The 101732-nt window shown below is 43.6% G+C and overlaps 2 protein-coding genes across 2 annotated transcripts; both read left to right on the top strand.

Annotated features, from left to right (window-relative positions):
- Positions 1–723: 723 nt before the first annotated feature.
- On the top strand, positions 724–38660 carry HTATSF1 (HIV-1 Tat specific factor 1). The gene is made up of 9 exons (XM_077285284.1): positions 724–1013; positions 16894–17080; positions 23032–23079; positions 23180–23334; positions 23708–23871; positions 24570–24669; positions 33210–33299; positions 33381–33518; positions 36856–38660. The coding sequence occupies exons 1-9, from the start codon at positions 858–860 to the stop codon at positions 37144–37146; spliced, it is 1329 nt and encodes a 442-aa protein (XP_077141399.1). The 5' UTR covers positions 724–857; the 3' UTR covers positions 37147–38660.
- A 22720-nt stretch (positions 38661–61380) lies between these two features.
- VGLL1 (vestigial like family member 1) lies at positions 61381–80153 on the top strand. The gene is made up of 4 exons (XM_077285283.1): positions 61381–61539; positions 70395–70628; positions 74177–74587; positions 77815–80153. The coding sequence occupies exons 2-4, from the start codon at positions 70415–70417 to the stop codon at positions 77886–77888; spliced, it is 699 nt and encodes a 232-aa protein (XP_077141398.1). The 5' UTR covers positions 61381–61539; positions 70395–70414; the 3' UTR covers positions 77889–80153.
- Positions 80154–101732: the final 21579 nt, after the last annotated feature.

The raw sequence follows: 101732 nt of genomic DNA, 5'->3' as shown, positions 1-101732 counted from the left end.
TAATAGTGCAGGTATATTGATGTGACTAAGGGTTAAACACATTTACAAAGCAAACAGAAACAATATCAGACATATTATATACAGTAAATGGGTTTGGGCTCTCCGTCATTGTTCGGACCTGGATAACCACACTGTTAGATCATTTTTACTACATAAGTGATGCGGTAAAAATAAAATCCAAAAAAACATTGGTGGGATCGCATTGGTTCTGTCACCAGTTCAATTGTTTTTGACATTTTTCAGTACATTATGCAGTAATATGCATCGTGTCATCATAGACCAACTGATGCAGCAAGCACCGAGCCCGCAACCGGATATAAAACAATGATTAAATAATAATAATAATAAGCTGCTACCCATCATGGAAGGAGATAAAGTGTAAACATGGCTGCCCTAAATCTGCCTGCACATGCGCAGATGCTAGTATGGGAAGGGCTGTGAAGAAGCCTCAGCAGAAGGTGGGAAATGATAACAGACCAGTCAGAGACATATCACCAGTCATGGGTTACTAGACCCCCTTCATTCCCCAGAATGAGGCGGCACACGCTGAGCTAACAGCTGCTATCTCACAGCACATTCTTCACATCCCACATCTCCGCTCATCTGCGCGGCACGGCGCGAAGAGCAGAAAGTCCTCGCGTTTTTATAGTGCTCGATCACGTGACAGCACCTTGTCGCGCATGGTCAGTTTCAGAGCTGAAGTCTGCGCTTGCCTGGCGCACGCGCCTGAGCCGAGATGTCATTGCGCACGCGTACCGCGCACCTGGAAAGTCCAGGGGCCTCCCTGTTGCATTTGCCGGGGCTACGGCGCATTATTTGTGTTCTGCTCCGTTAACCCCTTGTGGACGGCAAAGAACATGGACAACAACGAAGCGTTTCACGAGCAGCTACGGCTCCAGCAACTGTACGGAAATCGGGAAAATGAGGACGGACAGGACCCCTATACCTTCAAAGACCCCTCTGATGGCACAGAATATGAGTGGGACCTGGACAAGAAAGCCTGGTTCCCCAAGGTGAGGGCCAGGTGCTGGCATGCTGCAAAAACGGGTCTGTTGTTCTTCATAGTGCGGTAATGAAGGGGTGTAAATGTGTAATATAATGTGTACAGTGTATTATTATCCTGTAGGGGGCGCTGTCATTATCTTTATGGTGCTGGCGATGTGCTCCATGTTTATCATCGGTGAACATGCCATGGCCACGGTCAATCTTCAGAAGATGAAACTGCACTCTGATGGCAACCGAGTGGCGTCTGATTATTATTTTTTTTTTGTCACGTTCAGATAAGAGGCTGAGATGGAGATTGGACGTGTTTGTGCAGTTTTTCTTGGTCCATGAAAAGTCCCAGACCCCATTCAGTATCCTAGGTACCAGTGCTATCCATGAAAAGTGCTCGTACGGGTAAAATGGCTGTGTGAATGAGCGCCGAGGGTCCAGAACGTGCACACGACGTCTCAGGCACCTCGATAAACGTTAAAAATGATGATCGTGTACACTGCACGGTGAAAACCAATTGGGTGCACACGTTGTGTGTTTTGTGACGTCTTTTAACCGCTTCATGCTTGAAAGCCATGAAGCTGCAAAAAGATCTGACCTGACCGTTCTTCAGGCGCCGCCATTGGAAGTTTCCACTGTTATATGTCAAGGGTTAGAAAAAAGACATTGCAGCCGAGCCGCCGCGCGGACGACAAAAAAAGATGATGCTTCATAAAAAAATATCAATATTCCTGAAGCGTCTTTCTATAGCAAAAATATGTGAGTACACCGGCACCTAAGAGACGTCGTGAGCGCATACCCTCAAGGCAACATAGGAACACTTGTCTTCATAACACTGCTTCAGGCGCCAGTGACGGCGGCGCTCGTCCATTATCATATGCACATGCCCAGTATACAGCCCCCTGTACAAGCCATGCCCAGTATACAGCCCCCTATACGAGCCATGCCCAGTATACAGCTCCCTATACAAGCCATGCCCATCATACAGCCCCCTGTACAAGCCATGCCCAGCATACAGCCCCCTATACAAGCCATGCCCAGCATACAGCCCCTTATACGAGCCGTGCCCAGCATACAGCCCCCTATACAAGCCATGGCAGGCATACAGCCCCCTATACAAGCCATGCCCAGCATACAGCCCCCTATACAAGCCATGTCCAGCATACAGTACCCTATACAAGCCATGCCCAGCACACAGCCCCCTATACAAGCCATGCCCAGCATACAGCCCCCTATACAAGCCATGCCCAGCATACAGCCCCCTATACAAGCCATGCCCAGCATACAGCCCCCTATACAAGCCATGCCCAGCATACAGCCCCCTATACAAGCCATGCCCAGCATACAGCCCCCTATACAAGCCATGCCCAGCATACAGCCCCTATACAAACCATGCCCAGCATACAGCCCCTTATACAAGCCATGCCCAGCATACAGCCCCTTATACAAGCCATGCCCAGCATACAGCCCCTTATACAAGCCATGCCCAGCATACAGCCCCTTATACAAGCCATGCCCAGCATACAGCCCCCTATACAAGCCATGCCCAGCATACAGCCCCCTATACAAGCCATGCCCAGCATACAGCCCCTATACAAACCATGCCCAGCATACAGCCCCTTATACAAGCCATGCCCAGCATACAGCCCCTTATACATGCCATGCCCAGCATACAGCCCCCTATACAAGCCATGCCCAGCATACAGCCCCCTATACGAGCCGTGCCCAGCATACAGCCCCCCTATACGAGCCGTGCCCAGCATACAGCCCCCTATACGAGCCGTGCCCAGCATACAGCCCCCTATATGAGCCGTGCCCAGCATACAGCCCCCTGTATGAGCCGTGCCCAGTATCCAGCCCCCTGTATGAGCCATGCCCAGCATCCAGCCCCCTATACGAGCCATGCCCAGTAGGGTTGAGGGACTTTTACTTTTTTGGGGTCGAGTCGGGTTTTGCGAAACCCGACTTTGTCAAAAGTCGAGTCGAGTGAAGTCGGCCGATTATCGCGAAAAGTCGGGGATTGACCGAAACATGAAACCCAATGCAAGTCAATGGGGAAGCATAGTCGGCAGTGAGTGGAGGCCAGGAAAACACCTACAGTGCCCATTTTAATGGCAAAAACATTCATTCTTGTTACTGAAGCTTGTCAATATTAATTTACTTTATAATAATAGTTAGGCATTGGAAATTGGGGGTCATTTGGCTAAAGTTGTGGGGGGTAGGGCTGGTTAAAGTTTTTAGTGGGCCCAGGAAACGTGGACTACGTCACGGCGGTGGAGCAGGGAGAGGTAAGTATTTCAACGTTGCAAGTGCTGTGATCCTGAGCAAGCAGGGGGGGCCCACTCGTTCGCATTGGCACTGGCACAGGGCCCCTCACAGTACGGCGGTGTGTTTGCACGGCGGGGGTGCCTCCCACCAGCAGCGACACTTTTGCGTGCTATGAGGGGCCCTGTGCCAGTGACGTCGCCAACGAGTATGCCCCCCCACCTGATGAAGGAACCTGCACTTTCACCTGCACCTTCCTCTTTGTCCCCGTGTAAGGTGGTATAGTAAGCGGGAAGGGGAACCTTACTTTCAGCAGGGTCAGATTCTGGCTGTGTAGAGTGCAAGGGGAATGTAGTGGTCTGGGTCAATGTACCAGCGGACTCATCTAGCAGTGGCTGGGCAATGGGCAGGATGAGGAGGAAACAGAGATCTAGGCCCAAATGAAAAAGTGGTCTAAATGCACTTCAAAATTGGTAACAGGACTAACCAGGCGGCATTGCTTTGTTCAGTGGAGGAGAACTGTAATGAGAGGCTGACACAGTGAGTAGGGCCAAATAAGTAACTAGGCTAAATGCAGTTCTAAATTGGTAACAGTAGGAAACAGGCAGCACTGCTTTGTTCAGTGGAGGAGAACACCAAGCAGCGGCAGACACCGTTACTAGGCCCCAACCAAACTAGTAGGCCAACTGCAGTGTTACATTAACAACTACCTAATGAGAGCCTGAAGGTTGAAGCTCAAGAAAAACAAACAGGAGGAAACCCAGGAGCGGCAGACACCGTTAGAAGGCCCCAACCAAACTAGTAGGCCTGATGCAGTGTTATCTAAACAACTACCGTATTTTTCGGAAGTAAGACACACCGGACCATAAGGGGCACCCCAAATTTGGGGTGAAAATTGCAGAAAAAAAGATTTTTTATAAGATGGGGGTCCGTCTTATTGTCCGAATTTACAGTATCTTACCTGAGGGCTGGCGGTGGCAGAGCAGGGTCACAGGAGGCATGGTGTCGGCAGAGGTGGGGTGATGCGGTACGGCGTGCACCTGAGCAGGGTCCCTTCCTGCTTAGGTGGGTGAAGCCACGGCCTGGTGTCCATGGGAGGGTTGCAGCAGTGGTTACCGGCAGAGGTGCTGGGATGAGGAGGTGCTGGGATGAGGAGGTGCTGGGATGAGGAGGTGCTGGGATGAGGAGGCGCAGTGAGAGGTATGGTGTCAGAGGGGTCCCTTTCCCGGTGAGGTGATGCAGCAGCCCGGTAAGCAGCAGAGCTGGGTGAATCCTGTTGTTAGCGGTGGTAGCGGCCATCTTCCCGAGGCCGCGCGTGCGCAGATGAAGCGCTCTGCTTCCCGGGGCTTCAGGAAAATGGCCGCGCGTGCGCAGATGGAGATCGCGGCGGCCATTTTCCTGAAGCCAAGAACTTCAGGAAAATGGCCGCCGCGATCCCCATCTGCGCACCCGCGGCCGTTTTTCTGAAGCCCCGGGAAGCAGAGCGCTCCATCTGCGCACGCGCGGCCTCTGGAAGATGGCCGCCACCACCGATAACAACAGGATTCACCCGGCTCTGCTGCTTACCGGGCTGCTGCATCACCTCACAGGGGAAAGGGACCCCGCTCACTGCGCCTCCTCATCCTCGCACGTCTGCCGCCACACCTCTGCCACCGCACCTCTGCCGCCACGGTAAGCCTGCATTGCGACTATTAGACGCACCCCCCATTTTCCCCCCTTTTTTGGGGGGGAAAAAGTGCGTCTTGTAGTCCGAAAAATACGGTACATAATGAGAGCCTGAAGGTTGAAGCTCAGACAAGGAAACCTGGAGAAAACCAAGGAGCGGCAGACACCGTTACTAGGCCCCAACCAAAGTAGTAGGGCAAATGCAGTGTTACATTAAAAACTAATGAGAGCCTGAAGGTTGAAGCTCAGACAAGGAAACCTGGAGAACACCAAGGAGCGGCAGACACCGTTACTAGGCCCCAACCAAAGTAGTAGGGCAACTGCTGTCTTATATAAACAACTACTTAATGAGAGCCTGAAGGTTGAAGCTCAGACAAGGAAACCTGGAGGAGGAGAACACCAAGGAGGAGGAGAACACCAAGGAGCGGCAGACACCGTTACTAGGCCCCAACCAAAGTAGTAGGGCAACAGCAGTGTTACATTAAAAACTGCTTAATGAGAGCCTGAAGGTTGAAGCTCAGACAAGGAAACCTGGAGGAGAACACCAAGGAGCGGCAGACACCGTTACTAGGCCCCAACCAAAGTAGTAGGGCAACTGCTGTCTTATATAAACAACTACTTAATGAGAGCCTGAAGGTTGAAGCTCAGACAAGGAAACCTGGAGGAGAACACCAAGGAGCGGCAGACACCGTTACTAGGCCCCAACCAAAGTAGTAGGGCAACTGCAGTGTTACATTAAAAACTACTTAATGAGAGCCTGAAGGTTGAAGCTCAGCTTTTTCAGTGGAGGACCGCGTGATTGAGTGGCGCAGACAGACAAAGGTAGTATGTGTTAACTCAAAAAGTTGGCTCTATGCAGTTTTAAATTGGTTACAGGGGTACACAGGCAACATTGGTGTGGTCAACGGAGGACAATTGGAAGGAGGGACCGCAGACAGACTTCCTAGGCCTAAAATAATAAAATAGGCTCTATGCAGCTTCCATTATGTGGCAGGGGTACACAGGCAGCATTGGTGTGGTCAGCGGAGGACAATTGGAAGGAGGGACCGCAGACAGACTTCCTAGGCCTAAAATAATAAAATAGGCTCTATGCAGCTTAAATTTGGCTACAGGGGTACACAGGCAGCATTGGTGTGGTCAGCGGAGGACAATTGGAAGGAGGGACCGCAGACAGACTTCCTAGGCCTAAAATAATAAAATAGGCTATATGCAGCTTCCATTATGTGGCAGGGGTACACAGGCAGCATTGGTGTGGTCAGCGGAGGACAATTGGAAGGAGTGTCTGACACAGTAAGTACTCCCAAAAACTAAATTGATGTTAATGTATCCCAAAAAATAATAAAACCAAAAAAAAAAAAAAGGTGGCATACTTAGGTACAGGGGTGTGCTCCTATGCTGACTTTCAGACATTGTAATGTTGCGCAAAGTATTTACTGGTGTAAATGTAGGACAGGGCCCCTGACTATTTTAACTAGCATCATACATGTCAACAAATTGTTATTGTCTGTGCCAGCCATTGAAGGATTTCAGCGCATAGACTAAACAGTGGTGGAGCAGCGACAGATAATTTTGCAAGTGGTAGAGCACTGTTTGACCTGGGGGGGGACACTCTCTCCTGGCCGGCGGTACAAGCCCAGGGCCCCTCATGTTACAACGGTGTGTCTGACGTTGGGTTCGCGCCACCACCGCCAGAGACACTTCATTGTACTATGAGGGACCCAGTGCCAGTGCCGTCGACCAAAAGTGGGCACACCCACCTCTTCAGAAAAACGGCACTCTGACCGGTGCTTGCGCCAAGTGGCGAGACCACGGCCCCGTGAGGGGAGTTAGGCCATTTTGGGAGGTGTAAACATGTCGGATGCAGGACAAACAGCAGCTGCAAATTAAGAGATTGGAACAGTCAGTAACACCAGTCCCAAAGCAAGACCTTTTTACAGGAAAGCTAGGTGTCAGCCGGGAAAGGTGGGGCAAAATAATTTGAAATCCATGAGTGGTTCATTTTAATGAAGGTTAGATCATCAACAGTTTGGGTAGCCAGACGAGTCCTTTTTTCGGTCAGTATTGAACCAGCAGCACTGAATACTCTTTCTGATAGCACACTAGCTGCTGGGCAAGCAAGCTCCTGCAATGCATATTCGGCCAATTCAGGCCAGGTGTCTATTTTGCATGCCCAGTAATCAAAGGGGAATGACGGTTGAGGGAGAGCATCGGTAATGGAGGAAAAATAGTTAGTAACCATACTGGACAAATGTTGTCTCCTGTCACTTTGAATTGATGCTGCTGTACCTGTCGTGTCTGCGGTCATAGCGAAATCACTCCACAACCTGGTCAGAAAACCCCTCTGTCCTACGCCACTTCTGATTTGTGCACCTCTAACACCTCTGCCCTGTTGCCCCCTGCAGCTCGTGTGAGAACCATCACCGGCGCTGTGTGCTGGGAATGCCTGAATCAAACGGTCTACAAGAGTAGCTTGTTTGGTTGCCAATATTTGTTCGAGGTTCTCATGTGGCATAATATTTAGCAATTTGCCTTTATAGCGAGGATCAAGGAGGCAGGCCAACCAGTAATCGTCATCGGTCATCATTTTTATAATGCGTGGATCCCTTTTGAGGATACGCAAGGCATAATCCGCCATGTGGGCCAATGTTCCAGTTGTCAAGTCAGTGCATATGCTGGGTTGAGGAGCACTTTTGGGCAAATCAACGTCACTTGTCTCCCTCAAAAAACCTGAACCCGGCCTTGCACCGCCAGCAGTTTCTATTGCCCCCTGAGAAGCTTCCTCATCCAAAAAATACTCATCTCCATCATCCTCCTCGTCCTCCTCCTCTTCGCCCGCCACCTCGTCCTGTAGACTTCCCTGAGCAGACAATGGCTGACTGTCATCAAGGCTTCCCTCGTCCTTGGCTGCAGACGCCTGCTCCTTTATGTGCGTCAAACTTTGCATCAGCAGACGCATTAGGGGGATGCTCATGCTTATTACGGCGTTGTCTGCACTAACCAGCCGTGTGCATTCCTCAAAACACTGAAGGACTTGACACAGGTCTTGGAGCTTCGACCACTGCACAGCTGACAACTCCATGTCTGCCATCCAACTGCCTGCCCGTGTATGTGTATCCTCCCACAAATACATAACAGCATTCCTCTGTTCGCACAGTCTATGAAGCATGTGCAGTGTGGAGTTCCACCTTGTTGGAATGTCGATGATTAGGCGATGCTGGGGAAGGTTCAAAGACCGCTGATGGTTCTGCATACGGCTGGAGTGTACGGGCGAACGGCGGATGTGAGAGCAAAGTCTGCGCACTTTCAGCAGCAGGTCGGGTAACCCCGGATAACTTTTCAGGAAGCACTGCACCACCAGGTTTAAGGTGTGAGCCAGGCAAGGAATGTGTTTCAGTTGTGAAAGGGCTATGGCAGCCATAAAATTCCTTCCGTTATCACTCACTACCTTGCCTGCCTCAAGATGTACAGTGCCCAGCCATGACTGAGTTTCTTGCTGCAAGAACTCGGACAGAACTTCCGCGGTATGTCTGTTGTCGCCCAAACACTTCATTGCCTATACAGCCTGCTGACGCTTGCCACTAGCTGTTCCATAATTGGACACCTCGTGTGCAACAGTGGCAGCTGCGGATGGAGTGGTCGTGCGACTGCGCTCTGTGGACGAGCTCTCGCTTCTGCTGGAGGACGAGGAGGAGGAGGGGTGATTAACGCCTACAGCCAACTGTTTCCTAGACCGTGGGCTAGGCAGAACTGTCCCAAGATTACTGTCCCCTGTGGACCCTGCATCCACCACATTAACCCAGTGTGCCGTGATGGAGACGTAACGCCCCTGGCCATGCCTACTAGTCCATGCATCTGTTGTCAGGTGCACCTTTCTACTCACCGATTGCCTGAGCGCATGGACAATGCGGTCTTTTACATGCTGGTGGAGGGCTGGGATGGCTTTTCTCGAAAAGAAGTGTCGACTGGGTAGCTCGTAGCGTGGTGCAGCGTAGTCCATCAGGGCTTTGAAAGCTTCGCTTTCAACTAAGCGGTAGGGCATCATCTCTAACGAGATTAGTCTAGCAATGTGGGCGTTCAAACCCTGTGTACGCGGATGCGAGGATGAGTACTTCCTTTTCCTAACGAGAGACTCATGTAGGGTGAGCTGCACTGGAGAGCTGCATAGGGTGGAACTAGCGGGGGTGCCGGTGGACATGGGTGACTGAGAGAGGGTTGGTGATGGTATTCTTGCTGTTGCCCTACATACAGTTTTTCCTACCACGAACCTGGTGATTCCCTGACTGCTTTGGCCTTGCGACGAAACCGCCACATTACCTGCAGGTGGTGTGGTAAACGGTGGGCTTCAAGTGAGGGAAGGGATGTCGCCTTGCTGACTAGCTTCATTGTGAGAGGGTGCTACAACATTAAGGGACGTTTGGTAGTTTGTCCAGGCTTGCAAGTGCATGGTGGTTAAATGTCTACGCATGCAACTTGTATTTAGATTTTTAACATTCTGACCTCTGCTGAAGGTCCTTGAGCATTTCTTACAGATGACTTTGCACTGATCATTGGGATCTTGGTTAAAAAAATTCCAGACTGCACTCTCCTACTATCAGATACCTTTTCAGGCATTGCACACTGAGCTACTTTAACCGGATGGCCACACTGTCCTACAACTGGTTTTGGTTTTGCCACACGTTTTTGCCCAGATACGGGCCTGCCAGATGGAACCTGTTGCGATGTTGATGCCTGCTGCGGCTCCTCCTCCGCTTCAGAGCTACTGCCGCCTGCACCCTGTACCCCCAATGGCTGCCAATCGGGGTCAACAGCTGGGTCATCTATGACCTCCTCTTCTATGTACTGTGCACCTTCCTCTGGGTCACCGTGTAAGCCGGTGCTATAGCGTTCGTGACGGGGCTCCATAGTCTCATCGGGGTCAGATTCTGGATCAGTACACTGCGAGAGCAATGTTCTGATCTGAGTCAAAGGAACAGCATAATAATCTGGCTGTGGCTGTGCATCTGTGCACTCCATGTCCGATTCATCTTGCAATGGGCATGGCCTGTTAACAATTTCCCTTTCTAACCCAGGCACGGTATGTGTAAAGAGCTCCATGGAGTAACCTGTTGTGTCGCCTGACGCATCCTTCACTGTTGTTCTGGGTGAAGGACACAAGGAAGCGACTTGTTCCTGACCAGGAGCATCCACTGACAACGCACTGCTCTGACATTTGGCACTTTCCGAGGAGGAGGCGAAAGAGCTAGAGGCAGAGTCAGCAATGAAAGCCAATACTTATTCCTCCTGCTCCGGCTTCAAAAGCGGTTTTCCTACTCCCAGAAAAGGGAGCCTTCGAGGCCTTGTGTAGCCAGACGATGACGCTGGCTCAACAACTCGAGACTTAGGGGCTATATTGCTTTTCCCACGACCACCTGATGCTCAACGACCACCACCACTAACATGATTACCAGCTGGCAATGAACGCCCACGGCCACGACCTCTTCCACCAGACTTCCTCATTATTGGAAAAACGTAATCAAACTAACAACCGTTATGTGGTCCTGTAAAACCAGGTAGAAGGTGTACGTGAACTTGTTGTGAATTTAAGTCTCCTTTTTTATGTGTGGGAGAATGCAGGAAAAAATCAGGCCCACTGTATTACACAACAACACAGTTTGATTGACAGAAAGAGGCTGGCAGATATGGCACTAACAGGACTGACGCAGATGCACACACTGGCAATAGAAATGTCCCTCTTTTTTTTTGATATGGGAGACAAGGGATTTAATCAGGCCCACTATATCACGGTATAGTTCCTGTGGCAAAAAATGACTGACAGATACCACAGACAGCACTCGCACAGATGCACAGATTTGGCAAGATTATTCTCCCTTTTATTTTAATTTTTTTTTTGGATATGGGAGACAAGTGATTTATTCAGGCCCACTGATATACTGTAGGTTTTCTGTGGCAGAAAAACAAAGGCAGATGCCACACACAGGACTGGCACTGATGCAGATTTGCCAATCTTAATCTCCCACTTTTTTTTTTTGTTCTGTGAGAATTGTGAAGAAATCAGGCCCACTGTTATACAGTAGGTTTTCTGTGGCAGAAAATGAAAGACAGATGCCACAGACAGGACTGGCACTGATGCAGATTTGCCAATTTTAATCTGCCCCTTTTTTTTTTTTTCCAGGGAGACTAGTGAATAAATCTGGGCCACTGTATTAGAGTATATTTTCTGTGGCAGAAAGTGGCTTGAAGAGATATAACAAAAAAAAAAAAATCAGTAATCTCAGAAAAGTATGGCAGGCAGCAATAAAAAGGACTGCTGCACACAAAAGTCAAAAGTGTGGTCAAACAAACAAGATAGCTGTGCAGAAACGAAGGAGCAACAGGATTTGTGCTTTGAAAAAAGCAGTTGGTTTGTACAGCGGCGTACACACAGCAACACAGCTATCAGGGAGCCTTATAACCTACAGAGCTGTTGCACAGAAATCTAGCCTCCACTGTCCCTGCAAAGAAAAGGTGGTGTTGGACAGTGGAAATCGCTACAGCACAAGCGGTTTTGGGGTTAATTTACCCTGCCTATCACTATCCCTGCTTCTGACGAAGCGGCAGCATCCTCTCCCTACGCTCAGATCAGCAGCAGTAAGTGGGCGGTCGGCGGGAACGCCCCTTTATAGCCCCTGTGACGCCGCAGAAAGCAAGCCAATCACTGCCATGCCCTTCTCTAAGATGGTGGGGACCAGGACCTATGTCATCACGCTGCCCACACTCTGCGTCCACCTTCATTGGCTGAGAAATGGCGCTTTAAGCGTCATAGAAAACGCGACTTTGGCGCGAAGATCGTGTACCGCATGGCCGATCCCACAGTGGGATCGGATCGGGTTTCATGAAACCCACCTTTGCCAAAAGTCGGCGACTTTTGAAAATGACCGATCCGTTTCGCTCGACCCTAATGCCCAGTATCCAGCCCCCTATACGAGCCATGCCCAGTATCCAGCCCCCTATACGAGCCATGCCCAGTATCCAGCCCCCTATACGAGCCATGCCCAGTATCCAGCCCCCTATACGAGCCATGCCCAGTATCCAGTCCACTATACGAGCCATGCCCAGTATCCAGCCCACTATACGAGCCATGCCCAGTATCCAGCCCACTATACGAGCCATGCCCAGTATCCAGCCCCCTATACGAGCCAGGCCCAGTATACAGCCCCCTATAGAAGCCAGGCCTATTAAAGGGAACCTGTCACCCCCAAAATCGAAGATGAGCTAAGCCCACCAGCATCCTCCAGCTGTGGATTTTTACATGTACAGCACATTCTTTATTCTTCCTGGATATTAGGCGCCAGTACAAGTTTCTGTGTGGCGGACGAGTACATCCCATTTCTTGGCAGGCGGCTGAACTGGTAGTGGTGTTCCTCGCCTCTGCCCTTGTGATCGCCATTTCCAGCAATGAAGTATTTGGCTCCGGTTCTCTGCTGGTCTTATCCCCAGTGTTACATTTCTGGCTCTACAGATCCTCCATGCACAACAGCCCGGAATTGGATGAGCGCTACGGTGTATTGCAGTCTTTGTGACAGCTGTGCGCCTCCATCATTTCCCCTGGTCATGATTACACATCTTGTCGGACCCCTTATATGCCCTGCTACAGCAGACAGCTGCTTATATTGCTGCTGTGCCCGTGTGTGGGGACCCTGGGCAGGACCCGGCGTGCTGCATGGCCGCTCCCTGACCTGCAGAAGCTGTTCTATTAGGTGTGACCCAGGCTGGATGGATTCGTCAGAATTGGCCAGTAGTCTGTGTCTATGGGTGGCATCAATCACCCAGATGTGACTGGTCTTGCTGGTTAGTCTGTGTTCTCGTAGGTTTGGCTTGAGTACCAGAAATGCTCCTTAGGGCTCATTTCCACTGGCGAGGAAAACGGACGAGTGCAATCCGATAAAAAATCGGATTGCACTCGGACCAATGTTATTCAATAGGTGTCTTTTCATTTGCGTTTTTTTTTCTCAGCCGAAATCGGACTGAGAAGAAAATCGCAGCATGCTGCGATTTGCTGCGAGTCTCGGACGAGACTCGCCAATGCAAGTCAATGGGTGCGAGAAAAAAATCGCACAGCACTCGCACCATGCGAGTTCTGTCCGATTTTTACGCACCGGTGTCCTTTGAAAAGCCTGCAATTCAGCGCGGTGTACAGTAAAATCACACTGACAGGTTAGAATAGAGTAGATATATACACATAGAATAGGTATATATACATATATATATGTCAGTGAGACACCTATATATGTATATTTAATGCAGCGCTAGATAGCATTAAAGCCGCTAATTCAATTGCCGGCTTTTCATTTCTCCTTCCCAAACCCGACATGATATGAGACATGGTTTACATACAGTAAACCATCTCATATCCCCCTCTTTTTTGCATATTCCACACTACTAATGTTAGTAGTGTGTATGTGCAAAATTTCGGCGCTGTAGCTATTAAATTTAAGGGTTAAATTGCGGAAAAAATTGGCGTGGGCTCCCGCGCAATTTTCTCCGCCAGAGTAGTAAAGCCAGTGACTGAGGGCAGATATTAATAGCCAGGAGAGGGTCCATGGTTATTGGCCCCCCCTGGCTACAAACATCTGCCCCCAGCCACCCCAGAAAAGGCACATCTGGAAGATGCGCCTATTCTGGCACTTGGCCACTCTCTTCCCACTCCCGTGTAGCGGTGGGATATGGGGTAATGAAGGGTTAATGCCACCTTGCTATTGTAAGGTGACATTAAGCCAGATTAATACTGGAGAGGCGTCAATTATGACACCTATCCATTATTAATCCAATTGTATGAAAGGGTTAAAAAAAAACACACACATTATTAATAAGTATTTTAATGAAATAAACACACAGGTTGTTTTAATATTTTATTGCTCTCTCAATCTATGTGATGACCCTCGCTTGGAAAAATAATAAACCCACAATATACATACCCTCTCTGATGAACTGTCACGTCTCACGAGGTAATCCATCTGAAGGGGTTAAAATATTTTACAAGCAGGAGCCCTGCTAATGCAGCTGTGCTCGTGCTTGTAAGCCCCGGGGAATGAATGTAATGTAGGTCAATGACCTATAGTTACCTTCAGTCGCGGAGATGCGCACCCTGGTGGATGTCCTCATGAACAGCAGCCTGGGAACTTTTTCCCACGCTCGAGGTCATATGAGGACATCCACCAGGGGGCGCATCACCGCAACTGAAGGTAACTGTAGGTCATTGACCTACATTTCCTACATTCCCCGGGGCTTACAGGCACGAGCACAGCTGCATTAGCAGGGCTCCTGCTTGTAAAATATTTTAACCCCTTCAGATGGATTACCTCGTGGGGCGTGACAGGTCATCTGAAGGTATGTATATTGTTGTTTTTTTATTTTTCCAAGCGAGGGTCATCACATGGATTGAGAGAGCAATAAAATATTAAAACAACCTGTGTGTTTATTTCATTAAAATACTTTTTAATCGTGTGTGTGTGTTTTTTTAACCCTTTCATACAATTGGATTAATAATGGATAGGTGTCATAATTGACGCCTGTCCATTATTAATCTGGCTTAATGTCACCTTACAATAGCAAGGTGGCATTAACCCTTCATTACCCCATATCCCACCGCTACACGGGAGTGGGAAGAGAGTGGCCAAGTGCCAGAATAGGCGCATCTTCCAGATGTGCCTTTTCTGGGGTGGCTGGGGGCAGATGTTTGTAGCCACGGGGGGGCCAATAACCGTGGACCCTCTCCTGGCTATTAATATCTGCCCTCAGTCACTGGCTTTACTACTCTGGCGGAGAAAATTGCGCGGGAGCCCACGCCAATTTTTTCCGCGATTTAACCCTTAAATTTAATAGCTACAGCGCCGAAACTTTGCACATACACACTACTAACATTAGTAGTGTGGAATATGCAAAAAAAGGGGTATGAGATGGTTTACTGTATGTAAACCATGTCTCATATCATGTCGGGTTTGGGAAGGAGAAATGAAAAGCCGGCAATTGAATTACCGGCTTTAATGCTCTCTTGCGCTGCATTAAATATAAATATACATATATAGGTGTCTTACTGACATATATACACTCACCGGCCACTTTATTAGGTACACCATGCTAGTAACGGGTTGGACCCCTTTTGCCTTCAGAACTGCCTCAATTCTTCGTGGCATAGATTCAACAAGGTGCTGGAAGCATTCCTCAGAGATTTTGGTCCATATTGACATGATGGCATCACACAGTTGCCGCAGATTTGTCGGCTGCACATCCCAAAGATGCTCCATACAAGGCAGGATGGATCAATGCTTTCATGTTGTTTACGCCAAATTCTGACCCTACCATCCGAATGTCGCAGCAGAAATCGAGACTCATCAGACCAAGCAACGTTTTTCCAATCTTCTACTGTCCAATTTCGATGAGCTTGTACAAATTGTAGCCTCAGTTTCCTGTTCTTAGCTGAAAGGAGTGGTACCCGGTGTGGTCTTCTGCTGCTGTAGCCCATCTGCCTCAAAGTTCGACTCACTGTGCGTTCAGAGATGCTCTTAGGCCTACCTTGGTTGTAACGGGTGGCGATTTGAGTCACTGTTGCCTTTCTATCAGCTCGAACCAGTCTGCCCATTCTCCTCTGACCTCTGACCTCAACAAGGCATTTCCGCCCACAGAACTGCCGCTCACTGGATTTTTTTTCTTTTTCGGACCATTCTCTGTAAACCCTAGAGATGGTTGTGCGTGAAAATCCCAGTAGATCAGCAGTTTCTGAAATACTCAGACCAGCCCTTCTGGCACCAACAACCATGCCACGTTCAAAGGCACTCAAATCACCTTTCTTCCCCATACTGATGCTCGGTTTGAACTGCAGGAGATTGTCTTGACCATGTCTACATGCCTAAATGCACTGAGTTGCCGCCATGTGATTGGCTGATTAGAAATTAAGTGTTAACAAGAAGTTGGACAGGTGTACCTAATAAAGTGGCCGGTGAGTGTATATATGTATATATACCTATTCTATGTGTATATATCTACTCTATTCTAACCTGTCAGTGTGATTTTACTGTACACAGCACTGATTTGCCGGCTTTTCAAAGGACACCGGTGCGTACAAATCGGACAGCAATACGGATGTCATACGGATGATGCGATTAAAAATCGCATTGCACTCGCATGACACTCGCATGACAATCGCATACGTTACATCCGTTTTTTCAGTCCAGATTACGGACCGATTTGTCTCTCGCCAGTGGAAATGAGCCCTTAGGCAGAGATCACACATACGCGAGATACGGCCGAGTCTCGCAGGTTAAAACCAAGCTTTGGCGCCGGCACTCCGGAGCGGAGCGTGAGGCCGCATAGTAATACATGGAGCTGCACGCTCCGATCCGGAGTGCCGGCGCCAAAGCTTGTTTTTAACCTGCGAGACTCGGCCATATCTCGCTGTAGTGTGACTCCGGCCTTATGCAGAGATCAGACATGTCTACAGGTCACAATCGCCTATAAATTGGACAGATGCATATTAGACAAACCTGGTCTGAACCCGCCAATTTCTGCAGGCCTCTCCGCCTGTCTCAGCTGTGTGGGTGGGAAGACGGACTGGACATCTTCAATTTGAGCATGCCTGATCCTTCCCTCTTGGGAAGATAACCTGCTGGTGAAGCAGCTACCTTTTCCTCCCCAATGAGAATATGCATATCTACCAGGGCTGTGGAGTCGGAGCCAAATTTGGTGGAGTCGGTGTCATGGAAATTGAGGAGTCAGAGGTTTGGCTTACCGACTCACAGCCCTGGTATTTACATAGATGGGTATATGTTAATTGGGGGTGGGGACCATTTCGCCGACATTTATGGAGTTCATATGAAACATCTATAGCAAGACCATGTGTCTGAAACTTCATTTGTATCCAAATGTTTTGGGCTGTGTTTGATGAGATTGATAAATGTTGTTTTTATTGCAGCTTTTGTGATTTCTTTTAATTAGATAACGGAAGATTTCCTGGCGATGTATCAAGCAAATTATGGGTACACTGCTTCTGAGAATGAGAACACTGAGCCGTCTCCAGCCCCGAAGGAAGTGAAAGAAGAGCAAAAGCCGAAGAAAGACCCCAAACCTGAACCAGAACAGAGTGACCCAAAAGCAAAGGGAGAGAAGAGGAAAGCGGACCCAGGTGATGTGTAGACCCCTATTAATCCGGGTAATGGGGGACGCCAGGAAGCATTTCTTAAAGGAACATACATCCTGCCTTCCTGAGTCGGCTCAGATCCCGTCCTGACATAAGATGTACGGCTATCGCAAGGCTTGTTCTTGTGGCAAAGTGGATGACGCCAGTCGGCTGGTACTGGTGCCAGCTGGAAGTTATCGATGTTGCTGGAACAGCGCCGTCAAAACTATAGTGGCTGCGGATGGGTACTGCAGAAATAAATGGGTGGATCGGCATCTCCCTGGCTGCGGCCACTATAGTTTTGATGGAGTTGCCATGGTCCAGCAGCGTCCGAAAAGTTACGTCCAACATCACCAACAGCTGATGGGCGGGGTGACACACCCTCACCGATCAGATATGGATGACCTATCTTAAACATAAGCCATCCAAAAAAAAAAAAAAAGTAGTAGCCAACCTTTTTAAAGGGGTTATTCCTCCGTTTCAAATGTCTGATACATATGGGTCCATCACATGCACAGCTTTTTCTATTCTTTTTCACATGTTTTTGGCACTGTTCTCATGATCAGTGTAGGTCTTGTGTCTGAGAATCAGTTCTGTCAAACAATTCTGCCATATTTATACTATAAATGTACAAAATGGGGCAACACTCTTTAACCCTGTAACGGCCTATGACGTGTATATCCATCATGAGTCGCCTCTTTGGTGCGGTCTCCAACGCTGAGCCCGCACCTTTTCCTGCACATGTCAGCTGATCTGATCAGCTATAATGTGCACATAACAGCTGCGGGTGGAGTCACGATTCACCGATGGCTGTTAACTAGTTAAATGCCTCTATCTCTGACAGCGGCATTTAACTTGCGCAAACCGGATGCTCGTTTTAGCTCTGCCCATCGGCACCCATGTCACATGATTGTGGGGCGCTATGAGTTGGCAGGAGATCCCTGTAGTTGTCATTGCTGAACTGCCGGTGGTCGGCGCTCATAGGAGATGAGCATTTTTGTTATACATGGCAGAGTTGCAGCCCTGCTATGCATACCACAAGCGATCAGTAGATCGCAGATTCTAGTCTCCTATGGAGACTATTGAAGCCAGTAAAAAATAAATAAATAAATGTTAGAAATATAAAAAAATAAAAGTTCAAATCACCCCCTGTTCGCCCATTCAAAATAAAACAATTAAAAAAAATACGCATAATTGGTATCGCCGCATTCAGAAACACCCGATCTATCAATAGATTAAAAGAATTAATCCGATCGGTAACAAGAAAAAAAATCAGAATTACGATGCAATAAAATGCAATAACGGGTGATCAAAACATCATAGCTATCCCAAAATGGTATCAATAGAAACGTCAACTTTGCACGCAAAAAATGAGCCCTCACCCAGCCCCAGATCACAAAAAAAGCAGACGCTACGGGTCTTGGAAAATGATGCCATTTTTTTTTTTTTTTTTTTAAGAAACTTTGGAATTTTTTTTTCACCACCCAAATAAAAAAGAACCCACACATGTTTGGTGTCTAAGAACTCGTAATGACCTGGAGAATCATAATGGCAGGCCAGTTTTAGCATACAGTGAACATGGTTAAAAAAGTAAATAAATAAACAATTGTGGAATTGCACTTTTTTTTTCCAATTTCACCACACTTAGAATTTTTTTCCCGTTTTCCAACACATGATATGGTAAGATAAATGGTGTCGTTCAAAAGAGAAAAAAAACTCGTCCCGCGAAAAGCAAGCCCTCACGTGGCCATATTGAAAAAAAATAGCAAAGTTATGGCTCTGGGAAGAAGGGGAGCAAAAAATGGAAATCCAAAAATGGAAATGCTTTTGGTCATTAAGGGGTTAAAAGGAAGCTATCATCTGAAAATAACAAATTGTTTAAATCAGGTTTTTGTCTTAGAAGTATTTTTTTATATATATTTACAATTATGTTTTTTTGTTTGTTTTTTGCATATCACTCTCTTTATTAAAAATAAAAAATAGGAATCTTGCAGATTAAATATATGTAAAACCTGATATAAACAATAGGTCGTTTTTATGATTCTGTCAGCATAGAATGACTGTTCAAACCAAATACAGGCGCACGATGCGAGGCCCAATTATTTATATACTCCATCTGACTTGCTTGTTTTCGATCTAGCTGTGCCTCCCTTTTCTTTGATTGACAGCTCTGGTTTGATAGAGAAGGGTGAAGATTAGTGATGAGCGAATATACTCGTTACTCGAGATTCCTCGAGCACGCTCGGGGGTCCTCTGAGTATTTTTTAGTGCTCGGAGATTTACCGTATATACTCGAGTATAAGCCGAGATTTTCAGCCCAAATTTTTGGGCTGAAAGTGCCCCCTCGGCTTACACTCGAGTCACGGTCGGCGGTGGGGTCGGCGGTGGGGTCGGCGGGTGAGGGGGAGAGGGCGCTGAGGCATACTCACCTAGTCCCGGCGATCCTGTCGCTCCCCCTGCCCGTCCCACGGTCTCCGGGTGCAGCAGCCTCTTCCCCTGAGCGGTCACGTGGGACCGCTCATTAGAGAAATGAATAGGCGGCTCCACCTCCCATAGGGGCGGAGCCGCATAATTCATTTCTCTAATCAGCGGTGCCGGTGACCGCTGATAGAGGAAAAGGCTGCGGCACCGAAGACCAGCTGTCCGGGGGAAGGAGCCAGGGACGCCGGGAGCAGGTAAGTATCGCATATTCACCTGTCCTCGTTCCACACGCCGGGCGCTGTCTCCATCTTCCCGGCGTCTCTCCTCACTGACTGTGCAGGTCAGAGGGCGCGATGACGCATATGGTGTGCGCGCCGCCCTCTGCCTGATCAGTCAGTGCGGAGAGACGCCGGGAAGATGGCGCCGAGGAGCTGCAAGAGAGGTGAGTATGTGTTTTATTATTTTTATTGCAGCAGCAGCAGCACAGCTATGGGGCAATAATGGACGGTGCAGAGCACTATATGGCAGAGCTATGGGGCAATGGTGCAGAGCACTGTATGGCACAGCTATGGGGCAATAATGGTGCAGAGCACTGTATGGCACAGCTATGGGGCAATAATGGTGCAGAGCACTATATGGCACAGCTATGGGGCAATAATGGTGCAGAGCACTGTATGGCACAGCTATGGGGCAATAATGGACGGTGCAGAGCACTATGGCACAGCTATGGGGCAGTAATGGTGCAGAGCACTATATGGCACAGCTATGGGGCAATAATGGACGGTGCAGAGTACTGTATGGCACAGCTATGGGGCAGTAATGGTGCAGAGCACTGTATGGCACAGCTATGGGGCAATAATGGTGCAGAGCGCTATATGGCACAGCTATGGGGCAATAATGGTGCAGAGCACTATGGCACAGCTATGGGGCAATAATGGTGCAGAGCACTATATGGCACAGCTATGGGGCAGTAATGGTGCAGAGCACTGTATGGCACAGCTATGGGGCAATAATGGTGCAGAGCACTATATGGCACAGCTATGGGGCAATAATGGTGCAGAGCACTGTATGGCACAGCTATGGGGCAATAATGGTGCAGAGCACTGTATGGCACAGCTATGGGGCAATAATGGTGCAGAGCACTGTATGGCACAGCTATGGGGCAATAATGGTGCAGAGCACTGTATGGCACAGCTATGGGGCAATAATGAACGGTGCAGAGCACTATATGGCACAGCTATGGGGCAATAATGGTGCAGAGCACTATATGGCACAGCTATGGGGCCATAATGAACAGTATGGAGCATCTATTTTTATTTTTGAAATTCACCGGTAGCTGCTGCATTTTCCACCCTAGGCTTATACTCGAGTCAATAAGTTTTAACAGTTTTTTGTGGCAAAATTAGGGGGGTCGGCTTATACTCGGGTCGGCTTATACTCGAGTATATACGGTAGTTTTTCTTGCCGCAGCTGAATGTTTTACATCTGTTAAGCAGCATAAGTACATGTGGGGGTTGCCTGGTTGCTAGGGAATCCCCACATGTAATCAAGCTGGCTAACAGATGTAAATCATTCAGCTGCGGCAAGAAAAACTAAATCTCCGAGCACTAAAAAATACTTGGAGGACCCCCGAGCGTGTTCGAGAAATCTCGAGTAACGAGTATATTCGCTCATCACTAGTGAAGATAGATGGAAACCAAGTATGTGGGAAGTTGTATGTAAATGACTGGCCTTGTCATGATGCACCGAGCTCCTGTGCTTGGTTTGAACAGTCATTCTGTTAAGAGTCTATCTACAGGTTCATACTACCATTACCTCACTTGTTGTGGAGCTGGAGCATATTTATCAGCACTGTCCAACTTTTAGTCAGATGCAAACTTAAGCCTCATTTACACAGGCCGACTTGCAACGTTAAGTGATCGCCGATTGGCTATATGTCTTTAGCTTAATAGCATTTTACACAGGCCGGCCGCACGTCTGATTGTGACACAAGTATCAGTAGCAGATCGTTCTGTGCACATAGGCAGCAATTGTTTTTGAAAACACATCTTACTAACTCAGCACGATGCGCTTCCGAGAATGATAATTTTTAGGCAGGCTTAAAAATAATTTCAACTTCCGAACAAGCTGTTTGTTTGTTGGGTGGTTGGCACGATTGTTGGCATATGTGTTCCTGGGAATGCTTGTTCATGATAATAGGCTAGTGTAAATGGACCCTTAGACTAGACAGTCTTATAGTACACCAGATGTATGACCAAGGTTCATACTGTTTCCTAAATCTGGTAAATCTGAATGAAGCTGATGGAGCCACTGTGGACACGGTTTGGTCTCTGTCCTGGCTATATTCGTCGTTTTCAGACCTGTACAAAAACATGGCTCTTCCTTTGATTAGTCATTCTGCCGTTATTCCACATGGGCATCAAACCTGATGGTGTCGTGCCAGGCCGGCTAATCACAGAGAGACCCGCGGATGTCGGGAGGTAGGATATGGCTCTCAGGGCTCCCGACCAACAGTCACATCTGGTCTAGGATATGGCTGTCGGGGCTCCCGACCAACAGTCACATCCGGTGTAGGATATGGCTCTCAGGGCTCCCGACCAACAGTCACATCCGGTGTAGGATATGGCTCTCAGGGCTCCTGACCAACAGTCACATCCGGTGTAAGATATGGCTCTCAGGGCTCCCGACCAACAGTCAAATCCGGCCTAGGATATGGCTCTCAGGGCTCCCGACCAACAGTCACATCCGGTGTAGGATATGGCTCTCAGGGCTCCCGACCAACAGTCACATCCGGTCTAGGATATGGCTCTCAGAGCTCCCGACCAACAGTCACATCCGGTGTAGGATATGGCTCTCAGGGCTCCCGACCAACAGTCACATCCGGTCTAGGATATGGCTCTCAGTGGTCCTGACCAACAGTCACATCCGGTCTAGGATATGGCTCTCAGGGCTCCCGACCAACAGTAACATCCGGTGTAGGATACGGCTCTCAGGGCTCCCATCCAACAGTCACATCCGGTGTAGGATATGGCTCTCAGGGCTCCCGACCAACAGTAACATTCGGTGTAGGATATGGCTCTCAGGGCTCCCAACCAACAGTCACATCCGGTCTAGGATATGGCTCTCAGGGCTCCCGACCAACAGGAACATCCGGTGTAGGATACGGCTCTCAGGGCTCCCATCCAACAGTCACATCCGGTGTAGGACATGGCTCTCAGGGCTCCCGACCAACAGTCACATCCGGTCTAGGATATGGCTCTCAGGGCTCCCGACCAACAGTCACATCCAGTGTAGGATATGGCTCTCAGGGCTCCCGACCAACAGTCACATCCAGTGTAGGATATGGCTCTCAGGGCTCCCGACCAACAGTCACATGTGGCTGATAGACCGGGTTCTGAGAATGGATTAACACTAACTCTAGAATCCATTTTATTGGAGGCAAGCGCCTACACAGTCATTCCAATACTTCCTTATGTAAAAATATAACTACATATAAAAATGTGGTTATTAAAATTGTATGTGTTCATTCATTCCAGGCTGGTTCAATGTGGAAGACGGTAGAAACACAAACGTGTATGTGACAGGTTAGTGGCAAATGCACGCACACTCGTGCACTCACGCTGCTCTGGAGCCAAGTGCAGCACTTTTTTTTTTTGTATTTGCCTCTATTTTTCTGCTTTACAGGACTGCCTCCTGATATTACAAATGACGAATTTATCCAAATTATGTCTAAATGCGGCATCATCATGCGCGATCTGCAGTCTGAAGAATATAAGATAAAGCTCTATAAAGATAAGGAGGGGAACCTGAAAGGAGACGGCCTGTGCTGTTATCTCAAGGTCGGTCATCATTCATCCCTTGGTCCTGATTATTCTTTTCTTCGGTTCAATTATTTTGACTCTCTAAAGGAAATGTGTTTTTTTTTTTTTTTTTAATTAAATGTTTGGAATTTATATTAAAAAGTTTGTCTGAACATGATATTATGGCCTTAGAAAAACACACCGAGGGCCGATAAAACGCCAAACGTGCATCTAATATTTGCATTTATTTCTAGTTATACAGTTGTATTATGTATTTTATTATATTTTTTTATTTAATAAATAACACACTAATTGAGGCAAAAAAAACTGTCTACGGGGGATTAAATTAAAAATTTCATAAAGGAATATATTACACGTTGCTTATGGGTTTGTTTGTTTTTTCCACTTGCAGAAAGAATCCGTTCAGCTAGCGCTAAAGCTGCTCGATGAGTACGAGATCAGGGGCTACAAACTTCATGTTGAAAATGCAAAATTCCAGTTAAAGGGCGAGTATGATGCAACGAAGAAGAAGAAGAAGTGTAAGGACTACCGGAAGAAGCTGTCTTTCCAGCAGAAGTATGTGTCTGCTATTTTTGTATATAGAAGCTTTTGGCATTAATCAGACTGTATGGCCCTGAACGGAGGGTCACTTGGGGGCATTACATGGCTGGCCTTTTATTATAATGGCTGGTATGTAATGCTAAAGCTCCATTGCATCAGCCTCTACAGAGAAAATGTATGTGTAGACTATGGCTGTCCCTGGTTCATGGCCCCCGGCAACATGGTGAGCCCCGCTATGTGTGTAAACAGGCTTCTATGCCTTCTGGTTGAAATTTCGGATTACACATTGTACCCTCCAAGGCAGGAATGCTCATTGGCTTCCAATACACACTTATAGGACCCAATTCATCATGACCAGAGATATTGCCACTGGTCTTGATGAGGGGCTGTAATGGAGTCACTCTCCTGAGTCATTAAAAGGAATCTGCCTCCATTGGCATTGCCAGAAATCTTACTCTAGTCAGGGATTGGAGTGACATTTGTGACGTAGGGAACCTCACAGCTTGAAAAAAAAATAGACATGCTGTGACATCACGGCCCAGCTCCATTTGATCAATTCTGGAAGAAACTAGCGCGAAAGCTGCAAAAGTGAGAAATTTGTTTCCGCAATTCCATGCTTTAGACTTCCTTTACCCTGACAGCAGACCCCAAGTGCCCGTCGTATAGTCTCCTCACCATCTTAACTAATCTCGGTTGTGTTTTTTCTTTTCCAGACAATTGGATTGGAGGCCGGAGAAGAAGGACAATGAAACAAGAAAACGATTCGAGAGAGTTATCATCATCAAAAACATGTTCCATCCGTCAGACTTTGAGGTGAGAGAATGTTTCCTGCATCAGATATTTTTTAGTTATTGTTGCGCCCTGTAGATGGCGCCGTTGTTTTACCAGTTTATCAGCTTCGTGCAAGAACATCAAGAGAAAGGTCCTATCCTGAGACCCAGAGGTGTCCTTCATTTCTACATTTAGATACTAGGATTTCTTGCATTGTATTTTTTTTTTTATTACAAATCTTAATAGAAAGAAGCAGTTTTTTTTTTCCTTTGTAGTCTTCAGTATTATAAAATGTATATGACAGAGAAGGGGAATTATAAGACCAGAACATATCTTTTATTATACACACTTAGGCCCACTTCATTTCCATAGAAAACTGATACTGCACAAAACGGTGCCAGAGTCATCAGCTTGTTCGATCAGCGCGTTGGATCAGGTCGGTGGGTCAGCGCGTTGGATCAGGGCATTGGTTGAGCGTGTTGGATCAGGGCGTTGGATGAGTGTGTTGGGTCAGCGCGTTGGATCAGGGCGCTGGATGGGTGTGTTGGATCAGGGCGTTGGATGAGCGTGTTGGGTAAGCACGCTGGATCAGGGCGTTGGATGAGTGTGTTGAGTCAGCACGTTGGATCAGGGCGTTGGATGGGCGTGTTGGGTCAGTGCGTTGGATCAGGGCGTTGGATGGGCGTGTTGGGTCAGCGCGTTGGATCAGGGCGTTGGATGGGCGTGTTGGGTCAGCACGTTGGATCAGGGCGTTGGATGGGCGTGTTGGGTCAGTGCGTTGGATCAGGGCATTGGATGAGCGTGTTGGGTCAGCACGTTGGATCAGGGCGTTGGATGGGCGTGTTGGGTCAGTGCGTTGGATCAGGGCATTGGATGAGCGTGTTGGGTCAGCACGTTGGATCAGGGCGTTGGATGGGCGTGTTGGGTCAGTGCGTTGGATCAGGGCATTGGATGGGCGTGTTGGGTCAGCGCGTTGGATCAGGGCGTTGGATGGGCGTGTTGGGTCAGCACGTTGGATCAGGGCGTTGGATGGGCGTGTTGGGTCAGTGCGTTGGATCAGGGCATTGGATGAGCGTGTTGGGTCAGCACGTTGGATTAGGGCGTTGGATGGGCGTGTTGGGTCAGCACGTTGGATCAGCGGGCTATCTGTGTTTTTCCAGTATGGCTAAAGAAAAAAAAAATTACAAAACTTCTCCTATACTTTGCAGTGTTAAACTCCTACAGCACATGGATGCCGTATGTGTTTTATATGGATCCATAGACTTGTATTGGCTCTTGTCATTCATGTTGCTGGAAAAAAATGGCCATGTCTCCATGTGATTTACACGGACACACGGTGAGTGTAAAAACACAGACATGTGAGCAGCCCCATAGCTTATGATGGGTACGTGTGGTATTTGTGATGGGTACGTGTGGTATCGGATGCGATATGTAGTGGAAACATGGATGTGTGAAGGATTCCATACATAGCACCAGTAATTCCACGGAGCTTTGCACACATTATCATCACTGTCCCCATTGGGGCTCACAATCTACATTCCCTATCAGTATGTGTTTGGAGTGCGGGAGGAAACCGGAGAACCCAGAGGAAACCCTGCAATCATGGAGACAACATACAAACTCCTTGCAGATGTTTTGGTTGGTGGGATTTAACCCAGCTGCAAAGTAACAGTGCTAACCACTGAGCCACCTTGCTGCCTTTGATTTTGCAAGGACTCTACCCAGTCCTGTGCTGTGTAAGTAGACTGTGCACCCAGCAGTCATAGACGTGTGCTCTACCCGCACACAAGGTGCTGTAAGATAGCGCTTACTGCATGTGTTGGGGGACACTCGCTTGGCAACGGGATTAAAGCACACAGGAACATTTTCTCACAAAAACAGTCTAATTCGTTTTTTTTAAACATCATAAACCACACCGTAGGCCATGTTGCACATCACAGACATATAGTTCATAGTACACGGCTTCCTTCATTTGACAAACACTAAACCCGCCAGTCCTCCTCTGACTAATTCCCGGGGATGTCAGTGCGCCGTATCAATTTCTCTACTCACATAGCATTACACGACATTGGGTTGCAGTCTCTAAACACTCCGGACCTCACTTCGTCCAGTTACCGTGGGAGACCACACAGTTCATTCACTTCCATGGAACACCATAGCCACTAACAGTCTGTTCCACTGGCAGATACTCATCTGCCCATAACCCCTTTATCTGGAGTTACCTTACAGGAGCTCCTGCTCCTCCACATGCTGACTCCTCGTCAGTCCTCTCTTCCAGGGAAGCTGCCTAACTGGGATCACCGTCCAGGACAATTCCTTGCTCACCAGGCCACCCGACAGTTCCCGACCCTCAGAAGGACGGTAGCTTCCCCAATACAGTAGCCGTCACAGGCTCTGCAGGACCATGGCCTCTCCCTGTGCTCTTCAGGAATCCAGTCCTACTCCCAGGACCCTCCAACACAGAGGCCATCCAGGTCCATGGCCTCACTGTGTGCTATTCAGGACGTCCAGCCTACTCCCAGGACCGCTCAACACACAGGCCTTCAGGTACGCGGCCGCTCCGTGTGCTATTCAGGGATCCGGTCCACACACAGGATCTCCTAACAAACAGGCCTTCAGATCCATGGCCTCTCCATGTGCTCTTCAGGAATCCAGTCCTACTCCCAGGACCTTCCAACACAGAGGCCATCCAGGTCCATGGCCTCACTGCGTGCTATTCAGGACGTCCAGCCTACTCCCAGGACCGCTCAACACACAGGCCTTCAGGTACGCGGCCGCTCCGTGTGCTATTCAGGGATCCGGTCCACACAGGATCTCCTAACAAACAGGCCTTCAGATCCATGGCCTCTCCATGTGCTCTTCAGGAATCCAGTCCTACTCCCAGGACATTCCAACACACAGGCCATCCAGGACCTCGCGCACTCCGACCATGTGACCAGACCTCAGTCACATTATATCACAGTAGCCACCCCCATAGGTGGGAGGTGTGTGTGGTTAATCAGACCCGCTCAGCTCTCCGACTAACCCTGTAAGCCTCCCTTTACAACTACACAAACACTTTTGGGACTACAAATCCCAGAACAACATTATTACTGGCTTACAGCGCAGATGAACTCCTCTGTGACACAAACCGACCATTTACAATAATGCCGGTCACTGTCTCACCATCACAGTTACGCCTGCGACTGCCATGCACTCCCATGGCCTAAATACGCCTCCGTGCGTATTCTGCGGAGAACATACAGTGTCCCCTAGATGTAACAGGGGTCACTGCAGCACAGCGGTCACAATGCTTCCATTTTTTTTTTTTTTTTTTTTTTAACCTGAAGATGGATAATAAAATGAAGGACTGAACCAGATAACTGAAGGTAGATATTCAAGTGATAACTGAATGTATTATACTTATGTCTCGCCAGTGTGACCATGAAGCTGAATTGTGGCACATATATTTTCTCCAATTTGGCCACAAGCAAAATAATTTAAGTTATAAGCGAGCGTACCATTTCCTAGTTTACCTGTGAGACCATTTAGGTGAAGCCTACCAATACTGATCAGTTTATGGAAATAATTATTCTTATTAATTAATCACCTTTCTATCATGCTATATAATTAGACTGACTTTTTGTATCACATGCAGTATAGACAAAGCTGCTTTTATAGGTATTTTACCACTGTTTTTGATCTTGTGATATAAATTTATCATATACTTCGTGTAATCCGTATTTTCACCGGATACATATGATCGTTATTGGGGAAGTATGGCTTTTCTTGTTTTTTGTATCTACGTCCGAAAAAATGTATTGATTTTATCGCTTTAATAATTTTTCTCCTGTGTTTTGTCCATTATATATCTATTTACTCATTAGTAAAGTGTATATATTCTTCATATTCATGCATCTTCATGGTCGCTGTAAGATACAGTTAAGTTTGCTGTATTCTCATGTATGTACTGTGTGTATATTGTGCAGACCCTATTGCAGCGTGCCCACCATTTATTGGAATATTTTCATTAATTGTGGCATGCGCCATGCCTTTTATTAAAAAAAAAAAATACTTTGCATGATGACAAATCAACTGAATTTCTGGATCTACCAGTACCAGTCGGACCAGATTGCTGTATATTTTTACGACCCTGTGGAATGTGGGTAGGGCGATTTGTACAGCCTCCGGTCCTTGCTGTATCGCTGCTGCTATCTGCTTAAATGTTCCTATTTACAGTTATCATAGAAACACGTCAAGAACGCCCATCCGATCCTCTGTCCTTGTGATTAGTCATTTATCAATATTTATTACATGACATAAATAAGACGTTTTATAAATCCTAAGAACTTTAAGTGTTACTGTTTTTTAAACATTTTTTACATTTCACTAAAGTTTTATTCCTTGCCGTAGATGTATAGATAATTATAATAGTGATACTTATTTTATATACCATATATTTTGGACATGCATTCTGGAAAATGTAGTTCTCTTACGTTAACTTAAAGGGGTTGTCCAAACGTTTGATATTAATGTACCACCCTCTAGGATAGATCATCAATATCAAATCAGGAGTCTGATACCCGGCATATCTCTGTTGGGACCAGGGCTGTGGAGTCGGTAGGCTAAATCTCCAACTTCAACTTTGACTTCGACTCCTCAATTTCCATGACTCCAACTCCACGACTCCGACACAGACTCCCTCATACATGGCTCATGTTTAAGTGATAAATTTACTGTAGTAGAAGGGTAACATCAGGCTTTTAATCATTATGATACAGTAATCAAGCCATTTAGATAGAACATACAATATATTTATTGGAATACAACTTTAGAACAAAAAACTTTTTCATATTTACAATTTAATATACACTCTGCAGTAAGTGTAAAAAAAAAAAATCCTAAAAAAAACGGTTTTCAACAAAAACTTACTGAATAACATTTGTGCAGTCTATGAATTTGTTCTGAGAAATAGTATCGCCTCCATTAGATCCTCCTTCATAGATGACCTCAAATCTCACCTAATTTTTTTTTTTTAAGGCTAGAGAACAACCTTTCTACACTAACTTGGGTTGGTGCCAAAGCAATAACCACATGGGCAACATCTCTAGCAATTTCAGATTGTAAAGGAATTGCCTCGTGCACAGACAGTTTTGATGAACGATTGAACTCTTCTACTTTGAGAGCAAGTGAAAAATGTTGCTGAAATATGGTCAATCTGATTTCTATGGGAGTGGAACCCTTTTCCCTGTGGCAACGCTTTGCCTGCTCCATGTTGTCCAGATACTTGTCGAAATCAAACTCCTCATCTGATGAGGATGAAGGAACGGCAGCAGCAGCAGCACTGGCAGGATCTACAGTAAGTCCTCTTGCTCTTGGCCGTCCTGTAGCCCACTCATCCTAACTGCTTCCTCAATCAGAGCTTCTTTTCTTTTAGTAAGCTGTTGATCATTCAGAAATATACGATGACTCGGGTCCACATAAACAGCTGCCAGAAGAATGTTATTTTCTAATAGCAGTGTCTCTCTCCGTTTCATTGTTACTGCAATGCCATCAGCGATTAAACCTCTTTGGGACAGGCAAAACAACAAGTTCTTCCACTCCTTTATAAAAATGCCAGGAGTTAAATCTCAGCTTGTAACTTTTTAGTCACTGTAAATGGGTGATGAAGAAATTCCTTCAATTCAGCCACCTGTGTCCATTGACCTTCATGTAGTGTTACCTGAGGGTTGGCCACATCTACAAGGAAGGGTTTCATCTCAAGCAATCGCTCAATCATTAAATAGGTGCTGCCCCACCGAGTGTCTTGATCCACAATTGCCCCTTTTCTAGCACGTCTTTTCAAGATGGAATCAATTTTAGGGGTTCTGGCAGCAATAGCCAATTTCTTCACTTTGCTAATCAGAGTTCCAGCATGTCCCTCTTGTAGACTATCTCTTATTGCCAGTTGCAGCGTGTGCACAACACAGCACATGTGAGGAATAGGAAAGAGGTGTGAAGCAGCTTCAACAAGATCATCTAATTGTAAAGAATCATTTTGCTGTTCTTCTGTAGTAATATTGGTTTGTTCCTCCGTTATGGGAACAGGACTGTGGCCTTCCACCTCCAACATACTGAATGTGAAATGTTCTTCTAGCTGCTCTTCATCTTCATTATTCTCATTCATCAGTTCAATTGTACTTATCATGTTTGCAGCATTATCAGTTACAATAGCAACAACCTGTTCTTTTTTGAGTTCATAAACTTGCAGAACTTTTTCCACTAAGGTGTGGAGAAACTGGCTGCTGTGAAGAGCGTTAGTATCTTTTACTGCCAGCGTCTTGGTAGCAATTTTTTTGTTGTCACAAACATCGAACGTTGATAGCAAAATAGTTCACTCTGTGACGTGTGTAGGCATCCATTTAAAGAAACTCAAAGCATCTCTTGAGATTCTTTTTAAGGGCTTCTTCAATCACTAATTTTCTAATACTTTCTCTTTCAAGAGAAACACCAAATTTGTGGGCCATTTCTCCATTATGAGCTGTAAAAGCTGGCTGTGCAAATAATGATAATGGTACACTGTCCTTCACAACAAGCTCTAAACACATCTTCTGTCATTGTTACAGTAACTGTCACTTATAAACATCTTGTAACAGACATTTGAGATGCATTTTCCTCCTCCTTTGCCTGGCGGGAAGTGCTGGTCTCTGGTTTCTTGGTGCTGCTGTGATCTTTTTCAATCACAGCTTTGTAAACTTCTGGGTGGCAGCGTTGTAAATGTCTTCTTAGATTGGAAGCTCTTGAAGGAGCAATTTTATCACTGCCTGATTTTGGCATCACAGCCTTTGTTTTCATCTGGGTCACTTATACACTGACACACAAAATGTTTTTTATCTTGAGTCACAGCAAAATGCTCAAATACAGCTGACTTCATAAGACGCTTCTTAAACATTTTGTAATTATGTAAATTCGCTCTCAAAATAATTTTGTCCTGGAAAAAATAAGGTATATTATGCTTGCAAGAATAGGGAATCATGCACTGTATAATTTAGGATATAAATAAAACAATCTTTGCATAAATCGATAGGACAAATGATAAGTATAAAGTTTGTAAAATATGTTAGATAGCTTTAATGCTGAACTTTCAATGTCAGGCTTGTCTCAGGGTACAGCTCACTAAATGCTTCACATCATATTTTTTCACAGTCTATAAAAAGGGGAGGAGGGAGGGAGCATGTTTGTGCTGAATCATATTGCAGAACACACACACACACACACACACAAATATATATGTACTCATCGATCCTGTTACTGTATTTATGAATTTGGGATGTTAGAAAACAGTTTTTCCCCTTATATTCTATGTATAGTGTATATAAGTCATCAGGGCAGCTTATTTCTCCAAACATGAGCTAAGAGTTAAACTAAAACATCAAGAATACGGAGACCACATATACTGGACTATTGATTTATGCACAGTTTATTGAAAGTTTAGCTATGCTTTAAGAAGTCCTTGCCTTAATCCTGCTTTCTTGTTCACTCCAGAAATTCTGAGATGAATGCAGCCATTCCTTCCCTGTGTGTTTATTTTTCCCCTTATCTGTAGAGGAGGAGCTTCACTACTTATCATGAACATAAGCTGCAGCACTGATTCATCTCAGCTAAAAGTCTAGACCTTAGATCAGGAATAGGACAGACATTTATAGGACATTTCATAACTTTCCCAAATTCTTATGATAATTATATTCCCCACAAACTGCACTGAACTACTGTACCCAATTCATTATATATTTTAGGAGGCTGAGTCGATCCATTTTTTACCAACTCCGACTCCGCCAAAATGTGCTCAAACTCAGACTCCATGACTCCGACTCCACAGCCCTGGCTGGGACCCCAATGTAAACGGTGGCAGAGCAGAACAGCGCAGCCCCATACACTGCTTATTGGTCGCTCCAGGTCTCCTATTCATTTGATTGCTAAGGCCATTACTGCTGAGCCCACCACCCCATATTCCTGCAGTGGGGAAGAGTTGGAATTAGACTGAGGTTTTTGGGTTCCCCTACGACTTTGTGTTGTACTTGACTGTCCCCACCTTATTAAAGGTATTTCCCGTTTCTGAAAATCCCTGTCCCCCACCTGCCAATCTGTGCTTTACTCACCCTCCCCAGGTCCGGCACGGAGTCACAGCTGCTGCTTTCAGTGTCTGTGTTCAGTATTATTCTTATGTCATGTCGACGGCATTGCCTCCAGTAACTAAGCTCAGCGGCTGAAGGGACTTGTGATGTCCACTCCGTCAGAGCCGCTCAGCTCGATTATTGGCTGCAGCGCCTTTGGCGTGATGTCAGATGATAAGAGACTGGGAGCAGTAGCAGAGACTCGATGCTGGACCCTGGAAGGGTGAGTAAGGCACACTTTGTTTTTTACAACATAAACTGCAGCTGGGTCGGCGTGGGTGAGTAACAATGAAGAGAGTATGAACTATTTTAATGATCTCAGAAGTCCTTGCTCCGGTGGTGATGTTGATCAAGCCCTTTAAGGCCAGAGAGTTGGATAAACTGTCACCTCCATATCGCCTCTCACGGTGTCTGCTCAGATTTTGCTAATCTTTTGATTTCCGTTTACAGGAAGATCCACTTGTGCTAAATGAAATCCGTGAAGATCTCCGGTCAGAATGTGAAAAGTTTGGCCAAGTGAAGAAAGTTCTTATATTTGATGTAGGTCTTTGGGATGAAGCATCTACCCTTGGTTACTATTTTGTTTCTCTCTTATAGATCACCTTTATATTTCTTTTCTAGCGCCATCCGGATGGAGTTGCATCTGTATCCTTTAAAGAGGCAGAAGAAAGTGACGCTTGTATATTGGCTCTTAACGGGAGGTGGTTTGGTGGTCGTCAGCTGGATGTTCAAGCCTGGGATGGAGTGACCGATTATCAGGTATCGTATAACTTTTTTTTACTTTTTAACTTTTTACGCCATTGAGAACTCGAGTGTAGCTTGGACTGGCCTCTCTTGAAAGATTTATCATTACAGAATTAGTTATTCGGTACCATAAAATGTCAAACAACCGGATGTAACATGGCATCCCGAAGGCTTAAGGTACCTTCACATTAAGCAACGCTGCAGCGATAGCGACAACGATGCCGATCGCTGCAGCGTCACTGTTTGATCGCTGGAGAGCTGTCACACAGACCGCTCTCCAGCGACCAACGATGCCGAGGTCCCCGGGTTACCAGGGTAAACATCGGGTTACTAAGCGCAGGGCCGCGCTTAGTAACCCGATGTTTACCCTGGTTACCAGCGTAAAATGTAAAAAAACCAAACAGTACATACTTACATTCGCGTCCCCCGGCGTCCGCTTCCTGCACTGACTGAGCGCCGACCCTAACAGCAGAGCGGTGACGTCACCGCTGTGCTGTACTTTCACTTTCACTTTACGGCGCTCAGTCAGTGTGGGAAGCGGATGCCGGGGGACGCAAATGTAAGTATGTACTGTTTGTTTTTTTTACATTTTACACTGGTAACCAGGGTAAACATCGGGTTACTAAGCGCGGCCCTGCGCTTAGTAACCCGATGTTTGCCCTGGTTACCAGTGTAAAACATCGCTGGTATCGTTGCTTTTGGTGTCAAACACGACGATACACGCCGGTCTGACGACCAAATAAAGTTCTGAACTTTAATCAACGACCAGCGATATCACAGCAGGATCCTGATCGCTGCTGCGTGTCAAACTCAACGATATCGCTAGCCAGGACGCTGCAACGTCACAGATCGCTAGCGATATCGTTTAGTGTGACGGTACCTTTAAACATCTAACAAATGTGGCGCATGCTACTATCAGGGCTGTTGAGTGGGAGTCGGTGTCATGGAAATTGAGGAGTTGGAGGTTTGGCTTACCGACTCCACAGCCCTGGCTACTATTTCATAGTAATTTCCCAAATTGTTCTCTCTGCTCTATTAGACTTTCTGGATTATTAGATCCAGTATTAAATGAATTTCATTGCAGTATTTGCTCCTGACCCTGTCCACTTATCTCCTTGACCTGGATTATCCGGACACACAGTATAGGGCACGTTTAACACGTTTGCGCTCTACATTCGCTAGCATTCTGGAACTCTGCTTGCTTGGATCCCCTTTAATAAAACCCATGTGCCGTTGGAATAGAATTTTGAATGATTAACGACCCGTCCCCTGAGTGCTGTCATTGAATAGATTGTTGTTGTTTTCTGTTGAGCTGTTTCTATAGTTGTCATTACTTCTTCTCCAGCCCATTCATAATGAGCAGCTAATTACAGCCTTCATTCTCCACTAAGCCTCATTCATTGGCCGTGATTTCATAGAGACAAGAATGTTTTACGAGGCGCTGTCAGTGCTGATTCAGTGCCATGAATCGTCCCAAGTTCTCAGGACGCATTTTGTCCTCGTCTTGAAATGTAAAATAATCGTCAGGTTGTATTGGAGGTTTTCAACCCTTTGCCGTTTACATATGTTAAAATGCTGCACAGAATCCTGAAAGAGGATATGTCCCATAGATTTCACAAAAGAATCTGCATAGTATTAATAAATAAATCTCATAGACCTGGGGTACTGACTCTGAAAAATCCAAATATGACTTTGAAAACCTAAATAAATATGATCATATTAATCCTATTTTATGTAATGTCTGAATAGGGTAATATATTCATGCTGACTTCTTTTCTCAGGATAAAAAAAGCAATATTTAAAGGATTATTCCTTTTATAATAATCATAGCTCAGTGACTTAAACTTCTAAAACAAACTTGTCAAATGCAATTGACAGAATTGTTCACTGCTCCGGATATCGCCCCAAAAACGGAAAACCAGCATGTCTGAGGCTTTTGCCTGCCTGGGTGCCCTTGGATCTGTCCTGTAGTTTTTCATGACAGGTTGCACATGCTCAGTCAATGGTAATCTTTTATAGTGGGTTTCCTCTTCTTACTTCGTCGGAAGTAACACCAATGGCTAAAAGCATCAGTATTTCAGTCCATAGTTGTTATAATGGACGTCTCCTACCTATAGACAGAATATAAATACATCTGGGCCATTATCTATATTGTTTAATAGAGAAATCATCTTTGTTGCCCATAGCAACCAATCAGAGCACAGCGTTCATTTTTTAAACAGTTCTGGCAAAATGAAAGCTGCTGTGTGATTGGTTGCTAAGGCCAGCATGGTCAGGGTTTGTAGCTAGGAGAAGACACACAGAGGGAATTTTTTTTGAAACATACAGAATTAGAGGATGGAGGATTAGAAGCCTTTACTCGGGCGAGGAGACAGCTATAATTTAATGGTGGCCTCTGGCAGTTGACAGAAAGGTTTGGAGAAGTAGCTAATGTTATCGGTGCCTGGGGAGAGCACGGAGCCTGGAGACAAAACAGGTGCTTGTGGGAAATGTAGTTTACAGTGGTCACATGGGACTGAAAGACTGAAAATGAGTCAGTGACTATGTGAGGGCATGGCTGGAAAACTTTAGATTGGGTTATTAGAGCACATGGAGTTTGAAAAATAGATTCTTGGGAGAACATTTTTAAATGAGCTGTACCATAAATGAAAGTCATGTCCTACCATGTGGGCTTGTATGGTTTGCCCCTTTAAGGAGCATTAGTCTGAGATGCTCCATTCACTGTGCTGGCCCCTGTAATTAATGGACAGGATTTGTGTGGGCTTAGCTGGTGACTTCACTCGTCAGTGTCTTGTCTACGTGCCCGAAGCTAAGTGCCTCTGGTGCAGAATAGGGGAGAGTTGAGTATATTTTTAGGACTTGTTGCCCCTCAAGCATTATAAAATGCCGCATAAAAGGGCAAAGGATGAGTTATTTTGTCCATCAGTGGATATTGGTCTGGTTGGTTAGAAATTGGCAAGATCTGTGTGTGTGTGTGTGTGTGTGTGTGTGTGTGTGTGTGTGTGATGGCACCTTAAATCTCTCCATACACAAAATATTATTGAAGGCCGATATCGACGGGGTTGGACGACTCTCTAATGTGTATGGTGGCCTGGTAAATTGATTTACTGAGAAGATCTTGTCTCATTTCGGACTGCTGATCGCTTTGTTCTCCTGTAAATGTCTGTCGGTGGCTTTCAGATAGAGAACACTGGAGAACTTGGCCGAGCAAGGGCTTCATTGTATTGGTGAGATGGCTGTCGGTCCAACGATTGGCCGACGCATTGTTCGGCCTACAGCGTCTGCACCAACTTCTTATTTTACGTTATCATAGGCCTTTTGAGTATTAACAAATTCTTTTTGCAACAAACAGATTGAGGAGACGTCTCGAGAAAGAGAAGAGCGGCTCAAGGGCTGGGAGACCTTCTTGCAGGCCGACCAGCAAAAACCTTCTGAGGTTGCGAATGATGAGAAATCCACACCCTCCGTAAATAATGGACAGTCTGAAAACAAAGCGAACGGAACAGAAGCTGCACCCGATACAGACAGCGTCCAGCAGCAGGGAAGTCAAGACCCCAAAACAGCGGATAATGCTGCGGATAACGACGCTGCCTCCACAGATAGCAGCATTGGGGATGATGAGGACGAGGAAGGACGATCGTAGAGCTGCTTGTTTTTTAGCTTCTTATGTGTTACTTTTAGGGCGATATCGGTGTAGTACATGCCGTAATATCTGTTTGATTCCTTTGGCTTAATTACTACATGGTTTTCTTTTCTGCCCATACTTGTATTAGGGCGTGTGCACACTGAGTCTTTTTACTAAGATTTTGTAGCACAAACTGAGCGGAAACATCCAATTTTTTAGGAAGATTTGGAGAGTTTCTACTCCAAAAATGTAACAAAGACTCCATGTGCACATACCCTAAAAGGGTTTTCCAATGGTTTTCCTATGATGTCTGTTCATATGGCCATGATTTTGTACGCGGAACAAGTGTCTCCCAAAAAAACAAAACCTGCGGAGGTATGCCATGGATCAAACTCACTCATGCAAATCAGAGGGACTGACCTTTTCTTTTTGCACAACAGATAAACTGATGCCACACTGATGGACACACGGATAGAAAATAGATGAAGCTTAGATCCAGTACACAAGCAGTCACCACCATATAAAAGTCATTGGGGCCGATTCATTGGCCTCCCCGGCATCCCTTGTGATTAATAGACCCCGCACAAAGTCATGACGTTGCGGGGGCTCACTAATCCGAGAAGGCACGTAGGAGGTTGGCAGGGCTCTGGTACGTCGGTCACGGACATCTGACGTGGCCATTGGACACAGGTCCTGTGAATCTCTTTGCTCTTCTTTAGAATACAGCAACTTTTTTTTTCCTCCTGTATTTTGGAACAGCTACAACCAAAAACGGCCACTTTTTTTTTTTCTATGTTATTTTTCTCAGAAACAGATAACACAGGATTTATGAAATCTTACCCAAGGAAAACCCATAGGTTTGTTAATCGCTGGTAAACTTGTATTTTAGGGGTAAATGCTTTTTATAGTTCTTGCGTTAAATGTTTTCATGTTTGGATGACATTCATTCTTAGGATTTTGCAGAAATCTTTAGTTCAGGAAAAGTATATTTGGATGAAAATTGCTACTTTGGGTGGTGAAATTGTAAAATCTCCGCATTGACTTTTACGTAACTTGTGTGTCATAGAATCCATGGTATCTGTCTGGTAATAATTGCCACGCTTTTCAGTGTGCCGTCGATATATCGATACGTTTGCCCCATTACCTCTGCCACACATACATATTTATCCTTCTTTGAGTTGTGAAGAGGAAGTTACTTCAGTTGACTTGATTAAAATAAATGCTTCCTTGGTCACAGGTCTTCTTTTTTTTTTTTTTAAGAATTCCTAAAGCAGAACATGATCTGAAGACCTTGCAGCAAATTTAGGTAGCTCTAGTGAGAAGTGTGAGAATTTGCCAGCAGCCCCAAAACTGGATGAACCTGTTTAGTATAACTTTGCAGTTAGTAGGGTCCTGGGGTGGGGATGCAGAGTCCCTCTGAAGTTAATAAAGCCATTTTGTTTGTGTGATTATTATTTAAGCTGATTTATAAACCTAAATTTATAAAAATAAATGTGTAGGCTTTTTATTTCCTGAATTATTTTGATTTGCTAGTATTAAACAAAAAAAAAAAAAAAAGAGATGGGAACAAAGTAAAGAGCATTTGTACAGGGAGAGATGATGTATTAAAATATAACCTTGCTAGGGAATGCTTAAGCATCACGATTGAGGAGTTAAGGTGTTTAGTAATATATAAGCTGTTTGTCGGCCCTGACCGTATATTTTCACGGATTGGAATTTCAAGCATTGAGCTACTTTAGAAAAACCATTGTTTTCAGTGGTACAGTGTGATGGATTTAAGGCCTTGACTGAATGTAGACTCTTGGTTCTACTGCTTATCTTAACTATTGAGTGATGGCTCCGATTTAAAAGATCTCATAGAAATCAATCTATTTCTTTGCACTGCAGCTGTAGGTCAATTTTAAGATTTCGGGCACATAAGGATGGCTATATACAAGAGATGGTGTGCATAGATTCGCAGGACCCGGTGCAATGTCTACATCTGTAATCTGGAGCCCTGAGAGCTATCTTTATACCCTCCAGTATCCACAGCTCTTCTTTTAATTAGCCAGCCTGGTGTGACATCATAGAGCAATGATGACATCATAGCGCAATGATGACATCACAGTGCAATGATGACATCACATTGCAATGACGACATTGTGTCAGGTTGTCTTATCAAAAGAAGAGCTGGAGATGCTGGCGGGAAAAAGGCAGTTCCCAGAGCTCCTGTTCGGCTTCAGCAGAGTGATGGCCACCCATCAATTTGCACCATCTCTACTATATACCTTAAATTCTTGCTCATTTGATTGCTCTTTTTTTGTGACCATACCATACACATACATAGTTGGTTCTGCAAGATGTGCATATTCTCATAGGGAACTAAGAGCAAGTTTCTACCAGACTCCTATAAAGGTGTCTTCTCTCCTGTGAGTACGAAGATCTGGGCATGTTGACTCCATTACCCCCCACCCCCCCAACAGAGGAGAATCGGGACACCCTCCCATACATTTTTGATAGTCGTCCAGTCCTGCAGTGGGCAGGATCGGCCATTGTTCAATCTTCTGCGCATGAGGAACCTGAAGGGTATCTTCATATGTACAAATTTCACAGATTTTGTGCTGTGGATCTGTTGCAAATCCGCACAGAAATCCCTTAATATATTTGCCACGGATGTTGATGAATGACAGAATGAAATCTGCTGCATAAATTGACAGACTGCTGATTTAAAATCCACATTGCAGAATTTTTCAAATCTGGAGGGAAAATCTGCAGACAATTTCTTCTGCATTTGAGTTCCTTACTGTAATGGTGGAGGTCCTAGATTGTTACCTTATAACTTGTCAAGCACACATTTAAAAGTAGAGCACCCCGATAAGGTAAGCTCTCTGTATATTTATTACAGATATAGCCTCATGCAAATGTGTATCGGATCAGGATGCAATAGCTGTCAGTGCACTATGACGCACAGGGTAAACTGGAGAGCTTCTCTTGGATATTGATGAGGTCCTCGGAAAGGCTGTCTCCAGTGTACGTAAGAAATAAATACCATATGGACAGTTGTATTGGGACACCTACCCAGTGCATCTACAGGAGCCTTTATCACAGCCCACTTTACATCCATAGGGATAAATATGGGTTGTCCCTTTGCAGCTATATCAGCCTCCATTCTTCTGGGAAGGCTTTCTACAAAATATTGGAGGAGTCTGTGGGAATGTTTCCCCACTCATCCCGAAGAGCATTTGGCACTGGTGTTGGCAGAGCTCACAACCTGTGTTCTAGTCTAACCAAAAAGTGTTCAGTGAGATTGTGAAGCAGCCATGTTCTTCCACATCAAATTCCCCCAGTCATGCCTTTATGGACCTTGCATTGTGCACTGGGGTACAGTCATGCTGGAACAGAAGAGTCTTCCCCAAATTGTTTCTGCGTATATATTTGTCTAAAATTTCTTGAAGCATTAAGATTTCCCTTCACTGGAAATAAAGGGCGGAGGCCGACCCTTGAAAAACAAGCCTATAGGATTATCCTTTTTTTAAAGCACCCACTTCAGCTGTGTTTTTTATTTCACCACTGCAGTGGTGCTTAAAATCCAGGTCTTTCTGATCCGTCTTGCTCACCTTCTGATATTTTCATCTGTTTTCACCGCCGCTCCGGTCCGTGTCCTGCAGTTTGTGACCTGCCAGCTGCTTCAGTGTTTGCTGATCATGCCTGACGTCACTAATTAACATAAGTCTATGAGAGCCTCATTCTGGCTCTCATAGATTTGCTTTGAGAGCTTGTGACGTAGCTTCTAACTTCTGGCCAGTCTGAAGATGGCGCCGCAGGACCTGGGCGGCCACAAAAATTGGTGAAGATGTCTGAGGATGAGTACATGAGCGGGAACATGGGACTTACGATTAAGGCACCACTCCAGCAGTGAAAACAAAACAAAACGCTGGAGTGGTGCTTTAAACAAATATTAAAGTTGGCACAATGTAGTCAAACCTAGAGACTAGAAGAAAATATCAAAAATCACAGCACCGCTGCAGCCTGTGATTAACTGCAGCAGTCAATTGACTATTCTAGTCACCTGACCCTTCAGCTGCGCTCTGTCTTCCAATACGGAGCAGACATTTATTCTGACTAGTGATAAACGAGTGTACTCGTTGCTCGGGTGGTGTCCCGAGTATTTGTAAGTGTTTGGCGAGTTTGTTTTCATCGCAGCAGCTGAATAATTTACAGTTACTAGCCAGCCTGAGTACATGTGGGGGTTGCCTGGTTGCTAGGGAATCCCCACATGTAATCAAGCTGTCTAGTAGCTGTAAATCATTCTGCTGCAGGGATGAAAACAATCTCCGAACACTAAGAAATACTCTGAGACCACCTGAGCGTGCTCGGGAAAACCCGAGCAACGAGTATACTCGCTCATCACTACTTCTGACGCCTCCGCAGATCTCCTGAACGGTCTGCGCTGGATCCATTATGTCCCCAAAAGGTGAGTATAACTCTGTTTATTCTCAAACAATCCCTGCCTTAAACAAAATCTATTTTACTGTAGGACAACCCTTTTAATGTCAGAGGAGGTTGGTAACTACAATATTTTTATGCACTATGTGCCTCAGCACTGGATGAGCCTGCTGTGTACCTTTACGTGGCCTCTCACTCCGTGGCCAAGTTACTGTAGTTCTTAAAAGCTTACACTTTTCAATACTACTCACAGGTGAACATGGAATATTTAGGATAGAAGGAATTTACTGAGCTGATTTGTTACACCGGTGACCTCCTATTACAGGACCGCGCTGCTATCGGTATGTGCACACAGTGCTTTTTACACACTAGTGTACCCTCACCATTTTGAAACAGAAGATGCTTCAATAAAACTCCTGTCGTGTTTTCCTTAAAGTATCTTTTATGGTATCTCTGTGGGCATGTTTTGCCGAGGTTTCGCCTCAGAAGTTTTTTGTTTTTTAATTTCATAAATAAAAGTGTCGTCTTCCAAGAAGAAGCCACCAGAAGAATGGATCCAACCCTTCCTTTAGCCTTTTTATGGTTTTTAAAGCCTTAAGCGGTTAAAGGATGTAAGAAGTGACAAAAGACAGAGCATGTGCACATCAAGTCGTTACTATGCATCGTTAATTTTTTCTTTTTTAGTGCTTTTTCAGGCGGGTCCCTGGTGGAATCTGCCTGGAAAAGACCTTCCTTAAAAGTGAGCTCTTTCGAACGACCCATTCTTTCAATGAGACTGAATGTAAAATCCTAAATTCAACAATTAACAAATGTGTTCTTCAATACTTTTGTCCATGTAGTGCATCAGTGATACGAAAAAATTTTTTAATGCGCACACTTATACGTATGTGAATGTTTTATACTGTGACTACCTCTAACCTCACAATCGCACTTCCACTTTTTGGGAAAGGATCTTGTATCCAAACAATTGAACCACTTTGTTTTCATTTGGTTGAGAGGGAAGCCGTGTTTGTCCTGAGGTTTGCAAAGCAGAGCAAAATAAACTGACATTTAATTTGCTTGTTTTTATCTATTGGTTTATTATTATTATTTTTTTTTTGCTAATCAGCAAATGATCATTTTTCAGGCAATTTGTAAAAGTGGAATCTGCAAAGATTCTTTAAAAAAAAATACCCACTATAAATAGTACAGGAAAAACAAGATTGTCGTCTTTTTCTCATGTAGCTCATAGTAAGTTTACGTGTCCATTTGAGAGCTCCAACTGTATGTTCTGTTCTTAAAACAGAGCATTCATGCCCTAAACGGAGCTGTATGCTAGCTGATGGAAATGGAAGTGGAGGAAACACTTTGATTATTATGGCGTCAGTCTAATTTCCATTTGGTGTTAGGTTTTTTTTAGAAAGAAAAATCTCAGCATGCAGAGCTAATTAAAGACCTTGTAAAATCCCTGAGCAACCCTGATTCTGCTGCTTTTTTCCATTTTGCCCTGAGTCGCTCCAATGCAGAGATATTCACATTTGTTGCTTTCGGAGCGAAGTATGTGAAATCTCTGCTTCTAGTTCTACTTGGCGTTTCTTCAGAGTCTTCTCTGGCGGCGTGTACTTTTACTCCTCCCTGCCAGATGCTGCCAATCATGGCTCAGCAGTGTCTGAGTCTGCTAGATCAGCTGTGACTGGCAGTGTCTGAAAAGGGTGAAGCAGTCAGAAGAAGGCTTTGAAGCCACCTGGTCTGCAAGCAGAGATTTCACATACTGCGCTCTAAAAGCAATGAATATGAATATCTCTGCAATGGATCAACAGAAATCAAAATGGAAAAAAGTGGTAGAGTGAGGGGCTCTCAGGGATTTTAACAAGGTACTTAACATGATTTTTTGAGCATGTGACAGGTCCTCTTTAACTAAATAATACATTTACTGTGAATTGCAGTGACTTTGCAATGCAGTTTTTAGCCACACAAATTATTCAGCTGCTTCTCTTGCATAAACACAGAAATTTATTGTAGATGAGCATTGTTTTAGTATTTTTTTTTTGTAATTTGTACAGCACACTGAGCTTGTGCCAATTCACCCTTTGGGCTCTTGCATATTTATTGTGGTTTATGTGGCCCTTACTGTACTTCCTGTATGACTCAAGATTTATAAGAAGGTTTTTTTCTGACAGATTCTGAACATCGGTACACTCCATTGAATGCATTTGTTTTAAGGCCACATTCACACGTTTAGTATTTGGTCAGTATTTAACATCAGTATTTGTCAGGCAAAACCAGGAGTGGAATAATCAGAGGAAAAGTATCATAGAAACACGTCACTACTTCTGTGTTTTTGGTACAACAAAAAATGGAAAAGGCAGAAAGCCCATAGGGTCTTATCTGAGTAAAAATTAGGATAGACATGATAATCGTGCTCACCTGGTTGGGTTGTGTGGACACAATCACTGAGAAGGCTTAGGCTGCTGCAGACCCCCGAGGAGAAATCAAGGAAATTGGAAACAAATGGGATAATACTGCTCTGCCGTTGAAGGATGATGAGAAGACCAGAATCCAAAAGTATGCAGTTTATTAGTCAACGCGTTTCAACGTTTTCAACTTCTTCATCAGGACAAACCACGGTGGTCACCTGTCTTCTCATGATCCTTTGACGGTAGTGCAGTTTTGGTCATGATTGAGGGAGCTTAGTCTCCAGAAACGCGTTGAGATTCTTACCCATATGGTTCGTGCTGAAGTTTGTATCCTCCATGTTTAAGTTTGTGAATAAAGAAAACTTTTTTTCACGGATTCGGTGAAGCTGGACATTTTCTTCTCTTGGATTCTACATGCCTGGACACAGCGGGTCCGTGCTCCCGAAACTCAGCTTATGCATCAGGTGTGAGCTGGTTTATATTCCTTCTCTTCAGTGCAGTTTTAACCCATTTGTTTCCAGTTTCCTGACTTCTGCATTTATCACCCACTCCTAGTTTTGGCTTACAGATACTGATGTAAAATACTGACCAAATACTGAGCGTGTGAACGTAACCTAAGGGAGATTATTTCCGTACACAGGGAGTTTGTCAGGGCCGGTATAAGACAAGTTACACAGGCTTTGATCACGGCCATGCAGGTTCTGTGCAGACAGCACTTCAATGGTCATAAACCCTCTATGTTGTGTTCACACAGTGCTTTTTTTAACATTTTTTTACTTCACTAAAAATACAGAGTGTTGGCAGGTAAAACACTGCATACATTATGCACGTTTTTGATGCATTTATTTAAATGGCCAAAAAGTGCCAAAAGAACAGACATACTGGGGTTTTTAAAACAGACACAGCAGCTCATATAGCGCAAGGAAAAAAATGCACTGCGTGAATGACATCTCAGTTATTTTGCTACTATAAATTGCTGTTTTTATTTTGCTCCGAAAAAATGCACCCATAACACTAAGTGTGAACAAGCCCTAAGAGTTGTATTTAATTCAATCACAACTTAGTTGCTGATCACTGTTGGGGGACCCCCACCCATTAGGATAATGAGGGTCTCGTGTTTCCCTTTTGAACAGAATGGTGATTAAGTGCTCTGCCATTTCCTTGCTAGTCTATGGGGCTGATGTAGATCGCTGAGGTGACGCTTGGCTACCTTTGTCAGTCCCATAAACCCTAAACGAGGTGGCAGTGCGCATGCACCAAACGCTCCATTTCAACGAAGGGAAAGGTTTGTGACAATGTTCTTGTCATTGGTAAGAGCCTCCCATAGAATAGCTGAGAAGTTATGGTTATAGGACAATGAATGTCTAGCTGTGTGTACTGATACAAAGGTTTGATTAAAAATAAAAAACAATAAACAATTGCGGCATCACGCCAAAGAACATTCCAGTAAATAGAAAGTCCATGTGGCATGTGATCAGAAGCCTCATTATTGACGTGCATATGTACACCCCTGCTAGGTACAATTCGCTAAGGGCGAACCCTCTTATAATACACTTGCATTCTTCAGTAAACTGGTTCTACCTAAACACTTGACACTATAGAGTGCAAATATCAAAACTGTGCGGAGACCAGCTAAAAACCCCGTTGAATGCACAGCATTGACAATGAGATTTTTCAAAGGGTGTAAAATGAGTTCTGCAAAATGAACGTCAAATACATTGTAATCTTTGTAAGCCCAGTAATAAGGAAAAAAACAAAACAAGAAACCTTAGGTTTCTTGTTTTGTTTTTTCTTGAATTTGAACCTTGGTTGTCCATCTAAATTTTCTTGTTTAAGCCCAGTAATACTAATAAGGGAACCTGTCGTGTCCCAAAATGCTATTAACTTGCAGATATGGATTTAATCTGCAGGTTAATAGCGTTATAATGCTGTCTTAGGCCGGTTTCACACGTCCTGATATTTCCGGTACTGGTTAACATGGTACCGGAGATATCCATGTCCGTGTGATACATCCATGTGGCACACATGTGGCAACTGTCAGCTGCCCGTGTGCCGCATCAGGACCACACGGACGGCCACCGGGAAGCAGTGCTACAGTAAGCGTTATTCCTCTGCGTGTGGTGCTGAACCTGGCTTTCATCCATTGTCCCCTGCTCTGTCCTACAATAGGAAGGTGACATTAACCCCTCATTACCCCACTTGCCACCGCTACAGGGCAATTGAAAAGAACTGGGCAAAGCTCCAGAATTGGTGCATCTAAGAGATGCACCTTTTCTGGGCAGCTGCGGGCTGCTTTTTTTAGGCTGGGGGGCCCATATCCATGGCCCCTTACCAGCCTGAGAATAGCAGCCCCCACCTGTGAGTTTTGCTGGGTTGGTTGTAAAATATAGGGGGGACCGCACGTCGTTTTTTTCTTTCATTCATTGTCCCCTGCTTGCGCTGCTCACTGGCAGAGCAGGGAACAATGGATGAAAGCCAGGTTCAGCACCACACTCAGGGGAACAGCGGCTTACAGTAGCGCTGCTTCCCCCATGGCCATCCGTGCGCATGGATGACAGTGTACACTGTTCTCCATGTGCATGTGTGCAGGACGTTTGGCGGACTGTGTGTCCTGGTAAAAATGGACATGTCTGCGTGTTTTGCACACGGACACACAGTCTGTCAAAACACGCTGACATCTGCATAGACCCATTCATTTGAATAGGTCTACGTGTGTCAGTGTCTCCGGTACGTGAGAAAGCTGTCACTACATGTACTGGAGGCACTGACTTGTGAAACCGGCCTTACCGAAAGCACGGGAGAAAATTAACTTTATTCTTCCCTGGAGCTGCTGGCTTTCAGTCATGGATTTGTGTCCAGAACAGATGTAAGCACGTCCCGGCACATTGACAGCTCGCACTGCATAGATGCGCTGCAGAGAGAGCTGTTAATCAAGGTGCCAGGGAGGGATTACAGCTGTCGCTCACTGTGTTATGAACGGTGGCTGTAGCCTCTCCGTATTCACCTCTCTGACTGAAAGCCGACGGCTCCTGGGAGGAATAAAGTTAATTTTCTCCCAGCAGCCTGGCTTTCAGTAAAGTGGTAGTCAACATTGTAACACTATTAACTTGCAGATTATCCCTATATCTGCAGGATAATATAATTTAAGGACATGACAGGTTCCCCTTAAGGGATCTCCTACCGTGAAGGGAAATACAGCAATATAGAGATGAGTCCTGATCCTGTATGCACTGGACTTATCCTTGGTAGAACCAGAAGGTAAGAGCCATATAAACCAGTATGGAGCCCAAGCCTGCATGTCTGCTGTAACACATTCAGCTATTATTGGTTTGTTCTGAGTCTACACATAGAAATAGCTGGGCATTTGAACAAGTGCACAGCTTGGAACAGGAAAGCCATAATGCAGAATGCTGGGGTTTTTGATTCTTCAGGGTTGATAAGAACAGTTTCTCAGGAGCCGAGAGGGAGGGAGAGATGAGCAGATAACTGCTGTATAGAAATCAATGGGCTGGAGTGAGTTGAGTGTTATGTTACATGTTAACCCCCTTTCTGGGAGAATGTATTTACTAGACACACTTGGCCAGGATCTGGGCAGGTACTCAAGGTCAAGCTTCATGGAAACCAGCTGTACACTGTGAAAGACAAAAGCTACCATTGCAGGATAATGACAGCAGATATAAAAAGCAAGTCAGATGCATACTTGCTAATGTTCATGCTAATTAAAGCAACTTAATAAGAATACCCCTGTGAACTGTATAAAAGGATCAGAAAGAAGCCGGTTTTCAATATTCATTCTTGCACATGCATGCAGGGGAGTGAAGGAGAGGAATGTTACAACACCTATAGTACAGGCAGAATCCTGATGAAAGAGGAGCCATTCCCACTCAAAAAGAATGGATGGCAACAGAGCATTAGAATAGGTGTACTTCCTGGCATGTGCACCAAAACAGTTTTGACTTTTTGCAGAGGAAGAGGGCAGTAACACCATGTTTTTCTACAGGTTTTGTGTGAAAATTGTCCCCTCAACTTGGCTAACTCTAATTTGAAATTTGCATAATTAGCAGCAAAAATCTACAGAAAATTGAATGGGTCCTGTCAGGGGTCATTATATTGGCAATAAGTATGGCAATATGTGGTAAAATACATATTCCAAAAAAAAAAAGGAAAAATTAGGTAGGTGGATTGTAAAAGAAGCAGATTTATTAAAGGGAAAAATTGAAAAGTTTTTGGATTAAGAAGGGGTATAACAAAGTGTATCACAAATATGTAATTAGGCTGAGTTATTTGACTTTGATGTTCTAAAAAGAAAGATGGGCTTGGATTAATCAGCATTTTCTGGTAGACGTATTGAAATTAGCAGTAATAAAAGAAAATGTAAAGGATTTTTATTTGTGGAACAGTGGGAAATCGATTTAGCATTTCCCAATAAAAAACACTGGGGTTCCGAAGGTTTAAAGAAAAAATATGCGAACTCCTTTTTCAATTATTTAAATAAGTATTTCGTGCTAAAAAGTCCTGAGGGATAAGAGGAAAATTTGGGTAAGTGAGAACATTGGAGTTAGTTGTTTACTAAGTTGACTAAAACTTTAGGGAGTTTTGATAATAAGATGACCCAATTCATGGGGGAAAAGATGGAGGAACATTAAAATGACATCCCATCCGATAACATAGATAGTTATTTTTTACCATGGCAGGAAGGAGGGTGAAATGTTAATTTCATTTTTTTATGCAAGAAAATTAATAAAGAATAAATAAACAACATATTTCATGGGTTCAGAATTGAAAGCAGGGACCATACAGGTAATGGGTGCGCTTTATGACACTTTCATATTTATATTCATTTTTTTAAATCAGTGTTTGACCCTGCATGAAAGATATATAGGTCTAATTTCTCACAGACCAATGCCCACCACACCTCACTGACCCCCACTGATTATTATCCAGCCTCATCCTGTGACTATCTCTGACAAACTAAATGAAAATGACAAGCCTTGTGCTGTAAATGTGTTAAATCATGGGTTGTATAGCGTGACCCAGAACGATGGGTAAATAATGCAGTGACCTGTAATATTTATTGATTTCATAGAATCTACATTATAATCAGCATTTGTATTCAGTGGAAAATCATCTTTTAGAACAGCTGTTTGTGCCCTAGAGCTGCACTTCACAGTGTATAAGTGGCAGCATGGAGGCTCAGTGGTTAGTAGAGTTGAGCAACTTTTACTTTTTTTCGGATCGAGTCGGGTTTTGCGAAACCCGACCTTGTCAAAAGTCGGGTCGGGTGAAATCGGCCGATTATTGCGAAAAGTCGGGGGCCGACTGAAACACGAAACCCAATGCAAGTCAATGGGGAATCAAAGTCGGCAGTGAGTGGAGGACAGGAAAACAGCTACAGTGCCCATTTTAATGCCAAAAACATCAATTCTTATTACTGAAGCTTGTCAATATTAATTTACTTTATAATAATAGTTAGGCATTGAAAACTGGGGGTCATTTGGCTAAAGTTGTGGGGGGGTAGGGCTGGCTCAAGATTTTCGTGGGCCCAGGAAACGCGGAATACGTCACGGCGATGGAGAAGGGAGAGGTAAGTATTTTAACTTTGCAAGTGCTGTGATCCTGAGCAAGCAGGGGGGCCCACTCGTTGGCATTGGCACTGGCACAGGGCCCCTCATAGTACGGCGGTGTGTTTGATGGCGGGTGGCGCCTCCCACCGGCAGAGACACTTTTGCGTACTATGAGGGGCCCTGTGCCAGTGACGTCGCCAACGAGTATGCCCCCCCACCTGATGAAGGAACCTGCACTTTCATCGGCACCTTCCTCTTTGTCCCCTTGTAAGGTGGTATAGTATGCGGGAAGGGGAACCTGACTTTCAGCAGGGTCAGATTCTGGCTGTGTAGAGTGCAAGGAGAATGTAGTGGTCTGGGTCAATGTACCAGCAGACTCATCTAGCAGTGGCTGGGCAATGGGCAGGATGAGGAGGAAACACAGATATAGGCCCAAATAATAAAGTAGGCTAAATGCAGTTCAAAATTGGTAACAGGACTAAACAGGCGGCATTGCTTTGTTCAGCGGACAACTGTAAGGAGTGGCAGACACAGTTAGTAGGCCCAAATAATAAAGTGGGCTAAATGTAGTTCAAAATTGGTAACAGGACTAAACTGGCGGCATTGCTTTCGTCAGCAGAGGACAGCTGTAAGGAGTGGCAGACACAGTTAGTAGGCCCAAATAATAAAGTGGGCTAAATGCAGTTCAAAATTGGTAACAGGACTAAACAAGCGGCATTGCTTTGTTCAGTGGAGGACAACTTTAATGAGTGGCAGACACAGTAGGCCCAAATAATAAAGTAGGCTAAATGCAGTTCAAAATTGGTAACAGGACTAAACAGGTGGCATTGCTTTGTTCAGTGGAGGACAACTGTAATGAGCGGCAGACACAGTTAGTAGGCCCAAATAATAAAGTGGGCTAAATGGCTGCCAAAAAATTGTTCATAAATAAACAGGTGGCATAGCTAGGTACAGGGGTGGGCTCCCCTGCTGAGTAGCAGACAGTGGTAGTAGGCGCAAAGTATTAACTGGTCTAAATGGAGGCCAGGGCCCCTGTACATTTTAACTATCATCTATCATTTCAACAAATTTGTATTGGCAGTGCCATTGAAGGATTTAACAGCCCAGACTACACAGTGGTGGAGGAGGGAGAGGTAAGTATTGCAAGTGGTAGAGCACTGTTCGAGCTGGGGGGAACACTCTCTCATTGGCGGCGGTACTGGCACAGGGCCCCTCATATTACGACGTTGTGTCTGACGTTGGTTGTGCACCACCACCGTCAGAGACACTTCATTGTACTATGAGGGACCCTGTGCCAGTGCCGTCGCCCAAGAGTGGGCACACCCACCTGTCCAGGCAAACGGCACTTGCACGGGTGCTTGCGCCAGGTGGTGACCACGGCCCTGTGGGGGGACTCAGCCCATTTAGGGAGGTATAAAATGGTCTATGGTGGACATTCAGCAGCTGCAAATGGAGGAATTGGAGCAGTCAGTAAGAGGAGGCCAAAAGCAAGACATTTTTCAGGCAAGCTACGAGTCAGCAGGGGAAGGTGGGGCCAAATAATTTGAAATCCATGATTGGTTCATTTTAATGAAGGTTAGATCATCAACATTTCGGGTAGCCAGACGTGTCCTTTTTTCGGTTAGTAATGAACCAGCAGCACTGAAGACTCTTTCTGATAGCACACTAGCAGCAGGGCAAGCGAGCTCCTGTAATGCATATTCTGCCAATTCAGGCCAGGTGTCTATTTTAGATGCCCAGTAATCAAAGGGGAATGACCTGTGAGGGAGAACATCGATAAGGGAGGAAAAGTAGTTCGTAACCATACTGGACAAATGCTGTCTCCTGTCACTTTGAATTGATGCAGCAGTACCTGTCGTGTCAGCAGTCATTGCGAAATCACTCCACAATCTGATCAGAAAACCCCTCTGTCCAACGCCACTTCGGATTTGTGCACCTCTAACACCTCTGTTATGTTGCCACCTACGGCTCGTGTGAGAACCATCACCGCCGCTGTGTGCTGGGAATGCCTGAACCAAACGGTCTACAAGAGTTGCTTGTTTGGTAGCCAATATTTGCTCAAGGTTCTCATGTGGCATGATATTTTGTAATTTTCCTTTATATCGTGGATCCAGGAGGCAGGCCAACCAGTAATCGTCATCGGTCATCATTTTGATAATGCGGGGGTCCCTTTTTAGGACACGCAAGGCATACTCAGCTATATGGGCCAATGTTCCAGGTGTCAATTCACTGCTTGTGCTGGGTTGAGGAGCACTTTCTTGCAAATCAACATCACTTGTGTCCCGCAAAAACCCTGTACCTGACCTTGCAACACCACCAGTTTCTATTGCCCCCTGAGAAGCATCCTCCTCCCATAAATATTCATCCCCATCATCCTCCTCCTCCTCTTCATCCGCCACCTCGTCCAGGACAGTTCCCTGAGCAGACAATGGCTGAATGTCATCAAGGCTTCCCTCCTCCTCGGCTGCGACGCCTGCTCCTTAATGTGCGTCAAACTTTGCATCAGCATACGCATTAGTGGGATGCTCATGCTTATGATGGCGTCGTCTGCACTTACCAGCCGTGTGCATTCCTCAAAACACTGAAGGACTTGACAGAGGTCTTGTAGCTTCGACCACTGCACACCTGACAACTCCATGTCTGCCATCCAACTGCCTGCCCGTGTATGTGTATCCTCCCATAAATAAATTGCAGCACGCCTCTGTTCGCACAGCCTCTGAACCATGTGCAGTGTGGAGTTCCACCTTGTTGCAACGTCAATTATTAGGCGGTGCTGGGGAAGATTCAGCGATCGCTGATGGTTCAGCATAAGGCTGGAGTGTACGGGCGACTGGCGGATGTTCGAGCAAAGTCTTCGCACCTTCAGGAGCAGGGCTGGTAACCCCGGATAATTTTTCAGGAAGCACTGCACCACCAGGTTCAAGGTGTGAGCCAGGCAAGGTATGTGTTTCAGTTCTGAAAGGGCTATGGCAGCCATAAAATTCCTTCCGTTATCACTGACTACCTTGCCTGCCTCAAGATGTACACTGCCCAGCCATGACTGAGTTTCTTGCTGCAAGTACTCAGCCAGTACTTCCGCGGTGTGTCTGTTGTCGCCCAAACACTTCATTTGTAACACAGCCTGCTGACGCTTACCACTAGCTGTTCGATAATGGGACACCTCGTGTGCAACACTGGCAGCTGCGGATGGAGTGGTCGTGCGACTGCGCTCTGTGGACGAGCTTTTGCTTCTGGAGGAGGAGGAGGGGTGGCAAACGCCTACTGCCAACTGTTTCCTAGACCGTGGGCTAGGCAGAACTGTCCCACTATGGCTGTCCCCTGTGGACTCTGCATCCACCACATTAACCCAGTGCACCGTGATGGACATGTAACATCCCTGGCCATGCCTACTGGTCCACGCATCTGTTGTGAGGTGCACCTTTCCACTGACTGATTGCCTCAGTGCATGGACAATGCGGTCTTTGACATGCTGGTGGAGGGCTGGGATGGCTTTTCTCACAAAGAAGTGCCGACTGGGTAGGTCATAGCGTGGTACTGCGTAGGCCATCAGGTCTTTGAAAGCTTCGCTTTCAACCATCTGATAGGGCATCATCCCTAACGAGATTAGTATAGCAATGTGGGCGTTCAAACCCTGTGTATGCGGATGAGAGGATGAGTACTTTCTTTTCCTAACGAGAGTCTCTTGTAGGGTGAGCTGGACTGGAGAGCTGCATATGGTGGAACTAGCGGTGGTGGTGGTGGTGGACATGGCGGATTGAGAGAGGGTTGGTGATGGTATTCTTGATGTTGGCCTACATACAGTGTTTCCTACCAATAACCTTGTGATTCCCTGACTGCTTTGGCCTTGCGACGATACCTCCACATTTGCTGCTGGTGGTGTCCTAACCGGTGGGCTTACAGTGAGGGAAGCAATGTAGCGTTGCTGACTACCTTCATTCTGAGCAGTTGCACCAATGGTACGTGACGTTTGGTAGTTAGTCCAGGCTTGCAAGTGCATGCTGGTTAAATGTCTACGCATGCACGTTGTATTTAAATTTTGAAGATTCTTCCCTCTGCTAAAGGTCTTTGAGCATTTCTTACAGATAACTTTTGACTGATCATTCGGATCTTGGTTAAAAAATTGCCACACTGCACTCTTCCTACTATCGAATACCTTTTCAGGCATTGCACGCTGTTCTACTTTCACCGGATGGCCACGCTGTCATAAAACTGTTTTTGTTTTTGACACACGTTTTTGGCCTGATGCGGGCCTGCCAGATGACAGCTGTTGCGATGTAGATGGCTGCTGCGGATCATCCTCCTCTGCTTCTGAGCTACTGGCAGCGGCACCCTCTTCCCACAATGGCTGCCAATCTGGGTCAACAACTGGGTCATCTATCATTCCCTCTTCAATGTCATGTGCACCTTCCTCTGTGTCACTGTGTAAGGTGCTATAGCGTTCGGGACGGGGCACCATAGTCTCATCAGGGTCAGATTCTGGCTGAGTACACTGCGAGGGCAATGTAGTGATCTGAGTCAATGGAACAGCATAATAATCTAGCTGTGGCTGTGCATCAGTGCACTCCATGTCCGATTCATCTTGTAATGGGCAATTAACAATTTCCCTTTCTAACCCAGGCACGGTATGTGTAAAAAGCTCCATGGAGTAACCTATAGTGTCACCTGACGCATCCTTCACTTTTGGTTTGGGTGAAGGACACAAGAAAACGTCTTGTTCCTGACCGGGAGCATCCACTGATGACTCGCTGCTTTTATATTTTGAACTTTCTGAAGAGGAGGCGAAAGAGCTAGAGGCTGAGTCAGCAAGGAAAGCCAAAACTTTTTCCTGCTGCTCCGGCTTTAAAAGCAGTTTTCCTACTCCAACATAAGGGAGCCTTCGAGGCCTTGTGTAGCCAGACAATGACGCTGGCTCAACACCTCCAGCCTTAGGTGCTATTTTGCTTTTCCCACTACCACCAGATGCTCCACCACCACCACCACCACCATCAGTACTAGCTGGCAACGACCGCCCACGGCCTCTTCCACCAGACTTCCTCATTTTTGGGAAAATCTAACCAAAATAACAACCGTTATATGGTACTGTAAAACAAGGTAGAAGGTGTATATAAACTTGTTGACAATTTGAATCACCCTTTTTTTGGGGGGAGACTGCACCAAAACTCAGGCCCAGTGTATAACACAACACAATGTAAGTGGCAGAACGTGGCTGGCTGATATACGACAAACTAACAGAACTGATGTATATCCACTTTGTGACAATTTGAATCTCCCTTTTTTGGGGGGAGACTGCACCAAAACTCAGGCCCAGTGTATAACACAACACAATGTAAGTGGCAGAACGTGGCTGGCTGATATACGACAAACTAACAGAACTGACGTATATCCACTTTGTGACAATTTGAATCTCCTTTTTTGGGGGGGAGACTGCACCAAAACTCAGGCCCAGTGTATAACACAACACAATGTAAGTGGCAGAACGTGGCTGGCTGATATACGACAAACTAACAGAACTGACATATATCCACTTTGTGACAATTTGAATCTCCCTTTTTTGGGGGGAGACTGCACCAAAACTCAGGCCCAGTGTATAACACAACACAATGTAAGTGGCAGAAAGTGGCTGGCTGATATACGACAAACTAACAGAACTGACGTATATCCACTTTGTGACAATTTGAATCTCCCTTTTTTGGGGGGAGACTGCACCAAAACTCAGGCCCAGTGTATAACACAACACAATGTAAGTGGCAGAAAGTGGCTGGCTGATATACGACAAACTAACAGAACTGACGTATATCCACTTTGTGACAATTTGAATCTCCCTTTTTTGGGGGGAGACTGCACCAAAATTCAGGCCCAGTGTATAATACAACACAATGTAAGTGGCAGAACGTGGCTGGCTGATATACGACAAACTAACAGAACTGACGTATATCCACTTTGTGACAATTTGAATCTCCTTTTTTTGGGGGGGAGACTGCACCAAAACTCAGGCCCAGTGTATAACACAACACAATGTAAGTGGCAGAAAGTGGCTGGAAGATATATGAAAAAATACAAGGACTGTAGTACAATTTCAATCTCCCTACAATGATCTCAGGACAAGTATGGCAGCAATACAAAGGACTGCTGCACACAAAAGTGTGGACAAATAAACAAGATAACTGTGCAGAAAGGAGCAACAGGATTTTTGCTTTTAAAAAAGCAGTTGGTTTGCACAGCAGCGTGCAAACAGCAATGCAGCTATCAGGGAGCCTAATAAGCTACAGAGCTGATGCACAAAAATATACCCTCTACTGTCCCTGCAAAAAAAAGGTGGTGTTGGACAGTGGAAATCGCTACAGCACAAGCGGTTTGGAGGTTAATCTTCCCTCCCTAACTATATCCCTTCTTCTGATGGATGAAGCTGCAGCAACCTCTCCCTATGCTAAGATCGGCAGAAATAAGATGGTGGTCAGCGTGCATGCCCCTTTATACCCCCTGTGACGCCGCAGAAAGCAAGCCAATCACTGTCATGCCCTTCTCTAAGATGGTGGGGACCGAGACCTATGTCATCACGCTGCCCACACTCTGCGTCCTCCTTCATTGGCTGAAAAATGGCGCTGAACGTGTCATATGAAATGCGACTTTGGCGCGAAAATCGCCGACCTCATGGCCGATCCCACACTAGGATCGGGTCGGGTTTCATGAAACCCGACTTTGCCGAAAGTCGGTGATTTTTGAATTTGTCCGATCTGTTTTGCTCAACCCTAGTGGTTAGCACTGTTGCTTTGCAGCGATGTGGTCCTGGGTTCAAATCCCACCAAGGACAACTTCTGCAAGGAGTTTGTATGGTCAGCATGGTCCTCTCTATGATAAAGAGTGTAAGCTCTTATCGTCAGAGGGGTCTTCTCTCTCCTGTAGACTGTAAGCTCTTGTGGTCAGCAGGGTCCTCACTCCTGTAGAGTATAAGCTGTTATGGTCAGCAGGGTCCTCTCTCTCCTGTAGACTGTAAGCTCTTATCGCCAGAGGGATCCTCTTTCTCCTGCAGATGTCAGCTCTTAGGTTAAGCGGGGTCCTCTCTCTTAGGCTGGCTTCACACTAGCGTTCGGCAGGGCTGCAGATGAAAGCCTTCTTCCTCTGTTAAGCCCCGCCCACTGCCACTCCTCTTCCTTCAGCTCCGCCTACGTTGGTATGCGTCCTGTGTACCCTATCTTTAACATTGGGTACGCAGGCTATGCGGATGTATGCAGATGTCTCCGCATGCGTCGTTTTGATGCTGCGCTGACCTGCGTCGAACGCAACATGTTGCATTTTGTTGTAGTTGGCGCAGCTTCAAAAAGATGCATGCGGAGACATCCGCAAACATCCGCATGGCCTGCGTTCCCAATGTTAAAGATAGGGTACGCAGGACGCATGCAGACGTAGGCAGAGCCGAAGGAAGAGGCATGGCAGTGGGCGGGGCTTAACGGAGGAAGAAGGCTGCTGTCCACAGCCCTGCCGAAAGCTAGTGTGAAGCTAGCTTTATAGAGTGCAAGCTCTTATAGAGTGTAAGCTCTTACGATCAGAGGAGTCTTCTCTATCTTGTAGAATATATGCTCTTAGTACGGTCATCTCTCTCCTATAGAGTGCTAGTTCCTGTGATCAGCAGGGTCCTTTCTCTCTCTCTTATAGAAAGTAAGCTCTTATGGTCAGTAAAGTCATTTCTCTCCAGTAGAGTGTAAGCGCTTAGGATCATAGAATATTAGCACTGGAAGGGACCTCCAGGGTCATCATGTCCAACTCCCTGCTCAATGCAGGATTCACTAAACCATCTCAGACAGATGTCTACCCAGTCTCTGTTTGAAGACTTCCATTGAATGAGTTCTCACCTCCTCTCATGGCAGCCTGATACACTCATTGATCACCCTCACTGTCAAAAAAGTTTTTTCTAATATCTAATCTCTAGCTTGTCCCTTTCAGTTTCTTTTCATTGCTTCTCACGTTTCTATGTGCAAATGAGAATAAAGATGATGCCTCTACCCTTCCTTCAGATTTGGTAGACAGCTATTAAGTCTCCTTTTTTGCAAGCTAAACATTCCCAGCTCCTTTCGCCGTTCCTTGTAGGACATACTTTTCATTCTTCTCGCCATCTGGGTAGCGCTTCTCTGAGCTTGCTCCAGTTTACGATGTATTTTTTAAAAAATGTGGTGCCCAGAACTGGACACAGTTTTCCAGATGAGGTCTGATCAAGGAGGAGTAGAGGGGGTCAGCAGGGTCCTCTCTCTCTTAGAGAGTGTAAGCTCTAGTAGTCAGTGTGGTCCTCTCAGTCATATAAAGTGTAAACTCTTATGGTCAGTGGGGTACTCTCTGTCCTTTAGCGTATAAGCTCTTATGGTCAGTGGGGTCCTCTCTCTCTGTCCTATTGACTGTAAGCTCTTATAGTCAGCGGAGTACTCTCTCTAGTGTAAAGTGTAAGAACTTATGGTCAGCGGGATCCTCTCTTTCCTGTAGAGTATAAGCTCTTATGGTCAGTGAGATTATCTCTCTCCTGTAGAGTGTAAGCTCTTATAGTTAGCAGGGTCCTCTCTTTCGTGTAGAGTGTAAGCTCTTATGGTCAGTAGGGTCCTCCCTCTGCTGTAGAGTGTAAGCTCTTATGGTTAGCAGGGTCCTCTCTCTCCTGTAGAGTGTAAGCTCTTATGGTCAGCAGGGTCCTCTCTCTCTCCTGTAGAGTGTAAGCTCTTATGGTCAGCAGGGTCCTCTCTCCTGTGCATTGTAAGCTCGTATGGTCAGCAAGGTCCTCTCTCTCCTGTAGAGTGTAAGCTCTTATGATCAGAGGGGTCCTCTCTGTCCTGTTGACTGTAATCTCTTAGTGTTAGCTCTCTCTCAATTCCCTTTTGTGCAATTACAAGCTCTCCAGTATAAAAATTTGCACATACCGTATTTATTTGCAGCTAATTCAATTTTTAGGGATAATTCATTGATTTTGAATTTCAAAAGTTTCTCATCTCTATATGTTAGACAATTTCCAAATATGCAATGCCTCCACTAAAATTTTATAATTGCCTCCCAACCAGAGGTAAACTTTTTTATACCAAGGGCCAAATTTTATTTTTCAACAACCTTATAGATCTCGTGACTGCATCACAGGAATTTTATATTTTAGGTCAAGTTCCAATTTTATTTGTTGATATAAGAAGAATAAAAACATTAGGGAAATACTTAAGATGCCAAACTGAATAGTTCAGAGTTATTAATCCAATGTTGAGTATTCTCCTGGGTGTAGATCGCCTTTAAGCTGTCATTACCAAGTTCAAATCCCTAAATTACAGTTGTTATTGACTGCTATATTGTGTAACTTAACCTGAAATCAATCCCTATTCAATGTCTGGCAGATACATGGCAGCTATTGTTACAAGTAACCTGGACACTGTCCAGCATCCTCGTAGCATTCAGATGATGTTTTACTAATGACTAATCTCCGCTTATGATTGATGTCTATTTTTACTCTCTCAGTCACTCTGTTGATGTTTGCGCTAATTAGTTATGTAATTTGGAGTAACTAACAGTAAGCGAGCAGGAATTCCAGAACGTATTAAACACCACTGATTGCAATGCAATTAACCACCTAACTGTCCAATGAATGTATAGGAAAATAATGGCTAATACTTTGGAAGGTTACTGACGTGTGGCATCTGTCTCCTAGTTTAATAATGTGTAATTAGTTCTTTTTCTGGCACTGAAATATGTGGCATTAAATTACGCACTTCTACCTTCCCTTGGGGTTTTCTAAACAATCCATTTGATTTCCCAATTTTCGCAACTCTGCCTGTTTTTACTGTGTTTGGCCACATGTTCTTCACCCATTACATGTATTGCAGTCATCTCTATACATATTAATTAATTAAAGGGTTATTCTCAAGATAGTAATTTAACTTACATCCATAAGACATGGTATAACTAACTGACTGCTGGGGTTCAACTGCTATTACCACCACAGATCCCAAGAGCTAGGCTCTGCAACCTAGGACGGTGGAAACATCTGAGCACTGTACTTTGGTATCTTTATCAAACTCATAGACAAATGAATGGAGCCCAGATCAAGCATGTGCATATCTGCTCCATTCAAGACAGTTCTGCAAAGCCTGGTTCCAGAGCCAAAGTCCTAGGATAGGTGGGGACCCCAGTGATCAGTAAGTTATTCTCTATCCTATGGAGAGGGGATAACTTACTATCATGAGAATAAGATAGTAAGTGGATAAAAAACATCTTACTATCTGATTCCCAAGAAGATAACTTACTGTTTGCTGGGAATCCAGCCCCTTGGAGCCCCTGTGATCCTGAGAACCTAGAACTGCTGGAAATAGCTGTGATTGGCAGTGCATTAGACAATGAATAGAGTAGAGTTTGAGCATGCACACCTCCACTCAATATAAGACGGGATATAGTAGGTCATAGTCGACCAAACAGATGATGTCAGGGAACAGCAGGATCAGATAAATTAAATTCAATGCCTAATTCATTTGTGGTCACTAACAGAGGAGTCTGGTTTACTCTCCTCTCCGCACGCAAAATTCATGCAGTCAAAAATATTCCTAATTTATCTATGGCTGTATGGCTTTTCTCTTCTGTTCATTCTCTTTAATCACATACATATTTTACATATGGCCCAAGTTTGTAGTAAAAATAATAAATAGCACATACTCACCTATCAGTCCCCACCGCTTCTTTGTACTGGTAACCCAGTCTTCCGCTGTTCTTTTCTCCTGCTATTGTTGGCGCTTGGCAGCTGCAGCCAATCATTGGCCACATCAGTGTTGCATTGAATCGCTTCTATGTCTGGGACCTGGCTGGGACCTGATAAGTGAATGTGTGCTATTATTTTTACTGAAATCTCGGGCCATAAACTACAAGAAAACATAAGGCTTTTTAACGCATTTTAGCACAATATTAGAATAGAAGCCTTAATAGTAGGGTCTTTTGAAGGCGTGAAGCTGGCCATACACATTGGATAGCTGTGTGCTAAACTGTAGTTTGATTGACAGCTTTTTCCCTTGACTCCTCCATACATAAGAACGTAATAATTAGCCGAACATTCTCTATGAGAAAGGCAGTGCCAGAAGAATCTGGCATTGATTTATCTCCGTGCCAAACAATAGGATTGAATTCCAACCACCCAATCTTATTGTCGTCCGACGTCTGTCATCGACTTATTTTCCCCCTCCATTCAATTTTAACCGTATGATCCTTATGTCCCCCAATATCTGTCATTGGCTTGTCTCCCCTCAAAACAAAATAATCAGATGAATGAATTCCAACCGCCAAATCTTTATAATCCCTGACATCTGGCTGCAGCTTATTTCCCTCCAAATACAAGGAATCAGGTGACCTATTTTCAACCGATTCTTGTGTCCACCAAAAATCCTTGGGTTCAGGCTATATTTATCTACTGTGTACAGAGACCATAATACGTGACTCAATGTAACATTTATTATTTTTTTATTCTTTTGTGTTGATACAAAGAAAATATTCCCTCAGTTTACACACCCTCATCATGTAGTTTATATATTTTCCCAGATAACATCATGAAGCTTTGTTAATTTGCTTCATTTATGGGATTCCTGGAGGGTGCAGACAGTCACCACAAGCTCTACAGATATCCTCCAGTCACCGACATGTGCGGGCCAGGTGGTGACCTTCGCTTACACCGGACACTCTTCCTACTTTACAATCTTTGTATTGTTTTTTACAAAAGATCCTTGCAGTTAAAGCTGCTTGCTTATTGTTCACTACAGCAGAAACCCAGCAGAACCCATGTTCCTTGTTCCTGGTTTTCAAGTTTGGGTGCATTTTATACATTCCTTGTCACAGGGTTGGAAACGCCTTTAACACCAGAAAGGAAGATCAGAGCGGAGCTGTCAGGCCAGACATTGCTGCTCTTGCTGCTGGGAGGATCGCAGCTCACCTGTGTGCTCTGAGGACACCGAGCCAAGACTGGAGTATCACAAGTAGGACCATGCACAAGAGTTTTACATGGGAGCAAAATTAATCTCTACATATCTGATAAGGTAAAGAATGCAACATGGGGGCAAAGCTGTCCTAACTTGTCAATGTATAAGACGACACATGTGGATTGCTTGTGATCTGTATGTGTTGTATGTGACCTATGTCCTAAGCTGCCCAACTATTTCAAAAGATCCTACAAAGATCGGATTTTTTTTGCACCTATTGGAATTACATTCTAATACGGTATTCTTCCTATTAATATATTTGTTTTGCATGTTTCAGCTCTTAACTGGAATTTAGCTGATCCTATTCATTGCTCACTGCCCAACTTTAGGGCCAGTTATGAATACAGACCTTCATGGGATATGCCAGACATATATAGTAGATATGGGTCCTGTCAATGGAAGAGTACTCGACCCACAGTGTATGGTTGTTGGAAGGGAAGTGGTCAAAATTTTCATAGCTATGAATGAGAATTTCAACCCCCACTCCACTAACAGCAACACATCAGAGCCCTGTTCTTGAGATAGTTGCAGACCCCATTGGCAGGGTCCTCCTTAGGATATGTCGTAAATGCATCAGATGGGAGTGCCCCTTTAATTTTGACTTTTATGCTTCTACACCATACAGGGACTTGTGATCTTTACTCTATGGTGGCACAGCATAGTAAAGAGGAGCCATAGGCACTCCGCGGGGTACTGCATCCCAGAGATACTACATGCTTGTAGGGAAGAATACCTCCAAAATTTTACTTTTTTTTCTTTTGGATTCCAAAATCCAATGAATACAGACCTTAACAGGATATGTCAGTCATGCATAGTAGATGTGGGTCCTGCCAATGGGGGAGAACTGGGCCCACAGCGCCTGGCTGTCGGTAGGGAGGTGGTCAGAATTACCATATCCATGATTGAGAATTTCAACCACCTCTCCACTGACAGCATCATTTCAGGACCCCATTCTCAAGATAGTATCAGTTCCAGGTTTTTTTTCTTTTGGATTCCCAAGTCCAACAGAAGAACTTTTTCGTATGACTTAATAAGAAATTGCTAAATGATTATGCATGTAATTTATGTGTCATTTGTACATAGCTGTAATATGGTTGTGTGCATCTTTTGTTGGAAATAAACCCTTATTTATCCAGCATAAATGTATCGTCAGTCAACGAGGCTTTTAACGTCACTTTATATCACATTTTAAGCATGTTCTATAGCTGTCAGTATTAATATAGTGTTTGACTTCAATGAAGCATGAATGTGCCAGACTTTATTTTGCTTCTTCCATATTCCATCTGTATTTATAGCTGTGGAAAAAAAAGAGACAGCTAAAACACTTTAAAATGACACAATCAACGCGTAAAAAGATGGAGAGAAAAACTAGGAAAAAAAAAGCTGAACAAAATAATCCACATTCTGGGTATCTCCAACTCCACCTGATCATTTGTCTATAAAATGCAAAACGTAAAAAACAATGGAGATTTTAGGGGATTTTCATCACGCTTTCTTTAGCCGCCCAATTCACATAATATGAACTAGATCACTAATATTTTGCCCTGGCCTTTGAAGAATCAAAAATTACATTTGAAATTGAGGATTTGGTAATCGTATCTGGATTCCGTGGCAAATAAATTATAAATGTGTGGTGATAAATTAATAAAAATAATAACTGTATCTTAAATATTAATAACTTTGATGAAACTATAGTAATAAAGCATACAAAATATACCAAGGAATTAAATAACTGGCAATTTACTAATAAGGAGTTATTACCCAGTTTAGCAGCAGGGAAATCCTGTACTAATTACTGTGTTTTTCAGACTATAAGATGCACCGGACCATAAGATGCATTCCAACTTTTAAGAAGGAAATTGGGGGAAAAAAATGAATGCATCAAATGGGGGTTCATCTTGCAGTCCTGAATTCAGCATACCCTGGGGGATCAGCAGTGCTGGTGGAGCGGAGTCACAGGGGTGTTTGGTGGTCCGGTGATGATATGACCCAGGTTCGGCAGTGCTCGGTGGTGCGCGTGCTCTGCCGACATTTTGAGAAAGCCTGGAGCCCCCGCACATCTACTGCTGCGATGTGGTGGTCATCCAAAAGCTGGTGCTGCAGGTTCAGGGTTCTCGGTGGTGCGGTGGCTCCGCCGACATTTTGTGAAAGCCCGGAGCCACTGCACATCAATTGCATCGATGCCGTGGCCTCCGGGAAAATGGCCGCTGTAGGCGACATATGCGCACATTGAGATCTCAGCAATGAGATCTCATCTCCCAAGATTGTTCCTGAGATCTCAATCTGCGCATGCGCCGCCTCCTGCAGCCATTTTCCCGGGGGTCACAGCATCGAAGCAATGGAAGTGTGGGTGCTTCGGGCTTTCACAAAATGTCGCTGGAGCCCCGGCACCACCAAGCACCGCCGAACCTGCCGCATCGGGCTGGTAGTGAGATCATCACCCTGAAGCGTTATACCACCGGAAGAATCTTCCAACTCCTGCTGCCACCTCGCTAATTGTTAGTACGGTTCATTCTGACTATAAGACGCACTCCCGTTTTCCCCAAAAAAATTTTGGGAAAAAAGTGCATCTTATAGTCCAAAAAATACGGTAGGATCTTCAATTTTCCGGCTTTTCAATGTAGAAGGTAAAGATTGAAGTCTGTGCCATGCACAGAGTGTAAATTGGAGCCTAATCGTTGATGATATAGAGGCCAGCCTTACATTAATTTTCCATAATTATAGTGATAGGAGGACTAGCTTTTTTGCAGTATGAGTTGTAATATTCATTTTATTTCGCGTTTAATAAGCAAGCGTTGACTTGTTAACTTCATTCTGTAGGTCAGTACGGTTACAATACAAAATCTATATAGTTGCTTTTTTATATCTTACTGGTTTTAAAAAAACTCTGAACTTTGTAAAAGGTTTATTTTACCATTTTTTGAAAAATATATATTTTTTTCTTTTTCCATTAATAGAACTGAATACGTTTTTGTTTTTGCATGTTGTGGTGTAGTTTTTATTGGCATTGGTACTATTTTGGAGGAACATTTGACATTTTGATCATTTTTTATTGCATTTTTGGAAGGTTAGGTGCTTTGCGGTTGATTCCGGCAGGCAGGAGACGATTTGCAGAGCATCTGTTCAGCAGCCTCAAACTACTCACATGGCTGCTGTACTAAGGTCCTGCAAATTCATTCACACATCTCTATATCCAATGCATAAATATTGTAATATCTGGTCAAAGTAATGAACTGGACTAGAGTTCATAGGAGTACAAAGATGGCGGTGACAGATGCCATGGTTATACAACAAAACCCGTTATTGCGTCTTGGGGAGGTCGTCGATGTAGCCATGGACAATGACATTTACCCTGCGGTTCCTGACCAGGCACATTTTCTGTTTTTTCATACATCTGGTTTTAACAGTTATAAAAAAAAATCTCAATCGGATATTCAAGTAATTCTTGGACCTTTGTTACTCGAAACAAAGGCTTTCATTTATTGCCACTGTCATATTCTCGTTTTTTTTTCTCTAATATCAGGCAATCGGTAAACAAATAATTGGAAACAAATGTCTGCTTTTCCAATTTTTCTTAGTGAAAACACATTTAGAAATTTGTTCCCCATTCTGTAACAAATATTTGTTATAAATCAGACAGGTTTTTGTATGGGGGCGACAGTGATTTGGATTGACAGTGGAATATTTAAAAAAAAATATATTTTTTTTTTAAGTTATTTTAATTTTTTACTTTTCATTTATTTTACACAGTTTGCCCCCTCATAAGGTCATACAAGACTTTGAGAGGACATTTATATGATGAAATTATTTTTATTTTCATCTTATGTCCCTTGTAACTTTGGCTTCTATATTAGCCCCAGTTACAAGGGAAATGCAGAGCAAGCCTGTCTGGGTCTCCCATAACCCGGCAGCTACTGCTCCCTCACTATACACAGTGATCACCTGGCCACTGTGTATGGAGAAGGAAGAGCCTTCAGAAATTCCTATTCCTGTGAACACAGTGCTTTTTTAGCACTGTGTATACAGTGATGGAGAAGGCACAGATGGTAATAAACCATTTCTGTCTTCTCTATAATGAGTCGATTTACACAAGACAATGTGCGGCCAAAAGATCTCTTCACACAACGAACAAGAGTTTTACTAGTTTGTTGAGTGATCGGCAACCTTTTTAGACTGCATGATTGAATGAATGTAAATGCCCCTTTACAGGTTACTAAACGACTGCCGATCCACAAATAAGTAGTTGGCCGGCTGTTGTTTATTGCCCGCCAGGTCGGCTTATGAAAATGGACTTTAAGACTTTAAAAACTGCAGCCAATGCCGAATGTACTATCTTAGTTTATCAAAAGTCGCCGGTCATATTTGACTATATTCAGATTTGCGAGACTTTCATTCAGGTGGAAGCAGACACAATGTTCTCAGAGGTGTTAGATATGGAATCACTGCCTCGGTAGATGAAAAGATTAGAAGGTATTTACTGGAAGAACTCGCCCACAACGGGTTTTGTAACTCCTATTGTCTGCTTGTTAGTTTAACCTCTGTGTGCTTCAAGTATTTAGACTTCAAACTTACTTTTCGTCTTGTCGCGTGATTTCTGTTACCGATTTGTACTGTTTACAAGGAAGAAAACTGTATTATGCTGGCAACATTGAGAGATATACAGGTTACTATGAAACTTTATCTGAGTCGGTCTTTGCCGATCTGTCTTTTCCAACACGCCAATTATTTGTCTGATATGATTGCTGCTTATTAGTGATGATCGAACATGCTCAGATAAGGTCTTATTCGACCATGCTCAGGTGCTAACCAAGTGTCTTCGGCGTGCTCGAAAAATATGTTAGAGTCCCTATGGATGCATCTCTCGGCGCTGTTCAACAGCTGCAACACATGCAAGGATCTCCTGCTTGTTAGGCAATCCCTGCATGTGTTGCGGCTGTTGAACAGCTACGAGACATGCAGTTGCGGGGGCTCAAGCATATCATTCAAGCACGAAGACACTTGGTTAGCAGCACCTGAGCATGGTCAGGTAACGCTTTATCTGAGCATGATAGCTCATCACTACTGCTTATACCTATATCAGCTCTATCATCGAGCAATGCGTACAACTGAAGTAATTAGCTGACTGCCATGTTCTAATATTTTATAGTTAATTATTATTATTATCTTCGTGTGGAAATAATAAACTTCATGACTAATACAACATGGTATGCATTAATCAGAAAGGAATTTCTCACCTAGAAAAGTATTCTCATTATTACCAATGACAAGGCCTTGGTGTATCGCTGTCTATGCATGCACCTGCTGGAGAAAGCAAAGTAAAATGGTTCTACAGATAAGTAATGGAGCACAGGTCAAGGATGTGCACCTCTATAGAGTCTCATTCTTGAGATCCAGAACCCAATTCTCAAGATTGTTGTGGGACTCCAGGACTCCAGCGTGGCAAGGCTGCAGTGTTAACCACTGAGCCACTGTGCTGCTCTGTGTAAATATGAGTGTTTTTCACGCTGAATTGTTCTCCCTGGAAGGTGAGCTGATTACCCTTTTTCCTTTCTTGCTGTTTTTTTTACTAGAGCTGCCATGTTTTTTGAATCCTAACAAATCCACTAGTTGCAAATTTTCCAAAAAATTGCAGAACTGGACAGTTGTAGTAATATGATATGTCAGCTCCTTCAATAAAAAGCCAATGGTGCCTTTTTTTTGGGCTAGACCTGGCATGTAACTCCATCTAACTATGTGCAAAAAGTGCAGTGTAAAATCCTAAGGAACTTTTCAATAATTACTTTGAACAATTTGCTTTTTTCATAGTCTCTAAGAACTAGAAGACGGGACGGGAATGCAAAAACAAACAAACAAAGAAACGAATAACAAAGAACCAATAGATAGTAACTTTTTATCAGTGTTATATAAAGCAGGCGATGGATGTAATGCTAATTGTTGACTAGTTGGTTACCCTTTAAAATCCTTAATGATTAGGTCTATGGTACTGAAACCATGGGATTTGTGTCTCTGATGGAGGAGGAACGGTTCATCTGTGTGGTTGCCGATGAAGCACTTCCATAATAAAAGTTAGTCACCGACCAGATGGGCAACCATGGACGTGGAATATCATTCTTGGAGCAGAAATCTTTCCCTGTGTTCTTCTCTGACAGCCAGTGTCGTGATCCAGCCTTGGTTGGTTTCGTGCATATCTTCATGTCTTTGGCCACTTTTAACCATTTGTAAAATTATGTTGTGCAACTGGTGATTACGTTGAGTAGAAATACTGCTGCCTGGATACAGAACAGTAGCGCTTATGCTTTTACATCACACGTCTCTCCCTGGGGAATCCAATGTGATAGCTGTTCCTGGGCCCCACTCAGTCTATTATATTGGCTATACTTGTGGAATCTTATTACACTTCATGTCATTAATACCGCTATCTATGTGATCATTCATGGTTGTATTATAACAATCATTTTAACATGTAAATAGTAGTGCTGACACCGTGCTAAGTATATCACAAGCAATCAGACGATCGCAGCTTCAAGTCTCCTAAGGGGACTATTAAATACAGTAAAAAGTGAGAAAATGTTTTTCAAAAAATATGAAAAAACCCCCAAAAAACACAAAAGTTCAAATCACCCCCCTTTTGCACCATTAAAATAAAATTATTAAACAAAAACCCAAAACACATATTTGGTATCACTGCGTTCATAAAAGTCTGATCTACCAAAATATAAAGTCAATTAATCTGATGGGTAAACGACATGCGGTAACTAGAAAAAAAATCAACCCGCCAAAATGAAATTTTTCATTGTCCAATAAAATACAATAAGAGGTGATCAAAATATTACATCTACCCCAAAAGGATATCGGTAAAAATGTCAGCTCAGGCCATAAGAAATTAGCCCTTATCCGGTCCCATATCTCGAAAATTGAAAACATTACGGGTCTCAGAAAAAACAAAAACAACAAAATATTTTTTTTACAAATGTTTGATTTTTTTTCACAACTTAAATGAAAAAAAAAAACTATACATGTTTGGTATCTGCACACTCATACTGACCTGGAGAATCATATTGCCAGGTCAGTTTTACCATATAATGAACATGGGAACATGGTAAATAAAATACCCCAAAAACAATTGTGGAATTGCACTTTTTTTTGCAATTTCAACACAATTGGAAATTTGTTTCCCAATTTCCATTACAATATATGATAGAATGTATGGTGTCATTAAAAAGTACAAGTTGTCCCTCAAAAACAAGCCATCATATGGCTATGTGGATGGAAAGAAAAAGTATGGCTCTTGGAAGACGGGAAAGAAAAAACAAAAACGGAAAAACTTACAATCACAATGTCCTAAATGGGTTAAATCCATTTCCTGACATCAGAAGTTGATTGTCCCTTCTTTATTTTAATTTACTCTGACTAGGACGGGAGTTTGTGGGAACGATTTTTTCCGTTTCTCATTCCTCCTCCTCCTGTGATACGTTTTACATTATGGTCAGCAACACATTCCTTGTTAACACTAATAAATGTTCCGCCCACCTACAATAATTTTTTATGCCCATATAAAAGATGCTAACAAAAAGTAAAAAACACGTTTCATGGCTGGACAGATTTACTCTAGGCAATAATCGGGAACGAACACTTGTATAAATGTTGCTGACATTTCCCGTAATGGAAAATGAGAGCCATTTATTTTATCATTGGGTCACTTTTTTCTTGTTTCTCTCCTAGTGAAACACCTCGTCAATATTTTGGTCTGGATAATTATCTGAATCCAAAATGGGGATTTTGTGCTTAGTTTCCTACATTTTATAAAGAAACTGCAATGCTGTGATATGCATTAAAGGATAGGAATATCTTCGAGAGCAATTTTTTTACTTAAATTCATGTTTTTGGCTTAAACTATATTTGAAATAGGATTTTGTTGACTATTGTGTTCCTAAAGGCTCTTTTTTTTCTCCCTACCCATTGCTAGCTGTATAATGAGCTAACTGAGAATACGTTGGCAAATTAGGAGTCTTGGAGCTTCAGATAAGGTTTTTCAATAGTACCGATGCATTTCGGCACCGGACAGGCGTCTCTCTCAGAAACAAGAGACCAAAACTGATGTTGTATTAGTCTCATCAAACCCATTGAATTTATCTCTGCTGATTTATGACAATTGACCACAGATCACATCGAAGTTAATGGAACCCAATTGCAAAAAAATATACGTATGTTTAACCCAAAATTTTTGTATTTAAGTGTAAAAAAAAATCACCAAAGGTGGTCATATTCTTTTCAGGAATAAAAAGAAGTTTATAAACTGAAACTTTTTAGTTTTATTGGTGATCATAAGTCCGAGAACCAAAAGGCCCAAGAAAGTAGTAGTGCAGCTCACCACTAGACCACAATAATGGTCCTGATGGCTCCTGTATACAATGGTCAGTGCCGATGTGTTGGTGTTAAATCTCACATTTGCTGTAAAATAAGAATTTCTAGTAATTATACAGGCATGGATTTCTATTTAAAAATCCACAAACATATGGAATTATATTCTTCTTTTGTTCCGTACAGGTGCCATTCATCTTAGATAGCTATCACTGCCTCCATAGACGTGAATGTTCCGTGGGAGAATCACTGTCAGTCCCAGCTAGCAGAGACCAGCTAGCAGCAGCATATCTCCTAGGAGAACAAAAGGAACGGTTGTTTATATTCAACACGCCCAAACCCTCTTTCTATCAGGAGGTCCCCGAGCACATTTGACATTTATCTGGTTCTACTAAAATTGTTGGGTTTGGTCAACTTTTTTGTTTGGAGCATTTAGAGTTTCATGGGTAGTTCTGTAGGACTAACCTTGGAAAGTTCACATCATGTGTTGAATAATGCATTAATTGATCATGTTTTGTACAGAATACTGACTTTCTATTTTTGGTACCTAGGCATTGACCAGCTGCACGACATGGAGGATCTGAGGAAGAGCCCAGGTGAATATAGGGCCAAAGACCAACCCGTGAAGACAACAGAGATGGGCTCTCGTTGCGTGGTTTTTACTTATTACCAGGGGGACATTAACAGTGTTGTAGATGAGCACTTTTCTAGAGCATTAAGGAATACAAAGGACCCTCAGGATTTAAGCACAAAAAGCAGAAATGAGGACTTTCTACAGAAGAACAGTGAGTATTGTTGGGTACATGGATACAAGTAATATTTGGCAAGAGGAAAGGGCATGTTGGTTCAAAGTGTAGGCTACATAAGAACACTGACATCCTAATTCAGTTGTGGAAACAGACATAAGAGGCCCCTGTGCAAGGACAATATATGGCCCCTTTAGGGTATGTGCACACATTGCGGATTTGTCTGTGTATTTTTCTGCACAGAATCCGCATCTACCTTTCAATAGCTCATGATAATGTACAATTCCACCTGCTTTGGAGTTGGTAGAGGGTCCCTTGCCTATTGGGCCCATGTGCGGCTGCACAGGTTACACCAAAGATATATCCTCGCCTGTCCTGGTTGGCCCTAGTATGTGTTTATTTCACTGGTACTAGTAATAATTATAGCGGTTTCCTGGGAATATAACTGTATAGCTGGCTGTATAGCACAGTCGGCACCTGCTATGTGTGAACCAGGCTCAGCTCCATACACCTGCTCCCATTCCTGATGGATATATATGAATATATTAAGAGGTTAATGAGTATCTTCTAAACAAACATTTGCAATTGATAATATTATGTATCTAAATTTTGCACCAAATGTCACAACAAAATCCAAAAGTAACACGTGCAAATTTCAATGTGGACTTTGCTACAAATTTTTTGGATTGTTTCACAGCGTAATTTTTACAATATTTTCACACAGACCTTATTTTCTTTAGACAACTTATCTCCAACTGCCCGACTAGAGCAATGTAGAGTAAAAGAAAACTGCAGGATACTTTTGTTACATACACATGTACTGTAATTGCTGTATTGTAATTTCAGATAGATAATTTGCTGGCAAATACATGACTGCACACTGTCAGGATGCTCTAGTGCCGTGAGTGGGTGGTCATGTGACTCCATGTATGCGATTTGCACAATTCTGGAACATTTCGACTAGAAGTGTCCAACCTCTTTCAATTCACTTGTATTATGTGAGGCCACACACGTCTAGTGGGCATGTGACTGCATGTATGCAAATCACGTACTTGCGGTCATGGACCCACCTGCTCCCGCCTACATAGAAACCTGACAGCATGTACTGTACATGATGTGAAGATTCATGAGTCTGCAATCATGTAGAGTGACTGCGGACTTCATCCCAAAGCCTGGACAACCCTTTTAAAGCCTGGGAAAAAATAATTCTCTTGTAGCTTACAGATTATGGAAAAATGTAAACCTTTTCAATATACACGTTTAAAATTTCAATTACATAATGTTAGGAAACCTGTTTAAGGTACATTCCCATAGAATGTATTTATTGCAGACCTCCTGATATGTAATGCTGCGGGTAGATCGCACATTTCACCCTATGCATTGCAAAGGGTGAAATTCAAACTAACATTAGAAGCAGAATTTAAGATGCTGATGATCTCAAACACCATGAACATATTCCTCAAGCGAATATGCTGTGGAAAATCTAATGCATTTTTGCAATGTGGGAACACATGCTTAAAGGGAATCTGTCAGTAGTATTTCACACCACAAACTATTTATATGTGAAGGTGGCTTGTTCCAAGACAAATTCAGCAATACCTTTACATGGCCAGTCAATTCCTCTGTTACTGAGAAATCAGCATTTGAATTGATAAGCCAATGGGGCTAAAAATCTGAAACTTCTCTCACTCCAGCTCTATTCCCCATCCAATTCCATTTCCTGCTGCTTGACTGACAGCCTCTATACTGTGTGACTTCAGGCAAACGAGCCATAAGTCAAGCAGGAGGAGGTGGTGCTGGTCGGGGAATAAAGCAGGAGTGATCAAATTAGTTCTTGGTAGAAGAAGCATTAATGTCAACTTCTCTCCTGGTCTACAGTAGTGAAGAAGGTAATTGTCACGGGGTCCTTCTCCGGTACCACACAATCAACAGAGCCAGCGAAGAGTGAACAATCCCAAGACCTTTATTTAGGCAAAAATACGAAAGGTTCATATATACGATCCACCACACAAAGGATAAAATAGTCCAGAACACGAATGCAGCTCAGTAACAGGAGAAAAGTCCAACAATCCAGCAGACAGAGCATAGCATAGCATATACTCTTCTTTCTCTCTGAGATGCTGTGAACACATCATCATTCCACACAGGGCTGATCTGTGTCTCTCCTCACTTATATTTTAAAAAGTCCCCCTCATCATTCACAGGTCAGAAGGGGGAAGGTCACAGGGGCTCATTGTTTCAACAAGCTAGTTCAATATGTGATTAGCATATTAGCAAACAGGATTATTCACTAACCCTGTGAGAAGACAACAATACAGTACTGTGGGAGATGATATCAGATGGCAGCAACAGCCATTCATCAATTAGCAAAAACTCCTTCTACAAGAGAACATCATGAAAATAAGTAAAATAGAAATATACACAAAAATGATACCCACATTGCATATCACACCATCACAGTAATATTTGCTGTCCCGTGGTTTCCATCTTTCTTGTATTCTGAATGTGATGCTTGCTGCCCTGAGCTGATCATACAAATCAGCGACCAGCAGGGGCCGACAAGTCTGCGAGTGGCTGTGACTGGACAGCTGGCAAGTTTTCTGTATGATCAGGCAGAGCTGTTAATAAGTAGACAGTCTGTGCAATCATCAAGAGAATCTATGGAGTTTGGTTAATTACGATCCACACTAAAGGGCTGATATTCTTTGTGGTTGCACCCCTCGTCTGCTCCTACAAACAGCCTTGATCCTTTATAGGAGGGTTGATTTTTTTGGGGGCACTGGATTACCATTCTGGAGTAAAGTAATCTTGTAGATAACATATTGTAATATCACAATTACATGTGCAGCACTGTACACAGTAAAAGATACCTTTATGTTTTTGGTGTGCCAGGCATTTGTGAACATATGAAAAAGTAAAAACTATTTGGTAGGAGGCCAAAGTTGCTCCATCAACCCCATAATCGTGAATGGCCAAATCTTGGATTCCAATACAAACCCCCATACAATGCTCAGTGGAGAGTAGTGTACGTGTGTGTTCCAAGCCTTAGGCTGGTTTCACATTTGTGGTTACCGGATCTGCGGACGGCTGCGGACTTCCTCCGTGAAGCCCCGCCCTCGGCCGCACCTCCGCCGCTAGCTCCGCCTACTTCTGCATGCGGCCCGCATGCTGCCTGCGTACCTATCTTTAACATTAGGTACGCAGGTCGTGCGGCTGTATGCGGATGATGCCGCATGCGTCATTTTGACAATGCGGCGACCAGCGTAGGACGCAGCATGTAGCTTTTTTTTTATCCGCACTGTCAAAACGACGCATGCGGCATCATCCGCATACAGCTGCACGACCTGCGTACCTAATGTTAAAGATAGGTACGCAGGCAGCATGCGGGCCGCATGCAGAAGTAGGCGGAGCTAGCGGCGGAGGTGCGGCTGAGGGCGGGGCTTCACGAAGGAAGTCCACAGCCGTCCACAGATCAGGTAACCGCAAATGTGAAACCAGCCTTAGAGTAAACTAAATTTGACATTTTTGGAGGATAACATTGCTTCAAAGAAAAATCTAATATATCATTCTTATTATCATTCTTCTAGCAAATACCATGATGATGGATGAATTCAGCTGGCCAAAACCTTACCAAGCCAGCCCATCTGTTCGGATGACATCTCCTGTGCTATCGACTCTTACCTCTCCACCGGAGCATTACTCATCAGCCGTTTACCAGCAGCATCAACAGCACCAAAGTCAGCCTTCAGATTTATGGCATTTCCACCACTTTGGACCTCCAAGCCATGTTAATTCTGTGTATCATCACCCCTCCGTCTCAGAGTATCAAATGGTACCAGGTCCTGATGGAAAATGTAGTTCATTTCTCAATCTCCTACAACCAGATAGATATTCGGGCCCCTTACAGGAGTCAATTTCAAAGCCAGATCACCTCACATCAGCAGCTGCGGGGTCTTCCATACCCGAAAACCTCAATCAGAGAACAAACTCACAGACAGGTAATAACGCAGATATATCGGTGATATCAGACAAATCAACATAAAAAACCCAAACAAATATTTACACAAACTCAGAGATAAATCTACTGAACACCAAACTTTGTAAATACTTTGCTATACTTATTATGTACTGAATTTGTGTTACATTCTCCATTGTCTCATTGTTTTGGAAAATACCCTATTTCCCAGCTGTAGATTGTTTTAAAGCAAAGTTTGTTTTTATGCATCCAGAAAAAGGGATTTTTAAAAATGTGCAAACCCTTTTAAATAAGAGGGCTTTTTAAATGTACATAGTTTTTTACATTTTTATGCAGATGATAAGAGCCATCTCTTTATTGTGAGAGAGTGGGCAAGATAATTCCAGTTCTATCATACTATTAGAGGTCTAGAGGAAATATAAAAGTTTGTCTAAATCTTCCATGATGCTCCCTTGTCTCTGGGGTAGGGGGCTGCACTGCATCACTTCTTGGAGATTAATATTCTATGACTTTTCTCTGTCGATTGACTCCCATTCATTTCAAGTGCCATAATTTAAAATGCAGCTTCTGTTCTGTCTGCACTTATAAAACAAAAAGGAAATGTGTATCTCAAAAAAAAAAGCAACAAAAAAGTTTTTAAGAATAAACAATGAAAAGTTCAGGCATGACGGACTGGGGCTGAAATTCAGCCCTGGCATTTGAAATCACACAGGTCCATGGTGTCCCTGTCCCCAAGCAGCAGATGGGATATATTACTACCAGTGGCGGACACTGCCAGCTTTGGGCCCCTGTGCAAGAAATGTGTCTGGGCCCCCCTCCCTGCCCAGCATCATACCTCCCAAGTTTTGAAGAAGGGAAAGAGGGGGAAAAGTGTGCGGCTGGCCACACCCATTCATAACTAGTCACACCCATATCCACGTCCCAACCACATCCATTTAGCACTGCTGATCACACTGTTTTATAAAGAATAATTATAAACAAAAAAATATGGCCACAGTGCTCCATACTGTATATTGGCTGCACATGATGCTCCATACTGTATAATGACCACACATGATGATTCATACTGTATATTGACCGCACATGATGCTCCATGCTGTATAATGACCGCACATGATGCTCCATACTGTATAATGACCGCACATGATGCCCCATACTGTATAATGGCCACACATGATGCTCCATACTGTATAATGACTGCACATGATGCTCCATACTGTATAATGACTGCACATGATGCTCCATGCTGTATAATGACCGCACATGATGCTCCATACTGTATAATGACCGCACATGATGCTCCATACTGTATAATGACCGCACATGATGCCCCATACTGTATAATGGCCACACATGATGCTCCTTACTGTATAATGACCACACATGATGCTCCATACTGTATAATGACCGCACATGATGCTCCATACTGTATAATGACCGCACATGATGCTCCATACTGTATAATGACCACACATGATGCTCCATACTGTATAATGACCGCACATGATGCTCCATAGTGTTTAAAAGTTTAAAATGGGGCCCCAAATGCTAGCATATTGCACATCATACAGAAGCATTTCGGTTGTATTTACCTGCGCTGATCTCAGGCCGCTAAACGAGTGTGATCGACAATACTGAAGTCATGGACGCTTATTTCCCTGCCTCTTTCCACCATCTGAGAAAGAATGAAGGGGACAGAACAATCACTATTAGATCACTACAGATCACCATACAGCATCATGTTATTAGCAGCATATCTACAGTTTACACCGGTGATGTGCTGCTGAGAACAAGGATTTTTATTCCAGCATAAACAATCCAATCACCCAATGAATACGCAGCATTTTGCTTGTTTAGTATAATACACCCCATAGTCCTCCATATAGTATTATACACTTCCCATAGTCCTCCATATAGTATACAGCACTGACCACAGTAGTGTACAGCACAGGCCACAGTAGTGTACAGCACAGGCCACAGTAGTGTACAGCACAGGCCACAGTAGTGTACAGCACAGGCCACAGTAGTGTACAGCAGAGACCACAGTAACAGCAGAGGGCTCAGTAGTATACAGCACTGCCCACAGTAGTATAAAGCAGAGCCCACAGTAGTATAAAGCAGAGCCCACAGTAACAGCACAGGACTCAGTAGTATACAGCAGAACCCACAATAGTATACAGCATGCTCATTCCCCCTTCCCTCCCCTCTCCTCCCCTCCTGAGAATGGCCCCACAGTCCAGTAAAAAAAAAAAAACACAAGCTCCTCACCTCTCCCCGAGCCCGCGCTGCTTCCTTCCTGCTCCTGTGTCAGTGGCTGCCGCTGCTCTGCCTGGGACACAGTGAGTGCGCGCGCACCCGCTGTGTCAGAGGCAGAGCGGGGAATGATGGGAGAGGGGGCGTCGTCAGGTGATGCTCTCTCCTCCATCATTGCATTGAACTGTACCGGCAGACGCCGGTATAGTTCAATGCGGCGGGGGAGTCGGCGCTGGCGGCAGGCGGGCCCCCCTGCCTCATAGGGGCCCCATAGCGGCTGTGTGACTTGCCGCTAGCTGGGGGCCCCTGGGGGAGTGGGGGCTCCAGGCAGCTGCCAGGTCTGCCTTCCCCTAATGCCGGCCCTGCCTGCAAGGGCCCCCCTCCACCTCCGGGCCCCGGTGCGGCTGCACCGGTTGAACCGGCGGTAGGTCCGCCCCTGATTACTACTAATATTACCCTGGATGGAGGAAAGCAAGATTTACTACAAGACCAATATTTCTAATGCTACTCGTGGCCTGCTGGGGTAAGGGAAGGAGTCAGCAACTTTCTGCTCCATCACAACTCTTAACAGTATGGATGTCTTGAGAACACAGATTCTGTTAACAGTATAGCAGTCAAGGTGGCCCACGACCAGACAGGCCCTTCTGGCATTTGCCAGAATTGCCAGATGGCCAATCTGGCCCTGGAATGTTAAAAAAACCCCCAAGACAATAGCGTAGATTAAATGAGGCTAAATTCTTACTTCGATGGTACAAAAAAAAGTTTACATTCCCTACACTACTTATGATATGTTTTAGACACTTCTTGCTACTCTTTGGACAAGTGAGCAAAATTTTGCCAAAAATGTTGTTTACCAAGAGGGAACATAACTTACCAGGCAACAAGTAGTTGACATTTTTATATGACAAAAAGTTTGCCCGAATTTGCTATGATCTCTCACCCTTCCCCGAAATTCTTATTCTTGTGATTGAATATTTTTTCCATTATTTTTTTTAGGTCTTCATCCACAGGATAGAAGAAAAGAATATTTTCATGGACAAGAAAGAAGGAAGGATTTATACTTTTATTAGTTGTTATTTTCGTTACTTTGTTACGAATGCAGCATTTTTGGTTATGTGTCTTATTATTAATATATGCAAAGGACTTTTGTGCTAATTAAAAAATCCCTCAAAGATTATAGAGTTATATATTTGTACATATGTTTTCCATGAAGAAATCAAATTGCTTCCACGTTGAAGAAGTGCTTTGTTCATTGCTGGTGGTTAATTTATTATCAAGATAACATGGCCACTAGGGCACATTGAGCATTGAAGTTTACGGGTAAAATTTAGTTTCCGGGCTATGCTTCTGAGTTGGGACAGGTCAGGGATCCCTGGGATAGGAACAAGACAGAAGTGTTCAATATCACTAATAGGCAAAAATAGCCTTTTCACAGAGGAAGAGGTCTCGAATACTAGAGTGACCTTTTGGGGTGGCAATCCTAAAAGCCAGTATCGATCTTCTAACAAGCCTTGCCACATGACTTAGGATAAGAAGACAAACATGACCCTCCATTTGCAGACTTGTGTTTCAGGATGCTTGCCCTTCATCAGTGCATAGCAAACTTGTGTTTCGGGATTTTCGCCCTTCATCAGTGCAGAGCAGGAGATCTGGTTTGGCTGGGTGAGAAATACTAAGGTAGGGAGTGAGTTACTCATCCTTTGCAGGGTAAACAATTTGGCACTTCCATGTATTACTAATTGTACAACTGGCAACGTGAGGAATATACAATCTTGGATTCAATATTTTATTACAAGTGTCTATTAAAATACTGTAAAATATACAATTCTAACTGGATAGCTAAATAAAGCATTAGGAACAATTAAGTTCCGTATGTGGTAGAAAGAAGAAATCAGCCCGAAAAAGTGAATTTTTATTACACCTTGATAAAGCTTGATCTTTGTAAATATTGTATCTTTATCTTCTCTTTTGTATTATATTTTCAAACTGTTTTTAGCTTAAAGGAATTGTCCACCTTTGAGGACTTTTTAACATAAATGCATGTAATTTGGGCTAAAAATAATTTTTGCAATTGTGTTTCATTACAAATTTTTGCAGCGCTTAGAATTTATAGGGTCTTTTTTCCCCTGTAAATGTAACTTTTATGAGGTTTGTGTGGCCATAAGCAGATCAGAAAAAAACAGATGAAAACTCCTCATCAGACTGTCATAGCAGGCTGACTGATGGATTCTCAGTTAACTCATCCTGCAGCCAACAAAAGACAGCACATGGGCTATAGAAGACAAATGGTATGCAATTTTTAATGACACCCAATTCCAAAAATTATTTTAAGACCATAATACATGCAATTAAAGGGAACCTGTCACCCCCAAAATCGAGGGTGAGCTAAACCCACCAGGATCAGGGGCATATCTACAGGATTCTGTAATGCTGTAGATAAGCCCCTGATGTTTCCTAAAAGATAAGAAAAAGAGGTTAGATTATACTCACCCAGGGGCGGTCCCGGTCCGGTCCGATGGGTGTCGTGGTCAGGTCCGGCGCCTCCTATCTTCATCAGTAGACATCCTCTTCTGGTCTTCACGCTGCGGCTCCGGCGCAGGCGTACTTATCTGTCCTGTTGAGGGCAGAGCAAAGTACTGCAGTGCGCAGGTGCCGAGCCTCTCTGACCTTTCCCGGTGCCTGCGCACTGCAGTACTTTCCTCTGCCGATAAGTACGCCTGCGCCAGAGCCGCAGCGTGAAGACCAGAAGAGGACGTTATCCCATGAAGATGGGAGGCCCTGGACCACGACACCCATTGGATCGGACCGCCCGCCCAGGTGGGTATAATCTAACCTCTTTTTCTCATCTTTTAGGATACATCAGGGGCTTATCTACAGCATTACAGAATGCTGTAGATAAGCCCCTGATGCCGGTGGGCTTAGCTCACCCTCGATTTTGGGGGTGACAGGTTCCCTTTAAGTAAAGAAAAATAAATGTCCTGAAAAGTGGATGACCCCTTTAATAATATACTGTATCTTGTGGACCATGGGACACACCAGATGACACCTCAGCATTTACAGTAATGTGTCCTTCCTGGAACTTTTCCTTATCACAGCCGTAACATTTGGATCTCCTTACTTGTAAACCAAACATACATCACGTGGAACTTGATGGAAATGTACAACTGGTACATTGGAATTATGGCTCGTCAACTGGTTGTGACCACTTTGTTTCACACACAAACATTGAATTTTTTTTGTTCAGCTACAATGGGAAAATAATACAGTATTGTCTTCCGCTTGTAATATATTTCCATGAAAAAAAATAACACATGTAATAAACATTTTAAAAACAATTGTGAAATTATTTTTCATTTTTACATATGAGAAAAGCTAAATAAATCTCTATTGTATCTATCCATGAATTCTTCACATACATTCGCATACTAATGTTTATTGGATCATTCCTCTGTCAGGGTCTCAAGGTTGGGATGATTGAATGATTGGGCGATTTACATAAAGTAACCCAGTCACAAGGATATTATTAGGTTATTTTTCATTTTTTCATTCACTTTCCAAACTCTTTTATTGATCTAAACCTCCGCTCAATACGGACATAGGAGTCCGGTAGGCGGTCTCTCTCAATTATCGACAGTCTTACGTGTATGCATTTGCAAACCCTCATATGGCTATGTCAATGAAGAAATGGTATAGTTCTCGGGAAAAAAAGGGGGAGAGATATTAAATGTTATTTGACTTGCCTACTGGACTCCTAAGGTTTCCCCCCATTTTTTAGTACATTATATAGAAAAATTCAAAACAACTTGTCCTGGAAAAAAACAAGCCCTTTTTTGGTTATGTTGATGTAAAAATTAAAAATCCTATAGTTCTTAGAAGAAGCGGAGATAGGCATTAGTCACTTATAGGACCGCCTACTGGACTCCTAAGTTCAGAAAGAAAAAAGTAGATGAATTAGAGTTATTTCTCATTCTGTTCCACTTTTTCTGCAGTATAGCATGATGACTGCACAATGGACTGCATTTTTAATGTGACATATTCCCTTTAACCCATTGGCGACATGCTCTGTACAATTCCGGCAGATGTGCACACTGCTTGTATGGATCGGGCTCAAGAGCTGTGCAGGTGATGGCAGTGTTACACACCCGACACCTAAGAGTTACAGTTTAATCTCTTAAATGACACTGTCAATCATGATAGCAGCAACTAAAAGCGCCATCAGTCCCCTGTGCAATGGATAGCAAGGTGTCAATGGGCTGCCATTACAGTCACGGGTCATCTGAAAGCTGGGCTGCAATAGAGACTGTCAAGTTTACAATACATTGCAATAGTATAGTATTGCAGTGTATTGTACAGGTAATTAGGTGATCACAGGTTCAAGACCCCTAAGGGGACTACTTAAAAATGTTACAAAAAAAGTTAAAAATGTAAAAAAAAATTATGGAGGTTTCGGAGGTGGGATGCTGCAGGGTGATGCTGCGAGTCCCTTCTCAGGCTGGAAGAAGGGGGTGTTCAGTGGTGCTCAGCGGTACTCACATGATTTCAATGCGGTGGACTCTGGGAAAATGGCCAATATCCTGGAGTCCACCACATTGAAACCATGGAAGTGTGGGGGCTCTAGGCTTTCAAAAAATGTCGGTGGAGAACCTGCACACCGCCAAGCAGCATTGAACCTCCCTCCTACCAACCTGGATCTCACATCATCACTCCTCCGAACATCCCTTCCTCCCAGTCCAGAACCCGCAGCATAGCCTGTAGTATTGTCTGACTACTGCCACTGCCGCCTCTGGTAAGCCACATTTGGACTATAAGACGCACACCCATTTTCCCCAAAATTTAGGGGAAAAATGTGACTTCTAGTCAGAGAAATATGGTAGCCAAATAAACAAACAAAAATTGTTGTCACCATAATTGTACTGATCCATAAAACAAACTACTTTTTTTTTTATTCCACTTGGAATTTTTTGCACATTATTTCATACGAAAACATATTAAACTGAATGTCGTCAGTCAAAACTACAACTTGTCTCACAATAAAAGTCCTCATACAGCTGTATTGACAAAAAAAATAGAAAAATTATGGATTTTGGAAGGCGAGGAGGAAAAAAGTAAAAAAAAAAATTAAAACCAGATGTGTCTGCAAGGGGAATAAAAAAATCATGCAACTTGAATCAGTTTGAATTAATCACTCTCCTCGCTGTGTGTTTTTTCTTTTTTCCTTGCGTCTCTCCCAACAAAAGGTCCTATGCATTTAGCAATATGTGACACCCAAGGCTCCTGGTTGTCACAGTGGCATTGCTTTCCTCACGGGGAGAGTGATGTCACTCTGAAGCGAGGAAGGATCTTCTTTGTCAGGTAAACACAAGCATGCAACATGTTCACACTCTAGGCCACAAGGGGGAGCTCTGATCCAGCTTGTGGGTGGCTCCCCTATATATATTCTGATTTGGGGGGAAAGTCAGTTAGTTCCTGTCAGAGAGACAGAGGAGAAGGGAGTAGAGGGGCCGTGCAGCCACGAGAAGTGATGCAGCTCCTAGAAAGAGAGAAAGAGAAAGCCAAACGGATTGTAGAGGGCATGTAGGAGAAGCGGAGCACAGGAGAGTGAGAGCTGGGGAGAATAGCTGTGATTGGGCTACCTCCCTACAGAGCGCAGACACCGGTAGCCAGAAGACCGAGGTTGTGAGGGACTCCACGGCTCACAGCAAAAACCGGCAGGACAGCTGGATTACAAGTCACCTGTCCACCCTGACACCTGGAGACACAGTGGCGCATAGAGCCTGGGCCGTGATAGAGACCCTGTAAAAAGGCTTGAGCCACCTGTCATACGGGTTAGTGTCCTACCTACAAGGAGGACAGAGAGAACAGTCTGTGAGAGGCCTAGGGCAGCAAGGCACTACACCACAGTGCTAGAGGGAAGGCTTCTAACTCCACCTGGTAAAGGCGACTACCAACTCTCTTCCAAGCCAGCCGGATCCTCCCTGTACCTGTGATCCGGTACCCTACACTGTGGCTGCCTGAATTCATCAGTAAACCAGGTAAAGAGACTGCAAATCTGTGTCCTCCGTTTCTTGCTACACCACCCACCATCTTTATCTATACACCGGGAGCACTAAAGACCCATCTTCACCTGTGGGAAGCCATACCATCACTGCTGCCATAACATCTCCCTGAGGACCTCTTTAAGCAGCGTCGGTCACCCTGACCGAATTCCACAGGTGGCGTCACGAACACAAACTTTATTCAAACCCGTTTAAAGACATTCCCTTTTAATTGGGCGCCCAGGGCAACGGACCGGGTCGCCGCCACCGTGACATCCCTTTTACATACCGGACCCGGTACCGAGTACCCCTATGCCCTGGTGGGCGTTCCAAATACATGTTTGATAAATAATAATAATTTAAAAAACAAACAAATCGCAATTATCCTTCCAGTAAGGGAATGGGCCATACTATTATATCGGCTAGTCATGTATGGACAAGTCTGTGCATACATCACAGCTGAGTTTCAGAAGACAAATCTTTATCTGACTGTCTTTTGTGTTGTAGGATTTTTTCCATTACTATAATTTGCCTTTGAGTAATGTATTTTGCACATACATCAATTTTCATAAAAATACTCTATATTAAAGTTGACATTTTATTTTTGTAGAAAATCCCTACAATGCTCTTGAAGTTCTTATTTTGGAGTCTCTATGAAGACTGTGAAGCCCACCATGGAACTTCAAGGGAAGCTACTAGCAGTAGCTACCAATACATACTACAGGCTGCCCTACTTCTTCCTGGTACAATAGAAGAGATAATAGTATAAATTATATATTTTTGGATGAAACCTTTTAGTTTCTTTAGAGTGAAGAACAAACGTTTAAATGATTGCAATGTTAAGCCATATGGAAGAATTTATACTTATCAGACCATATAGAAAACATTTTCCACAAAGTATCCAGTAGTCCTTTATTTGCAAACTTGCCAATGTAGATGGTCTTATGCTTCAAAAAGCTAAAATTATATTGTCATTTTTATGGTATTTATTTAACCTGGGGTTTGCAAGTGTGGAGGGGTCTCAGGAGCTTTTATCAGGTTACAATAAATAAAAAAAAAATACAAAACAAACATATCTGGTATAAAATATTTAAAAAAAAATCTGATTAAAATGTAAAAGTAATTAATTTGCATGGTAAATTCGGTAAGGAGAAAAGAAAGTGAAACACCAGAAACACCTCAGTAAAATAATCCAATAAAAAGCATTGTATGTTCCCCAAATGGTGTCAATTAAAAACATCAAAAACTCAGCTCAAGTCAGAACGATAAAAAAAATTAAGGCTGCCGTCACACTAGCAGTATTTGGTCAGTTTTTTACATCAGTATGTGTAAGCCAAAACCAGGAGTGGAACAATTAGAGGAAAAGTATAACAGAAACATATGCACCACTTCTGTATTTATCACCCACTCCTGGTTTTGGCTTACAAATACTGATGGAAAATACTGACCAAATACTGCTAGTGTGACGGCAGCCTAAGGCTACTTTCACACTAGCGTCATGCACTGCACGTCGCAATGCGTAGTTTTGGAGAAAAAACGCATCCTGCAAAAGTGCTTGCAGGATGCGTTTTTTCTCCATAGACTTTTATTAGCGACGCAGTGCGACGCATTGCCACACGTCGCAACCGTCGTTCGACGGTTGCGTCATGTTGCGTCGGACCGTCGCCACCAAAAAACGTTACATGTAACGTTTTTTGGTGCGTCGTCTGCAGCATTTCCGACCGCGCATGTGCAGCCGGAACAAAGCCCCCGCCTCCCCGCACCTCACAATGGGGCAGCGGATGCGCTGAAAAACAGCATCCGTTGCCCCCGTTGTGTGGCGCTTTCACAGCTAGCGTCGGTGCGCCGCAACATCGCATAGCGACGTGCAGTGCACGACGCTAATGTGAAAGTAGCCTAAGGGTTTCAGAAAGTAGTTTGACAAAGATCGCAGTTGTAATAGAAATGAGCCGCTTTTTTCCCTTGTGTTTGAGAGCCGTTCAGAAGCATTTATACTTTTTAATAAGGACTAAATACATTTTGAAAGTGTTATCCTAAGGAGCTGGAACATTCCAAGTTTTTTTCATTGCTGATCACGTCTCATCAGGACAGAGTTCTAAGCACCTGCCAGGGTCGATCATGAACTGGTTTTGCTTTTTCCCTGTTCGTAGAAAATGCTGCCAATTTTTTTTTCGTATAAGGTTCTGATTTTTTTAATTTACTAAATGATAAAAAAATTACTCTATTAGTATTGCTATATTCAAATTGACCTGAAGAATTTTATTGCCAGGTTTTTTATATCATACATTGAATGTTGTAAAAACAAATCCCCCAAAAAACGTGGTTATTCTGTAGAGAGACTCCCTTAACAGGTTAAAAAGACCATTCAAGGCACATAGGCTGCCATTGTTTCCGACAGCGCGAGTCTTGTTTGGGCTACGTTAAGACATCAGTGTTTTGTTTGGTCCGTGGGACACTTTTTATTAATTATCAATGGTTTATCAGTTATTTTTCACAAAGATAAAAAAACAAACAAAATTGCTTCTCCTTCTCATTATGTTAATCACGGACAGCACCCTGACTGTAATCTGACGCCCACCGTGTGCTGTCAGTGATTGTTACCGACCCACAGACTTATACGGGTCATATTAATCACTGACCCAGATCAGAAACAGACATGACTCTGTGATATGAACAGCTCCAATAGCCTACATTTATGTATCTGGGAAAAACACAGAACACGTACGTGACTCACGGACATCTGAATGAAGCCTTTCACAGGATAATGGGCTGACGAGCACAAAGCATCATTTTACCCCATCTATTTGCTCATTTTTTAGGTGATCATCGGCCTTTTTAGACTGCACAATTACCATGAACCAAGCTTCCCTAGGAACGTTCATTCACAATAATCTTGCAGTGTCAATGGATTTCTCAGGCCGGGGTCACACGACCATTTTTCTATCATCTGAGAAAATCAATCCAATTATGCTAACCACACTCTGATCAGAGTTTGTGTGTGATTCGATTTACTTGCAGACATACATTAATAATAGCTTGATAAAGTCTGACTGATGACATTTCTTTTTCTTGTACTGATAGATACTAAACCCTAAAAAGAAGAAGCATGTTCTGTATCTATAACTTGATCATGTCTAAATGTGATGTTCTACAGTATCTAAATAAAATTGCCTTTCACTTGGTTCCCAAATGGTTTTTATAGTCATGTTCTTTTTTTTTTATATAATAGCTTTTTTTTTTAATGACAATGGGCACAATGTTTTTTTGCTGGATTATTTGATTGTTCATGCATATTCTACTGCATTGATTTACTTTGTTAATCCTTGCAAACATGGCCAGAAAAGTAATAATGCCACTAGATAAATATATCTTTGCATGTGCAGAATTTGATTTGCCCGATACCAAAATATCCTCCGGTGGGTCAAAACTCTACAATAATGAGCCTCAAATGTTAAGCAGGAAATAACTTCATTTGGAGCTGACTGGAGCCACTTATTTTAGGTAATTCACATTGATCGATGTTATATCATGTGGGCAGACTGCAGTTATAACAAACATAATGGTGAAATTAAAAGATTTTTAAAAGGTTTAGGCGAAAAGTCAACCTTAGGACTCATTCAAATGAGCATCTAATATGGATATGTGCTGTCTGAATAAAAATCGAACAGGACACTGACCAATCTAACTCAGTAGGACCGTTCAGATGACCCAGTGTCAGTGTGAAAAAATCATTGCACGCTCTATTTTCTTCCTTATTTTGGATGAAACAAGTCTATGTGTGGGCAAAGAAAATCATGGCATAACTTGAAACTTGTGTGCCCCAATACAAAGGTTCCAATTATTGCAAGTCTTTAATAATCATGGTCTTTTCATATGGGCCAAAGGGACCTTTTGGCCCCCCCTAGGCTCCAGGGCACAGGAGTGATTGAAACCCCTGCACTTATTATAGTTACACCACTAGATCTAATTTTTTAATACATTCCCATTATTAATCTAGGAAACTGTATTTGATCATTTTGAATGTAGATGTGTAAAAACAAATGACACTCGAACGTCACGCACATGTCACCCGGACATAAAAAAACGGACACACGGATGGCAATATGGATGAAAATCAGATGAAAATCATCCAAGTTTTCTAGGTGAATCTCAGACGATTTTTCATACATCTGACCCTGGCTTTAGACTAATTTCATCTGGTTGGTCCAAGGAACTCGAGTTTAATAGTTTAACAATATAGTAAATTGGTTTACAATCTGAATATAATTGTTTTTTTCTTGTTGTGTCTCCATCTCTTGGAATAGCTCTCTTGAATTCTTAGATCACAATTACCTCTTACATAGTCTCGCAAAGTAGCTCTTTTCTGGTAATGAACAATCATACTGTCCCACGAAGCACATGATTTTAAGGATTCTTCTTTTAGTCAACCTATGTAGTGGGCTATTAGATTCTTTTTATATTTAAGTTGGTGTTTACTGAAACATTGGCGCAAATTATTACAATAACTTGCCTCCATTTTCACATTTATTTCCTAATTTTCTCATAGAACGTAACAAAGTTTTGATAATCGCAATCCCACATTGTACATTCTTCATAAACTTCCTGAAAAATTTGACCAATGCTTCTAGCTATGAAAAATACAATTAGCAAGGTCTGGACATGATTTTTGCCATAGCTTCTAGATGGCAGCTTTAGTTTTGTCTGCATAATGAATTGTGCTTTTATTGGTTCTATGGATGTATGTAAGTTCAGGAAACAATATGTGTACATGTTGTTAATAATTAGAGGCAGCACAGATTAATATTCTTTTACGGTCATTAGATAATTACAAGCTAATATCTACTAATCACATCATCGTTTATGACTGGAACAATTAGGTCAAGGAAACTATATATATATATATTGTGTATTTTTTTGGCCGTAAGATAATGCCGGCTCCATTTGAAGACCAAAGAAGATTCAAGCGCACAACGCAGTTGTCACATGCAGCTATTGTTGGTTGATGAACCTCTGTAAATTCCAAAATAGTATTATTGCCTAGTGTAAAAAAAAAGAATGTCCCATCTGGATTCAAGGAACCCGGTAATTATGGTCTGTTGGGATTGACCTGATAAAAGTATTTACATAAAAATACCTTAGAGTTGTTATCCAGGACTATGTAATTCATTTTCTTGGGCCCAAGAACTTATGGGATGTAATGTTGTAATAGAGTAATTCCCAAAGAGTTAAAAAGTTATTAAAGAGTTCCTTTAATAAAAGAATTAGTAATTGGTCAATCACATCCTCAGGAATTACGAAGGCAAACATACAATAGATGCTTTTAAAATGAATCAAGTGCCCATCCTAAAATACCTTTAGGTAATGTTTAGCCAGGCAGATGTCAATTACCATATGAAAACAATATGGTAATTGATATGTACTGTATAAGAGATGTATCATATTGAAGGTCTGTGTTACTTGAAACTTGATGATTCATAAATGTCACACAAGGTAGACAAGGTATAGGTAACATCCCATAAAAAAATCAAACTGTTCCTGTCTTAGTGCTTTTTTATTTCTCTATGTACACGGCTTCCATCTTGAATATGGTGGTCTTGTTTTCTTTTACATTTTCTCCCATCACAGAGCAGCATGATATCTTCTTGCCCCTTTTGCCATTAGGTCAATGCCCATAGTCAGGGAAAGGCATGCTTATATATTCATCACTGTAATGGGCAGGGTGGTGGAACCACTGTGCCGAAGCCCAAGGAAGGTTTGGAGGGGTGTAACTAGGAGCCTCCCCTAATCTGACCACAGATACGCAGCAGCGTGCGACACCGAGATCCAAGGAGAGACAAGGGAGGGGGTCCAAGTGCTACTCCAGGACTGACTTTGGGAAGATGGTAGCGGACCCCCCAGGAACCGGTAGTTGGGGAATGTCCAACAGATGCAGGCAGGTGGAGTATGTTGACGGGAACCACACATATAGATGGGACCGGCTGATGGAGAGATGAGCACTGGTAAGTGCAACTAGACCAGGTGATGTAGAGATGAGCTCTGCCAAGTGCAGTGGAAGTGGCTGATGTTGAGTTGAGCACTGGCAGGCGCAACTGGACCGGCTGACATTGAGATGAGATCTGGCAGGTGCAGCGGGGCGGGATGACACTGAGATTGGCACTGGAAGGTCAACTGGACCAGCAGACATTGAGATGAGAACTGTCAGGTGCAGGGTACAGGGATATGAGCACTGGGACCTGAGAACTCACAAGGGTGTTAGGAAACAAACTCACAACATTGCACAGGCACCTCCATGTTGGAGCTGGTGCTTTAAATAGTAAGTTTCTTCCAGCTATTGATTGGGGACACTTTTGAGGAACACGTGCGGCCCCTTTAAGCACAGTGCGTTGCACGCACCTCGGGTAGCCGCAGACCAGAAAGGAGCAGGACGGAGGCCGTGACGGTGAGTACGCTGGTGTCTCTGTGGGGGGAGAGGGACTGCAGGCAGAGACACCAGTGCTACAATCACTACAGGGAGCGGGAATGGACTCCCAGCTGATCTCGATAATGACTTTTGTGTTGGCTGTAAGCCATAATCATCAACATTAACATAAATAAACACTTAGACCAGATCACTCTGTTTGGAATGACTCTATATAATATGAGTTTCACTTTTTGTATTGAAGAACTGAAATAAATTAACTTTTTGATGATATTCTTATTTTGTGAGAAGCACCTATCTCTGGTATGCTGCTGTGCCTCCAGGTGTCCAATTGGGCCAGGATACCTGCAATCTCCTGTCCTTCAGATTTAATTGCTGGGTCTTCAGTACCTGCACAACCACGGACTCCGGCGTCTAGTTTTCTGGCGCTCATCTCTGGGGGAGCTTGGTTACAGCTCCACTCCCCAGGCTCTCCTCACTTCTCTCCCTCCAGACTCACACTCTCTCCCTGACTAACTCTGCCTCCAGGCCAGAACTTATAGGGAGCTCCCCTGAAATCAGGTGTTAGAGCTCCCCCTTCTGGTCTGGAGTAGGAAAGGCATTAGATGCTTGTATTGCCTGCTAAGGGGATCCCTCCTTGCTTCCAGGCATGACATCACCCCCTGTGAGGGAGGCAATGCCACTGTGGCAACCGGACTCTTGGGGTGCCACATCTGATTACCGTGTACAAAGAATTACTGCAGTCTTATAGATGGACTATTAGGGCACATTCTATATTTTGGTGGACTATATTAACCATTATTGTATCTACCTGTAGTTCTTTACAACGAATGTTCTGCTAATAATATTACTAGCAGTGTAATTAATGTTACATTATAGAAGGGATTTGAACATATATATATTTATACTGTATATGTATTTATACACAGTGAGTGGGTGAAATAAGTATTGAACAAGAAAAAAGTATTGAATATATGAGGAAAAGAGAGGTTCAAAAAGCAAAAAGGTCTATTAGGTATCTGTACAAATTTTGGACTTATTCACTGCTTGGGTAAAAGGTGGGACATCTGAGAAAGTTATCACATGGATATATCCTGTGACTGCCAGCAAGTTTCTTTGTATAGACTTGGAGATTGCTGCATCCATTGTTTACACATGCACAGGAGCGGACATGCCAATGATGCAACCTGTGCAGCCGCACATCAGCCCAAGAGGAAACAGGGCAACTTCTACCTCTAAAGCAGGTGGAATTCAACATTATGATGAGACATTGGGCTGCAAAGGGCCCTTATATTGTTCTTGCACAGGGGCCTTCTTTTGTCTTTGTCCACTTCTGACTCAGTACATGAGCAGTCGGAGGTCTTACACAACAGAGCTGTGATACAAAGGTGAAGCGAACATAAAAATGGATTACTATTTATAAGGCTGTCATCTTCTTTTTCAACAGAGGGTCTAATGGGACTCTTCAGACACCAGGGCCGAGTTGCGTTTGCAACATGTACAACTTTTATTGTTAGGCGACACCAGATAGTTTTTGGATCCACTGGGGTTTTCTTATTACAGAACCTTGACCTTGTTGTTTCTTGGCCCCTTACCGATGTAATTACGTAAGAATGTGTAGGATCATTAGATAATTGTTTCCTCTTGATACATCAATAATAATCTTCGATAAGGTCTATAAGTCTCATGTTTGTGAGCCCTCGCGGGTAGGGTCCTCTCTCCTCCTGTACCAGTTGTGACTTGTATTGTTCAAGATTATTGTACCTGTTTTTATTATGTATACCCCTCCTCACATGTAAAGCGCCATGGAATAAATGGAGCTATAATAATAAATAATAATAATGTTTGCCAATCCCATTATCTCTCCGTTTTCTCACTGTTGTATGTTAACCATTAAGATGCAATTATGTGTTTTGACAAATACCACTGAAAACAGCAAAGACCTTCAATGAAGTTTACTATGTATGGGCCAGAAGCTGGTATGTCTCCATGGGAGGTGTGTGTCTCTTTGAGGTGCCCATTGTTGTGCCCTGGTTCTTCTTCACAGGCAGTAGTTTTACACTTGATGCCTGTCCGCAACCAACCATGTGACTTAATCTACCAGTGGCAGGCAGAGCAGGACGATCCCATACTTGAGTGTAGTAGTAGGCCATAATATCATCATGGGATTTATTCCTTTTTCAATGTACATTGACCTATGACTACATTTTGTGGCAAACAATAGCGTATCATTTGGCTAATATTGCCCTATCTGTTACAGAAACATGAGCAGTAGAAGTAATATGGAAAGTGATACTAGAGTAACATGTGAGCTGCTCTGAATATATATTAGAGATTATAGTCAACTTGTGAGATGCTTCAAGGAGAAGTCTAATTTATCTGACATCCTTATGGTGCTTTTCTGAACTATAATTGACTTGTTCTTATGATGTCGAGCAATTATTGTAAATATCGGAAATTAATTATCTTTTGGAGGTCAGAGGTGGGAAACCCCATGATATGTCTGATGCATCCTCGCAGATGCTTGCAAAATGAAGAGCTGTTGTTTTATTAGATGATTTCCCAACAATTAATTTCCTTTTATAATGAACAATACTTTGTATTATTTTTTTTCTATTATGTCATGTAAAATCAATCTTATATAGTTCCCTTGTTTTTTTATTTTTGTTATACCTATTGGGGCCTTAGCTTTGAACAGGAGCTTCTAAGAAAAGTTGATCCAGTGTAGGCGTAGGGAATGCTTGCTCTTCTTATCCAACATCTAATAACTTTAGGACTAGTGATGAGCGAATATACTCGTTACTCGAGATTTCTCGAGCACGCTGGGGTGTCCTCCAAGTATTTTTTAGTGCTCGGAAATTTAGTTTTTATTGCCGCAGCTGAATGATTTACATCTGTTAGCCAGCATAAGTACATGTGGGGATTCCCTAGCAATCAGGCAACCCCCACATGTACTTATGCTGGCTAACAGATGTAAATCATAAAATTAAAAAACTAAATTTCCGAGCACTAAAAAATACTCGGAGGACACCCGAGCGTGCTCGGGAAATCTCGAGTAACGAGTATATTCGCTCATCACTATTTAGGACATGTTTTTGGGATGTGAAGTGTTCACATCTTGTGCTCACGTTTTAAGAAAATAAGTGAATTAATTGGAAAATGAAAGTCAAAGAAAAAAAATTGTTATAAAGGAGGAAGGGGATTTTTTTTAGCCTAAGTTGTTTTTCTCCATATCAGCACGATAAAAATATGGTTTGGACTGGATGTCCTTTTTCAACCTTATCTTCTGTGTATCTGTGTATATAGCAGAGTGAACATAGAAGAGAGGGAAGGAAAACCAAATTGGACTTCCTCCTGGTTGATCCTCCCACCGATCCTTTTCCCTTTCCATGCCTTATTTTGGGATATAATGGTGGTTCCAAGGATAGGCATACACTTCACCAACTCTTGGTGTTGTGATCTATTTGATTCTTTCTCAAATAATTTTGCAGAGTGAAGTGTGATAATGCCCTTCTTCTAGCTCAGAGACAAGCCTTCACATAGTTGGTAACGTAATGAGTAAAGATTAAGTAATGACATTTAATAAATTGAAATGGGTTGCCTCTAGAAATCCAAAGACAAATCCAAGGACACGTACAAGTCTCGGAGTCTTTACATGACTCGTCCAATCAGTTGGAGCATTAGAGAACGTGTGCGGGTGCACAAAAGGTGGCACCTGAAATATGATGGATATCATATTAATTTTATTTTTTTAAACGTCTTATTCATTCCTGTAACTTGAAAAACTAGTTTCCATGCAAGTAAAGGAAATGATAGAACATTGGAGACATCTGGCTTTTGGTAATTATTGTAGATAAGGAAGAAAGAACGGGATGAGATAATGAGATGAGTGAATACGATAAACACATCAAGCCATTTGATTGATAAAAAGATATTTTACTTCCACGACCTTGAAATGATTTGTTCAGATATTTTTGCTAGAAGGAAAAATCTATAGCTCTACAAGATAGCAAGCATCCCATTTATCTTTCCAAACCTGTCCTCTATTAAAGGAATTGTCACAACTGAACAACTCCTGCCCATATGTTATATAGGGTCTATTGATCTGTCATTGAGGCAGTCAAACAGTAGCTCTTCTTCTGGACTTCAGCTATTAATGTTTTACAAGTTTTGATATTCATTTCAATGGCTGTCATGCAGTTAGAGAACGGCTAATCAAGTTTGTCACAAATTCTCCACCAAAATTTGGATTTTGTCATTATCCAATTTTACGACATTCGATTTGCATAAATTCAGCACAATAGGGGTTAAAAGATAATAAAATCTTATACTGACTTGGCCAAATTGTCCTATCCACTGTAGCTCCACACATGGTCCTCTGCTAGCTTTGGATTGGTCTTCTGACACTTACTAGATCTTATCTAGTCAAATAGGAAGCGGCACTTGTGATATGAAAGGGTTACGATTTTTCAAGGTTTCATATTTGGTCTTTTGAGAAGGGGGTAGCTAATGGGACTTCCAATGGGAACTGGAGTGGAGTGTTATTTTGCCTGTTTATGTTAGGGCATGTTAGGTTAGGCTATGGGTTGAACTAGATGGACTTAAAGTCTTCCTTCAACCTTAATAACTATGTAACTATATGAAAACTGCTTACAGGGTTATAAACAGAATTGTATATGCTCACAACCGGTGTGCTGTGATTTTTCAAGTGCTCGTGACTAAGAGGGTCTAGTCCCATTGTTAGGACTCAGTTAAAGCCTTGTACAGATGAGTATAATCTTTAATTACTTTCAATCTCTTCCCGATCTTCAGTGTATTATGCTTTTGGGTCTTCAGAAATCTCAAATACTGCAATAAACATATTTTAGGGTCAGATTTGATTCAGACCGAATGGAATCTTTTGATTGATATGAGCAAATCTGCATGATATGAGACCTTCAGAAGATTTTCTCATCTCTACATACAATCCTACATATTAATTACAACCTTCCCTGGGAAAACCAGCTGATCACTATGATCTACTGTATAGTAAAGGTGAATGGGGTTTTCAAAACTCCATCCATATATAGCAATAAAAATTATACACAATAAAAGTTCACCTTTATTATTACTTAATGGCTTAAATAAATTGTGAGTTTAGAGATCCTGCATCTGTTGCCTCTCCATAATATTCATAAGGTAAAAATAAAGGGCAGACGGAGCAACAGTATTTGTGAATGCATGGTATATCCACAACACAGCTCGCTTCATTGAGCTGTTACTGGTATCTTGCTCTCTGTAGTACAGCCAAATATAACTTGGGACCACCACTTAACCTGATAATTAAAACAGCACATCAGAGCACTCAACCCCAACATGTTTCACTGCATGAAGCAGCTTCTTCAGGGGTTTTGCGGCAATGTAACCAACCGGGTTGTGTATATACCTTATATTCACAGTTGATGATACATTGTCACATTATAATGTCTACTGTTGTGAATTCTGTTCTCGAGCTCCCTCCTGTGGTTATGAATGGTACTTCGGCGAGTTCTGTTCATGGACTCCCTCTGGTGGCTGTGAGTGGAGCTGCTGGTTCTGAGATTCATTCTCCAGCTGATCTCGTTGAGGCCTTGGCTGGCTGCTCTATTTAACTCCACTCAGATCGTTACTTGATGCCAGCTGTCAATGTCCTAGTACTGGTTCAGTTCTCTTGGATCTTTCTGATGACCTGTCTACTTCAGCAAAAGCTAAGTTTCTGCTAGCTTATTTGTTATCATTGTTTTTGTCCAGCTTGCTATCATGATTTTGTTCTGTTAGCTGGAAGCTCTGGGATGCAGAGTGGCACCACCGCGCCGTGAGTCAGTGCGGTGATTTCTTTTGCACACTCTGCGTGGTTTTTTGTTAGTGTTTTATGCTGACCGCAAAGATACCTTTTCTATCCTCAGTCTGTTTAGTTAAGTCTGGCCTCCTATGCTGAAACCTGTTTCATTTCTGTGTTTGTGACTTCCATCTTAACTCACAGTCAATATATGTTACATAGTTACATAGTTATTGAGGTTGAAGGAAGACTTTAAGTCCATCTAGTTCAACCCATAGCCTAACCTAACATGCCCTAACATGTTGATCCAGAGGAAGGCAAAAAAACCCCATGTGGCAAGGAGTAACTCCACCATGGGGAAAAAAATTCCTTCCCGACTCCACATACGGCAATCAGACTAGTTCCCTGGATCAACGCCTTATCAAGGAATCTAGTGTATATACCCTGTAATATTATACTTTTCCAGAAAGGTATCCAGTCCCCTCTTAAATTTAATTAATGAATCACTCATTACAACATCATACGGCAGAGAGTTCCATAGTCTCACTGCTCTTACAGTAAAGAATCCGCGTCAGTTATTATGCTTAAACCTTCTTTCCTCCAGACGTAGAGGATGCCCCCTTGTTGTATGTGGGGGCTGCCTATTTCTTTGGGGAATTTCTCTGAGGCAAGGTAGGCTGTATTTTCTATCTTTAGGGGTAGTTAGCTCTTAGGCTGTGAAGAGGCGTCTAGGCAGAGTCAGGAACGCTCCACGGCTATTTCTAGTTGTTGTGATAGGATTAGGACTTGCGGTCAGCAGAGCTCCCACTTCCCAGAGCTCGTCCTCTATTACTAGTTTGCTCATCTGGTCATTTCTAGTGCTCCTAACCACCAGTTCAATCATAACAGTCTACATTATGAATACTACTGAGTTAAATGGCGACTTATGCACAACAGAATTATTGGACCTTTTTGGGTGTTGGACCTCTGCCATGTACCTCTGAGACACAATTATTGTTAAAAGACAAAACTTTTATGAAAATAAAGGGAGAGTCCTGAGCATCATTATTTGCCCCAGGTGCTGTGGGATTGGGGTTGGCAGAAAGTGGTTGCATATCTAGGGCAGTGACCTGAACATTTGGGGTGAAGGAATGGCAGCCATGGATAAGATATTGCATCCCAGCTGCAGACACAATTAAGGCTGTTCATTGTAGTTAGACTAAAGAAAATGACACATTTCGTAATTTCTCATTTATTACAGAGCTTTATGCAGAATTGCATTATATAACATGAGCCTCGGTTCAGTGAAGCTTGTAAATTTATTTCCTGACTGCAGGCTCACATTTACATACATATAAATATTCTAAGACTGGTTTCATGTGAAGCTTAATTAAATTCCAATATGTTTTTTTTTTTTTTCACAGTGAAGGTAATCCCAAGAACATGGATATATGGTGATGCACCCTTAATGTAAAATGAACCCTGGAGCACTGGAAACTAAAGATCACAGATTGATGGACAATACAAAATTCTTATCTTTTATTAAACCATTAAAATCATTGGTAAAAAAGGTGCACCAAATGACACAAAAGAAAAAGGAAACAAATGTAAAACCATTCTGGGTATAGTTTATGCTAGCTGAGAGCAAGGAGCCATACCTACGGCAGAAGTTTTAGAACACAAATCTGTATACAGGATCAAGGACCCTAAAGCTCTACATACACATCAGAGGGCTGTCAACTAAACAATGTCTCAGCCAAACGATTGTTTGGCCATCAACCATCTCGGAAAGCTCTATTATACACAGGACCACTTACTCGGCCAAGCGCTCCATTGTTTTCTATGCGAGAGCTGCTGTCAGACTCCTCTGGTGGTGGCTTACCTCCGGGAGAACAAAAGAATCGGCAGTCTGAAATCAGACATACTGGATCCATTTCTCCACCGACGATCTATTGTCTGGAGCCGCCATACACGTTAGACTGTCGGCTAATACTGTCTATATTGCCAGGTTCAGCCAACATTAGTCTAATCTTTATTGGGAGCTAAATTATTATGTGTGATGATCAACATTGGAAATTACTGGGCTGCACATTTTTTCCCTCCCAAACTCTCTAGTTCAGCGCTGTTTCAATGCCCAGTTTAAGCTTTTTTAGTAGCTGCTTTTAACTGTTGCTCAGAAAATAATAATCAAACAGTCTGTGTGCAAAAATTGCCACCTAAGTACAGAGGGTGAGCAGACAGGCTCAGATAGGGAAAGTCCTGTACCCAGACATTTTGCAGTGTAGGGATCTCGCTGAGCAGCAGCTGAAAGCAGACTCGAAAGGAAAGTGAACTAGGCATTGAAAAAGCACTGCAGTGTTGTGTTTGGGAGAGAAGTATGCAAAATAAGGTAATGGAATATATTACAAACATCTATAACTTTAAAATGCCTGGAGGCTAATTGAATAAAAAAAAGTTTAGCTGCTCTTTAAAGTGAATCTGTCAGTCGGATCAACCCATCTAAGCCGTCTATATGGTCATTTAGGTCATAAGAAATTAAATAAACTGATACCTTGATATCTGTGATCTGATATCTTATTCCAGAGAAATGCACATTTTTCTTATATGCATATGAACTGTTAAGGTCTATGGGCTGGACGATGACTGCCTGAAGGGCTTATTTTTAATAAAAGGGGGAGTTACCAGTGTGATATGTAACCAAGACAGAATAGTAGAACTGAAGTTTGTCGCTTTACAAACACATTTGCTGCAGCTCTCTCAGCTCTGTTAAATTACAACCCTGTCTGCCTGTGAGATGGAAGCTGAAGATGAGAGGAACCTGCAGATGTGTCAGGTGTAGTCACACACAGCTCTGCAGTGAGATCCGGAGAGAAGAGACGGCCATCGCACATCACACCGGTAACTCCCCCTTTTATTAAAAATACTCTCTGTAGTCAGATTCTCATGGAGATTTATATGAGGCCCAAAGTTCATTGCAGCTCATTTACGTATAAGAAAAACATGGATTTCTCTGGAATAAGACATCGAATCGCAGATATCAAGGTATCATTTTATTCAGCTTCCTACGGGTATGACCCACATGCCCATACAGATGACTTAGGAGGGTTGATCCTACTGACAGATTCCCTTTAAATTATCTGCTGATGACACATACAACAGGACACCATTAAATGTCTTGTAGAGTTCATATATCGATGGAACAAAACTATTTTGAGAGCACAATTGCAACCTTGCCAATATTAGGCAGGTCGTTTTAATGGGTGATCTGTATATATAGTAAATGATCAATAAAACCTACAAGAGAAAAAAGTAAGCAAAAACCCTGATGTAACTAAGTAAAAAAGCAAAAGTGCATTTAAATAACGGAGTTCTTAGTAATACTGTTTTTTGATCAAAAAATAGCATAAAAGCCATCCCACCACGACAAGGTGACTATGTTCGGGAAGTCCTACACTGTCTAATATTAAAACCTTACCATGTGTCAATGTTGTACTCAGTGTGAATAAGGACAGACAAAAGGACTGGGCCCAACCAGTGAAACACCAGACTGGGAAAGCCTTATATACAATCTCTAGCTCAGAAACAAGGAGGCCACACCCTGGCTTGCACAGAATGCAACAATACAAAGAAACAACACAAAAATTGAGCTTAACTTGAGTTGGTACACATGCAGAGGTTAAACGCATGTTCATATTGGCCACAAAACATTAAAATCTACAAGAGAAAAAAGTAAGCAAAAACCCTGATGTAACTAAGTAAAAAAGCAAAAGTGCATTTAAATAACACAGAGTTTTTAGTAATACTGTTTTTTGATTAAAAAAATAGCACAAAAGCCATCCCACCGCGTCAAGGTATCATTTTATTCAGCTTCCTACATGTATGACCCACATGCCCATACAGATGCCTTAGGGTTGATCCTACTGACAGATTCCCTTTAAATTATCTGCTGATGACACCTACAGCAGAACACCAGTAAATGTCTTGTAGAGTCCATATATCGATGGGTCAAAACTATTTTGAGAGCACAATTGCAACCTTCCCAATATTAGGCAGGTCATTTTAATGGGTGATCTGTATATATACAGCAAATAATCAATGTATCAGAAAAAAAAGCCTTCCTGAAGACCCCCTATAAAGATAATAGGAAATGAATCAGCTTTAGAGATGGGCAATCGATCTGCAGCACTCCGGTCCATTGGTAAGGTCAGTAGTCTCTGGCCGATGGATGGGAAGTTCGCCAATCTATTATATTCCAGGATCCCTGCGGTGACTTTTCAGCTAAACAGACACAGAGCGTCACACTGTAATGATGACAACGCGCTATCCTGGCTAATGCAAAGCCACCCTAGGATCACGAAAAATATGAGATTCATGAGTCTCCCGTCCAGCGGCTAGAGACTACTGACCGGCTAAGAACCGGTGTCCTGCAAATAGATCTGCTCTACTATCAGCACTTTTAGACTTAAAAATCATGTGATGATGATAAAAAGTGGATGCTCACTTTAAGACAATGCAGAATCAGTTTAATAGTCCATATTTCCTTGAATAATGACATAATGACCTTCTGCAAAAATAAATACATTTTCAGCTATAAAACCCCATTTCTACGAGGGATAATGATATTTTCCCATCCTCGTATGCATGCCTTTGACAAGATGACTGATCTTAGTGTCATTGAGGGAGTGGATTGCCCTTTGTAATGGTATACAAAGTGTTCCTATTACAAAGCATTAATAACATTCAGCATGGCTATGTCTCTATGGTCACATGCAGAATTTCAAACCACCGCAGTCAATGGATATCGGTCTTCTTGTCATTCTGGTGTTATTATTTAACAGCTGAATAGAAAAGGGAAAAACAACTATTTAATGAAGCGTTGTCAAAAAACCTTCAAATGCGACAGGAATATAATACTAATGGCAATGCAATTTTACATCCACATTAAAGACTCCAGGATATTTCAGATCACCCCGGCAGAATCTTTCATGTCTTACACAGAAAGTGAATAAGAAGATTAAAACTCTCAATCATAGTGAACACAATGGGCGCTGAATAACAATACAATAGGAAACTAAATCTCCAGATTTTTTATTGCATTGAAGCCATAAAGGGAGAAAACAAGTTTGTCAATGTAGTCATTAATTAGGAAGTTATGGAGGGTTCCAGTGTAACAATTTCAGATCCATATGTTTGGGCCCTTGCACAGTTCACCCTTCCTTAAAGAGAATCTGTCACCAGGTTTTCACCACCCAATCTGAGAGTGACATAATGTAGAGACAGATACCCTGATTCCAGCTATGTATCACTTACTGGGCTGCCTGCTATAGTTTTGATAAAATCATTGTTTTATCAGCAGGAGATTATCACTAAAAGACTAATAAACCTATTACCTTGTAGCTCTGTGTAGCCCCTCCCGCATCACTGATTGGCAGCTTTCTGCCTATGCACAGCGTGCACAAAAAGCAGCCAATCATTGTGGGGGTGGGGTTATACAGAGCTCAGCACTCAGAGAAATATCTGCCCCTACATTATGCTGCTCTCAGATACGTAGTAAAAACGCATTGACAGATTCCCTATAATATATGCTTTATCGCTTTTCTTAGATTGAATTCACATCTGTTTTTGCATATGTGTGCTACTTTTTAAACATATAGTACACAGACAGCTTTTATCATATGGCTCTTTTCCCACTTCTGTTTTTTTGGTGGAAAAATGGTGTGCAAAAAATGCAGTTGACAGCACATAGATGCCATCGGGGCGGCATCTGTGTAATGTTCATACACAACACAAGGAGATAATGAAATTATGCACGTGTTATGATTCTTGGAGTGGACCCACTGGATCGCGGTGACAACCGCTCCCATGCGAGCTGACCAGGTGGAACCGACCCCTATAACAGGGACCGTTAGGGGCAAGCCTAGGAGGGAGATACAGCGGGATAGCTTGTGCCAGAGGGGACAACGAGGAAAATCAGGGTACTCACCGAGGACCAGATGGATGGAGCAGCCACAGAGAAAACCCAGAACTCAGGACACGGCAGGGTTCACGCAGAAGGTAGTGAATTCTGGACGGAGCAGAGCACGCACTGGAAGCGTATAGGAACTGAGTGGAGCACGCATGCACTGGAAGCGTGCAGGGACAGAGTGGAGCACGCGCTGGAAGCACACAGGGACAGAGCGGAGCACACACTGGAAGCGTATAGGAACTGAGTGGAGCACGCATGCACTGGAAGCGTGCAGGGACAGAGCGGAGCATGCACTGGAGGCGTACAGGGACAGAGCAGAGCACGCACTGGAAGCGTATAGGAACTGAGTGGAGCACGCATGCACTGGAAGCGTGCAGGGACAGAGTGGAGCACGCGCTGGAAGCGTATAGGAACTGAGCGGAGCACTATGCACTGGAAGCGTGCAGGTACAGAGTAGAGCACGCACTAGAGGCGTACAGGGACTGAGCAGAGCACGCACTGGAAGCGTATAGGAACTGAGCGGAGCACGCATGCACTGGAAGCGTGCAGGGACAGAGCGGAGCATGCACTGGAGGCGTACAGGGACAGAGCAGAGCACGCACTGGAAGTGTATAGGAACTGAGCGGAGCACGCATGCACTGGAAGCGTGCAGGGACAGAGCGGAGCATGCACTGGAGGCGTACAGGGACAGAGCAGAGCACGCACTGGCAGGGCCGGCGT

This window comes from Ranitomeya variabilis, chromosome 2, assembly GCF_051348905.1.
Source record: "Ranitomeya variabilis isolate aRanVar5 chromosome 2, aRanVar5.hap1, whole genome shotgun sequence".
Taxonomy (NCBI): Eukaryota; Metazoa; Chordata; class Amphibia; order Anura; family Dendrobatidae; genus Ranitomeya; species Ranitomeya variabilis.
This window is presented reverse-complemented; position numbering and strand designations above follow the sequence as displayed.

Excerpts from the sequence above, each read along its gene's own strand:
- HTATSF1 (XM_077285284.1), top strand. The coding sequence starts at position 858 with ATGGACAACAACGAAGCGTTTCACGAGCAGCTACGGCTCCAGCAACTG. Across the intron at positions 23,335-23,707 it reads GCCTGTGCTGTTATCTCAAG|AAAGAATCCGTTCAGCTAGC; the intron begins GTCGGTCATCAT and ends TTCCACTTGCAG. Across the intron at positions 24,670-33,209 it reads TCCATCCGTCAGACTTTGAG|GAAGATCCACTTGTGCTAAA; the intron begins GTGAGAGAATGT and ends TTCCGTTTACAG.
- VGLL1 (XM_077285283.1), top strand. The coding sequence starts at position 70,415 with ATGGAGGATCTGAGGAAGAGCCCAGGTGAATATAGGGCCAAAGACCAA. Across the intron at positions 70,629-74,176 it reads GGACTTTCTACAGAAGAACA|CAAATACCATGATGATGGAT; the intron begins GTGAGTATTGTT and ends TCATTCTTCTAG. Across the intron at positions 74,588-77,814 it reads GAGAACAAACTCACAGACAG|GTCTTCATCCACAGGATAGA; the intron begins GTAATAACGCAG and ends TATTTTTTTTAG.